We start from the raw sequence: 144,179 nt of genomic DNA on the forward strand, positions 1-144,179 counted from the left end.
ATTGATCCCAAAAAGAAAACTCCTAGGAACATTGTTGCCAAATTCGAGAGCTCCCAGGTCAAGGAGAAAATACTGCAAGCAGCCAGAAAGAAACAATTTGAATATTGTGGAAAAACAATCAGGATAACACAGGATCTGGCAGCTTTCACATTAAGGGACCGAAGGGCTTGGAATATGATCTTCCGGAGGTCAATGGAGCCAGGATTAAAACCAAGAATCACCTACCCAGCAAAGCTGAGTATCATGCTCCAAGGCAAAATATGGACTTTCAATAAAATAGAGGACTTTCAAGTTTTCTCAGTGAGAAGACCAGAACTGAATAGAAAATTTGACTTTCAAACACAACATTCAAGAGAAGCATGAAAAGGCAAACAAGAAAAAGAAATTGCAAGGGACTTACTAAAGTTGAACTGTTTTGTTTACATTCCTACATAGAAAGATGATGTGTATGATTCATGAGACCTCAATATCATAGTAGCTGAAAGGAAAATGCATATGTGTGTATATATATGTGTGTGTGTGTTTATACATATATATGTGTGTGTATACATATATATACATATGTGTGTGTCTATGTATGTATATATGTAGGTATATATATATATATACACACACACACACACACACACACACACAAAGGGTGCAGGGTGAGCTGAATATGAAGGGATGGTATCTAAAAAAATAAAATCAATTTAAGGGATAAGAGAGGAATATATTGAGAGAGGGAGAGATAGAATGGGGTAAATTATCTCGCATAAAAGTGGCAAGAAAATGTGGTTCTGTAGGAAGGGAAGAGAGGGCAGGTGAGGGGGAATGAGTAAATCTTGCTCTCATCGGATTTGACCTAAGGAGGGAATACCATACCCACTCAATTGGGTATCTTACCACACAGGAAAGAAGGAGAAAGAAGATAAAAAAGGGGGATGATAGAAGGGAGGGCAGACAGGGGGAGGAGGTAATCAAAAACAAACACTTTTGAAAAGGGACAGGGTCAAGGGAGAAAATTCAATAAAGGGGGATAGGTTAGGAAGGAGCAAAACATAGTTAATCTTCCATAACACGAGTACTGTGGAAAGGTTTTACATAATGATAAGTATATGGCCTACATTGAATTGCTTGCCTTCTTAGGGAGGGTGGGTGGGGAGGGAAGAGGGGAGAGAATTTGGAACTCAAAGTTTTAAAAACAGACGTTCAAAAAACAACAACAAAAAAAGTTTTTGCATGCAACCAGGAAATAAGATACACAGGCAATGGGGCATAGAAATTTATCTTGCCCTACAAGAGAAGAAGGGAAAGGGGGATGGGAGGGGAGTGGGGTGACAGATGGAAGGGCTGACTGGGGAAGGGGGCAACCAGAATATGCGCCATCTTGGAGTGGGGGGAGGGTAGAAATGGGGAAAAAATTTGTAATTCAAACCTTTGTGAAAATCAATGCTGAAAACTAAATATATTAAATAAATTTTTAAAAATGAAAAACAAAATTCTGCCTTTCAAGGCATTCTTCTCCTCATTGGCTTTTTGGAGCTCTTTTGCCATTTGAGTTAGCCTATTTTTTAAGGTGCTGTTTTCTTCAGTATTTTTTTGGGTCTTCAATAGCAAGTCATTGACTTGTTTTTCATGGTTTGCTCACATCATTTTCATTTCTCTTGCCAATTTTTCCTCTACTTCTCTAACTTGCTTTTCCAAATCCTTTTTGAGCTCTTCCCTGGCCTGAGACCAGTTCATGTTTTTCTTGGAGGCTTTTGATGTAGGCTCTTTGACTTTGTTGACTTCTTCTGGCTGAATTTGTTTTTGTCTTCTTTGTCACCAAAGAAAGATTTCAAAGGCAGAGTCTGAATCTGAGTCCATTTTCACCTCCTGGCCATGTTCCCAGACAACTACTTGACCCTTGAGTTTTTCATTGGGGTATGACTGCTTGTAGAGTAGAGGGTACTTTGTTCCAAGCTTGAGGGGCTGCACTGTTGTTTTCAGAGCTGTTTCTACACAGCAAGCTCTGCCACAGTAGTGCTCCTTCTCCCCCAAGAACTGCCAACCCATACTGCGACTCAGATCTAAGCAGGCTCTGCACTCCTGGTCTGATCCACCACTTAAATCCTCCCACCAGGTGGGTCTGGGGTCGGAAGCAACTACAGTTGTAGGTTGTCAGAGCTGCACCACCTCTGCTGCCCCCAGGGTGGTGGCCAAATCCTGAACTCTTTTCACTCTGTCCCCGCAGTTTTTCCCACTAACCTTCACTGTTGTCTTTGCTTTTTTTGGGTTGAGAAGTCTGGTAACTGCCACTGCTCACTGATTCAGGGTGCCAGGGCCTGTTCCACCTGGCTCCCAGTCTGGCTGGTCCAAGAGTGGCCCACACTGGGCTGTGCTCCACTCTGCTCCCAGCTCCATGCAATAGACCTTACCCAGTGACCATCCAGGCTGTCCTGGGCTGGAGCCCTGCTTCCTTCTGCTATTTTGTGGGTTCTGCAGTTCTAGAATTTGTTCAGAGCCATTTTTATAGGTATTTGGAGGGTCCTGGGGGAGAGCTTTAGGCAGGTCCCTGCTTTCCAGCCGCCATCTTGGCTCTGCCCAGGAGATCCATCGAGTTAGATATTCTTTACCCTCATTTGGCAAATGAGAAAACAGCAATTTGTAGAATTTAACTTACTTGCCCAAGTTCACTAACATACTACTAATGGAGACCAGAACCCAGATCTCTTGACCTCTTACCCTGGGCTTATTCCACTGAACTATATAGCCTGTTCCACGGGAATAATACTTCTGGAAGGTGCCCTGGTACATTTCCGATGGCTCATAGCCAGCACTGAGCATTACTTCTTGGAAAATGAAGAACAGCATGTGCATTGAAATCATCCTGAATTTCCTGTTAGGCTAAAATTCTCTTTAAATGTGGCTTGGTCACAGAATTTCCAGTTCAAAGCTTTATTGGCTTTCAGATTGCATTTGATTGGTAATCATATCGGGGGTGGAACTGTAATAAATAGAGATAAAGCTGTGCAGCATCTTTGATAGCTCATTTCCAATGTACTCTAATATTAGGTTAATCCATAGCCAGATGCAAGGAAAAACATGACTAAATTGTTTGGAGGTAGGAGAAAATCTTTTGTTTTTCAAAGATTCTAAATTTTTGGTAATGATATGGAAGCCATAGCTTGATGTAATGAAAAAGTCATTAGCCTGGGAGTCAGTGACTTGGTTATAAGCCTTGGCTCTGCTACTAACTCCCAGTTCAACCTTGGGCCAATCATTTCATTTTCTGAGCCTTGTTTTCCCTGAAATGAAGGATGTGGATTAGATGGTCTCTAGTGTCCCTTCTAGCTCTAGCATGATAAAATTCCAAGTCACATTTTGCCAAGCCTCAACATCCCCACCTATAAAGTGAGCAGGTTGGACCGGATGTTGTCCAAGGTCCTTTCTAGCTTTATCATGCTCTGATTGATTATCTCTCCTTTCACAAACCATAGATTCGTGTGATCTCTGCTATGGTATTATATCCCAGGTTCCCTGAATGATCTTTGTCTTTTTGGAAAACTGACTCTTCTGGGAAGGGTTCAAACCACCAACTTAAAAGATGTATTTTTGGAGTACCTAACATGTACTCCAAGGGTTATGTAGTATTAGGATTTGATATATAGACCAGACGATCTTTCAAGATCAAGAAGGTCTCCACCATTCTGCATAGCAGCTCCCTGAATGCACTAGAGACAACAGGGATAGGAACTGGACCTGTGCTTTCACTGTTATCACGATCTCTCGGATGAAGAAACTCCCTCTACTAATGGAGGTTGGCATCTCGGCAAATGGTGGTCAGAGAAAGTTTCATAGGACACTGAGAGCTTGAGTGGCTTGTCTAGAGTCACACAGTCTGTATGTGAGTCAGGTGTCAGAGATGAGACTGGAACTCAGAACTCCTTGACTATATTCACTAATCATGCTCGCCCCATAGAGAATACCAATGTCAGTTCATTGTGAAGAGAGGCAAAATGAGACAAACCAGAAATATATTGCTCTTCCAAGGCAAGGACTTCTTTTGATTTATATCCTTGCTTAGCATAGTGTGGGGAGCATCTATTAAGTACTTAATAAATGTTTTCTGGTTGGTCGACTGATTTGATCTCACAACAGTCCTGTGGATAAGAAAAGTTAAATGACTTGCCCAAGATTACATAGCTGGGACATATTAGAAGTAGGATTTGAATTCAGGTCTTCCTGGGTCCAAGTCTTACATTCCTTTTCTACACTATGCTGCCATGATAACAGGATCATAGGATTGTAAAGTACTTTAGGCCATCAAATCAAACACTTATTTTATAAATGAAGAAACAGAAGCCTATTGACCTTATACGACTTGCTCTAAATCGTAGTCCTCTGTCTGTAAAAACTTATAATCATTCCACTCCAAACTCTCTGTCTCAAAAGACAGTACTCATTCCACTATACCACCAAAGAGCTTATAGAGCAGTAGGAATCAAGGGAAGAGGGCAGGTAGGTGGTACAGTGGAGAGAGTGTTAGATGTGGAGTCAGGAAGTACTGAGTTCAAATCAAACCTCTGACACTAGCTGTGTGACCCTGGACAAGTCACTTAACCACTCTGTGCTTCAATTTCCTCATCTGCAAAATGGAGATGATAATAATATCACCTACCACCCAGGCTGGGTTTGAGGATCAAGTGAGATAATCGTACAGTGCTTGGTAAACCTTAGAGTACTATAGAAAGACTAGCTACTATCATTAGCTATGTTAAGAGATACAGCAAATAAACAAATGTTAATAAGTCAAGGTAAAAATATGAAAGTTCCATTTAAGAGTATACAAAGAATTAATACAGGCTAGGGTATCTTAGAAATGTAGAGTTGGATTCACTCCAACTCCAAGGATCCAAGGGGAACAGCAGTCTTCAGTGGAGAGATGAGCAAATTAAAAACAAGAGCTAAGGCAGCTAAGGCAGTATGTACTGCCTGACTTTCTACCTGTTTATAGGGAACCTTTATCTTAAAGAATATATGCCTAGCTTTTGTTCACTGATTGCCAGAAAACGACTAAAACATTTTCTGTAGAGAAATATGACCCTGTGAAGAAACTAGATGTGGGCAAGACTCATGCAAACAAAAGGGAAAGAGGCGTTGGGGGAGGGATCTGCCTGTGTTATATATGTCCTTGCAAGGATTTAGCTGAATTTGGGGACCAGACTAGGGCACTGCACACACAGTGATAAACTAAGCTATATGAAATGCTTGCATCATGAGATGTACACGTTGCTCTAAGTGGGGGCGGGGAGGGGCACAGCTTTAGGAGCCGGGGAGCAGGTAGATGTGCTAGCTAACTCTGAATACTTTTGATTCAAAATAAGGAAGGTTTGACAGAGAAGAAAAAAATCAACTTCCCAAGCACAAGATGGGAGAGGAATGATTGGTCAACAATTTATCTGAAATTGATCTGGTGGTATTAGTGAACCTGAACTCAGTCTAAGTCAGCAGTGAGATGTGGCATCAAAAAAAAAAAAAGATAATGGGACCTTGGGCTGCACTAAGGGAAGTGCAGCTTTCTGGAATAAAAAGATGACAGTCCCGCCATGCTCTTCCCTGGTCAGAATGCAGCTGGAGTGTGGTGGTTAGTTCTGAGCATTGTGTTTTAGGAAGTACATTGAAAAGCCAGAAACCATTCAGAGGAAGAAAATCCCTATGGAGAAGACTTTGGGATTGGAAGCTGGGGAGTGTGGTCTTTAAATACTTGAAAGACTATAATGGGAGAGAGGGATTAAACTTATTCTCCTTTGGCTCCAAAATTAGGATTACTGGTTAGAAGTTGCCAGTAGGTAAACTGAGGCCTTAGACAAGGAAAAGCTTCCTCACATATACAATTATGCCAAAGTGAAACATGTTGACTCAAGAAGTAATGGGCTCATGGCAACTAAGTAGATAGAGCACTAGCCCAAGAGTCAGGAGGACCTGAGTTCAAATCCAGCCTCAGACACTTACTAGCCGTGTGACCCTGGACAATCACTTAACTCTGATTGCCTCCCAAAAACAAACAGAAAAGAAGTAGTGGGATCCCCCTTATTGGAGGTCTCCCAGTAATGAATGGATGACCACTTGTGGGGTGGGTTGCTATGGGAACTCATTCAAAGTCCATTCTAATGCTGAAAGTCTGTGATTCTGTGAAGGTAGCATTGGAATTAGGCACTGAAGGATTGGGAGGAGGATGTGAAAGGTGGGTTTGGGGCATTCTAGATGGAGCAAACAACATGGGGCCAAAAAAGGCAGAGAGGTTAGAAAGTATGAACATGTTTAGGGTCTGGTGAGTCATCTAGCTTGGCTGGAGCTTAAGGTATATGAAGGGAGCAGGGCAAATAAGTCTAGAAAGGGAGACTGGGATCCAACAGGGGAGACTTTAGGAGCCTGGACTTTCTTTGGCACTGGAAGGCAAACAATAAGATTTTTTTTAAGCAAGGGAGCAATATGGTCAGAGTTGAATTTTAGGATAGCTCTACTGGCAGCAGTGTGTGGGGCAGATTAGAGGGGGTGGAGAAGAAAGGAAAATTAGTTCAGATCATAAGACCTGATAACAGTGTCACAGATTCAGAGCTTGAACAGGTCATCCTGTTCCTCCAAAGCCATCTAATTGAAACCTCTCATTTTACAGATGAGGAAATCAAAAAAATAAAGTGAGTTGACCAAGGTCACACAGGTTATAATTAACTGGAGCTGGGAACTGAGGTCCCCCAACTCCAAATCCTGCTCTGCTTCCACTGTACTGTGGTGGTTTGAATAGTGAAGATGGTGGAAAGAATACTGGCCTTGGGATCAGAATCCTAGGTCTGATATTTAGTAACTATGTGACAGACAAATCACTCCAAGTGGCTTGAGCCTCAGTTTCTTTGTCTATAAAATGAAGGAGCCAGAACAGATGCCCTCCATGGTCCCTTCTCACTCGACCATTCTCTGATTTAAAGTTAGTTTCCCAGACCATCCAAAAGCTAGACTTGTCAATATTTTACCACCAAAGATAAAATTAGTTATCAGGTAAGAAAAGTGACTGATTTCAAGTGTCTTTTCTTCCTTCTCCCTTCAGTGGAGAAAAATGCAATGAACACCAAGATAGTCAGATAGGTACATATGAGTCAGGGTGGAAGAGAAGCCTCATTAATCAGCGAGCTGGATAAACATCCTATGAATTATTCTAAGTTATTGAAACAATCACAAGCAAAATTTCAATGCTTAACTTTTACTTTTGAAAAAGATATTCTGTGTTTTACACATCGCACATGGTCACAGTATTGGGTATTTTGATGTACATAATTTTCTTTGTTAAAGGGAAGGGTTCTATTTGAAAGAGGAACAAAGGGTATTTCTAGAAAATGTGATTTACAAATGAAAATGTATCTTAATAGGAAGTAAAAACGATGCCTTCAGGATTTAGTCAGAATGTCTTAGAGCACTGAAGAGGCCCGCCTTCCTTTCTCCTTTCTCAATTCCACATGTTTACAACAATATAGGAAACAGGGCTTTAGGCACCCACATTTCATTAACAATTCATTGGTACGACTTTCCAAAGGGCTATCAGTGAAAGAGTACATTCCCCCAAAGGAAGTACATGTCATTGTCTCATTCCTGACTTACAAATAGGACAATGCTGTGGGAAAGAGAGGGTAGGAGTTATCATCAAATTTAAGGAAGTTGCTCTGATCTGGTTCCTGTCAACCTTCAACTGAGAAAGGCCACAGAAGGGAGGCAGGCTGGTTCCCTGAAATGGGATTCTTCTTTTTTTTCATCTTTTCTTATGCTTCAGGTATCTGTCAGAGGACAGGTGAGCTATTCCAAGCCTAGGATGTTCTCTAAGACAAAATAAATGCATTATTATATTGAACCAGGATGCAGTGGATAAAATTGTGTTTCATTAATAGGGTTTTCTATGTAGCGAGGGACAGCATGTTATAAGTGGGACGCATCATTTCTATAATGGTGCTTTCACACTGCACCATTTCCTCTGATCACACTAGTAAAGGAGGTAAAGAAGGGAATTTTTTTCCTATTTTGCAAACAAAGAAACTGAGGATCAGAGAGATCATGTGACTTACTCCAGTGCACAAAGCTAGTACATTACAGAACCTGGCTTTGGACTCAAGTCTAACGCTCCATTCACTAGGTCACATTGACTAGCAGATAGAATATCTGAGTTCTAGTGTTGCTATGTGACCTTGGATGTTGGGGTCTTCTATCCAATCAGAGAGTTGAATTAAATGATCTCTTGGATAATTTTCAGCTTTAATATCCTATGACTATTGTTTAATAGGTTCTTTGACGAACTTATCACATCACAATTTGTACCATAGAGTGTGTGACCTTGGGGAGTCTGGTTGAGGTTAGTAAGATTAAAACATGAGACCTTTGTTTTGGCATTGAAGGCATCTCCCTATAGATAGACTATATGCCTGCTAACATCACAGCTTTGACTTTGGTGTTGTCTGTGTGACGTAGTGTCCTAGATGTTCATTAGCCCATTGATACCTCATTGAGAATAATTGAATCGTAGCAAGTCATATGCCCCTGATTCGCATCCTTGGAGATGAGCACTAAAAGGGAGGGCAGACTCAGAGCAAAGGAAACAGAAAAAGTGTGAACCATGTGGCCTCAGGATAGAAGACCCCATGTGGTCAGAGATGTGTTATGAATCTGGCAGATGAACATATTGTGCAGAGCAGTAGAGTTCTTGCTGGACAAATGAGGAGGTGATGAAACCAGCCCTCCTAGAGAGAAAAAGAATCCTTGAAAAATGCTGGGCTTCAAGACCTAGTGGAAAAGTTTGGGGACCAAGAGGGAGCCAGAAGCAAGAAACAACAAGAGTCAGAGTTGCAATGGAGTGGAACAAACCTAGACCTTCATTATTACTCATTGGCTAATAAACTTAGAGCCGGAAGGAAACTTAGAAGTCATCAAGTTCAACTCTCTTCTTTTGTAAAAGAAGAAACTGAAGCAAACAGAAGCTAAGTGACTTGCCCAGGGTCATACAACTAGTAAGTATTTTAGACAAGATTTGAATCCAAGTCTTCCTGGCTCTGAGTCTGGCATTGTGCCGTGCTGATTCTCTTTGAGTTATGTGGACCAAAGCAGGCCTCAAGGAAGTGGGATTGAATCTCTACCAATGCCAAGTGCTCCCCCTTTGCTGTGGAGAGTCAGCCCTGGGATGTTACCAGAATTAATTAATTAATCAACAACTATTTATTAGGCACCCAGTCAGTATGCTAGTATTAGACTGGATGGGGAAAGTGGCCCTCTGTACATAGCAGGCTTAATTGAATCAAATTAATAATGTTAATGGGCAGCTAGGTAGCACAGTGGAAAGAGCCCCAGGCCTGGAGTTGGGTAGACCTGAGTTCAATACCAGCCTCACTTGCTAGCTGTGTGACCCTGGGAAAATCACTTCACCCTGTTTGCCTCAGTTCCTTCATCTGTAAAATGAGCTACAAAAGGAAATGGCAAACCACTCCAGTACCTCTGCCAAGAAAACCCCAAGGAGTTAGACATGACTAAAAATTACTAAATCAAAAAAAAGTTAATAATAATTAAGTATTTTAACTTGGAATATTTAAAAATAATGCTCACCATCCTATCACCATAAGCCTTCCTCTTTTCTTACTTTTAGAGCTGAACTATGGAAGTATTTGGACATTATTTTCATCAGGTTAGAGTTCTTCATCACTCTGATGGAAATTTCAGGTAACAATCCCATGTCAGTTAACTAGAAATTCATTATTTGGAGCATGTTGTTACTTAGAGACAACAACATTCAAAAGGCAAATGTAATAGCTACCAAAGCAAATATAAACACCATTTGTTCTAATGATTTTTTAATAGATTCCCTTTGCAGGAAGGTCTCCAAGGCACCATACCAAAATATATGTGCAAATATTATTAAATTGTCAAATGATGATAGTATAATATAAGTTTCTCAATAATTAAATCCAAAAAAAATTTAATGGAATACAAGGCATAGCCAAATCTTAGAAAATAACAGGCAGGCGTCATGTTATCTCATAGATTAGGCTAAAAACCAATATAGTATAATTGGATTATGGACCATAGATTTAGAGTTGGAAAGGACCTTAGAAGTCATCTAGGCCAACCCTCTAATTTAACAGATGAGGAAACTAGGGCACAAACAAGTCAAGTGACTTGTTCATGGTTGCACAGATAGTGAGTGTCTACTGATGGTTCCCACCAATTCTTCTAGTGTTTCACATTCCAAGGTCACCTGGCACTTATCTGTATATACCTCCATGTGTATATGTTGTCTCCCTCTGTAGAATATAAGGTCCTTGAGAGAACCATATTCCATGGTGCATAGTAGTCACATAATAAATGCTTGTTGATTAATTTAAAGAGTATTTTTAAATGAGAAAAGGTGCTACTCTGAATATGTGGGTTATATATTGGGGCATTTCCTTGACTTGTATAGCAAACAAATTTTGTTCCATTATTTCATGCAGGAGAGTTAAAGTTTGTCAAACTTTTAACTGACCCTAGATAAATAAAGCATTTACAAAGTGCTGACTATGTGCCAGACACATCAATAAGCATTAAAGGTTCAAATACAAGCATTCAAGTTAGTCCCTATCCTCAGGAAACTATTATTCTAATGGGGGGGGGGGATGACAAAATATAAATGGGAGCTGGAAGAATGGTTCAAGAAATGTGTCATACCTGTATGTACAAAAATATTTATTGCAGCCCTTTTTGTGGTGGCAAAGAATTGGAAATCAAGGAGATGCCCATCAATTGGGGAATGGCTAAACAAGTCGTGGTATGTGAATATAATGGAATACTATTGTGCTATAAGAAATGAGGAGCAGGTGCACTTCATAAGAACCTGGAGAAACTTATATGATCTGATGATGAGTGAAGGGAGCAGAACCAGAAGAACATTGTACACAACCACAGACACATTGCTTCTGTGATGACTAACTTTAATAGACTTGTCTCTTATCAACAATGAAGGTTCTAAGACAGCTCCAAAAGACTCATGATGGAAAAGGCTATCCACATTCAGAGAAAGAATTACAGAATCTGAATGCAGATTGAAGCAAACTATTTGCTCTCTCTTTTTTTATTTTATTTTATTTTTGGTTTTGTTACATCTTTCTCATGGTTCATTTCATTAGTTATAATTCTTCTTTACAATTTGATTATTGGGGAAAGAAGTTTAATGCAAAGGCATATGTGGAACCTATATCAGATTACATGCCATCTTGGGGCGGGGAGGGAAGGGGAGAAAAATTTGGAACTCAAAAACTTGTGGAACTGAGTGTTGTAAATTAAAAAATAATTAATATAAAAAAAGAAATGTGTCATAGTGTAGAGTTGGCATGGAGGTCTGGTTCTAGGTAAGATAAAGTCAAGCTTCACCCATCAGAGCCTGGATTCCAAGAGGTAGAGTGCAAGGTCTAGATGCAGGGAAGATAGAAGGAAGGAAGGAAGAGATAATGGCTTGGGCTAAGTGCAAGCAGCCAGGCAAGTCCAGCGTGCAGTTGGCCAAGCCCTCTCCTAATCCACCATATTGTCTAAAGTGAAGTAATAGATTGCCCCTTCTTGGGTTGGCCTAAGTCTTTCTCCTACTCCAATTCACCATCCTAGGGAAGGGTTGTGCAGGGCTAAGAGGGAGACATCAGGCATTGGATGGAAGTTAACCAACTAAAGTTTGTGGACAAAAGGGTGGGGGAGGGAGAGGGATAGCTATTCCACAAATTAGATAATTAAGAATTCATTTTCTGAGACCACAGTTTAGAAAAAGAACTTAGCAACTAATCAGCTTTTTCAAAACTTTCCTTATTAAATATGCATTCCACACCCCATAACAGAAAAAGAAAAAACACTATGGCATTGGGGTATGGATATATTGGTGAAAAGCCAAGTTAGCCTGAGCCCTCTTAGGGTAGCATAGAGAAAAGAACAACAGGTTTGGATTTGCAAGACTTAGAGTTCAAGTCCCTGTGGGACCTTCAGCAAGTCACAACATCTCTGCACTTCTTTCCTGACTTGTAAAATAAAGAGGTAGGATAAGATGATTCCTAAGGTCCCTTCAGCTTTGAATCTATGATCCTATAATTCTTTCCTTTTATCATTATCTCTTTTGATGTCACCCTCAGGACATAGGAAATGATAAATTAATTCATCCTTAGCTCGCTCCTGGGCTATCATTTTTGCTTCTGGATTCATGATCCTCCAGTTTTTAATGCTCTCTCTCTCCCTATTCAAATTATATGTAAATGCTTTAATGTTGTGCCCCTAAGGGTATATAAGCTCCACAGGAGAAAGGACTATTTTTGTTTTATCTTGTATCCCCAGAGACTAGCAAATAAGGACAGGGCTAGACTTGGGATTTCCTCTCCAGAATGAGGAAATCCCATTAGAATGGAAGCTCCTTGGGGCAGCTAGGTGGTATAATGGTTACAGCACCAGCCCTGGAGTCAGGAGGATCTGAGTTCAAATACGATCTCAGACACTTGACACTAGCTGTGTAACCATGGGCAAGTCACTTAATCCTGATTGCCTTAAAAAAAAGCAAAAAAGGAATAGAAGTTCCTTGAAGTCAGAGACTGTATGTTTCTTTTTGCTAGTATTTGTTTCCCAGGTGTTTAGTATAATGCCTGACACACGTTGTTGAGTCATTTCAGTCATGCCCAACTCTTCAAGATCCCATTTGGGGTTTTCTTGGCAAAAACACTAGAGTGGTTTGCCATTCCCTTCTCCAGCTCATTTGACAGGTGAGGAACTGAGGCAAATAGGGTTAAATGACTTGCCCAGGGTCACAACAACTAGGAAGTATCTGAGGCTGGCTTCGAACTCATGAGGATGATTCCAAGTTCAGTGCTTTATCCACTGAACCACCTAACTGCCAGACACACACTTAGTGCTTAATAAATACTTGTTAACTGACTACCAATGTAGACTGGCATCTTCTTTGCAGCTTATAGTCCTAGAAAGTTGCCTAGAGCACTGTGAGGTTAAATAATTTTCCCAGGATCGCACACCCAGTTGAAGTGTCTGAAGCAGGACTTGGAACACAAGTCTTTCTGGCTTGGAGGTTGGTAACTGGTTTACTTAGATCACGCTGCCTCATAGCAGGCAGGAGTAGGAATAAGAAGAACTTAATAAACTTTTGTTGAATTGCATGGAATTCAAGAAATCTCCATCTTATTGGACCCTTTCTTGCCTTGTCTATGGGTGGGTATTTAATGTAATTACAGATCTCAAATCTTTTCCTTAACTCTTGCCTTTTTCTCTTCTCCTGGAGTACTGTGCAGCAGATCCCCCACGTTCTCTTAAGATTTTGCGAAGAAGAGAAAAGTGAAAAGTACTCCTCAGAATACATTTGGAATGAAAATGTTAATTAATGATAATATTTTCAGGCCAGGTTTTTGTCCTACATCAATGTTCCAAGAGTTCTGCCCTTGCGTGTCCCTTGACTGCCTGTTTTTCTCCTCCCCCTAGTCTCTTCTTTCTCTGTCTCTGTCTCTGTCTCTCTCCCCCTCTCTCTCCTTCTCTCTCTCCTTCTCTCTGTCCTTCTCTCTCTCTGTCTCTCTATCTCTGTCTCTTTCTTTCTCTCTCTGTCTCTCCTTCTCTCCCCCCCTCTCTCTTCCCCTCTCTCTCGTTGGTGATTACTTGGAAGAGTAAAACCATGGCTTCCCAATCCATCAGAAATTTAGAAATACCGCTTGCACATGCTGAACTGTATATTTTCCTTGCTGGAAGCTAAACGATCATGATTAATAGCAATTCCACTTGTGGGGCTGCTGGGCCACTGGCCCCCTGAGGAAAAATGAGAAAATAGAATCAAGCTAAAATGCATTTGTCTTCATTTCAACTGCATGTGCTGCTCACCTCTATTTATTTAACCATGTGTTCCCTCTTTCATTCTTAGGGTGAAGAAGAGTGCTTCTCTTCAGCTGGCTCTGGATCCCTGACATCCCAGTGCCCCCTAGGGGACAGAAGAATGCCCAATTAAGCCATTGAGAGATGCATCACCGAATCCCAAGGAAATGAGAATGTAACACAGCAGACTGCTGGAAAATTCAAGCACACTTGGGCCTTTTGGCCATAAATTGAATCACTCCTTGGTCACCCAGACCTCATCTGGGTGAGGATGTGTCCAGCTCAGTCTACCAGGCCCTGGTGCGCTGGATAGGGTACTACACAGGGAGAATTGGGTTGAAATCCTCCTCCAGATGCCTACTGTGTAAACCCAGGCAAGTCACTAAAGCTCTCTGTGCTTCAGTTTCTTCATCTGTAAAATGAGGAGTTTGGACTTGATGGCCTTTGGTGTCCACTCCAGCTCTGTATCTACAATTCTATGGTCTGGCTTGATCTTGAGCAGGTTTTAGTAGTCCATTTGGTCTTTGCTAGATCCATTTCACCCCTCCAACTGGCCCTCACAGTAAGCTATGAAGAGCTTTAGCTTCCCAAGAGCCCTTTGGCCAAAAATGAGACTGGGCTTCCTAGGATGATCTTAGAACATAAGTTATTTCCTGGGTCAGACCTAAATATCCCAGTCATCTCAAACTCACCATGCCCCAAATGTAATTCACTATCTTCCCCCTTAAATTGTCTCTTCCTTCAAATTTCCCTAGCAGGTTTCCAGCACAGTTATTTCAGTCTTTGTACTGTATCCCTAGTGCTGGACACACTTAAGAAATGCTTAATGATTGACTGAGGGCCACCAGACACCATACTTCGAGTTATTCAGAATCACAAACTCAGAGTCACCCTAGACTTTTCCCTCTCACCTGCTCCTACGATATCTAGCCAGTTGTCAAATCTTATCAATTTTGGCTCCACATCATTGCACACATTTATCCTTTTGTCTCCACTCAAACAGCCACCACTCTCATTCATACCCCCATCACTTCTCATATGGACTGTGATAATAGCATCCTACTTGGTTCATCCTCCACACAACTGCCAAAATAAATTTCCCAAAGCATAAATCTGACCATGTCCCTCCTTGGCTCAAGAAATTTCAATGGTTCCCTATTGCCCCTAGGACAGAGGTGGGGAGCCTGCAGCCTTGAAGCCTTCTAGATCCTTGGGTCCTAGGTCCTCAGCCTTTTGACTGAGTCCACATTTTACAAAACAAACCTTTTATTAAGGGCATTTGTTCTATGGAGTTTGGATTCAGTCAAAGGGCCACACTTGAGGACCTAGAGGGTGACATGTGGTCTTGTTCTCCAACCCTGCAGCCTAGGATAAAACGTCATTTAGAACCTTCACAATGTGGATTCATCCTACATTTGCTGGGCTTGTTGCAAATCACTCCCCTCCATACACTCTATAGTTCAGAACTATAGTTCTACAGTTGGGCATCTCACTGTTCCCTGTGCTTGGCTCTCCATCTCCAGTCCCCATGACTTTGCCCAAGCTGTCTTTGCCTGGAATATATTCTCTCTTCACCTCCACATCTTAGAATTTCTAGCTTTCTTCATGTCTCATTCATAGGCTATCACATGTAGAAGTCTTGCCTGATTCTCTTAGTTTTTAGTGCTCTCTCCTTCCTCGAATTATTATGCATATGTTCCTCAATGTACATGTTTTATCGCAGAGTGGAATGTAAACTCCTTGAGGGCAGGGATTTTCATATTATCTTTTCATCCCCAAGTCATATTTCAATGACTGGCACTTAGAGGCACTTAGTCAAGGCTTATTGTATTAGATTGGATTGGACTGAGAAAGCACCAGTCAAAAACTAATATCTGATGATAAGAGAAATAAGGCTGATGGGAGAGGTTGGTTTAGAACTTACTGTGAAGGGCTTTGATTGAAAAATTTGGCCAACTCCTTTAAAACCCATAGCAATCTGGCTGAAACCCATCATTGCAGCTTTTTTCCACATGGCTTCCTCAAAGCTATTTTCTATTCCAGCCAAGCTTCATCACTGGCTATCTCCTGAGCTCATGTGGTATTCCCCTACCTCCATGCACCCCCATGGGCCATCTTCCAGGCTTAAAATACAGCTCATCTTCATTCCTGCTAAAATCTTTCCCTTCTCTTGAGGATCACCTCAGGATTCACCTTCTCCATGATGCCTTCCTGATCCTACCTGTTGAAAGCGTTCTTTCTTTCCTCAGATTTTCCTAGAGTACCCTGTCTGGCTCTGACTTTGGCCCTATCATGCTCTGCTCTGTATTTAGTTATTTGTGTTCATGCCAATGATTCTTAGTAGATTAGGAACTCCTTGAAGGAAAACATCAGGTCATTTTTCATCTTCATATTCCCAATGACAGCACTTCACATACAGTAGGCACTTAACAAAAGTTTGTGGAATGGAATTGAATCCTTATTGGATATGGAAGACTGGCCAAACCCTGCCTTCTAGTTTGGGGAGGACAAATAAACACTAATAAGTGGGGGAGGGGAGGTTCCTAATATAGATACAGTCAAATATTGGTTTTGGGGAAGGGAAAGTTTCTATAAATCAGAAGTTCTTAACTTTTCTTATACCATAAGCCTCTTTGGAAGCCTGCTGAAACCTATGAACCCTTTTCAGAATTGTGTGTTTAAATACATATTCTCAGAATCATATTTTTAAGTATAAGACACATGTTTAACCTCCTCAACCACTCCTCTGGGATAACTATACATCAGTCTGGTCCCTAATGGGTGCTTTTAGCAATTCTGTGTCAAAACTCCTGGTTTGGGGGAATTCGACCAAATCCTTGCGAGTGAGGCTGGTATCCTCAGACTCACTAGCCAATGGTCCTAACTCTGGGTTTACCAATTGTCCAATATAGCCCTTCATGAATTAAACACAGAAGAGAAAGAATCTTACCCCCTTCTCACCTGAGATTGTCCTTCCTACCTCCCACATCCCTCTCTATACCTTGATAACACCCAGTGTTTTCTTCCCACAATTGTCCTTCTCCAACCCTACCCACCCAACCCATAAGATCTCATTTCTCTCCTACCACCCTCTAGCCACCTGTCTCAGAAAGAGGAGTCACTCTCACCTGCTCTCCTCCACCAATGAACACTAGAATCAGTACTATCACCCTATTTCACCTAGCTGTGTAATTGGGCCCTAGAAAGGGGAGAATGGGAAGGAGCTTTTGTGCCTCATCCAGCACTCTAAATTCACCGGGGGGAAGCAAAGAAGTACAAGCTAGAAGCTGCCCCAACACCTCTTTGCTTCTTCAACATGGATGTTCAAACATCTTCACAATGACAGCCTCACTTATCCTCCAGGAGCTGGAAGCTGGGTTAAGGCAGAGCCTGGGATCCTAGTGCCCACTTAGCTCCAGGCCGTGAGGCACCCTATGAATGGGGATGGAAATGGGATTGATGACAGGCAGCCCAGATCTAGAGTCTCCAGACAGAAAGCTAGCTGGGGAAGGGGAACTTGAGCCAACCCTTCCTAACCCCTGGGTCTGGCAGGGAAAAATGCCTTCAGGACACCATTCCCAGTACTACCCCTGACCCATCTTACTGCTGTGTTTGGCTGTGGGAAAGCAATACTAATTACAGTTATTTGCATAAACTGACTATCTCATATAGGGTTGTGGAAAGGATGAAATGAGATAATGTCTGTAAAAGCCTTTGTAAACTCTTAAGCACTATCTGGTAATAGGATGATAATGGAGACCATGTAAGCCTAATTAGCATGTGGCATCATAACAATTAAACATACCATTAAATATATGTCAGATGAATGTTAGCTTTATTTGATTTCAACAGTAAACTCTGTTTATGCATGCTCAGAATTCAGAGTGCACTCTTTGCTCAGCCCTTTCAACCCATAACTAAAGAAAATTTCTAGCCAGAACATGGGTTGAGATTCCTTTGTGGAAGTGACTGGTGATAATGACAAAAATGTGTTTAAAGACTTAGTTAGGAATCTTGTCTCGTCTTGATTGGCTCCAAACTACTTTTGGATGGGTGAATCAACTAAGCCAGAGGATATTCAGGCCTGCATTAAAGCTGCCCCTCTGACTCCCTAGTTTGGAAATATGGCTTACTGTCTGTAATGGCAAGAGTTAGAAGAGTCCAGGGTTTAGTTAGTTTTGACTTCACTAACTAATCCTATCAAATCCATTTGGATTATTCTCTTCCTGTCTCCCTCAGCCCTTATGTGCTATTTATAACACATAAAGAAGTAGGTTATCTGATGAAATGGATTTGTGTATATGTATTTATAACACCCCCTCCTCCTTCCTGGGCTACTTCCCCAACTCTCACTGCACTGGGGCAGACAACTAGGAGTCTCAGGATTCTAGGAGTGGCCGTAAGGGACTGGGATTCCTGAGCCCCACTGGTGGACTTCCCACAGAAAATCAGCCAGGCTTAAGTAGCTTATAGCAAAAATATTTACTAAGATTGTGTAGAAAGAGCAATATAGTTACAAAATCACCACCACTCCCCTACTTCACCCCCAGACACACACACACACACACACACACACACACACACACATCTGGGCCTTCCCACAAATATGCACAAAGACCAAAGACCATGGGGAGAGTAAATACAAACTTAGTACAAACATAGTAAGGAACACATAGAGAGCACATATACGGCAAAGGGGTAACTAATAATTCCTAGTTATTAGAAGCTCTTTTCTCCCTACATCCCTTAAGTGTAGCTCTTCACTGGGCCCTATGATTAAATGCTTCTGTAGAATCTATAGTCTATGCTTTTCTCCACCATATGGGGGGTGGGAATTTGGTGGAAGACTGGAGAGGAGGTTACAGTTCCCAAAACAGCCTTGCAGCCTTTCCTCAAGGTACTGTCCCTCCCCATCAGATTGTTGTGTTTTCTCCTATTGGTCTAGTCTCTCTAATCCTTCCTAGATTCACTGTCTACCAGTCTAGTCTATATAATTACGTTGTCAACAAGGGCAAAAGGAGTCTCTCTCTCTCTCTCTCTCTCTCTCTCTCTCTGTCTCTCTCTCTCTCTCTCCCCCTCTGTGTCTGTCGGTCTGTCTGTCTCTCTCTTTCTCTCTCTCTGTCTCTGTTTCTCTCTCTTCTCCCAGTTCCCCAAGAGTAATTCCCTCTCAAAGGCTTGACTCCAACTCTTGAATTAGGATCCTCCAAACTAGAACTCTGACTAGGCAGCTAGGCAGCTTGGTGGAGAGAGTGCCAGGCCTGGAGTCAGGAAGACTCATCTTTGTGAGTTAGAATCTGGCCTCAGACCCTTATTAGCTGTGTGACCCTGGGCAATTTCCTCATCTGTAAAATGAACTGGAGAAGGAAATAGCAAACCACTCTAGTATCTTTGCCACAAAAAAAATAGGATCATGAAGAATCCAACACCACTGAACAAGAACAAACTAGAACTCTTCCCCCATTATATTGGTTCACTTCTTAACTGGTCCACAACTTGACTGACTGGTATTTTTATGCATAGACCCAAGGGTGTTCCTGACTCATTCAATCACAAGATGATTCCTTTGTGATATCTTCTATCTTCATCCAATAATAGGCACAGTACAGTAATCCTCTCAAATTGATTAAAGATTAATTTAAGCTAAGTTTATCTTTGATTAAATTCACATGGTATCTGGGTTTTCAGTGATTACTTTAATTGGGGTGGGGTTGGAATCCCACCCTTATCCTTGCAAATGAATTATCACCACCAACTGAAACTACAGAGCATGGCCTTGTTCTAGTGGTTTGCCTGATTAGACTCTAATGTCAAACCTGGGCGATGATGATCAAGGGAGTATGACCCAAGGTCTGGTGGAATAGAATGTCAGGGGCATAAAAGTGGAAGAGCATATAACCACCAACGGACATTATAAGATCTGGAGACATCCTTGACAAACACAGGGAGCTATGATAAGCAGGAAGTTTATAGCCTATGAAACAAGATAAGCAAAGTGGATACGAGAGGAAGTGTGTTAGAGGAGGTTATTAGTAGTGATATACAGAGTGTCTGGTTAAGGGGATAGCCGGGTTGACCTGTCAGTAGTGATGAATGAAACAGGGACCATTTTGGCATATAGGGAAGGCTGAGATGAGTCCCTTTGGTAATTACTAGGGAGGCTTATGTGCTTCAAGAAGGGCACATGCCTATCTAGGATGTCAGCACATCCTAACCCAAGGATGGAGTCTGTCATTGAGTAGCTAATAAAACATCTCGTGCAACTGTCTAAGTAAATTTTCAGTGTCATTACATTTTGGCAAGTCACTTAAGTTTTTTTGCTTCCCTTCCTATGGCTTAACTGAGGATGACACATTTTCTTCCCTCTGCGTTACCTTGACTGTATAAATATGAAGTGGCATTTCATGACCACTGGTGCTTATGTACTGATCCATCAGGGAGATAACCTTTATTGTCCGGACTACTCACTGGGTAATTCATAGTGCAACAGCTTTCACGACTCTCCTACTATTTTGCCTTTCATGTGTTGGTGCCTTCCGAGCTGTATTGGGTGCAGGGAAGGCTTCTTTTTGTGTCTCTGTGGTCTCCACTTCGCCTAGCCCAATCAGTCAATCAATGAACGTTTATTAAGTCCTTGATACGTATCAGGCATTGTGCTAAGCACTGGGAATACAAAGGAAGGCAAAAACAACCCTCCTCTCAAGGAACTCACAATCCAAGAGGGGGAGACAGCATGATAAAATTATGTACAAAGAAGACATGTATATGTATACTTACACATACATATATGTGTATATATGCATACACATGTATATATGTATGTATGTGTGTATATGCATATATACACATGTGTATGCACATGTATGTGCGTATATGTATATATCTATATAAAATTAAAAATTACAAACAGAGTCAAGGCACTACTAGTACTAAGGGACATCAGGAAAGGCTTCTTGCAGAAGATGAGAATTTAACTGCCACTTGAAAGAAGTCAGGGAGGATGAGAGACCGAAGAGAGGGAGATCATTCTAGGTATGGGAGATGGCCGCTGAAAAAAGGATAGTCAGAAGATGGAGCATCTCATGCAAGGAGCAAGAAGGAGAGCAGTGTTACTAGAGTCAAGAGTTTATGGATGTACTCAAGAGGATGGTGTGAAAAGACTAGAAAAGTAGAAGACCAAGTTCTAAAGGGTTTTAAAAGGCAAATAGAGGATTTTATATTTGATCCTAGAGGTGATAGTAAGCTGTTGGAATGTATTGAGTAGGATAGTTACATGATCAGACCCAAGCTCTAGGAAAAATCACTTTGATAGCTGAGTGGAAGATTAACCGGAGTGGGGTGAGATAGGAGGAACAGCCAGAAGGCTATTGTGTTAGTTGAGGCATGAAGGTCTATACCAGGGTGGTGTTGGTGTTGGGGTGAGAAGGAGGTAGATATGAGAGATAGAGTCAAGGCAAAAGGAACAGGACTGACAAAAGACTGGATATGGAAGGATTAAAGGGAGGGGGTTAGTGGTGCCCTTGATAGTAAAATGAAAATTAGGAAGGGGAGCAGGATTGGTGGGGGAGATAATGAGTATAGTTTTTTACACCTTGAGTCGATGATGTCTATGGGACTTAGAGTTGGAGATGTCCAATAGGCAGGAGGTTAGCAGAGAGTTTAGCAGTAGATAAATAGATCTATGAATCATTAACATATAAATGACATAGAAATAGGAGATGATGAAGAAAAATAAATCAAGAGAAATAAAGAGGAAGAAGAGCAGAGGACCCAGGACAGAGCTCATAATGGGCCATGGGTATTGAATATGTAACATGGTCCACCTAACACTAGGTCACTTTAGGTATCAGCCAACCCACCCATTCTGTTCCTCTCTATTAGAATCTCAATCACTCTTGACTTTCATAGGCATTAGAGCTTCTGCTTCTCATGACTCTAGGTTCTATTGGGGGTGGGGTGAGACAGAATTTTGTGTTTCTGCCAATCAGATCACCAGTATCTCTGCCTTCTCCACCTTCTCGGCCCACCCCTTCCATTTCTTATTTCCCTACTTTTAAGCTTCATGCATTAACTTCTGATAATGTCATTCATTTAAAAAGCATTTAATGACAATACTAAAACAAAGCATGGGGACTAATATCCATATACGCAGAATCCACATTCTCAGGCCATGATTCTTCTCGTTTCCTATTCCCTCAAGTGACCAAGCAAGGCAAAAGCATTGGTGGAGGGGAGTGTTCACCATGAAGAAAGTTGTTGTAAGGCTCCAAGGAGATAATATATGTAGAGGCTTTGCAAACCCTAAAGTTATTACTATTGCAGTAAGATGTCTCCTAATTAGAGAAACACCTACTTCTTTAGAGGTGGAAAAGAGGAACCTGGAAGCTTTAGGCTTTGATAAAGAGGCTTGGGCATCTCCTTCATTCCCATAGGGATTGTAGGCTCCAATATGCCTCCTGCCCTTTAATGTTAAAAGCCCCCACTCTAGCTGCTAGCTAGTTATTCAGGCCTGCCCTCAAACCTGACGAGAGCTGTCTAGAGCCTGTCAGGAACCCAAGCAATTATACTGTGTACCTCAGCACCCTAGAAAAGGAGCAAAGCCCAATGCCATTTCATGCATCATATGTGAAATGCACCCACAGATCCCCTGGGTAAGCTTAAGCTTTGGGGAGCCAGGGAGGGGGAAGGGCAATGTTAAAGGAGATATCTTTAAAATTCAAATACAATTTTCATACCTTCATGATCTCGGTTAAACCAGGCAGAAATTTTTGTATTCTGTGTGACCATGGACATTGTCTATTATTTGGTAGCAAATCTTAGCTGCCAAACTCCAGTGACAGCAATTCCGTTAAGAATGATTTTGGGAAGCTGAACATCAGCTCTGCAGCATACAAATAAACCTGGCCTTTCTAGCAAACTGGATGGTCGGCAGTGTGCCCCTGCTTGTTGCAAGAGTTATTAATGCAACATCCTATTTTTCTCATAACCCGAAATGCATAAAGCAAATATATATTTTGTACTACTGTTCACATCTCCTGTGTTTTTCCATTATCCATTGAAAGTTCTGCTAAATACTCCTTGAAATGCATTTTTCCCATAAAGTGGAAGCTCTTAGCTGATAAGCCAGTACAAAACATTTCCATTTTTCCTGGAGAGTTAGAGTGGACTGTTTATGATAGGCCTAATAAACAACCATCCCTTTATTGCTTCATTGGCCATTATACAAAATATTCTCCTTGTTACCTATTGAAGCTTATGGAAAATATTTCAATAGAGGAGAGGCTTAGCATCCTGGGAGAAACTCCCATTTAGGCTCTAAGTACCTTAGCTTCATTAAGAACTCATTTTCCATAAACGTCTGGGCTTGATTTGCTACTGTTTTATCAGGAGATAAATATCATGTAATGGCCTTCTATAGCAGGGGTTATATCTTTATTACACTCAGTGAAATAGATGTCAACAAATCAGATTGCAGCCAGATGGCTTACCTGACTTATCAATAAAACTTGGTCTTTCTGGAACCCACCACCAGCTAGCTAATTTTGAAGTAAAAGCGGTAGCTGTTTGGGTTTCTTACATAGTATGTGAACTATCCCGGTCCAGAAGTATCAGCCTAATGACTCCAAATTGGATGTTGTGTTTTAATAGCAATCCAGGCGGTCTAGAGTGCCTCTCTGAAGAGGGCAGGATTTTCAGTCTCCCAGGAGACAGTGCAGGGCATCGAGCAAGTGTCCAAATAGAAATGACCCATCACATCTGTTAAAAAGGATTTGCTGCTTTGAGGCATAAAAATGGAAAACATTGATCATGGCAAACCACAAGTCCCCAGAGACAGGCGGCAAGAATGAATAACCTGAGGATGCATTTCTCTCCATCTTTCTTGGAAGCACAGCTGGGACGCAGATGAACTTAGTGAGAGAACATGTTGGACAGAGAGGTATTACATGCAAAGGCATTATCATTCCCAAGTGGAATAGTCTGGTGTCACTTTCCACAAAAAAAATCCAACCGGTAGGAGTGTAAAGATAAAATTGCTGTAATAGTCCAAGGTCTGCAATCAATGTAGGGGGCGGCTTGGTGGTACAGTGGCTAAAATTTGGACCAGGAGTCAGGAAGTCCTGGGTTCAAATGCTGCCTAAGCCAATTACTAGCTAGATGACCTTAGATAAATCAATTAACCTCCTGGTCTCAGTTTCTGGATCTTTAAAATGATAGAAAGAGCTCCTACCTCATAGGATATTATGATGATCGGTAGAAATAACATGTAGAGTGATTTACAAACCTGAAAGCACTACAGAAATGCTAAACATTATTGTTAGCCAGCTTGTCAGGAGTCATTCTTGTGCCATGGGCTTGCAGCTATCACTCTTGAGCTCGGCTCCACCATGCAAATGGTGAGAACAGCACAGGTGCACCCCTAGATTAAGAACAATGAAATAAGCAAGAACAACTGGTATTCACATTTAGATAGGGTTTCTGTTTTCTAGAGTTTGTTCCTCACAATAGCTGTGAAAAGTAGATAAATGCAAATATCATTTCTGTTTTCCAAGGGAAACTGAAGCCCAGAGAGGTTAGTTACTTGACAGAGGTCACACAGCAAATAAGTGATGGGGCAAAGACTTGAACCTAGCGTTCTTTCCATTGCACTACAATGCCTCTTCTGCAATAAGGACTGTTTGCAGAGGAAGCAGAAATTACACAAATATCCCATTTGATGTAAATGTTGGAAAAGACGAGGCGAAATGGATGAAGTAACTGCAGCACTGTTTGGATAAATAGTGGATAAACTAATGAGGTACACATGACATTGTTGTGCCAACTACAATAATAAAGCACACCGCAATCACCTCTGTTGTTGTTCAGTCTTGTCTTACTCTTCAGGATCCCATTTGTGGGTTTTCTTGGCAAAGATCCTGGAGGAGTTTGCCATTTCCTTCTCCAGCTCACTTTACAGATGAGGAAACTGAGGCAAACTTTCCCAGGGTCACACAGCTAGTAAGTGTCTGAGGCCAGATATGAACTCAGGAAGATGAGTCTTCCTGACTCCAGGCCCAGTGCCATCTATCTAGTCATCCATAAGCGGTCTTAACAAATTTCACTCGTCTCAGAAAACTAAGAAGATCTTCTCAAGATCATTACAGCTTTCTCTTTAGTGTTATTTGAAACACCTCACCAGAACGTGTCTCTAAACGTGACAAGAAAGGAGAGAAAGGAAACAAGCATTTATAAAGTGCCTACTATGTGTTAGGCACTGTGCTAAGGGCTTTACCAATATTTTCATTTGATCCTCTTAACAACCCTGAGAGATAGGTGAGGAACTAGTCATACTTCATATAAAAGTCATTTAGAGACTGCCTCCAGGAAGTCTATACATCTCTGAAGAAGATACTAAGGATTTACTAACAATTTCTACTAATTTAGGGCTAGGGTTATACCAAGGATTTACTAACAGTTTCTATAACCTTCAGAGCCAATTTTAAAGCTAATAATCAAGATATTTCCTAGTCATTTCTGGAACTACATGTTGTAGGCAATGCAAAATAACTGCTGGTATTCCATATATTAGCTGTATAACACATTGACAAGATCTGGAGAAGAATCATGGAAACAGAAGGAAAATATAAATCACAATAAATTGAATAATTGGTTTTACTGCATCTGGTTAGTCATTTCTTATTCAATCCTTTGTTTTGAAGAAAACCAGGGAAATCACAGGGTGATGTCCTGATTTATGCATGAACTGGATTGGCAGAGTTGTACAAAGTCAACAGCTTCATTTTCTCTTCCAGAGTCATCAAAGTCCAGAACAATTGGTAATGACCAGGGATGCAGTGGCATCTCCGATGCCTGACCAAGCTCTAAGCATTCCACAGTGCCTGCTTCAGCTGCCTTCATGACCACTGGAACAAATTTTTCTCATCTACCCATTCTGCTGGGGAAGATTTTTACATGCTTGGGGTAGAAATCCCACTAACTCACCAATGGGTTCAAGGCCTGTTGGTTACCCTCAACCTTGTTTAGCCTGCCTGCCAATATAGTTTTACTGGGGTGTGGCCACTATGCATGCAGCTTCTTGGATCCACAGGTTCAAGGTGGGTGAAAGGTGAACATCAAAGCTGGATGAGCGGCCCTAAAAAGGCCTCAGTAGCCTTCACACCAGAGGTGTTATTCCTCTCTGAACGCTCCAGATTTCTTGAGATGGGAGAGAACTATAGAAATGCTTTGATACTTTGCAAGATGAGAATAAAGGTATAGCCTTACTTTAAATAAACCTAAAGGAGTAGATATATGGAAATCTATATTAGCCACATGGGTATATGCATCAGTGAGTCAAGATTCATGACCTCGAAGACAACCATGAACATGCCTGTAGAGATTCTCTTGGTAGAAGGCAGGGAAAGTATAACATTTATTTAGACATCAGAGGATTAAATCCCAAAACCAGTAACTCCAAGCTGACATAGGAACAGTTGTATCCCAAAGCCAGTAAGTCCACCTCAATGTAACAACAAGGAAATTATAACACAGTGTTACAGCAAAGAACCAAGTCATCCTGTAACCATCCCCCCCCCCCCCCGCCCATAAACACTCACTCATTCCAACTGTCTGCTAGCCTGAATTCTCTCTCCCCTCAGTTCTCTGGTCTCCACAGCACTCTGATCTCCATTCTCTGATCTGCACTCTCGCTGCAGCTCTCTCTTGTCTCTCTGCAGTTCTCTGAATTCTGTAGCTCAATAGTCTGCAGATTCTCAGTTCTGCCATCCTGGAGTTCTTACTTCTCCTTGGGCTGAATTCTTACCTTAATGGCTACCTTCTGGGTATATACACTCTTCTTAGGGCCCAAGGGCCTCAAGCCCAATCAGCGAAAGGGTGTAGGCCTGGGGCTTAGCACTTAGTAAGTAAAGGGTGTAGGCCTGCCTCTAATCAAGCCTCCCTTAACTAGCCCCACATGAATCCTATTGAATGGGTGGGAAAGATCTTTAATCACTGATTGGCATCACAGTATATAAGGAGTCAGAATAAGATTCTTTTGAGCTTCTTCATCCAGGTCATGCTAGATTATCATAGGTGTCCCCAAAGCTTTGTCTAGGACTATCTTCTCTTCTCCTTCTATACTATTTGGGTGTCAGCCCCCCCACCAGCCCCCATCATTCTGTCCTGAAAAATCTTCTCTTTTGCTCTTCACTTGTAGATCTCATCAGCTCCCATAGATTCAGCTATTATTTTTGTTTGGTTTTTTTTGGGGGGGGGCAGGGCAATTGGGGTTAAGTGACTTGCCCAGGGTCACACAGCTAGTACATGTGTCAAGTGTCTGAGTCCGTATTTGAATTCAGGTCCTCCTGACTCCAGGGCCGGTGCTCTACTCACTGCGCTACCTAGCTGCCCCAAGTTATCATTTTTATACAGATGATTCTCAGATATATTATACATACATATATATATGTATATACATATATATGTATATAATATATATGTGTGTGTGTGTGTGTGTGTGTGTGTGTGTGTGTGTGTGTAGTTTAAGATGTCCAGTATGGACATTCAGTTTGAAATGTCCACTAGGTAGTTGGAGACACAAGACTAGATGTCAGGAGAGAGGTTTGTGATGGATAAATACATCTGGGCATGGAGGACCAGAGTCTGTGCAAAGGGATAGAGTTGGAAGATGGAATGTCTTGTCTTTTTTGCTAGGAAAAAAAAAAACAAAAAAAATATAAACTATAAAGAAAAGAATGCTCTATCCTTTCCTTTTCACCCTCCTACAACCTTCTTAGTTCAGTTCCTTAACACCTGCTCACTACAGTCCTTCGCTTACAGCTTTAAAAAAAATTCCTTAATCTGGATGATGGTTACTTCCTAACAGCTTTCTTCACTCTAATCTATGTTATATACCATGGCCAGGGCCAGATTTACATTATTAATAATATTATTAGCAAACATGTATATAACATGTGAAGTTTTGCAAAGCTATACATGTATATGTATATTTATTTACATATAAACTTCCAATTGTGTTGTCTTTGCCATCAGACTGTGGGCTCCTCGAGAGCCTAGACTGTCTTACTTTCTTTTAGTATCCCCAGCATTTAGCTTAGTACTTTCCACAAAGTAAACACTTAATAAATATTTTATTCATTCACATTATCTCATTTAAGCCTCATGACAAGCCTATAACACAGGTGTTATCATTATATCTATTTTATAGATGAGGAAACTAAGGCCATGAGAGGTTAAGTGACTTGCTCAGGGTCATACAGCTAGTATGTGATTTAGGCAGGATGTGAACTCGAGTTTTTCTGGCTCTGCTACTCTATATTTCATCCCACCCAGGCAGGGTTGTGCTAGAGAGCTGATTGTTAAATTTCCATTGTGTGCATTCAGACTTCAGAAACCAGCAACTGTTATAAACCAGGGCTTGATTTATTATTTTGTTGATCATCTAGACTGAAGAAAGTATTAATAATGCAGATTATTAAAAGTATGTATATGTGTACATTTTTTCTGGAAGCCTGGTTGTTAAATAATAACCAGCACATCCCTATATTTTTCCATAAACATTGCTTGAGCTTAGAAAAAGTGTGGTAGCAGGCTTAAGCAATGAAGTTATCACCAGGCTGCAGGCCTGTATTAGGAGGGCAGAGTTTATAACCTCAAAGAGGATCATATATATGTCTGAAAGGTTCGGAACCGCCGGATATAAGAAACTCTCAAAGTAGGAGGCAGAAGAATCAAAGCATATATTTAGGCTCCACAGTAACCAACCCATGAACCAGCATCCCCACTTTGACATATTGATCAAAAGCTTCCAGGCCCAATAAGTACGCCTTACAAGAGTAACCAGGAGGCTACAGAGAAGCATGATGGTGTAAAACAAAATCATGCTTCCCCCTCCATGGTAAAAAGATTACCCGCTGGCTTCAAGTCCTTGTTCAGCTTCCTCCCGTAGGTCAGCTCTGCTACTGGCAGCTCCTGCTTCAGCTTCGGCTGTGGCTGTAGCTATACCAGCCTCTGGCTCCAACGGAAGCTGTTTTTCACCATCCAGCTTCTGCGGGGGTGTAAGGTACGCCGGGGAAAGCACAGGTTCTTTCAATCTGCTTAAGCAAGGTGAAGGGGTTGACCGGGAAAGCACAGGTTCTTTCGATCAGCTTAAGCAAGGGAAGCAAGGTGAAGGGGCCGACAAGCTTACTCCAGTCCAACATACAAACAGCATTCAGTTCAGGGGAAAAAGTCAAACTAGTCAAGGGCACTTGTTGACTAAGTGCTAAGGAGCCCATTTTTGGTTGCCAACACACTCCACCCCTTGTTATAGGATAGATAATCTAATCAGCCATGTATCCTAGAACATACATTGTGATCCAATTACAAAGGAAACTAAAACATATCATTCATAATAAAGCAAAACATATCATTTGGTGACATTCCTAAGCATTGGTTTACGATTCAAATGTGATCCACCCCTAGGTCCCAGCAAGATAATCTCTTCAATCAATCATCCCAAAAATAATTATTAATAATTCAAATGTCCACCCCTAGATCCTTGTATCCATTACACAGGATCAATAAAACAACATAGCAAGGATAACACCAAATAAGTAAACAGAACACTATCATCATTCCCACCCCCTTTGAACGATTGGGGCTCAAAATCTTGGGGTAAGGGGTGAAGGTCTCATTTTCCATAGCTTCTTCTTGCTAAAATTGGATGTAGAGATGGCCCTGCCCCAAAAAGTCCCATTCCAGAGGTCAGTTCTTTAACGAGCTGGCAGGAATTCCAAGAATGCTACGTGCTTAGGCAGTCACCGGAAAGTGCAGGGTGCTTAAGCCTAAAGGAAACAGAACTAGCAACAACGTTAGCCAAAACAAAGGACAAAAAGAGTAGACAAGTATGGGCTATTATCCTTCAAATAAAATCATCTCAAGTTTGGTTGAGATTTCAGTTATGCAAAGATCCAACATCAGAGCCAAACTCAGGTGGGAAATGTTTCTTTTCAAAAGGAACATACTAAGGAAGCCAAGAGGATCCCACCCTAGACAGAGACTAAGATTGTCCTCTCAGCCTTTCCCCAGATGTACAAGGAAACACAATGGGAAAATTAAACTAAGAGGATCCCATCCTAGATAGAGACTAGGATTGTCCTCCCAGCCTTTCCCCAGATGTACAAGTTTTCATCCGTTAATCATACAAGGTCACCTTTCCTCTGAGTGGCTTATGGCATTTACCAGCATCAGCCATACCTGTGGAGTCCGTGAATCTATTATTATAACCTATTCACGGTAAAATATATGGTTCAGGGGTACGATTTGGTAATTATTTTCCCCTGAATAGACAACTGTTACAGTGTTGTCCTTCCCATGGGCTATAACTTCTGCAGCCTTTGGAATATCATCTGGCTTCCGTTTTACCCATACCTTAGCTCCTGACTTTATTCTATCAATGGAGCAAGACCCTTTTGCCCCTCTAGTAGTTATTTTGGAAGGAGGGTCAGTTTTCGCAAAGGGTATTTTTTCACAGGGGATGATAATCACTTGAACTATCCTATCATTTCTACAAAATTGTACAGGTTTTTTACCCATATTCTGGAGTGTCACAACAATTTCTTTTTGATAATTAGAATCTATCACTCCAGCCAATACATGTATTCCTTGAGCCGCTAATCCTGGTTTAGGTAATATCCGTCCAAAATGATTCTTGGGGATTCTCATACATACTCCAGTAGGGGTTTTTCTTATCTCTTTCCTATTCAACCTAAAATTCTCTATACAATGTAAATCATATCCTGCTGAACCAGGTGTTCCTGGACTTGGTAGTGGGATATCTTCCCTCACAGTCCAAAATTCAATGTTTTGGATCTCACATGTTTGCTGTTCTCTAATCTGCAGATTTGGGGTCATCATTCTGGCTAGAGGTGTACTCCCCCCTATGGGCCTATTATTCAAATTACATAAGGCAATAGACAAATTATCCTTCCAATGTCGATATGAATTATTAGAGCTTAATTTTCTCAGCTGTTCTTTCAACAATCCATTCATTCTTTCAATTAGCCCAGATGCTTGTGGGTAATATAGAATGGATGCTAACTGGGGGCTACTACTCCTACCAATGACAACAGCAATAATAACTGCTATTTATATAGTTCTCAAAATTTTGCAAATCGCTTCACATCTATTATTTCATTTGAGCCACCTAACACCACTGATATCAATATCACCTGTTCTTTTAATATCTATTTCCTATTCAAAATTCTTCAGTGATTCCCATTCCATAGGAAATAAACTTAGCCTGGCACTCAAGGCTTTCTGTGCTTTGGCCCATACCCTGCCTATCCAGCCTTATTTTTTACTTCTCATCCCTTAGCTGTGTCCCATGTTTCACTCAAATTGGACTCTTTTTGGTTCCCTGAATATACTCCCTGCTTCCCAGATGGAGTGTCTTGGTCCTCTTGGGCCCAACCTATCAATCAGAAAGCATTTAGTAAGTACCAACCAAGCAATAGGTTAAGTACTAGGGGCACAGTGCCAGGCACTCAACTGATGTTTTTTTTCCCACCAGATCTCTAAATTCTGAAATCCTGCCCATGATCCATCATAGAAGAGTAAAATGACCCCCTATCCTGGGGACAGAAGATGAGTACAGCTACACTCTAAGCAACCTAACCATCATTCCCTCAGCCTCCTCATCTGGAAAAGGCAATCTTGCTTTTCAATCCAGGAATTCAATGAACATAAAGTGAGTGTCCCTTTTACCAACTCCTTCACACAGTTTCTGTGAGGAAAACTCATTACAAAGCTTAAAACTATTCCATAAATGTGAATTACCATAATTATCATTCAGGGCCCAGTTCAAATGCTACCTCTCCCATGATCTCCTCCACCCCCAAGATGGAAGGAACTACTACTTCTGCTTCTGCTTCTGCTTCTTCTGCTTCTGTTTCTTCTGCTTCTACTTCTGCTTCTTCTTCTGTTTCTACTACCTCTTCCTCCTCTTCTTCTTCTTCCTCTTCTTCTTCTTCTTCTTCTTCTTCTTCTTCTTCTTCTTCTTCTTCTTCTTCTACTACTACTACTACTACTACTACTTCTTCTTCTTCTTCTTCTTCTTCTTCTTCTTCTTCTTCTTCTTCTTCTTCTGCTTCTTCTGCTGCTTCTGCTGCTTCTGCTGCTTCATCTTCTGCTTCTGCCTCTGCTCCCTCTTCTGCTTCTTCTGTGCTTTGTTCCATAACATAATGTTTGTACCTCTCCTAGAGAAGTTCTCATTTCCTGGTTTATATTAATGTGTCTATTTTTCTATTCAGTTAATCATTTTCAGTTTTGAATGACTCTTAATGACCCTATTTTCTTGACAAAGACACTGGAGTGGTTTGCCATTTCCTTCTCCAGCTCATTTTACAGATGAGGAAACTGAGGCAAAGAGGGTAAAGTGACTTGCCCAGGGTCACAGAGCTAGTAAGTATCTGAAGACGGATTTGAACTCACAAGAATGAGTCTTTCTGATTCCAAGCCCAGCACTCTAACCACTAGGCCACCTAGCTGCCCCAACTTTCTTATCACCTCAACATGATTATATGCATCATGGAGGCAGGAACACTGTCATCTTCCTCATTCTAGCCCTCACCAGCGCCCAGTATAGCTCATAATAGAACAAGGATGCAATGAATACTTATTGGATTTAAAACCATAGCTGTATACATATACACACATATGTATATGTGTGTAAGATAGATATACATATAGTAAGATCTAGAAGGGATTCAGAGCTGATCTAGTCTTACCCCATCATTTACAGATAAGAGAATTAAGAGACAGTATTGCACCATGGGCAGGTTCCAGAGTCAGAGAACCCGGGTTCAAATCCTGTCTCTGATGTTTGCCACATGTGTGACCTTAAGTAAGTCACTTAACCATCCTTATCAATTTCCTCATCAGTAAAGTGAGGGAGAAGGACTAGATGGCCTCTGGGGTCCCTTCCATCTCTCAATCTCTGATCCTAGGAGGACAAGAAAGGAAATTGACTTATAAAGAAAGAAGCCTTAGAAAATAACTAGAAATAGTATATCAACTTTAAGAAATTGCTCCTGTAAACTAATACATACCATGAGATAAACCCAAGACATCAGTATTTCACAAAAGTGGCATCTTTTTGAGATGGTGATTGTACTTTTCCTTAAGCTGGTACCCTAGAGAAACTGTCATATTAAGTATTAATTATGATATTAAGCATTAATTATATATTTGTCTAGGACCATCTTCTCTTCTCCCTCTATACTATTTGGGTGTCCATCCCCCCGCCATCATTCTGTCCTGAGAAATCTTCTCTTTTAAGTATAATAACTCTACCCAGGAAGAAATTATTCTGAACCATGGGAGAGTTATAGATGCCAAGGGGTAAAGGGAAGGGGAAAGGAGGCAGCTGCTGAATCATAAGGCTAGAAGAGAGATTGGGAGGCCATTGAGTCTATCTGCCTACCATTAGGCAGAGTCCCACCTAAACCTCCCCTAAACAGATGAAACAATGTCATTCATTAAAAGACCTCAGGAGAAGGCGCATCCATGACATCGCTTATTAATGTCTTTTGACCTTTATTGCCTACCCAGAAATTCTTTCTCTTGTCACATTCCCTAAAATAGTCCTTCCTGTAGCACGGCAGAATGGCCTAGAAGTGACCCCTGGTTCTTGAAGATGAGGTCAGCAGAATGAAGCTCCGTCAGATTTTGCCAAGCTGGCAAGACCTTGAACATGGACCTTATTAAAGACTAGAAATTAGTTGACTGAGAAGCAGCCAAGCTGAGTTTAGAGAGTGTCATAATCAGAAAGTTGGCCACTATGTGATGGGTTTTTAAGGTGGAGCCTAAAGTCATGATGGCGAATGGTAGAGTTGCCAATTCTTTAGGTATCAAAAAATTAATCTGCAGCTTCATGGGGAAGTTGCTTTTCTCTGGAAGTCTCAGTTTGCTCATCTGTATGTGAGAGTCTGACCTGGATTAGATTTAGCAGTCTGGTGAAGTGCTCTTATGGAGCACTTCTTTAAAATTAATCTAAGCATATAAAATACATAGGATTACAAACTATATTGAACTGCTGTAATCTGTCTACTTTTATCTATCTTATAGATGTAGGTAGGAGAGAGAGAGAGACAGAGACAGAGAAAGAGACAAAGAAACAGAGATAGACAGAGACGCACATAGACAAAGAGACAGCGATAGAGACAAAGAAACAGAGAGACACAAAGACAAAGACAGAGACATTGACCCCTGGACTGAATGATCTCCATGTTCCCTTCCAGTTCTAATATTCAGTGGGTCTTTGATTACAGTATAACAGCATTCCCTTTCATTCTGTCTGTCCTCACTGCAGCCAGAAAACAATCAGATCTGCTTCTGGATCACAATCTTTCCAGAGATAAGCCACCAAATGGATGAGCTGGTTCCTGGCATGATTCCTAGATATACAAATGGCATGCACATAAAGTATATGGTATTAAAGTCAAACAGCCCCTCACCCCTTCCAGGCAAAATAAGTCCAATCCCTTTGAATCTTTCCTAAAATGTGCTTTGATAGGATTCAGGGTCCTTAGGGATTAAGATGGGAAAAATAAATGCTAATAAAAAAATCCTGTTATTAAAAGTACATTAAGCCTATACTATACCCAGAAATAAACTCTGTCCCAGCAGAGGCAATCTAAGATTAGAATCTCAGTTTAAGCATTCTTACCAGTCGAGCCATCCAAATCATTTGGGGACAAAGAATTTAGGGCTATTGTCAGCAATCACTGGCCTGGAGGCAACAAGGAATACTGCCCAAAGGTCAATAATTGATGGATGGTGTTGACCTTTGTCCATGAAAAAAATGCTTTGTTGTCAGGATTCTGATAGTGGGAATAGATTTGTTCTGACCCATCCAGACTCCTGCCTGGTCTTCTTTTTAGTCAATAGCAATTTAGGCAGGGTGAGCAATGTATTTGTGATTATGAGACTGACCCAGATAGGAATCAAACCCTGGCTTTGTTAAAGCTCAGTTCCCCACTGCCATCACCCTAGTTTCAGTCCTCATTATCTCTCACCTAGACTATTGCAAAAGACTCCTAAATAATCTCCATAGATTCATCCTTTCTCCCTTCCAATCAGCCTACATACCACTGCCAGATTAGTCTTGAAACGTACACCCCTGATTATATCACATCATACCCCATCGCCTACCATATCGAGTCCCAGATCCTTAGCTTGTGGGAGCTAGGTGGCTCAGTAGACAGCAAGCTAGACTTAGAGTCAAGAAGACCTGAATTCAAATCCTACCTCATATACTTAATAGCTATGTGACCCTGGGCAAATAGTTTGACCTTTCTCATCTGCAAATAGGGGATAACAGCACCTAGCTGACAGGTCTATTGCAGAGATCAAATGAAATAATATAGGTAAAGTGCTTTACAAACTTTAAAGCACTATATAAATGTTAACTATTAGCCTGATAATCAGAGTTCTCCATGTTTTAGAACTAATGTAACTTTCAACTTTATCTCACAATGTACTCTCTTGAGTACTCTGGCTAAACCAAACTCATAACTATTTTAATGCATTTTATTGATTTTTTTTGAACATTGCTATCACTTCCAACTGATGTCCTCCTCCCAAAAATACAACCCCTTGTTGCAAAAAAAAGTATAGCTGAGCAAACTGAATCAATACATTGGCTATATCTGACAATGTATGCCTTATTTAGCACCCATATTCTATCACCTGCCTAATGAGAAGTGGGTCACATGTTTCACCATCAATCTTCTCAAGACATAGTCACCTATTGTTCAGTCATTTTGTCATGTCTCTTTGTGACCTCATTTGGGTTTGGGTTTTTTTGGCAAAGATACTGGAGTGGTTTACCGTTTCCTTCTCCAGCTTATTGTACAGATGAGGGAGACAGGCAAATGGGGTAAAGTGACTGGCCCAGGGTGATACAGCTATTAGGTATCTGAGGCCAGATTTGTACTCAGGAAGATAAGTCTTCCTGACTCCAGGCCTGATGCTCTAGCCACTGCACCACCTCGCTGCGCTCTCTATACCTTAGAGTCTTAGAAACAGAGAATGCTAGAAAATTCAGCTCCTATTTTACAGCTGAATGAGAAAGGACTGAATCTGTTTCCAGTTAATGTAGTGCATTCTACTATACAAATCTTTTCCGATCCCATCTCTGTCATTTAATATTACTTCTCCCTCCTTACCTTGTGACACATGCCAATTTGACAAGCATGTCATCTATGACTCCATCCAAGCCACTGATAAACATGTTGAAAAGTGCAAAACCAAGACAGATCGGTGGGGGGGCTGGGTCCTCCACTTCTGGTTGAGGTCCGCACACTAATGGCTGTTTGAATGCAACTTACTGTGCTCTAGCACTTGGTCCATATTTCTCCATTTTGTTGTTAAGGATGATATAAGAGTCTTTCTCAAACGCTTTTCTTGTCTCGTGTTAAAGCTTTCTCTCATCTTTGTCACTAATTATCCGGCATTGATGTTCACCTCTTCATACAGTGCTCAGACTTCCAAAGAAATAAATTACTGCTCTCTCCCACCTCTGAATACATGTTTCTGGTTTACTAAAATGCTAACAAAAAAGGCCAGAAAGATTACACATGAAGAGTTGTAATCCACTGCGCCCTCCCCTTCAGAAAAACACTTTTACAGAACCTAAGTACAGTTACCATGGCAACCATAATGCAAAATCGGCGCCATCTTTATGAATTGCAAATTCCTCTAGAGGTGTTAACTCCCCCCCCACACACTATTTTTTAACTGTCTCATGTACATTATTCCAACAATATGCTTAAACATGAGTTTGTTAGGTTTTGGGGAAACCATGCATCAACTAAGAAACAAGCTTTGTTTTAGAACCTTTAAATCCCATCTTTCCAGCTGAATGGGACTAGATTTGGGAGACTAGCATTATTGGGTTTTTTAGCCTAGTCACTGAGTTTTAACACAGCTCTTATTTCGTTCCAGGGACACATCCTCCCCTCACTAGGCACAAGGGTGGTAAAATAAAACATGATCAGTATTTGCCATAGTCAGCCCTGGATGGCAATGGACAATGGAGCAGACAGAGTGCAGCTAAAGCTTAGGGATCTTTTTTGGGGAGGGGGGTTTGGTATGGTGAAACAATAGTTTCTCTTCCTCTACCACTAAGCTTTTGATGAAAACAAGAGTCAGATGGAAGAACTTCATTGTTTTCTATTTCTTTTTTTCATCTTTGGCTAGACCTATTAGTGAATAGCAAAAGAAAAAAAAAGACATCCTTGAATACTTTGCAGTATTCTCTCATTTGGTACTGGATAGTTCACACAAAGATAGCTTACTCAGCATCAATGTCCTTTGTGGTACTGTGTCTTCAAAGCTCTGAAATTTAGAGCTGAAGAGGCTTTACAGATCTAGTCATAGTAACACAAAATCATAGGACTGGAAGAGAATTCAGAGATCTGCCAGTCCTACAACCCATAACTAAAAAAAGACTCCCCTTTACAGTAGCCAGAAGGTAGTCATCTAGTTCCTGCGTGGAGACTTTCAACGAGGGACGATACAGGGCAATATACAACCTCCTGAGGTAACCCATCCCACTTTTGGATGGCTCTAATTGTAAAGAAGCTGTTCATCGCCTCAAGCCTAAATTTGTCTCTTGGCAGTATCCACCCATTGCTTTTAGTTCTGCCCTCCTCAATCTCTTTTCCACATGACAGCCCTTTGAAATACTTGAAAACAGCCCTCATATCCCCTCTATGTTTACCTAGTGATGCCATCCCTTTCTGTAACTGTGAAAATTGACTTTTGAATCCAAGTATAGGATGTTACATTTCTCCCTAATAGATTTGGTATTATTATATTTGCCTCAATGTTCTAAACCAGCGATGTCAAACTCATAGTAGAAATGGCAGACACTAAGTCATATAATAATGATCCCAGTGACTTAGAAAACCCCATATCTCTCTCTCTCTGTCTCTCTCTCTCTCTCTCTCTCTCTGTCTCTCTCTCTGTCTGTCTCTCTCTCTTCTTTCTCTCTTCTCTCTGTTTAAATATATAGATATACGTATGTATATATATATTTATATATAATATATTTTTATTAACACATTAAATTAAACTAAATTAACACATTAATACATTAAAATTAAATAGGGATTACATTTTAATCCGGTTTGGGCCATGCTTGGGAGTATTATGGGCTTCATGCTGCCCACAAATCACATGTTTTATGCTCTGCTCTAAACTGTAAAGATCTTTTTGAATCCTGACTCTGCCATCCAAAGTTAAACAATCCCTATCACGTTTGTTTTTTTATGTAAATTCAACAAGCAGATCATCTGTTTCTTTACCCAAATTTTGGGGTCATCAGGTAATATAGTGGATAGAGTGCCCAGGCCTGGAGTTGGGAAGACCTAAGATCCAATCCTGCCTCAGACACTTACTATCTAGGCAAGTCATTTAACTTCTGCCTCAGTTTCCTCATCTGTCAAATGGGGGTAATAATAGCCCCTACCTCCCAGGGTTGTTTTGAGGATCAAATGAGATAAGAATTGGAAAGTGCTTAACACAGTACCCAGCACATAACAAGCGCTATTAATCAGGGCTTCTTAAACTTTTTTCCACTTGGGACCCCTTTTCGGGTTTGGGCACAGTTTGAGGGCTGCCTGACCTGAGGGCACGCTCGGTGCAAAGTGCCCATGCTTTGTGTTCAGAACCAAGGCTTCAGTGAAGTTGCGAAATGCAAAATGGGCAAGCACTGCCAGAAACACCAGATTTGTTATAGGTTTGATTTTTAATTAGTTTTTGGTCCATGCACATTCAGAAAGCTTTTACTGTTGCCGAATTTTTCAGGACCCCACACAAGTGTGGGGAACCTTCAGCCTTGGAGCCACATGTGGCCTTCTAGGTTCTCAAGGGTAGCCCTTTGACGGACTCTGAGTTTTACAGAACAAATCATCCTTATTCAGGGGATTTGTTCCCTAAAACTTGGACTCAGTCAAAAAGCCTCATCCGAGGACCTAGAAGGCCACAGGCTTCCCAGCCCTGCATGGGGTCACAACCCACAGTGCTGTGCTTTATAAATGTTAGCTAGTATTATTACTAATTCAAATGTTAACTCCCACAGGGTCAATCACAGATCTGTGGGGTACTACACTAGAAATCTTCCAAGCTGATATAGAAGCATTAACAGTTAAGTACTTTATGGGTCCAAATATTCAACCAATTCTAAATTCACCCAACCATCCTTTGTCAAATGCCCTGCTAAAATCTAGGTAAATATCTAGCTAAATTATGTCGATACAGTCTGCCAGTCTAGTAATCCCAGATTTAGGCATCAGTTTCTGCCACTGTGAAATAAAGATGAAAATAACTATTCCATCTTCAAATTTGTGATACAAAAGGAAAAAGAAGTTGGACATTCATTCTAGCAAAATATAATCACTAAAGTGATAGGTAGATACTAACTGATCTCCCAGTCTAGCAATCCTGCTCCCCGCCCCCCGCCCAAAAACTGAATTTAGTCTGTCACTATCTATTCATAATTAAGCCATGCTGGAACATCCCATCAAAAATATGTTCTGCAATTTTGCTAGGAAACAATGTCACTGGCTTTTAGTTTGTAGATTCCTCTTCTTTCCTACCCACCCCCATCTTTAAAAAATGTTTTGACATTGGTCACCTCTTCATCTCATGTTAGCTCTCTCTTTCTCCACAATTTCTCTTAAACTTCCCCTCAGTAAAATGTAGATTTCTCAAAGGCAGGAACTATTTTACTTTTGTCTTTATATATTTACACACAGTAGGTACTCAATAAACGCTTGTTGAACTGAATTGAATTCAGCTGCCAAAGGGATTTTCCTAAAGCAGAAATCTGACTTTGTCACTCCCTTGCTCCTCCAGTCCAGTCGCTCCCTAGATCAAATACAAAATCCTCCGTCATTTAAAACTCTTCATAATCTGGCTCCTTCCTACCTTGCCAATCTCACAGCCCCAGCCTATTTGGTGTTCCTTGTACACAACAGCCCATCTCCCAGCTCCACATATTTGCACTTGTTGTGCCCCATGCCTAGATGCTCTCCCTCCTCATTCTACCTTTTGGTTCTCTTGGCTTCCATCAAGATTCAGCTTAAATCTTGTCCACAGCAGGAGGCCTTTCCTACTAGCACCTTTCCCCAGCCCACTCCCAAGTGCCTTTTTTCTGAAAATACTTTGTCTTTACATTATATATGTTTTAGATGCACTTTGTTTTCCTGGTTATCTCCCCTAATAGAAAAGAAGTTTCTTGAGGGCAGGGACCTTATTTTTGATTTCCTTTGTATTTCCAAAGAAAAGCACAATACCTGGCACAAAGCAAGCTCTTACTAAATGCTTATTGACCGGCTTGTCGGCCAATTGTCTTGATTAGCACGTAGGGCTCTTGAGCCATGGGGTCTGCCTTATTTTTATTAGTACTCAAATGTATGAGAAGATTCAGAGCGGTGGGCAAGAAGCCAAAATCTGGGGGACTCCACACACAGCATATGATTGCTATCAACCAACAAATGAGGAAAAGTTTGGGGGGAAATGAAATCTCTCAGGGGAAAAGCATGCAGAAAACAGAACATTTCTACCTTTCCAACCTTGGAGTCGTAACAAGAACCTAGTATGTTCTTCACTCTGAGTAACTCTCACCAGATGTTAGCAGCTTCAGACCCACTTGAGGGCTATAGAACCAAGCAACTCATTTACTTGAGGATGTCAAGCCTATGGAGCTCATTGGGCATCTTGCTCCAAAATGTTAACTGGTTAGCATTTGTTTGGGAGTGCAATGGATGGTGCTAAGCTGCAGGTTCAAGTCATTGTCCAATCTAGGACCAGGTAAGGCAGCCAAGGTCTTTGTTAGCTCATAGAGTGGTTTGCAACTCAGCAGAAGCTGGCTTGTCACATCTCAGAAGTGGCAACAGGACAGTCAAACATTGTCCCTGGAGAAAGAGCTGGATTGTCTTTAACATGTAGGTCAGAGGTGGGAAATGGCTCTCTTCTGTCCATCTGGGTGTTTGCTATCCCTCCACACCCAAGCTGAGAAATTAGAACTATTTAGGGCCAGGCAATGGTATATGCCTGTAAGTAATGAGACTGATTTTGGAAAAGGAATGACAGAATTGACACATTCAAATGGATGCTGCCCCCCAAAGCCTCAGGAAGAGAAGGGAAGGGAGGAAAGAGGGAAGGGAATAAGCATTTATATAACACCTACTATGTGCTAGGCTCAGGGTTATGTGTCTTTTATAAATATTATCTCATTTTGATCCTTACCACAACCCTAGGAGGCAGGTGCTATTATTATCCACATTTTAAAGTTGAGGAAACTGAAGTAGACAGGTAAAGTGACTTGCCCGGGGTCACACTGATAGTAAGTGTCTGAGGTGGAATCTGAACCCAGGTCTTCCAGATTAGCTGCTTAGGGAGACTGTACTTTTATTCTGTTGCTCAAAACAGTTTCTCTTTTGCAATTGCCTTTAGGGACCAGGGTGTGAGTCACCCAAGAAAATCATTTTTATATTTCATTTTGGTTTTTTGCCAATGAGGGCATCATGATATAGTGGAAAACCCGGCTCACAGTGGGTACTTATAAATAGTTGTTGGTTAACTGACTTACTGAATGGACTTGTAATAAAAGGAAAAAAAATCTGAGTTCAAATCTTGGGTGACCTTGGCAAAAAAAAAAAAAAAAAAAAACTTAATCTCTCAGAGAATCAGTTTCCAGATCTATGAAATGGGGGTAATGATTTAACTACGCTTTCTGCCTCAAGGGTTTGTTGAGAGGAAAGTAAACCTTAAAATGGTACCTGGATGTGATATTACTACAAATAAATTTTAAATGAGATACTGCTATTGTGATTACCCAGCTCCCAGGTGTGCAGGAGGTGGGAATATGTACACGCTGGTGATCAAATTCTTCTCTTGTAGGCAGAGGCACAAACTCTCAAACAGCAAAGGACAGCGGTTCTGAAAAGCAATGGCAAATGGTTTCTGGAAAACACCAAGAAGGGACATCTGGCATTAGGGACCAACCCAGCCAGGCACCACAAGAGGATGAGAAAGAAAAGGAGATCCTTCAGAAATGTCTTCCTTTGTCTCACAAAGCAAAATGGTCCTCAGGAGAGGAGTTAGAAGAGTAATAGTGACCGACAGATGTCCCACTCTCATGCCTACCTCCCACAGAATGCCACATGTCCCCTACCTTCTACCCTCACCATTCCACCATACTTCCCCCTGACCTTCCTTCTGTCTCCCCCAACCCCTACACCCCCCCCCCCCCAGATAGACAGCATAAAGTTCCCCCCCTTAAAAAAAGAAAAAGCCTTGAAGTCTCAAAAGCTGCAAGGAGGCAAAACCCTCCCTCCAACACACACACACACACACACACACACACACACACACACACACACACACACACACCCAATCGGATATCTTTCCCTCCAACATTTCCATTCTGTTGTCATCACAACCCTCTCACTGCATGAGTGTTTAATCATGACTAAACTATTAAACAAAGGAAAATCCTCTCCCCAGTAAGCACAAATGATCACAAATGAAGACACTGTGTAACACAGCACCATGTAACATTATATGCTATTATGTGTCATATTAGAGGATGCTTTATTGCTACAGAGACTTTTGCTAGTGAGAATGTTTACCCTTCTCAGATCCAAAACCCATCACACCAGCCTAACGAGGTTACCTGGGGTGGGGGTGGGGGAGTAGGGAAAGGAGGAGGGAGAGCAGCAGCAGACTATTGACTGTAATTTGTGAAAGAAGAAAACTCTCCTTCCCTTTTTCATAACCAAAAGGGATTCAATCTGAGGAAGGAACAATGCTGGAATTTAGAGGAGTCTGACCAGTTAGGGAGAGAGCAAGAAGCTTTGGAAGAAGAAGCTATGGAAGAAGGAAGGTGTATCGGGGGCCTCAAGCCAAGGAAAGAGACTTCCCTTGTGCTGGGTTTATTTACATTTTGCATCTCTCCTAGCACCTAGTAGGGCTGCCTACCCATTACAAGGACCCCAATTTAAAAACACTCTGAAGGATCAAGCTGTGTCACTTGACATAGTGCATTTTTTTAATCCATAAGGTAAAGAAAAGAGAGAGTAGAATGACAATTTTATTTCAAAATAAAATTATAATACTTAACTTATAATTATTTATATTTAAAATGCACAGATGGGGAAAATTATACTAAAATTATTATTTTTTACTCATGTCAATTAACATACCTGATCTTTTTCATGTTAACAAATATTCGTTAAACTGTTTTTGGAAACATTTCTTCTCTCCCATTTTTCTAGTAAGATGAGACATAAGTTCTCTTATTGTCAATCTTCCAAAGAGCACAGAGGGTACGGTACTAGGCTTGAAATAATATAATGAAATAATAAAACCTGGATTCAGATCCTGACTTTATCATTTACCTCCGGCATGACTATAAGCATGTGACTTCACCTCTTTGAGAATCGGTCTCCTTATCTGGCGCCAACTTCCCAAAGTCGTTGTGAGGATTAAATGTGATAACAGAAACGGCGTTTTGCTTATTTTAAAGTGCTATATGTTCATTACCATTCAGTTTCTGTGTTTAAAAAGGAAATAACAATACCCTTTCAGTTCCCCTGGAGAAAATTCAGAGGATTAGTTGAGTTCTTAATTTTTCAAATGGAGAGTGTTATGATAACGTGTGAGGCAATGTAATGCAATAGAAAGTACCTTGGACTTTGAGTCAAAAGCCCTGGGTTCAAGGCCCAGTTCTTTCACTTACTGCCTGGCCAAACCTCAGCAAGTCAATTCAGGTTTTAGTCATATTCAGTCGTGTCCAACTGTTGGTGACCCCGTTTGGGGTTTTCATGGCAAAGATACTGGAATGGGTTGCCATTTCCTTCTCCAGCTCATTTTACAGATGAGGAAACTGAGGCAAAGAGGGTTAAGTGACTTGCCCAGGGTCACACAACTAGTAAGTGTCTGAGGTCAGATTTGAACTCAGGAAGGTGAGTCTTCCTGACTCAGGGCCTGGTGTTCTATCCACCAAGCCACCTAGCCATTTCCTCATCTGTAAAATGGGATGGATGGTGCAAGCAGTACCTGCCTCACAGAGTTGTTTTCAGGAAATTGCTTTAGAAGCCACAAAGCCCCACAAAAGGCTTGGATATTAGTATTAGGGAGTGCTGGATTTGGAGTGAGAGGACCTGGGCTCAAGCTTCTGCTCTAACACTTTCTACCTGTCTGATATTGGGCAAGCCACTCCGGCCTTTAGTTTCCTGAATTGTAAAATAACGAGGTTGATCTAAATGACTTCTAAGGACACTTCTAAATCACAAATCTAGAAATCCATTGTCAGGTTGTCTATTGTTTACATCTCTGTCCATTCCGAATTGGTTCCAAATCTGTGAGACTCCATAAACACAAGGAGGAGAGAAAGGAGAGGAGGGCATTTTTTAAAGTTGCTGTGAATCCCTTAGAATCTTTCAGAGGTTTGTTTTTTTTTTTAAACACAAGAACCTTTTGGAGACAAATGCAAAATCCTCCCCAAGTTTCAGTAGAGGTACACACTTGGGCCAGTGCCATCTCTCTCTCCTGACTCCCAGTAGCTCAAGGGCAGGCCTAGCTGGCCCTTCCCCAGCCCTGAGCTGGGAACTTCCCAATAGCACCCTAAGGACCTAGCTGTCCAATACGGCCTTTGTTGCCAGTTAGCATCTGGGCAGTATATTGAATTAACTCAGCAACGTTCTTTGGTAAACAGAAGATAGGTTGGGTTGCATAGCATAGCAAGCTGACAAGCCCTGTGTCTTTCAGGAGAAGTGTAAGGCAACATGGGAAACAAAGAAGCCTGCTGCTATTTATAGTGTCAAAATTTGCAAATTCATTGTACCGAGTGCTCATCTCCCCAAGTACGTAGGCAACAAAGCCTGCTGAAGAGTGAGTGTGTGTGTGTGTGTGTGTGTGTGTGTGTGTGACCTTTAGCCAGGTGCTGGTGCTGTGTCCTTCAGTGCTAGTGAGCGTCTTTTAGTGTATCTGAGCAAATCCAATAAAATCTATGATTGGGGAAGGGGGAGTATTGAGGACCACCACGTACAGCAAATGTAGCTTGATAGGGCTACAACATTTCTAGCTAAGCTGAACCAGATGGACTCCCCACAAACATGAACCCTAGCAAATTTAATTCTCAATCCCAACTCAGGACGCTCTTTCTTTCCCCTGGTCATTCTTTATAACAAGGGATTCTGTGTAAGGGATCAATGCTGGATCATTAAGAATTCAAACAGATCCAGCAGAAGAAAAGCCCTGTCTTAAAATAGACTTTCCACATGCACTTTTGCAGTGATTCAGCACCACCTAGGGGATATTTCAGCACACTTCTTGGCTTGTTGCTAGTTTTGGGGGGGTTTGGTTTTGTTTTCCCTTGGGCATAGTCCCTACTCTTTAAAATAACACAAAAGAAATTAAAACATCCTCTGCCTTCTCTTCACCAATCCACATATCCCTTCAAAACCTGGGCTGACAAGAAGTGTCTGATGCACTCACTGATCCCTCACTGCCTTCAGTTCACACAGTTCAGCTGTCTACACCTTTCTAATTACTTATACTTATATCAAAGGCACACTGGTGTGGTGGACAGAGGACTGGTGTTGGATTTGGAAAGACCTGTATTCCAGCCCAGCTCTCCACCTCACGTCTTTCCCTCCTCTAGTCTGTCCTTCACACAGCTGCCAAAGTGATTTTCCTAAGTTATGGGTATAACCATGTCAGCCTCCCACTCATTAGACTCCAGTGGCTCCCAATGACATCTATGATCAAATAGAAACTCCTCAGCTGGGCACTTAAAGCTTTTCAAAACTTGGCCCATTCCCACTTCTCCAACTTCTTACCTCGATGTACTCCACCTTCCAACCATTCTGGCCAGTTTTGCTGTTCCTCCCACACAATGTTCCATCTCTGATTTCTGCGCCTTGGTACCAGCTTTCTCCTCTTCCTCAATCTGAACATGTCCAGTTGTTCCAAATGATACTTATCTGACCTTGAACCTCAAATCCTTGGGAATACAGCAGTATCCTCCAGAGCACTGGTTCTATTTCCAGTCCATGCCCTGCAGCCATCACCGGGGTGAGAAATCACCATAGAGAAGGAATCTGCCTTCCTCGACACCAACTGCTACCAATGGGCAGGTGAGCCCAAAAGCCTTGGGACTGTCATCAGCCCAGTCCACCATAGTCATCATATGTGGCCCAGTAACTGCTTTTGGGGATGCTGCACCCACAGTTACTGAAGTCTTAGAAAATAGAGTTCTTGCCACTGAGTCCTTTCGACTGTTAAATCGTTCAACATCAGAAACTAATTTTAGTATCTGTTTTACTACTGCATCTAAGAACCATGAGACCGTCATATAACTTGCAGTTGAAACCTTACATATATGTTTTTTCTCCTCTCCACCCGCCCCCTCCCCCCATTAGAATGAGAACCACTCAAGCACATGGGCCACCATGGAAGACTCGGTGGGGAACACAGGGCTCAGGTCCTAGAGCATCTTCCTCTTAACTGAAGTTGGTCACCATAGTTTGGGTGTGTGTGTGGTGGGGAGGCCATGAGTCCTCATTTTTGTGATATGTGTGCAGCCCTGGCTAAGGTCTAACACTAGGAAGTCTCATAAATCAGGTGCCAACCTGCCTAGGATGCTCCCTAGGATGCTAATCCACCAGGCCCATGTCAGACGTCTGCTTACAATCCCTTGATTTATTTTTTGTATGAGATGTAACAATAAATGACCAATTTTTTGACAGACATGCCAAAATTTACACAACGAAATGAATGTTGTCCTTCAAGACACCTTGAAAGAGTAAATGTTTGCTCTGTCTAGGCTTCTACTACTCAATCTGTTTCTGATTCTCCTCTTCTGAATTACCTTATTGGTAATTTTCCAAGCCACACAAGAAATTCAGCCTCAATTATATACCGTTTTTGACCAAAAATAGTATTCTACGGCTTAATTATCCACCTCATTCCCCAGACTCAGCTCCGAATGATTTTTGGCTCTGCTATAGATCAAAAAACCCTCCTCAAAAGACAAAGAAGTGTCGCCATTAAGGATATTCAGAATGCAATTTAGGGTCTCTGCCCTCAAGGAGCCTAGAATCTATGTGAGCACAGAAAATGAATAGCTGCGGTATTACATGATGATACTCTTTATTTTCACTGAGCTTTAACTGAAATTTAGCATTTCCTTTAATTATTTAAAACTACTATTCTGAACAGTACTGAGGTTTCACTGCCACAGTGGGTCTGTGACCCAAACAAGGTTCAGAACTCCTGATCCACATAAATGATTTTCTTTCCCCATTCAAACTGTCATCTAGGAAGACTAGTCCCACTCCATGGCCATTGCTTTAAAAATTTCTAGCCCCCTCCCCCCACCCCACCGGCTTCCACATTCTTTGAAATATCCTTAGTGAGAACAAATCTTTGTCACTAAAGGGTGTATTTGATTAAATATATTATAAAATTCTTTATCTATGTATCACCTACAATATCTAACATGGTATTGCGCATACATTTGGCACTTAATCAATGTTTATCAAATTACATCAGGATAAACTTCTGTGAATGGATTATCTTCCCAAGGAGAAGTCGGCCCATACTTTTTCTGAGTACTAAGAAACCATGAGGATGGTGAGTTATATTTATAAGTGTCTTGAGGTCCTTAAACAAATAGTACCATCGGGTAAGTATTAAGAACCTCTTTTGTGTAAGACATTACTATAGGCATAGAGAGGCAATATGTCAAAGTGAATAGAGTCCTGGGCTTAGAATTAGGAAGACCTGGATTCAAATCTGAACACTTACTGGATATGTGAGCCTGAGTAAGTCTCTTAATTTCTGTTAACCTCAATTTCTTTGCCCCTAAAATAAGGATAAAAACCCTATAATATTTATTGCTTACTTCATTGTTGTGGGGATGAAATAAGATATATATATATATATATATGTATGTATGTATGTATGTATGTATGTATGTATACAGTGCTTTGGGAACCTTAAAGTGCTATGTGCCAGTTATTACTAGTAATATTAATGCTGCACAAACCCAGAGGAAGAGAATTATTCCAAAACATGTATAAGGAAAGCCTCAAAGAAAAACACATCTTGGGCACAATTTCAACTAGAATTCCTAGGAAACTAACCATGGGACAGCCCTTCCCCACAAGATGTCAGATGATATTTGATGTGGAAATGCACACTGGCAGGGACCATAGCTCTCAGGTAATAGAAGGAAATAAACAAAGTTGTTACTTTTTTAAATGGGGGAGCTTAAAAGTTATTTTATTAACAAAATAAGATCACTAAAGCAAAGAATTAGAAAAGAATGAAGAATTAGGCCAGAATGACTTGGGAGAGAATTAACAGCTTACCATGAGGTACAAAATCCTACCCAAGCAACAAACACTCTGAAAATTAGAATGTGCCAAATAAATTAGTGACTCCACGAAACAAGAAATATTTTAAAATAAAATCAAGACCGGATGATGGAAGAAAATGTAAGATATCATATAAAAACAAATGATTTGGCAAAGAGATCAAGGAGGGATAATTTATGCATCATTGAATATCTAAAAGCCATGACTAAAGAGCCTAGATATCATATTTCAAGAAATCATGGAGGAAGATTGCTCATATTTCTTAGAACTAGAAAGCAAAGTAAAAATAAAACAATCCACTAGTCATCTCTTGAACGAAATCTCAAAATGAAAAATCTCAGGAATATCATAGCAAAAATTCAGAGATTCCAGGATAAGATAAAAATACCGTAAGCAGCTGTACTGAGGAGTCACAGTCAATTATTAATCAAGATCCAGCAGCCACCACTCTAAAGGAGTGGATAGTTTAGAATATTATATGTGTGTGTATGTATATATGTATATATATATATATATATAGACACATACACAAATACATGCATACACATATATACACATAAATGCATACATATACACATGAACACACACATATATATCAAAATACACCAGCTTATAAACAAGAATCTCTCATCTGGAAAAACAATATACTCTTAGAGGGGGAAAAAATGTATCCTCAACAAAATAGAGGACTTCTAAGTATTCTTGCCAGAGCTGAGTAGATACTTTGAAATATAAACACAGGAGTCAAGAGAAACAAATAAAAAATCTGAGCAAGTAATGATGAGACTATACAAGGATAAAGTGTTTACATTCTAACAAGGGGATACTATATAAGTAGGTCCACAGAGGTCATAGGAGGAGGAAAATAAGAAAGAGGGCCTGGGAATAGTTTTGTTATATTTTGGTGATCTTAAGAGAGCAAGAGGGGGGAAGGAACAGATTAGGAGAGAAAAAAAGGCTGGATAGGGGAAATTATTTCACATAATTGGAATGTCTAAACGTGGAGGAAGCGGGGGACACTTGAACCTCACTTGCATCTTAACTGGCCGAAGGAGGGCACACACACACACGCGCACACCAAACTAACCATGGAACAGCCCTTCCCCACAAGATGGTCAGATAATATTTGATGTGGAAATGCACACAGGCAGGGACCACAGCTCTCAGGCTAAAGAAGGAAGTAAACAAAGGCTTTGATGGAAAGGGAGCTCTGGGCCCTTTCAAGAACCTTAGAAATTGGAAGCACTCATTCTTTACTGTGATTTGAAACTTTTAACAGCTTTACTCTCTTGTCCCCTCCCCCTACCATGTCTTAATTTTTTTTTAATGCTGAAAACCTAAGTGTTGTATTTTCCAGAACTGATAAATTCACAGCTCCAATAATGGCGCATTAGTGTGTCTCCGAACCTTTTTGATCATGTAACCACATCGAAAATAAAAGTTTGGGCATATGCCCTCTAATATGCATATATTTACTTATTTGTAAATACATATATACTATTCTACTAACATACATTATAAAACTTACAAAAATAGAAATTAAGGATAATAATCACAATAGCTAGCGTTTATATAGCCTTAGTAAGGGCCCGAAACATACTATCTCATTTGATGCTCACAAACCTCCTGTGAAATAGGTGCTATCATCCCCACTTTACAGGGGAGGAAACTGAGGCTGAGAGCTTAGGGGCCTTGTTTCATGGACTGAGATTGCCCAAGATAAGATTTGATGAGATAAAGAAGAAATAACATTTGATCTTAAATCAATGTCACTGCAATTTAGTGAGGGTTAGTGCTATGGTCAAACCTCTGCTTTTGAAAAATCATTTTCGTGGCTGTGGGTAGTGGAGAGGGGAGATATAAGAACAATTAGGAGTCCAAGCAAAAGGCAACAAGGGCTTGACCCTGGGAAGTGACTGTGTGAATAGGGAGATGGGGAAAGATGGGAGAGAAACTGTTCCAGTAGAAGTGACAAGGTTTAGCAAGTTTGGATATGTGGGTGAGAGAGGGTAACAAGTTGAAGATGACACTTGGGTTTGTGAACCTTGGTGGCTCAAATGATGGTGGTCTGGACAGAACAGGGAAATCTGAAAGAGGGGCAGCTTTCTGGGGAAAGATATCAGATCTGTGATTAAAAAAATACATCAATCCCAGCTTATTCAACCTATGTGACTCACTTTATCCCTACCAACCTGTCATTCCCCTGGGGTGCAGAGCCCACCATCTGATCTCTAACATTTGGTGTTGGTGCCTGAGGCACATATCCTTCCCACATGGGTCACAATGACATAGGGGACACTGGTAGACTTGAAGTCAGGAAAGCTTCAGTTTAAATCGTGCTTTAGATGCTCACAATTTTATGACCTGAGCAAGTCACTTAACCTTCTAGCTCTTAATAACTGCACTGATGGTCTTTTTCTTCTTTTTTTACCCAAAAAACTGGGACAAGAGTTGGCAACACCTGTTCCATCTACCTAGAAGCCACCATGAAATTCTTTAAAAAGCAGCCTAAATTCTTATTATTCATTCTTGTTTTTAAGCTGTAGTATGCATGCACAAATACAAATCATACTCAAGTAGGCAAAGAATTTGTTTTCAGCTGTGGGAAGCAGCCCTGGTGTGGACACTCCCTCCATTACGGCAAATTACAACCCTTTTGTGACTTAGTAGTGCAATATAAGTACTTTATAGAGGGAAAACCCAAGTTGGTGGCTAGGCGGTGCAGTGGATAGCGCTAAGAACAGCCCCTGTGCCAGCGTTGTAAAGCACTTGGCACTGTGCTTGGCACACAGTGAGTACTATGTAAATGTCAGCTATTATTCTTATCATCCTCACCATCATTGTTTCTACCACTTAAAGCAGCTCCTGGCAAGCAGAGCAGCAGCTTCCATTAGGAAGCTCCGTTTCTAATATGTCATACTTGTGGAGAAGATTGAGAGTCAACTTCTAATAGCAAGTATAGATCAAAATTTAACATAACTCAAACTGAGCAGGGCATAACTATAACTTGTTATACATCTTGGCATTTTGATGGTACATTAAATACAAAACATTTTTAATGATATTTTATCTGCTTTGAAATTTTTATTTAAATTAATTAAAAGAAAATTCCTTAGCTAAAATTCTTCCAGTTTGATATGGTAATTCTTAGCGGTGCACACTTCTAATTATATCATCTGTTTCAGTGAGCTATCCAGAAAACTCTCCTTTGGCAGTAGATTTAGGAACAAAAGTCAGGCTTTAGTAAATACTACAATCCATCCATGTGTTCCTTTTCATAATGGAAACTCATTCCCCATGAAATCTTCCTTTTATTTTAACATCTTATGCTGCAAATCCAGGAGCAGTGGGGAAAGCTTCTTGTGAGAAGATTTTGTTCTTCAGAAACGTGACTGCAAGGCTCATATCCAATTTCTTAATCTCCCAGGTATTGACCTTACAAGAGAAATGACGCAAAAGTCAGTTTTTACCAAAAAACAATAACAAAACAACACAAACCAGCTGGCTTAGAGAAAAAGACACGTATGTAAGGACATAACTGTAGACACAACTGCTGCTTTCTACGAACTTGTATTAGATCATCAAAAAGGATATATTTTTGAAGTGATACAAGCTTGTAGTGTCAAGTTTGGAGGGGAAATCCCTCCACAAAACAGAAAATTTTAAATGTCTTTTAGGTAACAAACAGGCTCTCCTTCTTTAGTGGGAGAACATGAGGCATGAATAATATCTAAAGGAGAGACACCAAACTACAACCATTTAAATTCTTCCTGGCCATGCCTTTCACATCTTAACAATAGACTTGGGGCTCTTTCAGGCTCTCTCCAAACCTCAACAGAGTTGAAGTGCACTGTAGCACGTAATGTGTGTCATATTGTAAATGTTCCCTAACGCTATATTTTCAGGTTCAGTTTCATTTTAGGTACATGATCAACAAAGAGGGTGGAATTCAGTTGGGGAACAACATGAAACATAAACCTTCCTTACAAACTTTTTGACAAATTAAAAGGAATCTACAGAGTTACTATGAGATTTTCATGCTGAGAATGAAGCTACTAAAAGGGTGGTTTGTAGAAAGAATACAAGGAAAGACCAGTTCAAGTGTGCATACATTGCCCAGAATGTTTTAATGTCTCTGACAGCTAAGGCAAAAGGGTGTACAAAGCACACCACCCCGATCACCATTTCTCCTCACTCTGTAAACCACTCAGCCCAATGACGGGCACACAGCAGGTGTTTAATAAATGCCTGTTCTCTTCCCTTCCCCCCAGACCTCAATGGAGACAGCCCAGGACCTTGAACACAAAAGCCTTAGGAAAGGCAGAGCTTCCAAGCCAGTGTTCACAGTCATCGTTCTGTGGAGAGGCCACCTGATAAGTACTCCTGCACGGGCTACAATCACAGCTTCTAAAGATCCAAAATAGGAAGTTCTGCCATCAAGGTCTTTGGCGGTGTCAGATGGCTCCATGTTAGAAACTGATATTATTTTGTCAATGGAAATGTCATGAAAGAAGAGACATTCTCATCAGCACTGTCACTGTACCCTAAGGATCATGAAACCTTAACATCTGACTTGCAGCTGAAACTTTCCATGTGGGTTATCTTCTCCAATAGAATGTGAGTTCCTCGAGAGCAAGGACTATCTTGTTTTTCTGTATCTACCAAGCACTTTGCACAGGGTTTTGTAAATAGTAGGCACTCAATAAATGCTTCATTCATTCATAGCTGTCACACTTTCCCTAGGGAAATGTACTCCATAATTGATCCCCACTTTTGTCTCATGAAACAAAACTTCAGTATCATAACTTCCAGGGTCATGGACTTGTTTACAATGTGCAAGAAACAGAGTTAAATGAAATAAAGAAGGTATTCAGCTAAAGGACTACTTTACCACTCTTAAAAATAGCCCAGGAAGTCAATCTAATACAAGAGTTCTTAACCTTTTTTGTTTTGTGGAACTCTTTGGTAGTCTGGTGTAGCCTATGTAGCCCTTCTCAAAATTATGTTAGTAAATACATAAAAGACCTTATGTTACAAAAGAATCCAATTGTCCTGAAATACCATCATCAAGAAACAAGCTAACTCCAGATGTAATAGCTCCTACCCAGGCCCTCTACAACCCCAGTAACATTTTTTTCTCTAACTTCATTGGTAGCAGTTATTTTTAAGTAATGAGCATTTGAATTTTATCTTCTTACCAAGATCACATGAAAACCCAGGGCTTTTAAGTGACGCATCTTTATTCCCAGCCCTCCTCTGGGGTGAGTGGTGCCAAAACAGAAAGCAGATCTAGAAACACAGAGCAAAGCCACTCTGCAAACAAAATAAACAATACAAGAAAACAGTCACTGTAAAGATCCTAGTGTCACAGATTTAGAGCTGGAAGGGAACTCTGAGGCTCTCTAGTCCAGTCCCCTCATTTTAAAGGTGGAGAAACTGAGGCCCAGAAGGGAAGTGACTTGTCCAAGGTTATATGGCTAGTAATTATGAGGAGTGGGATTTGAACTCAGGTCCTTTGGCTTCCAAGTCATTGGCCATTCCATTATACTATACTGCCTCCAAAAGATAGTATCATTTTAACTGTCACCATAATAGAAACTACCTGTGAGAACAATTTGAAAATAATACAAATGTTAGATGAGCAGTAGTAGTAGAATGGTACAGTGGGGCAATGAAGTGGGCTAGGAATCAAAAGATCACAGTCTTACTTCTAGTCTTGCTTCAAATATCAACTCCCTGTGTGATGTAGAGCAAGTCACTTAAACCACCCAAGCCTCTGCTTCCTAAGGTTTAAAACGAAATTGGAACAGATGACTAATAAGGTCTCTTTTGGCTATAGAAAGTTAAGATTTTAGACTCTGGTTTTTTTCATATAAGAAGTTCATTTTAGAGTGTTTACAATAGTACTATACATACAATAATCACTCCGCAAGTGTTTCTGAGACATAGTTAAAAAGAAAAAAGTTGAGTGCTTTATTATCTTTCCTCAAGTATTCTTTTATTCTACAAATGTTCCCAACTTTAGAAATATACATTTTATACACTATTCCAAATGTTCAAAACAGAGAATTAAAACAGTTAAGTTAGGGGACAATTATTATAAGAAGGATTCTTCCATTTAAAAAAAGGATTCTCTGCTCCTCTGAAGTATATAATGCTTTATTTTGTTGACTACATGAGAGGTTTGAAGAAACTAGAAATAGCTGCCAACAGAACATCTCTGAAGTCATAGTGTACGTCATTAGGAAAACAGAATTGGCTGCAGAAACTCCACTTACGACTTCGAAAAAAAGTGTTCAACCAGTAAGAGCAAACTTTCCCAGGAAGCTAAAAAAGGGGCTAAGTATTGTTGTGCCAAAGTGTCACTGAAATCTGGCCTGAATATCAACTTTGGCAAGTGTGGCAAATAAAGACTAGTAATCCCCAAACAGACCACAATGATGTGCACCATGACTGGGAAGCACGAGCATGAACAATGCTGAATAGTCCTCAATGTCACCTCTTTCTCCCCAAAGGATCATCTCGGTCCCAACTACAAGGGGACAAAATGGTAAAAGCTTTGGGGAAAATCCCAGGGGGATGTCTAAATGATCCCCCTTTTAATTCCTTATCACGAACTAGCAGGCAGCAGTGAAGAGTTTGGAAAAGACATATTTGTTTGATTGGCCAAGAAAAAAAAAACCCAAAAGGTGGCCTGATTTTCCCTTGCTTTTCATCATTATTCTCCATGCTATGCATTCTGAAACGTGGAGCTCAGTGACAAAATAAAAGCAGTCATCACAGCTCACAGCCGCTAGAACTGAGCTACTGCTAATCTGGAAGACTATAGGAGGGCTTTTTTTGCCCCCAAAGGAAGGTTCAGCTCAATGCCAAATCTATCTCCTCCTCTTCCTAACCTTTATTGCCAACAGCTGATTCTTCTTAGTCCAGTAATTACCATTATCACTATGGCAGCCAGGTGACAAAGCGCATAGAGCACTGGACCTAGAGTGAGGAAGATCTGAGTTCAAACTTGACCTCAGACCAGTGCTCACTGTGTGAATCTGAGAAAGCCACTTTATCTCTGTCTGCCTTAGTTTCTTCAGCTGTAAAATGGGGATAATAATAGCATCTACCTCCCAAGGTTACTGTGAGGATAAAATGAAATAATATTTGTAAAGTGCTTTGCAAACCTCAAAGCACTGTATGAATGCTAGTTTATTCTTATTATAATCCACAGTAATGCAGTGAAGAAGAAAGTCAATAAATCTGCGTGAGAATACAGGAAGGAAGATTTCCTTGAGAAAAGAGAAAATCCTTTCAAGGAAAAGAGGCAACAATTGTAAAAGATAGCAAAAATATCTTGCTAGGTTTTCATGTGTACATATGCCTCAAAGGGAAAAGTCGTCGTCTGACAACAGAGGGCATCTTTTTCCAAAACAAATGTACTCTATGTTCTAGAAGGAAGGTATAAATATGAAGGGACAAAGACACAAGTTGTGGTTTCTTGACTTCCAAAATATGACACAATATTACTTCATTTATAAAAATTAAAGTCCATCTATCTTTTACCATACTTAGTAAAGTCAAATACAGAGTGTACACATGACGACATTTGTGAAGACGGCTATTTTATAAGCTCAGAGTGCTTCTCGTAGAAGTTAGCACAATTCCTATTCATAGCTGCCACTCAATTACTATTTATGGAATGAAGTGGAAAGAACATTGGAACCAGTCAGGCAAGCTGGGCTCTGGTCCTGGCTCTGCCGTTAACCACACAACCTCCTGGTATCTTGGTCAAATATGGTAGCTGGACTAGAGCAGGCCCCTTTCTACTCTAAATTCGATGAACTGATAAATTATCACTGTTACTGCCAGCATTGTGAAGCATTCTGGTATTAGACTAAGAATACAAAGAGTACGGCAAATAAAGAGCACGATCCAGTGACCTGATAATATCCGGTTCAGCTATGAACGCATCTGCTTCAGATACTGGAAATACTTTGCTTCTCTTAGAATCCATTCTCAATTCAAAATCTGAAAGAAAAGCATTCACATATTAAATTGTCAAGCATTAACCAAAATGAAAACCTAATCTACTTCAAAAATCAATGCTGGAGAAAATCCACCAATCTTTTACTTGTAATCTACCTTAGTTCTGAGAAAGTGTTAGCTGTTGGGACCTAGGACTGGGATGGAGAAAGGAATGTTAAACGCAAAAGGAGAAAGAATGAAAACAGTAAAAACATGGCTAGCTTATTCTAAGTACTATAGAAAAAGCTAATACATTGCTCCACAGTGAAAATTAAGCACAAATTTGTTAAGTTCCTTTTTAATGTTAAGCTCTGGTAAAATAAATTTAAAAAACAATGACAAGATTTTAAACAAATCAGAATTGATTAGACTGGTTTTTAGATATGTTTGAAAAACCTCAAGCAGACTGACCAAGAACAGAATGTTTGATACTTCATTTCATACTTTGCCTCTCAGCATTTTCCAGTAACTGATATTGAATTAAGTACTTTTACACTATGGAGTTGTTTATTTCACAAGAAAATTACAGGACAAGCACTGTTAATACAGGCTACCATTTCACATGTAGATGCTTTTAAAAAACCCATCAGCTGCACCTACTTTAGATGTCAGTGACAGAAGGCAAGAACTCCTTTGTATTAGTGAGATGTGAAAGCACTCCATAAACTTTAAAGGGCCAAGAGGCTGTAAAGATAAGTTATTGTTAGCGTGCCATAAATTTGGTACAGGATTGCTTCATTTTCTTGCTGTTTAAGTATCTCTACCCTTCCTTTTAAATGCTGTTTGTTACATTTTACATTGTTATACATTATGTTTTAAGTCCAAAGTGAAAGGGTAGGCATGTGTATCTTCTCTGTTATGTTGTATCTTGTATAGCCAGGAAAAAAAAGAATTCACTTAATGAACAAAACTAATTAGGAAAATTACAAGACCATTGGCTAAGAGGCTATAAGTTTAACAGTATAAGTTAACAAGCTCTTCTTTAAATGAGAAAAATATTAATATAAAGAAGTAAACAATTCCCTTACCAACAAAATAATTATGTGGCAGCTGTACATTTTTTAAAAATAGTCTCTTATTTTCCAAAAGGTTTAACAACATTTCTTCAATGTCTACATGTGAACGAAATGGGGCTGAAGAGCATTCCCTCAATGTTATAGCTGTGGACTTAAGGACTGAGGTGCCTTCAAGTTCCAAGCAAGCATTCACCTGATGGAGCATATACTCAGTCCTCTCACTTTCAGTACCTAGAAAACATAGGGGAAATCATTTGAAAATATGAAAAGTCTAGAATTTCAAGGGAAATGTAGGAGGAAAAAAGCAGGAAAAAAGGGGGAAGAATATTTATAGACCTCAAATTATAATAAATAGCAATAACCATCAAAACTATTAAGTACTGGCTAAAAAACATAACAGTAGATCAGTGAAACAAACCAGATAATAAAGAATCAGATACAACTGAACTCATCTCAAGAATGAATTATTTGGGAAAGAACTCCTTATTTGAAAGAACTACTGGTAAAACTGTAAAGCAGCTGTCTTCCCTTTCTCAGACAAACTCCTTGAAAATGAGGCCTATCTTCATGGCCTGAAATCTTGCTTCTGATCTCAACACTTAAAAGCAACTTCTCTAAGTTACTAAAAGAGCAAATACGTAGTTCCAAATACATGAATGTAAAAAGTTTTCGCAGGAACAAAACCGATGCAATGAGAATAAAAAAAAAATTCTTGACTGGAAAAATTTTGCATCAAATATCTGATATTTGGCCCAAGCACTCTGGAAAGCAATTTGGAATCATGCTAAGAAAATATCTAAGAATGTCCTAGAGACATCACTGCTAGGTATATACACCTGAAGAATGTCAGAGACAAAGAAAGGCGGGGTCCACCCTGACTCTACATTCAGTTATTTCAAGTCCCTCGGACAAAAGTGGCCCCTCTCAGCTGGCCTCACCACTGTTCTCCTTGACTGTGATTCCAAATCAATGTCTGCTAATGAGAAAAGTCTCACCCTCCTATGTCTCACTGCATGCTCACTCCCATCCCTCACAGCCCTTCTTTAGGGCATTGTACCCTCTGGCGCTCCACACAATTTCCAACAAATTGCAACTGATCAATCTCTTTGCCATTTCAGGCACATTGCCACCCTGGCTTACCCCTAGCCCTTAACAACCTCTCTTCCTTTGAGGTCCACTCCATTCATCCTTATGGTCATCCAGTTCAAATTCTTGCTGTAGTGATCTACCATCCTCAAAGTATTTTGTCTTCTTTTCTCAGGATTTAGTACTTAGTTCAGACTTCCTGTTATCATACTCAGGGCTTTCACATCAATGTCCCCTCAGATACTCTGGCTTCCTAGTTTAGCAATGTTCCCAACTCCCATAACCACTTTAATTTCACATTAGCCACAAAAAGGTATGGTCACAGCCTTGATGTAACCACTACCTAAAAACCGATCCACCCCCTTTACCCAGAACTCTGAAGTTCCTATCTTCAACCACAACATTCTATCTTTCAATCTCTTTCTCTGCCTCTGTAGAAGGAACACTGATGTCCTAAGGCCCTGCCAGATAGGCTGACCTAGCTTTTCCTCTGTCCCTACAAAAAGCAAACAGGCTAGTTTTTCCTTACAAGGTATTGAAATTGTGTTCTAGACATATTTGGCCCAGGGGACTAATGTTTCCAAGCAGATAATATATAAAGCCAGCTCATTAGGAGTCAGGTCCTACTCCCTCAAGCTTCTCACTGGTCATTCCAGCATGATCAACACAGAGGCAGGGAACTGGGTCTCACTGAATCAATTCTATGTCCTTGGATGTTATATGAACATCACATTTTCTTCAAACCAAAAAAACCAATCCATCAGATTGTCCTGGTCTACAATAACCTCAATCCTCCTAAATCCATTCTTAAGATCTTCACCTTGATCTACAATCTCTCCAATCTCTCCAACCATCCTAGCTCTCTCATCTCATCACCACTGGGCCCTGATCTCATCTCCCTCACTTTATATTCTTGTCCATATTCAACCTATTCAATCAAATACTATCAGCTACTCTTGAATCCCTTGCCCCTTTGTTCTACACCCAACCACATTGTGCTAGTCTCAATTTGGGATATTTCTACTCTCCTCCTCCACTCCTACTCACATGCTCCTGGAAGCTGTCAGAAAAAGACAAGCAACCATGCCAACCAGATTCACTACAAATCTGCAATAGTTTGTAATAATATTACTTAGGCCTCCAATACTACACCACAATAATTTAGTTCCTCTCTAACTGACATCATACTCGCCACACAGGCTATTCCAAACCTCCCAAACTGATTAGTTTCCCCTCTTCTCTTTACTTTTTTTTTCTTTTGGAGTTTAAATCATTATTCATTTATTTAAAATGTTTAGTTTTTAGCATTAATTTTCACAAGTTTGAATTACAAATTTTCTCCCCATTTCTACCCTCCCCCCCGACTCCAAGACAGCACATATTCTGATTGCCCCGTTCCCCAGTCAGCCCTCCCTTCTGTCACCCACTCCCCCCCATCCCCTTTTCCCTTACTTTCTTGTAGGGCAATATAGATTTCTATGCCCCGCTACCTGTAGATTTTATTTCCTAGTTGCATGCAAAAAATTTTTTTGAACATCTTCTTGTAAAATTTTGAGTTCCAAATTCTCTCCCCTCTTCCCTCCCCACTCACCCTCCCTAAGAAGGCAAGCAATTCAACATAGGTCACATGTATATCATTATGCAAAACCCTTCCACAATACTCATGTTGCGAAACACTAACTATATTTTGCTCCTTCCTATCCTATCCCCCTTTATCCAATTTTCTCCCTTGAATCTGTCCCTTTTCAAAAGTGTTTGCTTTTGATTATCCCCTCCCCCTATCTGCCCTCCCTTCTATAGTACCCTCTTTTTTATCTCCTTCCTCCTTCTTTCCCGTGGGGTAAGATACCCAATTGAGTGTGTATGTTATTCCCTCCTCAGGTCAAATCCAATGAGAGCAAAATTCATTCATTCCCCCTCACCTGCCCCCTCCTCCCTCCCAACTGAAATGCTATTTCTTGCCACTTTTATGTGAGATAATTTATCCCATTCTCTCTCTCCCTTTCTCCCTCTTTCAATATATTCCTCTCCCATCCCTTGATTTGATTTTTTTTAGATATCATCCCTTCATATTCAATTCACCCTGTGCCCTCTCTTTCTGTCTCTCTCTCTCCCCCATATCTATATCTCTATATATATATCTATATCTATCTATCTATCTATCTATATATATGTATATTCCCTTCAGCTACCCTAATACTGAGGTCTCATGAATTATACACATCATCTTTCCATACAGGAATGTAAACAAAACAGTTCAACTTTAGTAAGTCCCTTGTGATTTCTCTTTCTTGTTTACCTTTTCATACTTCTTTTGATTCTTGTGTTTGAGAGTCAAATTTTCTATTCAGTTCTGGTCTTTTCACTGAGAAAGCTTGAAAGTCCTCTATTTTATTGAAAATCCATATTTTGCCTTGGAGCATGATACTCAGTTTTGCTGGGTAGGTGATTCTTGGTTTTAATCCTAGCTCCATTGACCTCCGGAATATCATATTCCAAGCCCTTCGGTCCCTTAATGTGGAAGCTGCTAGATCCTGTATTATCCTGATTATTTTTCCACAATACTCAAATTGTTTCTTTCTGGCTGCTTGCAGTATTTTCTCCTCGATCTGGGAGCTCTGGAATTTAGCAACAATATTCCTAGGAGTTTTCTTTTGGGGATCTTTTTCAGGAGGTGATTGGTGAATTCTTTCAATTTCTATTTTACCCTCTGGCTCTAGAATATCAGGGCAGTTCTCCTTGATGATTTCTTGAAAGATGATGTCTAGGCTCTTTTTTTGATCATGGCTATCAGGTAGTCCAATAATTTTTAAATTATCTCTCCTGGATCTATTTTCCAGGCCAGTGGTTTTTCCAAAGAGATATTTCACATTGGTTTCCACTTTTTCATTCCTTTGGTTCTGTTTTATAATATCTTGATTTCTCATAAAATCACTAGCTTCTACTTGCTCCAATCTAATTTTTAAGGTAGTATTTTCTTCAGTGGTCTTTTGGACCTCCTTTTCCACTTGGCTAATTCTGCCTTTCAAGGCATTCTTCTCCTCATTGGCTTTTTGGAGCTCTTTTGCCACTTGACTTAGTCTATTTTTTAAGTTGTTATTTTCTTCAGTATTATTTTGGGTCTCCTTTAGCATGTCATTGACTTGTTTTTCATGGTTTACTCGCATCATTCTCATCTCTCTTCCCAATTTTTCCTCTACTTCTCTAACTTGCTTTTTCAAATCTTTTTTGAGCTCTTCCATGGCCTGAGGCCAGTTCATGTTTTTCTTGGAGGCTTTTGAGGTAGGCTCTTTGACTTTGTTGACTTCTTCTGGCTGTATGTTTTGGTCTTGTCATCAAAGAAAGATTCCAAAGTCACTGTCTGAATCTGAGTCCGTTTTCACTGCCTGGCCATGTTCCCAGCCAACTACTTGACCCTTGAGTTTTTCATCGGGATATGACTGCTTGTAGAGTAGAGAGTACTTTGTTCCAATCTTGAGGGGATGCGCTGTTGTTTTCAGAGCTATTTCTCACAGCAAACTCTACCCCAGTAGCACTCCTCCTCCCCCAAGAACCACCAACCGGGACCTGACTCAGATCTTAAGCAGGCTGTGCACTCCTGCTCTGATCCGCCACTTAACTCCTCCTACCAGGTAGGCCTGGGGCCGGAAGCAACTGCAGCTGTAGTTCTGTAGCTGCACCAACTCCACTGCCCCCAGGGTGGTAGCCGAACCGAGAACTCCTTTCAACCTGTCCCTGCAGCTTTTCCCACTAACCTCATATGTTGTCTTTGGTGTTTGTGGGTTGAGAAGTCTGGTAACTGCCACAGCTCACTGATTCAGGCGCTAGGGCCTGTTCCGCCCAGCTCCTGGTCTGGTTGGTCTGGGTGCAGCCCACACTCGGCTCTGTTCCGCTCTGCTTCCAGTTTCGTGCATGATAGACCTTACCCAGCTACCATCCAGGCTGTCCTGGCCTGGAGGCCTGCTTCCCTCTACTATTTTGTGGGTTCTGCAGTTCTAGAATTTGTTCAGAGCCATTTTTTATAGTGTTTGGATGGTCCTGGAGGAGAGCCCTAGGCAAGTCCCTGCTTTCCAGCCACCATCTTGGCTTCTCCCCACTCTCCCCTCTTTTCAACAAAGAGGATAATCTCCTACTTTATTTAAAAGAAAATTCCACAGAGGGGAACCATTCTAGGCTTGGCTCTTGTTCTCTACTCCACACTTCAAAATCCTTCACTATTTCCCACTCTCATCCTCCTTTGCTCAAGTCTACAATGAATAGGTAGCCCTTCTCCTTGCTGAGACCCCTCCTCTTGTTTTCTTGATGCTATGCTCTCCCCTCTCGTCTAGGAGCTTGCTTATCTCATCTTCAATATCTCCTTAACCATCGATTCCTAGGTATTTGCTAACTTGCCTGGTTTCAACTCCGTGGAACAACATGCCCCTCCTAGGATAAGCTTGTCACTTCTAATACCTCACCAGCATGCTGTTAATATCAAGTCTTGATTGACTCCATCTCCTCTCCCCTCTGAATGGAGGGCTGGAGGGGGGAATACCAAATTTCTCCCTAAGTCTTGCTTTATAGAGGGCAGAAACTGCATTCAGCTCACTTCACTCTGCATATACTGTCTTGTCTGGTTTCAACTACATGGAACAAGATGCCCCCACACCTGATACCTGCTGCTGTCCTCTTCCTACCCAATACCCCTTTCCTGCGGCCTTTTCTGTGTTGTCTCCCCTTTCAGATAGTAAGCTTCTTTAGGGCAGAGGCTGTTTGGTTTTTTTTTTCTAATTATATCCTCAGGGCTTAGCACAATGCCAGGCATAAGGAATGACTTAATAAATGTTTATTGGATTGGACTGGGTTGGCTTATGGTTGACTTTTCATACAGTTCTGGGGTAGAAGATGTCACTTACTGGTTCTCACTGGATTTCCTGATCATTATTTGTTCTAGTGGAAACTTCCTAATTTTGCTAGGAGTAGATATGCGGAAACTGCATCATCTGCCTCCTGTTCAGGCAGTCCTCTTGGCACGAAATCCCTCAGCTTCACTTTTAAAGCCCTTCATACCATGGCTCCCTCCTACCTTTCGAGTCTTATCACATTAGCAAAATCCTAAATTCTCAAAGTGGAAATCTAGTCAGTAAAATTCACAGTTTTATAAATGATTAAATGAAGTTTCTGAGAGGTATCCAAAATTTTGATGTATGTGGGAAACAGGAATTAAAGTTTTTTTTTCCCCCTTACTTTGTACACCAATAGAAGGCTTAAAAACCACGTGATTTAACCAATGTCAATTAGTCAATACTAAATTCATAATTGCTGTTTATATTTAAGCTTAAAGATAATAGTTTGGTTTATTTTTCTAGCTGGATGTATTTTAATAATAGGCCATAAGAAGTCATTAATAAATAAACCTCTCTATTTTTTAACTCTTATAATATGCATTCCACAAATAAAAGCTTAACACTTTGATATAGAAACTTCTTGTACAAAGTACACATAAATTAATCTTTAGCTTTTTGTAGTTTAAATATAAATAAAAGAATTATGATTGTGCTCATAATACTCTGCTGGTGAAATCTTAACATAATTACCAAATTTATTTTCAGCAAGTTAGTAGTGGATTTACTAGTTAATACTTCAAGACCAACTCATGAATTTTACTAGCATCTCCAAATTAAACTAGCTTAGTCATTCTGCAATGCAAATTGAGGGCACTAAGAAAGTTCTGATCACTTTGGAGATGCAAGCACATTACTATCATACTTATATCTTACAGTAATTTCATACCTGACGTCAGCAACTCATTGATGATATTCTCTTGGAAAAGTTGATTAAAAGGCTCCTGGGGGAAATGATTCAACACACAAAAGCAGTACACTGCCTTCAACAAGCTGAACGATGACATTTTTGGAAGATAAGTATTCAAAGCACTTGTGATAGCCTCTAAGAACCTTTAAAGAAAGGAAAGACTATAATCAGAAATAAGAAAGAAATAAAATCACCATAACAAAGTCAAAGGAACTCCATAGTCACCTGTTTTAAGCTCAAAGAAAAGGCAAAATGGAAATCATGAATACAAGTAGGTACCTCTCTCTTTCTCATTCTCTCTCTCTCTCTGTCTCTCTCTCTCCCTCCCTGTCTGTCTCCCCCCCTACCAGGTGTGTTTACTGATGTGGTCCAGAATACCTGTGGTGTTTCGAAACATAACACACTTACCACTTCCCAGTTATTACCCTTTATACCCATTGGACCTACTTACGATGGCTGGTTCCTAATGTTGGACAGGGAATTGCACGCTCCAGCCATCCAGAAATGGGAGCTATGTTTCTCCCTATAGGTATTTAAATGAGCACAGAAGTGTTAAGAGCTAGAGAAGGTGGTTGAATAGGAGGCGAGAGTGAAAGGGTAGAGACGAAAATTGAGGTCTAGTAAAAATCTGTGGGCAAATGAAACTTTTTTATTTATGAGTTAACCTAGGAGACTACACTTTTTTTATTCTTGGTTTTCAAAAATAGCAAGATGGACATCTGAATCTCTTATGGACTAAAACAAAGGAGGGGAAAACTTTTTGGGTGTGTGTACATACATAAACATATACATGTGTGTATGTTCAAAAATGATTGAGTCCTATCTCTTCTCCTTCCTTATTTGTGTCATTTTGTGGCATCCAAATTATGATGTTCACAGTCCCTGAAAATATCCTGTGCAATACCACCTTGGTGTCTTTTGACTCAATTCAATTTAACAAGCATTTATTAAGGACTTATTACACGCAAGGCCTTGTGCTGGGTACTGGGCAAAAAGGAAACAGACAAAATGCAAAGCAGCCCCTGCCCTCAAGAAACTTATATTCTACCTAACATTTTCAAAGGTAAATATAAGTTAAGTAAGCAATAAGGGAAATCAGAAAAGGCTTTCCATAGGAAAGAGTGCCAGAGCTGAGCCCTGAAGGAAGCTAAGGATTCTAAGAAGTGAAGGTAAGGAGAGAATGTATACCAAGAAAGCAATGCAGTCTGTGCAAGGCAGATATAGAATGCTGACTAAAGAACAGAACCTCGGCCAGTTTGGCTAGAATGTAGAGTATGTGAAAAAGTATGGAAGAGTAGGGCTGAAAGTAAGGCTGAGGAGAGTTTAGATTTTACTACTAGGGGCAATAAAGAACCACTGAAGCTTCTTGAGCAATTACATGGTTTAGGAGAATGCATTTAGAGATGGGAAGGACCTTAGAAATTGTTTAGTTCAACCTCTCTCATTTTACAGACAGGGAAACTCAAGCCCAGAAAGGTAAGTGACTTGCCCAAGGTCACACAGTAACAGAGCTGGGATTCAAACACAAGTATTCTGATTCCAAATCCTAGGTTATTTCTACATACAATCCTGCCTTCCTTCAAGGTCAGACCTGAACTTTAAAAAGTTTATTTTGGCAGTGTAGAGGATGAATTGAAGAAGGAATGAAAGAGAAATGAGACCAATTAAGAGCTTACTATAATGGTCCAAGTAAGCGGTGATAAGGGCCTGGCCTGGTAGCTGAGTGAGTGAAGAAAAGAGGACGGATGCTCAAACTGTTAGCTCAGAATATCCACTTCTCCCCCTCTCCCTTCTCTAACTTACTTATAATCTACCCATTCCTCAAAGTCCAGTTCAAATCTCAACTGCTATGTGAAGTTTTTCTTACACTGTACTTACTCTATATAAAAGATCTATCCAACACATATATTTCTCTGAGTTGTATGGAAGGAAAAAAAAAACAGGATGATGCTTTCAAATCTTCACTCACTAATGCTCTTCATCCTAGATGCTTAACTTACTAGACTGTTCTGTATTCAAACCATTATTAGCAGATTTGACTACCACCTTAATTCCCTTCTATCATCAGCTGAACCAGCTCATTAACTGCACACTTCTCATCTCACCTTTTGCTCTCCAGGTACTAACTAGGAAAGCTCACAGACCTGGCTGGCAAGTTTCAATCTGACATGAAGTGAGGTAGGCCCGTGAGACAAAGCCAGTATGCAGCAGATATGCTGATGAGCCTCATAGACTTAGGGCACAAGACCAGAATGCAGAAGACAGAAAAGTAAAACTACGAATAGGAATGCAGAGGGAAGTCAAGGAGTAAAGGCAAAGAGGGCTCATATTTGTTTACAGAATTCAAGTAGAGTGTGGGGCCAATATTAGCAATTACATTTAATACTCACCCTCTGAGCTGAAAAGCAGAATGAATAGCTGGTAAGGCAGTTGCTATGAGCTGAAGAAGTATTACATGAACAGGAACTAACTGGCATTTAGACTGCATTTTACAGTTTGTCAATCACTTTACCTACATTATTTCATCTGAGCCTCAAAAGAACCCAATAAAGTATATAATACAAGTTTTTACAGATGAGGAAGATAAAGTTCAGAAAGGTAAAGAAGTCCATGGTCATGCAGTTAACAAACACATGACACAGAATCAGAACCCTAGCTGTCCTGACTTCAAGTCTACCAACCTATTCACAATGTCATGGCACTTCTCATAATCCTGAAGATTCAAGAAAGTAAAACCTCTCCTTGAAATTCAAAAATATATTACTAAATACCAAGTCAAAATAATGAATCTTATAGAAATACCTAAATTAAATTCATTAATTAAAAAAAAATAGTACTTACTGTTGGTTCTCAGAGTCACAGATGTGGTTAAGAGAGGAATATATATGAAGAATACATAAAATTTCTTTCTGATTTAGAGATTGAGATATGTCCACCACTCTTTTAAGAAACAAGTTCATCAAACCAATATGTCTAAATCTCAAGGACTCAAAAACAAGTAGAAGAGCAAGAACCTACGGAGAGAAATGAGAAACACTGATAAAAATCTCAAAGGATTTAATCAATAGTCTGTTGTTGGTGGTGTTGTTACAGCAAAGAAATAGAAGTAGGGGGTGTTCATCAAGTGGGAAATGGTTGAGCAAACTATGATATATGAATGTGACTGAAGAAATGATGAAGGGCATGAGTCCAGAGAAACCTTGAGAAGACCTGTATGAAGTGAGCAGAACCAAGAGAACAATTTACACGGTACCAGCAACATTAGAACTCTGATCAATGCAATGACTCCATAATCTCAAAGGACAAGTGATGAAACACACTCTCTACATATTGATTAAAAGGCTATGGACTCAAAGTCTAGAATGAAACATACATTTTTGGACACAGACAACTTAGGGTTCCCGATTACCTAAGGGTTTCATTACTTCTTCTTTCAACTGAGATAAGAAAAGGAAGAAGATGATGTGGTTATTAAAACAAAAAAAAAAAGTAAATAAAGCATCTTTGGAAATGTCTGGAAGAGAACAGGACAGTCAGAAGGAGTCACAAACAAGCAGGACTGCAGTGAAAGTTCGAGTTTCATTGTTTTTATATTAACAAATCATAAAAAAGAAAAGAAAATGCTTCTGTTGTTTGTCCCTTTCTAGACCTAAGCAATGTTTTGTTACCTTTGGCCTTGTCTTGAAACTTATAGTACCTTATAGTTCTGCCTTTTTTGATTTCCCTCCATATCATCAGATTTTTTTTGTATTTTCTTTCACATTTTATAATAATTTTTTTCAGGACCATAACATCCTATTACAATTCCACAATTTATTCAGCCATTCTCCACTTTTTTGGTCATATAGGCTATTTCTTTTTTTAAAATGATGTTATAAATAGAATAACCAGAAATATTTTTTACAACTAGATTCTCATTTACTTTTTATGAAAATGTTTTTGGGTTGGTCACAGCAATGGAATAATTAACACAAATGGTATAATCAATTTTGTGACTCATAAATTGCCATATGGTTCTACAAAATGGTATTCCAGTGAGTAGAATGTAATATAAGGTTATCTTGCTTTGCCTTTTTCTGATTATAAAGGAGTTTGAGCTTCTTTTCCATTGGTTACTGTTTATATTTCTTCCTTCATAAAACTGCCTGTGCATGATCTTTGACCTTGGTTCCACTGGAGGGTGTATGTAGGTATTATAGATGTGATTTATTTCCTTACACATTCTCTTTTAACGACTTCTGGAAAGTTTGCAAATGATATGATGGTATACTTAGAGAATCCCAGAGAATCAACTAAAAAACTAGTTGAAATAATTAACAACTTTAGCAAAGTTGCAGGATACAAAATAAACTGACATAAATCATCAGCATTTCAAGAAAAAGAAATTCCATTTAAAACAACAGTAGATAATACAAAATACTTGAGAGTCAACCTGCCAAGATAAACCGAGGAACTATATGAATACAGTTAGAAAATAATTTTCATACAAATAAAGTCAAATCTAAACAACTTGAAAAATATTAACTGTTCATGAGTGGGCCAGGCCAATATAATAAAAATGACAGTGTCATACCAATCAAACGACCAAAAAATTATTTTATAGAGCTAGAAAAAAAATCATAACAAAATTCATCTGAAAAAAACAAAAAGTCAAGAATATCAAGGGAATCAGTGAAAAGAAATGTGAAGGAAGGTGGCCTTGCTGTACTGAATCTCAAACTATATTATAAAGTGGTAATTATCAAAACAATTTAGTACTGGCTAAGAAATAACAGTGATTCAGTGGAACAGATTAGGTACACAATATAATACAACAAATGACCATAGCAATTTAGTGTTTGATTAACCCAAGATCCAAGCTTTGGGGACAAAAACTGCTAGGAAAACTAGAAAACAGTATGGCAGAAACTAGGTACAGACCAACAAATCACACCGTATACTAAGATAAGGTCAAAATCAGTACAAGTTTTAGACATAAAGGGTGATACCACAAGCAAATTAGGAGAGCATGTGTTAGTTCACCCATCAGATCAATGGATAAGGGAAGAATTTAGGACCAAACAAGATATAGACAGCATCACAAAATGTAAAATTGCTCATTTTGATTATATAAAATTAAAATGGTTTCTGCCAAACAAAACCAATACCAAAGTAGAAGGAAAGCAGAAAATTTTGAAAAAAAAATTTATAACAAGTATCTCTGATAGAGGCCTCATTTCTCAAATATATAGAGAACTGAGTCAAATTTACAAGAATACAAGTCATTCTCCAATTGATAAATGGTCAAAGGATATGAACAGGCAGTTTTTAGAGGAAGAAATCAAAGCTATCTAAAGTCATATTAAAAAAATGCTCTAAATAGCTATTGATTAGAGAAATACAAATTAAAACAACTCTGAGGTATCACCTCATACCTCTCAGATTGGCTAATATGACAGAAAAAGAAAATGACAAATGTTGGAAGGGATGTGGGAAAATTAAGACATTAAATGCATGAACCAACTAAAGGAGTGAACCTGAAATCTGGGAGATTGATTTTGAGGCTGATTTGCAGTAATCCAATGGAAGCAATGAGAACTTGTGAACTGATCCAACCATTCCAGAGAGCAATTTGGAACTATGCCCAAAGGGCTATACAACTGTGCATACCCTTTCATTCATCTATACCATTACTAGGTCTATATTCCAAAGACACTAAAAAGGGGGGAAGGGACGGGGAAAAAGACCTAATTGTACAAAAATATTTATAGCAGCTCTTTTTGCAGTGGCTAAGAATAGGAAAGGGATGCCCATCAATTGAGGAATAGCTAAACAAGCTGTGGTATATGATTGTAATGGAATGTTATTGTGCTACAAGAAATGACAAGAAAGATGATTTTTAGAAAAACCTGGAGAGACTTACATGAACTGATGCTGAACAAAGTGAGTAGAACCAGGAGAACATTATACACAGTAACAGCTATATTATTTGATGAAGAACTATGAATGACTTAGCTATTTTCAGCAAAATAATACTCCAAGAAAATCCCTAAGGACTGATTATGACGCATACTATGCACCTCCAGAGAAAGAACTGATATTGTTTGAATATAGACCGAAGCATGCTATTTTTCACTTTCTTTCATTCTTTTTGTCTTATTTGAGTCTTCCTGTACAAAAAAAGAAAATGTTTTGGGGGTAGCTACGTGGTACAGTGAGTAGAGCACAGTCCCTGGAGTCAGGAGGACTTGAATTCAAATCCGGCCTCAGACACTTGACACACTTACTAGCTGTGTGGCCTTGGGCAAGTCACTTAACCCTAATTGCCCTGCCTTCCCCCTGCCCCCCCAAAAAACCAAAAATGTTTTACATGATTGTATATGTATAACCTGTATCTGATTGTTTACTGTTTCAGGAAGGAACAGAATTTGGAACTCAAAACTTTTTTTAAAAAAGTTAAAAAATTGTTTTAATACATAATTGGGGAAAAAGTAAAATATGTTTTTTAAAATATAGGAATAAAAAGATTTTCCCATAATTTAAGTAAATACATTTTTACTTGCCTTGTCTCTCTTTTAATTAGTTTTCTGACTTTCTTAGTATTTCCAATTTTGGCTAAATTTCTTTGGTCATTTACTCTCTCAGAGTATCTTAAGATTTCATTTTCTCTGGTTTCCTTTTTTCATCTTTACTGATTCTGATATTTTAGTTAATTCAATAGGTTAAAAGATTTTTAATTATTCAGCATTGTCCTTTGCTCATGTAAAATTTTTAGTTGGTTCATCTTTTTTTGATTTTCACTTGATTTTTGTTTCCTCTCCCTCATATTTAATCAGCTGCAAAGTCATGTTGACTCTTTCTCCGCACTGTTTCTCTTGTAAATCCTCTTTTTTGCATTTACATAGTCATTGCCCTAATAAAACGTTCTCATTGCTTCCACTGGATTGCTGCAAATCAGCCTCAAAATCAATCTCCCAGATTTCAGGTTCACTCCTTTCTTATGCTTTCTCCACAAAACTACTAAATTCATATTACCAAAATACAGATTTGATCATGTCACTACTCTATTAAAAAATCTTCAATGGCTCCCTATTCCTTCTAGAACAAAAAATATAGAATCCTCAACCTGATCTTTTCTTCTATTTCTATTATTTAATTAAAACAAATTTTGTGGGGTATGGGGTATATTTTCCAATACATTTCATCATGGTTTGTAAAGATGTGTTCTGGTGTCCAAAATGTAATTGGGAAATATTTAACAAAATAAATAAAAATGCAACACCACTGATGATGTTCATTTGAGGTTTCGTAAGTCAGTATGTTACCCACAGGATCCAGTTTAACATCACTGACCTATACTTCTGAATGCCCTGCCTCCCAAGAGCCATCCTTTGTAATTAAGAGGGGAAAAAAGACACTTCTGTAAAATAAACAACACAGGGAAAAAGTCTGACATATTCAGTATTCGACATTGATAGCTCCCTGCCACTGCAAAGAACAAGGGGAGGGGCCTTCTCACACCTCTTCTTTTAGGTTAAGTCCAGTATAATTCTACAGCATTCACTTCATTTTTTTTTAATTTTTTTTTTAATTTTCATTTTTAGTTTACAACAGACACTTTTTAAAATTGTTGTTCTATCCATTTATATTGTTGTATTCACTGTGTGTATTGTTTTCCTGGTTCTACATAGTTGCTATGGATATCTACTTTGTTTCAGCATGCATTTTGCTAACACAAGAAGTATTACTATAGATATTCTGGTGTATCCAGCCTCAGACACTTACTTAGCTATGTGAACCTGGTCCAGTCATTTAACCTCTGTACTCCTCAGTTTCCACAACAGTGGAATGGGGATAACACCAGCACCTACCTCCCAGCATTGTAGTGAGTCTCAAATGAGTTAATATTCGAGTGCATGGCAAGTACTTCATAAATGCTTATTTCCTTCCTCCCTTCCTTCACTTTCTGGGTCAAAGAGTATTACCATTTTAGTGACTTTCTTTGCATACTCATTCTGAGTATGCAAAGCTCTCTACAATAGGAATTTTATTTCCAAAATTATTCCACTGTGTGTGGGCTTTTTTTTTTAGCTGCTTCTGTTCTTTTTGATGTTTTGTTTTTGTGGAATGAGTAAGAATCCTGGTTCCTAACCTTCATTCTCTTGAGTCTTCTCAACTCAAAACATCTTAGGTCCATAACACCCCTAAAGATTTAAGGGTAGTAGACAACTTTTTACTGATGGAAAATAAAGTCATAAAGTAGTTACTGTATCAGTGAAAATATAAATCACTTTAGAATAAAGGTCTCAGTCTCTGTCTCTCTCTTGCTTTTCAGAAAATATATGTAAACATACAAACATAAAATATATGTAAAAAATACAGTTTTGGAAAATGTTTCAACAATAAACAAGCCAACTCTAGATTCTGTCTGAACTCTTGCACATGAGGGAACGTCATATCCAATTTCCTTTTCTGACATTCCTTTTCTCTAAGAATTTAAGGGGTATACACTCTGGGAATGACATAAATCTCTAAAAGTGCTAGCAGGGTTAAATTCTTATGATGAAAACACATTTCCCAATGTGTTTCACATTTCTTTCTTTGCCTCTCTTCTTCATTATATGATTTTTTTTTTAGATTCAATGTCAATGTTGAATAGAATGTTTCATCACTTGCTTTCTTCCCACATACACCATTGGGAAAAAAAAAACCAGAAAATTTTTAAAAAGCTATAACATTTGCCTACTGTTGTATTTCAGAGGAAATTCTTACTCAATTAATGTCCTTAAAGTGAGATTTAAAAAAAAAACCCAGAACTTTGGAGGTTGTATCAAGTTTTAAGTAACAGAAACTACATTTCTCCTGCAGTTAACTGATCACCACATAATAACTAAATTACATTTTGCAAAATGAATTCATTGTAAAGCTATCTTAATTAGGCTTCATTTGACCAAAGTCAGTAGAATCACAGCTATAACATTAAATATCTATGCAAGCTATTGAGGACCACTTTTTAAAAAATAAACAGAATCATAAACACCTGCATATGATGTTAGTTTGCATTTTTTAGACTCAGACATTGTAAAAGACAGATGGTACATCAAGAACCACTTGAAGTCACTCCGTCTGACATTTCAAGCTTTGTGGTATCCTAACTTTAAAAATTCAAGAAGCACAATACAGACAATGAGTCACTGTTACCAAGTTTATCCTGTAAAGTTAGTTATGAACACTCACTTGTTTCATTTTCCACATGTCAAAAGTTGTAGTTACATAGTCAGCAATTGCTGTAAAGAGATCCAAGTTTTGGTACTGGAGATCTCTGCAGGACTGCAGGATACTCATTAGCATCCAAAAAGGACATCCATGGATATCAGCTGTCAGAAAGAGGTTAAGAAAGAAAAAAGACTCGGTCTAATTACAGAATTCAAGGGTCAGAGAAATGCATACACTTGAAATAAAAAGTCCTCCAAACCAGTGAAATTTGCCATCAACACTGAAACTATTTACAACTATAAGAAACACCTCCAAACATTCCTCAGGAGTTAAAACAAAAGGTCCTGAACCTGAACCAGGCATCACTTAAGGGATATGAGTATAGTGAATGGGAAAATGTCACTTACCAGCAACCATTTTACTGCATTCATTCAGGAGTATGACAGAACGGTGGTTCAGGGCAGCCAGGGCACCAAACATGTGCTGGCTATTTACAGGAGAAAATTTATCTAATTCTTTCAAGGCTTTTATCTGAAAGAAGGTAAAGTTGAATTCCTATATTCACATCAAATAAAAGTAATAATAAAAACATAAATTCTCTTACTCCGAGAAATAGAGTGAAAAAGGAGTCTGAATAAGATTACAAGGATCCATATTTTCAATACAAACTAGCTGTTGTGTCAATGATGACACCAGCAAGTACTTGAAGATAGGACTAATCCCCACAAGATCTAATTATTCCAGTGAAGTCTTTTCTAATGAAGTTTACTGTAAACTGATATAAAAGGAGTAACACCACTTTTTGAAGGAACAATGAGCAGAAAACGCCCCCACTTCTGCTACACACGTGTTCACATATGTTGGGATCTTTAAGTCTTTAAGTAAGCTACAGAGCTCTAGCGAAGTTTGATATTAGCAGTCTGGACAGAGAATAAAGCAAGCATTACAAGAAATTCATTTCTTTAGATGAACAGAGAAAGAGTCCTTGCTCATTTTTCAACATTCCTCATGGGAAAATAATATCTGATTTAATCACTTGCCCAGTTGGTTACTTACTGTTCAGAAAGGAATTGAGTAAGTTAGTCACAAGCACCTTTCTCTCCAAACACTCAATAGAAACAAGTCAAATTTAGCTTCTTTTTCTTCCTTTACCTCTATTTTCTTTTTAAGAGGGTATGGGGCATCTTTTCCAATACATTTCATCATGGTTTGTAGAGTCAAGATGTGTTCTAGTGTCCAAATTTGCTTATCAACTAACAGCCTATTATGAAAGAAAATAAATCTTAGAATTGCAGAATTTTACATCTGGTAATCATCCTTAGAAATTTTTATGTCTCCTCTCATCCCTCATTTTACAGATAAGAAAAATAAGACCCTCAGAGGTAAGTTAAATAATGTTTGGCACCATAGTTAGTGACAGACATGGAACAAGAACCAGTCTCCTGACACATAAGTTGGCCACATTCTACTATGCTACCATCAATGAGATCCACAAAGATAAAGACTTGAGAAGAATAAGGAAATGAAACATCACTGTGATTGGCCTGACAGTGGCTCAGTAAAAGAGTATCATACATTTTTTATGTACATTAGTAGAATATTTAGAATTTGATTTGACTCTCATCATTACTACTTCCTTTTAACAGTAATCCTAACATAAATAATGATTATGTAAGGTTTTTTTTTTCAATCCAGTATCAAGATGTTAAACTGGTTTGAAAATTGTGTTTATGAATAAATGCCCTACAAATGCAACAGGCTTCTTGATGCTAAACTAAATTAATTGAACTGAAAGAAATAAAGAAAATTCCCTGAAAACTCCAGAGATGTCTCCTTACCGCAATCCTGCACGAAGAGCATCCACATTTTTGCTTTTCCCCATGGCTTCCAAGGTACGTGATAAAACTGAAAGACATGTCTCATCACACTCATTGATACGTTCCTATTGAAATATATTGACATAAAAAGATTATGGCTAAATATTCTGTGTTAGTTCATCTTACCCCAGCTTGTGCACTGAATCAATATTTTAAATAATTTATTATGAATACCAAAAATGCATCAATCATCTTCAGAGAATGACACATTTCTCAAAAATCTCATAAAGCAATTTTCTAGGTAAGTGAAGCTTACCCCTTTTAGTAGACAAGACTTTTTAAAAAATTATTCATTTTTATTTTGTGAATTTATTTCATATTTCTTTTGCTTCTTACACAGATGAAAATTAACATCTTTGAACCTTTTCTTGATCACTCAGATCACATTATAAAGGTTAGTAACTGAAACAGACCAGAATACAATCACAGAGATACACAATACACAGATACACACACACACACACACAAACACGCACACACGCACGCACACACACACACACACACACCCCAATCAGGTAGAAAAGATACATATAAAGAAGGAAGATGAAAAGTTCTAAGGCTCACAAGAGAGAGGACATATACACACTTCAACTGAATATTGTGGAGGGAGTGGATGTTGCAAGTTGTACTACAAGTGCCTCAGGGAAGATAAAACAGCAATAATCACACTTCTGCAAGGGGTCTAACGGACCGATCTTATTGGAGTATATTTGGGGGTCCTGGCAAGGGATAAGACGAAAGGGTTTTTTGTTTTTTTTAAGACTTAACTCTTCAGGAAGAAAGTGAGAACAAGAGAACCAGAGATGAGAAAAACATGGTATCTAAAAAATAAAACCTCACTAAAAAACAAAACAAAAAACCTAGTAACAACAAAAAAAATCTTTAACTCATTGGAGTATGTGTCTGTACATATATGTATTTTTTTTCAAACTGAAGAATACATGGATCTCACTGGCACTCTCTACTTTCCCATACAGAAAAGCCAATCTCAAAATGTAATGGGGCCCTAGTAGCCAAAGAAGACTACAATAGCTTTAAAACCAATCAGAATTTATTATTTGTAGCTAGAAAGTACGATCTTGAAAGTTCAATCTCAAGAGACTTTCTTGATTTTAAGAAAGTTCATTATGCTTACATGAATAAAAAGCCTAATTGAAGGAAGTCTAATTTCAGCCCAAGTTAAAATTGCAGAGCCACCAACAGGTAGAACCAAATGCTTTGTTTAGGAAATCTTTGTATAGTTTTAAAATTTACAATCTGAATATTATCATAATCCCATTCTGATGATCCCTCAAGAAGTGAAGTGTTATTTTGGTATGAAAGAGTTTTAAGAAAGGATCAAATAACAACCATTTGTTCAAAAGAATTTCATTAAAGTTGCCATAGTGCCAATAATTATGGTTTTTATTATCTGCATCTATACCTTCAAAGAAAGCCTTCTGTTAAATTAAAACCTATATATTCAAGTTCTGGGCACCAATCAATAGACTGATCACCTGCACCAAATAAAGTTACTTTCCCAAACCATCATTTGAGTTTTAAATAACAGTATTCTCTCATTGTAACAGTTTAGCTCCCAACATTTTATTTTAATCAACACTTCTTTCTTTGCTCTGCTATATGTTTAGGCTGTTTCAGTGACCCAATAAGGAAAACTAGCTCTAAGAATTATAGTGTGATCCATGGCAGGGCTACTATTTGTGTGTGTTTCTCCTATCAGCTCTCGATTATCTTTAGGATAAAATATAATCTCCTCTGTTTATTTTTTGAAGCCTTTCACAGTTTCACACCAAACTATCTTTCCAGCCTCACGATATGCTATTTCCAGCTTTCTCTGCTCCACATGACACTCGATTTGTTTCCATGTCTCTGCACGCCTAGCCCCTAGGCCCAAACTGCGCCAACTCTTCACCTTGCCATACTGGAATCTGGCTCCTCCTCCAAGACACAACTCAAGTACCACTTTCTACATGAAGTCTTCCCTGGTCCAACTACTAGTGACTTCCCTTCCAAACTACCTTGCAGGGAACTACTTTGTATTTATTCTATATGGGTTTACATATGGGCTTGCTGTACGTCCCCTTGGAATGTGAGCATTCTTCCAAGTAGGGACTCTTTCAGTCATTATATTTGTATCCTAAGCATTTAGCGCAGTGCCTGACATGTATTAGGAACTAAATCATTGTTGATTCACCTACCCAGCTATATTCCTTTTCATCCATCCCTACCCTGTAATCCCCCTACCCTGCTTGGCCTACCTTCCTCCCCTTGCTTTCCATATTGCGACTTAAAATTGGATAAGAAAAATCAACCTGTTATGGAGTTTTAGCAGTAGAGCTAGGCATGTTTAGTAGTCGAGATAGGATTTCATTTCTTAAAAAAAAGGTTCTGTACCACAGGATTAGAGGTGATCATTGCATCATACATTATCTGTGTAAGTGTAAAAAACAGTAACATTCCACTGTCCAAAGAGCCTTTCTCAAAAGTACTGAGGGGGAAAGACGATGTATTTGCTAGGTTACACATGTAAGGATTTCAATTCCATTTGTCTTACCTGCACTACCCTCAGCAAGACCTGAACTAGATAAGTGTTCTGCGGGATTCCGATCTTGATCAAAGCATACAGAGTGAATATCACCTGTTGAAGCTTTACAGTCTTGGCTTCTTTCATTACTTGGTCACAGAGCTGATTAAAAGCAGGATGTTCATAAAGCAACTGTCTTTCAAAACGCTTCTGGTCTTCAGACATATTTTTAGCAATTTTCCACATACTTATGAAATAGTTACAGCTAGAAAACCTAGGAAACTTTGAAAATATGTCCAATACATCACTCATGGAATTACAATGCTTAATGAGGTGCCTGTGTTTGACAAAGTCTAGCTGCTTTTCCTTTTGAGAGAGATCATGTTCAAGAGGAACCATCATTTTCTTTGGCCCATCAACAGCAAGGTGAGGTGTTGTGTCTGACATGAAAAAGCATTGGGAGTCAGAAGACAGTTGTCTAGGGTAGAGGAGCTTGCCAACTGAAGCTGATGTTAATGTGTTCAGTCTTCTTTTCTGGATTTCACTGCCTTCCAACTGAAAAACTAACACACCTTGACAGAAAAATCTAACAGATAATAGAGGTTTTTGAAGAGACTGAAGGAGAAGAAGATTTTTTAATATGCTATTTTGGTAGGTAATTTTTGGTTTCTGAAGCTCCAAATGGTCTCCCTTCATCATTCTTCTAATACTTGAGGAACCAAATGGACAAATGTTTAGATTCAACTGTCTGAGGTTCCATAAAAAGGAACTTGTTTTTTTATTCATTTTGCTATTGCTTTAAGATTCCTGTAAAAACCACCAACAGCCATAACTTCTACCAGCCAAACCAGAAGAGGTCCACTGTTTTCCCTCTAAAAATAAAATAGGATAGATTAGCAAAGTTTTTAAAGAAATACACAGACAGAAAATACACTGTTAAATCAAGCTGAGATAAACCTAGAATATCCTCTTCAATCATTAAAGACTTGCATTAAAAGAATCCAGACAATTCAATCCTATATCTAGACACTGTACATTCCTTAAACATAAGCATTCTTCTCTTTTAAAATATTTTAGTACTATTTCAAGAAACCTGCTATTCCGTCAGTTCAGGTACTTTACCTATTGGGGCAGCAACTTCTCCTGTCATAACAGACCATCTTCAGAGGTTGCTGTGGTTAAAAAAAAAAAAAGTATTTAGCAGTGGCCAGCCTTCTGGTAGTGAGCCTTTCTCAACTTTATTAGATGAGGTATCCCTTGGATAAACACAAAACCCATCCCTAGGTTTTTATTTGATATATTTCTAGCTTGGTAAGATAGGCTAAAGCTTTGCTGGCAGCACAATCTTCATGAACATAAGGCCATTTCCATGTCAACATAAGGCATGAGAACAGGACTTCAATGGATGATGCTTGTATCATTAATTTACACATTTGCTAAAAAATAACAAAGTACTATAGTAGTATTATATTTGTGTAACTACAACATAGTAAAATCAATCTTTCATATTCTCATGAATGTAAAAAGACTCAAAATACCACCACCAAACCAACTGAGGAAAAACTGGACTTTTAACAGAAATCTGTGTTCAGTGAGAATTCCTCTGAGAAATAAACATTTTTAACAGTAAAGTGAACTGTTTTCTTTAATGAAAACAAAGTATAAAGAAAACTAGCTAGTTCAAGCATAACAGGATCTATGTGGCAACTTGGTAACTTCTGAAAGAAATTCATCAAAGACTGGGATCATAAGATTTGGAGCTAACAGAGACCTTAGGATCATCTTGTCCAACCCCTTCATTCTGCAGATGAAGAAATTGCAGCTCAAAAGGTTAAATAATTTTCTCTACTTCATATAGTAAGTAGCAAAAACAGTGTCTGAACCCAAGTCTTCTGATTCCAAATCCACTCCTCTAGAATATCACATGCTTGGAACTACTTCCTTCATTCAGAAAACAATGAGTATCTATAGCATTTAGTGCATTTGCAGGTATGGAAACAGATAAAAAGATAAATAAGGTGAGACTATCTAAGAAGGGAAGATGACATGTCCAAAAGAAGAACATCGTTCAAACCTTTGAAGAGTGAGTCTAGGAGAGATAGAATAACTCTATAATTAAAGCAAACACTAAACATGACAATGCATTTGAGCTTGTGGGCTTACTGGTGTGTTAATTTGATTAACTACTAAATATTTCAGCAGCAACAACCAACATACTGCCTTCACTGCTATGCTGATCCACTCCAATCAGATTGTAAGGTCTTTGAGGGCAATGTTCACCTATTGAACTTTTTTGAATCCTTCATAAAATCTAGTACAGTACATAGTAGGCCTCGAGTTTTACCAAGTAAAACCAAGAAATATGGACTTCTAATTCTGGTTTAGCCATTTACAACCCTGTTCACATAAGCTATGGCAGAATTTTAAAACTTCAAAATACATGGATTTGTTTTTCAAACCTTTTTTGGTGATCTTTGGATTTTCTTCAAGTAGGAAATATAAAATGCTTCCAAATATACTAAGTATAAAACAGAACCACTGAATATTACACCCTCAAGGGATTTTAAAGATTGTAAGCCCATAGATTCCAACCCCATCATTTTAGAGATGAGGACAAAGAAGCATAAATGGTTAAGTGTTTTGCCCAGGGTTACACAGCTAGAGTGTGTGACACAGCTAACATGTCTGAGGTGTGATACGAACTCACATCTTCCTGACTTCAGGTCTAATGCCCTAGTCCCACCACCACACCAATGATCTTCTATTCCAAGTCTTTTAATCTTAGATTTAAGCAAAATGTGATCCAGAAGTGAAGAAGCTTACTCAATGTCACAAAGCATTAGTATTAAGCATCAGCATTATCAATAGCTGAGAACTGAGATCAAATGAAGAATAAAACTGAGAAATATATGTTAACCAAATATTTTAACCAATATCATGGAAGATTCCATGTTTAAGATCCACAGAAAATTTAAAATGCATTTATTAAGTGGCTACTATGTAGCACAGAAGTTCTTAACCTTTTTTGTATCACGAACACCCCACTGACAATCTGGTGAAGTTTATGGGCCCTTTTCTCAGAATAATGAATGCAACTGTGTTATAAAAACACAATTATATTGAAGTATAGTTATCAAAATATTTTTTTCCAAAATAACAAATTCACAAACCCTAAGTTAAGAACCTGTTATAGAGGGACCTTTGCAAGATATCTTCATGATAGCAAGGTTTTACAAATGCTCTTAGATGCAGATGACATATTAAATGCATCATGTCACAGGACAAGTACAAAGTCTCCTCAATGAATTACATAGCAACTCAAAAGAGATTGGTTTAATTATCTGTATAGGAGAAAATATGTGGACTAAAAATGCTTATTTCCCAGATTATGACAAGCAGTTGTTTGATCACATCCTGGACATAAGACAATTAAATGATAATACACCCAAAAAAGCAACAGAAAGTAGATAGGAAATATGTAAGCCCTAATCATTAATAATGTTGTCTTACAATAGTAAGTGATGTAAAAAATGTCATCTAAGGCAGCACTTCTTATACTGTGGGTTTACGGGGTCTCAACTCAGTTTAATAAGTGCTTAAGGGGTCAGGAATAGAAAAAGTTTAAGAAACCCTGATCTAAGGTATGTGTATAACTGGAAAATAAGGAAGGCTGGACAGGTTATGTAACAAGAACGAGTTAATAAATGGACAGGTCAATTGGTATTTTGGGATAAACAAGCATTTATTAAGCACCTACTAAGCACCAGAAAATGTGCTAGGTATATGCAATAGTCACTGCCCTCAAGGAACTTACATTCTATAGTAGAATACAAAATATACACACGTAAGTAAAATATATACATATGTATACACATATATAAGTAGAAGCAAAGTATATACAAGGTAATTTGAGGAGGAGTATCAGCTTGGGTGATCACAAAAGGTTTCATGTAGGACATGGCCCTTGAACTGAACTTTGAAGAAAATAAGGGAGTCCAAGAGTCAGAAATGACAAGATACATGTTCTAGGTATGGGAGACATACCTGTCAAAGGCATGGAGATGAGAGATGGAAGGTCATGTGTGGTGTGATGAAGAGCAAGAGGGCTAGTTTGGCTTCTACCACTGAGCAGGTAAAAGTGAGTAATATGTAATATATCTAGAAGGTAGGTTGGAACCAAGGACGTTAAAATGATAAACAAGAGTCTGTACTTGGTACATGATCAGACCTATGCTTTACGAATATCACTTTAGCAAGTATGTCAAGCATGGACTAGAGAAGGCGGAAAGGAGGCAAAGAGGACAAACAGGAGGCAAGTCAATTATTCAGGTGGGAGGAACCAGGCCTTAAACTAGGAGTTGGCGTTAGGAACGGAGAGAAGATGGAAATTGTGGACACAGAATTTACAACTGATTGTATATGTAGGGTTAGTGGGTGAAAAGGGAGGATGACTCAGAGGGTGTGAATCTGTTGACTGGAAGGATCCTGCTGAGAGAAAGAGGCAAGTTTAGAAAAAAGGTGGATTTTGGCCCGGGTTCTGTTGTAAGTATATTGACTTTAAGATGTCAATGAGACATACAGTTCAGGATGTCCAGTGAGAAATTGGTGATAAGTGCAAAGATCTGGGAATCATCTGCACAGAGGTCATAACTGAACATATGAGGGTTGATGGGGTGACCAAAAGAGAGAGTGTAGAGGGGAAAAAGGGCTCATGACAGGGCTGAGAGTATAGTCACAATTAAAGAGACAGAAAGGAGATGATGTTCCAGTAGAAGAGATAAAGAAATGCACTGCTAAGAAGAGAAGTAAAAGTAATGCTGTGAAAGCTGAGAAGTGAAACAGTATCTAAAAGAAAAGGCTGGCTATAGTACCAAATGTTTCAAAAATGTCAAAAAGGAAGAAGCCTTTAGTGTCTGCATTTGGTACCCAAGAAATGCTAAGAATAACATAGTAGGTACGGTAAATGGGGGAGGGGGTGATTGTTACACGTGGTTGTGGCTGAAAGGGGAACCAAAAGCGTGGGTGTTTCCTAAACTCCTTCGAAGGAGAAATGCCTTGGGAAGGAGAGGCAAAGAAGGCGAGAAAGGCTCAGGACCTGATCCGCAGGTGGGGAGGAGGACAGGATTAAGAAACCAGCCGGATTTCCCCCGGGGATGCCCGGAGAATAAAAGCCCCACTCCCCGCGCTACACTGAAGCCCGAGGGCCGCGCGCGCTGCGCCCCCGCTTCCTGCCCCAACTTGGGGGGTGGGGGGAATGTTAGCTCCGCAGGCCCGAGGCTCTGGGCCCCCTCGGGGCACCAGCTCCGATTGGGACCGGTAGCCCCCAGGCAATTCTCCCTGGGGGAGGCTCCGGCTTTGCCAGCCGGGCACGGGGAACTCCGGCGAGAAACCCTGACCTACCCCGCTCTCTCCACTCCAGCATGAACCGAGAATTTCACTTCCCAAAAGAAAACCTGGTCACTGTCCTCCCCGGAGACGGAACCCCAAGTTTAACCGCTCAACTTCCACTCACCTTAGAGTGTTGAGCAAGGAAATCCTGGAGGCCACCATGACACTTCCTCTTGCCGCATGGCGAGTATCGCGAGACTTACGGGCTCCTCCGAGGGTCAAAAACCCTCCGTGACCAGAAATTCAGCCAAAGAGGGCCTTCACGTTGGAAAAGATTTCAGTGGACCTAAGATCCAACTCTTATATATTACAGCAAAGACAACTGAGGCCCATGGAGGTTGTGTTGTGACTCGCCCAAAGTTAACGAAGTAGCAATTGTCGCTCCCTCCTCTTCAAATTACTTTGTATCCACTCTGCTTTTACTGTTTTGTGTCAGGATCTTCCTCTCCTCCAGGGCAAAGACTGCTTCACTTTTGCCTTTATATCCCAGGCATCGACCATAAATACCGGGAGCATAATAAGAGCTTAATAAATTGCTTGTTGAATGAAGTGGCAGAATCAAGATTCGAACCTAGGTTGTTTTGTTTTGTTTTGTTTTAGCGGGGGTTTTGTGTCCAAATCATTTCAAGAAGGCGTGTTATTGATGGGAAAGACGCCATCTCAGCAGCAATGACCAAGGACCTCGGAGCAGGAAATTGTGTGTGTGTGTGTGTGTGTGTGTGTGTTTGCGAGAGACAGAGAGAGGAGGAGGAGGAGGAGGAGGAGGAGGACGGAGGGAGAGGTGGGGAGTGGGAAAGGGAGACAGACGACGGAGCTACAGAGTTTCTTTGCCCGAGGCTTCCAGAACGCGTCGTAGGCGTTCCTTAGCAACGAATCAGGTCGGCACCATTTACGGTTGCTAGGAGACGACGTCGCGTCTCTGTACTCCCGCCTTATTCTTTCTCTCCCAATCCCGGCTGTTTCCTACAGTGGTCATGGCCAAGTTCGTTATTGCGGGTAAGTGACATCCCCTCCACCACCACCACCACCACCACCACCACCACCACCACCACCACACACACACACACACACACACACACACACACACACGAATCCCTCAGTTTCTATCGCAATGACCCGCTGCTTGCAGTCCGACTACTCACAGCCTTTCTCTTTGGAAAAAAAAGAAGTAGCTGCTTGTTCCCTGGAGAAGGACCCGAGAAGGACCCACTTTGTTCTGCCCTTTGCGAGCTGTGTCACTCCGGGGCTAGAACCTCTCTGAACCTCAGTTTCCTCATCGGTACCCATCCACTTGTATTTAAGCCATGCTCTTGTCTCCGTATGCCGAAGATCTTAGAATGGTGGGGGAAAACACTAGATTCTTGAGTCAGAGGATTTATGTGATTTAGAGGGAGAAGCAGTCTTACTAGTCATCTAAGCCAGCCCCCTCACTTTACATATGAGGAAATTGACATCCAAAATAAGTTTAATAATTTGCCGAAGTTTACCCAGGTAGTAAGTGGCAAAGCCAGGAAACAAATTTAATGTTCTTCCAGACGACCTAGATTTGCCTCTCAGTTCTACTTCTTACTACTTGTGTGGCCTTAGTCATTTTACCTCTTTGTGCCTCAGTTTCCTTATATGTAAATGACAGTGGATGGTTCTCTAAGTCATTCCCATGGCTTCAACACAGTCCTCAAATCTATATCTAGATTTCAGACCTCTTTCCTCTACTCCAGTCCTTTATTTTTAGCTGTCAAGCCATCTGATTGACAACCGAAAGCCAATATCTAAAGTTGTGTTTGTAATCTTTGCCCCCAAACTAAATTATTCCATGTGTGGTAGCCCCTTCCCCTAGTTTTCCAGGCTCTTAGCCTGGGAATTGTTTTCAACTCTTTCTTTTCTATCATCCTTGTATCTAATTTGTCACAAAGTCCAGTTTTTACTTCATGGAAAGTTTTTATTAAATTATCCCTTCTTTTCTATATTCACTGTCTACAATAGCTGCTCTCCCTGACTCCATTTTCTCCTTACTTCTTGTCTGCTTCAAACACTACCAGAGTAGTCTTCCTTAAACACCACCATCAGAGTAATCTTCTAAGGATTCTAAGAACACACTTCCATCGTGCCAGGCTCAAGAACCGTCCATGACGATGACTCCCTATTGCCCATTTCCTCGATTACAAATTCCTTGGTCCATCATTTTATCCTACACTCCTTATACAATTTGATTGTCAACTCTCCTGCAGGCTAGGCTTGCTCAGCATCTTCTGCACATATTACGCCCATGCCGTTGCTTATGCTGTATTACTGTTATCGTTCAGTTGTTTCAGTCATCCCTGACTCTTTGCGACTCCTTTTGGGGTTTTCTTGACAAAGATATTGAAGTGGTTTGCCATTTCCTTCTCCAGCTCATTTTGCAGATGAGGAAACTGAGGCAAATTGGGTTAAGTGACCTGCCCAGGGTCCTGACTCCATGCCTAGTGCTGTATCCACTGCACCACCTAGCTGCCCCCTGCTTATGCTCTATCTCTTCTCTTTTCTGCTTTTCTGAAATCCTAGTCATTCTTCAAGGCCTAGCTAAAGTCTCATTTTCTCCAGCAAGAATTATTTTACTGCTTTAGCAACATCTCTCTCTCTCTCTCTCTCTGTCTCTCTCCCTCTCTCTCTCTCTCTCCCTCTCTCTACCTCCCTCTCCCTCCCTCTCTCTCTGTCCCTCCCTCTCTCTCTCTTTCCAAGAGGGTACTGAGTAATTTTTTTTTAAAGAGAGCAGCAGGCCAAATAATTTGGGAACCTCTTCTCTAGGTTCTCCCCTCCAGTTTTCCAAAATTTCCATCCCCAAATTTTTCTCCTTCCAAGCATTATAGTTCAAAGGAAGAGGTTTCCACATCAAATAAAGAGAAAGAGCTTGAGACTGGAGTCCATGGATTCATTTAAAAAACAGTTTGATAACCATTTCAGTATAATTAGCTTCCTTTGTAATCCTAGTCATTTTATTTTATGCAATTAAAAATATTCTGGGGAAAGTTTCACAGGCTTCACCAGAGTGCCAAAGGCCTCTGTATCCATGGCACAAAAAAAAAGTGAAGAGCTCCTGATGAATGTCGGTAGTGTCATCTTGGGATGTTAGCTACCATAGTCTAGGAAATGTATTGTGAATATGTTTGGTGCAACACCTCATGTTCGGTGAATATTTGAGGGAAGATGTGAATGATTTGTACATGTTCTTGGGTAAATTAGAGGAGTCCAGAATGGCCTGGTCCTATTTTCACTTTGGCTTGAACCTTTGTTCCTTGGACAAATTCGTAGGTTTTAGAACATAAAGAATCTGATTTGAATGCTCCCTCCTCTGGGGTAGGTTGAGGACAGTGTCCTTGCATACTTCAAAGACCTATCTACAGTTTTGTCAGTATGAGTACCCCCTCTACCAACTCCAAGTCCCTCTGCAAATTAGTAGATGATTCTTCAGAGTGACCAAAAAATTCAACCTTTTGCTGTGTCTACAAGCTTAACTAGCTTGGTTCTCAGGTGAAAGGAATGCAATCTATCACCAGGCCTGTTATTGAAGCCCTTCCAGTCTAGTGGGACCAGCTGGGGCTTGTACTCTGCCAGCATATGAATGTAGTGATAAGGGTTGTGTCATAGGTGACACAGCTTTACTATAGATAGATAATCAATCAACAAATATTTATTAAGTGGCTACTTTGTGCCAGGCACTGTGCTAAATGCTGAAGAACATAAGAGGCAAAAGACAGTCCCTGACCTCAAGGAGCTCACAATCTAACCAGGGAGATGACATGCAGACAAATATATACAAAGCAAGCTATATGCAGGATAAATAGGAAATAATTAACAAAGGGAAGGCACTAGAGTTAAGAAAGACTGGGAAAGGTTTCTGGTAAAAGATGGTATTTTAGCTGGGATTTAAAGGAAGCTAGGGAATCCAGTTGGTGGAAATGAGGAGAGGGAGAACATTTCGGGCATGGGGGACAGCCAGAGAAAATACTTGGAACAAAAAGATAGTGTCTTGTTCATGGAACAAAATATCATTTAGTCCAAACACATTTTACAGATGAAGGCCCAGAATGGAAGAGTAGGTCATTAGCTAGTTAGCGGCAGAGCAGATCTTTTAAATTCACGTTTCCTCTGTAGTGTGCTGTCTCTCATATAGGATGTCTTATTATTTTAGCTTTAGCATCTCGGAGCAAAGGTGTCAAACATGTGTGGCTCACAACACTCCTGAGTTTGATTGGAACCAGATTCAAATATAATTGGGAAATATTTCACAAAATAAATAAAAGTATAATAGAACATAATGTTCTATAATGTGGTTTTCTAAGTCAATATGCTGTAAGCAGGGATCTTTATGTACTGCTTAATGGCCCCATTTCAATTTGAGTTTGACACTTCGTTACAGACTATCTTGTCTAACCGTTTCCTTTTACATCAAGAAACGGAGAGGGACTGAGAAATGAGTTGCCCAAAGTGACATAACTGAGAAAGCCAAGACTCCAAACTTGGTTTTCTGACTTATGTCTAAACTTTGTAATTCACTGTACTCACCTAAGGTGTTCAATACCCCAGAAAGCTCTCCAACTCTGGAAGGTCACTACAATCCCAGACTACACACGTTAGAAATACTTACCTCCACCCCTGCAGCTCCTCCTTCTGATTGGCTGGCTCTTCCTAGAACCTCCATTTTAAAGGCCATGCCCAGGCCACTCAAGTCTTCATTCTTTTCCAGGTTGCATTCCTGACTCTCCCCTAGGGCCTAGACTTTCTTTACAAACTCCTCTGGCCAGATATCTGCAACACTCTTGGTTCTATCTAGCTTCCTTTTTCATACATTGTCTTCCCCCATTAGAAAGGAAGCTCCTTGAGCACAGGGATTGTCTTTCTTGTATTTGTATTTCTAGCTTAGCACAGTGTCTGTACTAAATCACGGCATAAGCACTTAATAAATGTTTATTGGCTTGACTCAAAAGGAAGTGCCTAGATTGACAAGAGCTATTCAGTCCTTAAGGCTGGAATGTCAATTGGGAAGGAATCCAAGAGAAAAGCAGTTGAAAACTAGAGGGAATGTCTCTGAAATGTATTCTTTCATTTCTCTGATTCATCTCTATTCAAAAAGCCCACCCTTGCTTCCTTGCACACACACAGATTATTCCCTTCTGCCTGGAGTGTGCACTGGCCACATCTGTGCCTTTCTAGTCTTCTTTCAAGGCTCAACTCAGGTTCTCTCCTCCACGAAGCCTCTCTTGATTGTACTAATTTTTAATGCTCTAATATTACATTGTATTATATTTATTTTGTACATGCTGCATTCTTCCCACTGCCAACTAAGAAAATGGAAGCTCTTTGAACACAGGCACATTTTCTTTTTGTTTTTGTATCCTTATAACCTATCAAATTGCCTTACACACAGTAGGTGCTCAATAAATAGTTAAATTCAATTGAATTCTACCTGATTTGTATGTACATAAATACAAAAATGGGATTTGCAACCTGCGAATAACAATGTAGAATACCAACACCAGAGTACATAAACTGTCCTCCTACTGATTTGATCTCTCAGGTAGTGCAGCTTGCCCATACTTTGCTAAGGCAGAACTTCTGGCAGATTATCTGCAGAAAAATCTACCCGATTTCCGGATACACAAAATTACTCAACGCCCTGATGTTTGGGAGGTAAGAAACTATTAGAGTCTGTTAGATTCACTAAAAGTCATCATATCCAAATTTGATTGTAATTGTTAAGCTGGCTATTTCAGATTAGTTTTCTGTAATAAAGTTTTGCTTATTCATGTAGACAGGTGGTGATTTTTCTTGCAAATTTCTTCAGATCAACTTTTCTACCCCAATTTAAATGTTTTAATATGACTCATGGAAATACATGTGGTTTCTAATTGGTAAAGATAACAAATTTAGTTTCCCCTAGGAATTCAGTATTTATCACTTATTAGTGCTTCTTAATACTTGTCTTCCTTCAGAAGTCTTCAGATTTTATTTTGAATGTCTTTTGAGGAAACCAGTTGTTATTTGTGAAACCGCTGTCTTTTTTTTGGTCTGAGACCTCTTTAAATTATTATTTGCTACAGACTAGAACTCAGTTTAAGGTGGATATGCCTTAAACCACAATTTAACAGAGTTTAGTTGTTGTTTGTCCTTTGTTTTCAAAGACCATGATACCACAATGTTGGAATCAGGGTACAGTGTGTTCTGCGGTGACTGATCAGTCCAATGTGAATTCAGAAGGCACTACCCCAGATCAGGCACAAGTGCTCCATTAGAACATTTGGAGTGGAAGAGGCTCTGGATTTGCACAGCTCACATTTCCTTTGTGCTTCTATGATTCTACTTTGCTCATAGAATATAGTGCCTTCTTTGAAGCAGGCATGCCACACTGGACAGTCCAGTGCCAATGTTTCTCATGTCTCACAGTCAATATTAAAGTTCTTCAGAGAGACTTTGAGAGTGTCCTTATACTGCTTCTTCCGACCACCCTGTGAGCACTTACCTTGTTCAGGTTCTTCATAAAAATAGTCTTTTGGGTAAGTAAGCATTGGCATTTGTACAATGTGGCCATTCATCAGAATTTCATGCTCTCTAGTAGAGTTTGAATGCTTGGCCATTCAGCTTGAGAAAGGACCTCCACGTCCGGTACCTTATCCTGCCAGGTGATCTTCAGAATCTTCCTAAGACAATTCAAATGGAAGTGATTCAGTGTCCTGGCATGATGCTGGTAGACTGCCCAGGTTTCACAGGTCAGCACATTAGCTCTGTAGACCTTCAGTTTGGTAGGCAGTCTAACACCTCTTCTCTCCCACAATTTCCTTTGGAGCCTCCCAAACACTGAGCTAACTTGGGCAACGAATGCATCAACTTCCTCATCTATGTGGAAAGTATATTGTCAAGGTAAGTGAACTTATCCACAGCATTCAAAATTTATATATTTGCTATAACTGATGGTTTCATGTATGGATGGTGTGGTGCTGGCTGGTGGAGAACCTATGTTGGTGTTAATTGTTAGGCCAAAATTAGCACAAGCAGCAAAGAATCAATCCGTACTCTGTTGCATCTTGGCCTCAGAGGTTGCATTGAATGTACAGTCATCTGCAAACAAAAGGTCCCTTTTCAACCAACTCCCCTTTCACTTTGGTCTTGGCTTGTAGCCTATTCAAATTACATAGTTTACCATTAGTGCAGAAGCTGATCTAGATGCCATTTTCATCCTCGTTGAAGACATCCTACAACATCACAGCAAACATCATGCTGAAGAGCATGGGAGCAAACGCATAACCCTGCTTCACTCCATTGGCAACCAGGAAAGCATGAGAGCATTGTCCTTCATCCAGAACCCACATGAGCCGGCCATCATGAAACTGGAGTGCAATGCTGATGAACTTCTCTGGGCAACCCAATTTTGACCATCTGCTAAGAGCATTTCTCTGTGCATGAACAGTTAGTTTGTTGCTGACTTGGAGGGAAAGCTGATTCAGCACACAGTCAGCAACAGTGGAGCAGAACAGGAGTAGACAGCTTTCAGAGACTTGGTATACAGTGCTACATTTGCGCATCTGGCCCAGGACACCTGTAAACATCAAGTTTGGTTTGACAAAAATGATAAGGAAATTCACTGAGAAACAAGAACTCCACAGGGTTCACGCTGGAGTCACACTGAACAGATGAGATAAGTTGAACATTTCCATAGTGTTCTTAACAGATTGTCATCAATCAATGCCAAAGCTGCTGATCATATGCCTCAGGTGGTAATCAGTTCTTCTCTAGCTCAACCTCCAAGTGAAGAAGAGGCACTGAATGCCATCAGGCTCCGCTTGAGTAAGCAGCAAAAGCACCTGGTGTTAATTCCATACCAGCAGAGATCTACAAGGCAGGGGGTAGATTGTTTGTGCAGAAGCTGACTGAAATCTTCCAAGTTACATGGCAAGAGGAAGTCATCCCCCAGCAGCTTAAGGATGCTCCCATTATTCATCTCTAGAATGGAAAAGAAAACAGGCTGTCCTGTGACAGGCCCAGGGGGATCTCTTTCCTAGTCATTGCTGGCAAGATCCTTGCTGGAATCCTTCTCAATCAGCTGATTACTCATGGGAAAGATGATCACCTTCCTGAGAGTCAGCATGGCTTTAGAAAGGGCCACAAAACAGTTGAGATGGTGTTAGTGGCCTGACAACTCCAAGAGAATGCCAGGAGCAGAACAGAGGTCTGTAGACAATGTTTGTCAGACTAATCAAAGCCTTTGATAGTGGCAGTCGGGAGGGCTTATGGAAGATCATGGTGACATTGAGTAAGAATTTAGTCACTCAAATATCAAAAGGACTTAATCATGAGGTCCAAATATTTTGAGCAGTTTTACTGCATGTACTTTAAAGGCTCCAAGTGTACTTCCCCCAAATGAACATTGAACTGTCCCCCTTAACTTAGAATTTGGCTTTTAGAGACAAGGGCCACACAAACCTGATCATTTGATTTTATTTTTAAATAAGCATAAATTGGATTCACCAGATAATTACAACATAATCTCTGTGTTACTCTTGACTTTCTGAACCTGACAAAATTCAACATCCCCACTAAACTGAGACAAGTAGCTTTTCTTAAAAGTCTGAGCAAGAGCAAAGGGCAAATGAGCTCATGAAATTAGTGCATAGTTTAAAAAATAGTTATATTTCTTTTTAAACATAACACTTAAGGTAGAAAATGAAGTTCTATAGTCTCATTTAAAAAATATTTAGTATCTCTTGACATTTTAATTCTACTGACCAATCTAAGCAAGGTCTACTGACCAATCTGAATAACTACTGGTTTGATAAATAAAGGTTAATTTCACTTTCTTTTTCTTGATTTTTTGTGCCTAACGTGGAACTATGTTTTATATGACTTGGTATGTATAATGAGTATCATATTTCTTGCCTTCTCAATGGGTGAGGGAGGTGTTGAAGTGAGGGAAAGAATATCAAACTGAAAAGAAAATATTTTTAAAACATTTTTTAAAGATAAATGTAAAGTATATTTTCCTTTTCTACCTAATTTGTAATTCAGTTACATTTTAAAATTTGAGGTATACTTTTTAAAGAACACTAAGACATCTTTTATAAGTTGGAAAGGGTAGCATTTAAACTTAGAAAAATTAGATTTTAAGTAAATTTCATCACATTAAGCTTTCCTTGGCATATTTTTTCAATAGAAATGGCTGAAAGAGCTGTGTAGGAAGAATAAATGGAGTCACAAACGTTCTCCTATCATTTGGAGAGAATTACTAGACCGTGGGGGAAAGGGTCTTCTTCTGGGAGGATTTAATGAGTTCTTGGAGCATGCCCAGGTAATAAGCTTGTTAGACAGTTAACATCTGTTTAAATGTTATTTGTTCTGCCTCACACTATTACATTTATTTTGAAAATACAGTCAATTTTAAAAAGTTCTCGTCTCTTCTTTCTTCTTCATGTAGCCAATGTACCTAGCTCTAGAGCTCATTCTCTCAACTCCAACTCCACTGACAAGTTGGGTCCCCAGAGTAAAGCTCCTACTCTCTTTCCCCGAAGAGGTTTAAGGGGAACTCTCACTTCTGGTGTGGCACAGCCTTTGGAGAAATTTCTCCCTTGCTTGAGGGCACAGCATTTTGGCTGGGTCAATCTAAAAATACTGGCTTTGGTCTAGCAGCTTGTTTCTCATGGCTAGTTCCTCATTTGTTGCCAGCAAACTCTGTTATGTACTCTAACTTCTGGTTCTCTAGTGGCATTTCTGATTTTTTTTGAAGCTCACAAGGTAGCCTACTATCTTGGTCTCCTATACCAGCGAGCAGAAATGTGAAACACAAACAGGCAAAGAAACTGAGGCACCATGAATTTACGGTCATATGTCAGCTTTTATAGAGAGAGTAGGCCACTGATGTTACCTCTCTCCCCACCAGGAGGCTAACAGCATTTCTTCCTCACCTGTAGCCAGGGAAAAGACCATGATTTGGCCTGTGCATGCCTTTTGTATACATACTCAATTCCAGCTCAGTATCAGATAAAGACTTTTCATCACCATGAGGTAAGCAGATGGGAAACTGTCATAAAATACCTGCCATGTTTTGAATTGGGGGCAGGTCCCCTCTGTTACTCATGATCATGAATTTCCAAAAACAGGCTCATCACATCCCCCAGATGTTATAGCAGCAGAAAGAGTACACCGTGGAATAGGGCCCCCATTCTATTCATATGAGACAGAATGAGTCTTTGTATCTGTATGTCTTCTTGTGCTAACTTAGTTCTTCTCTCTGTCTAGCTTTATTATGGTGTCACCTCAAAGATGATGACCCAAGAGATGCTGCTTATTTCTGGTGAGAACTTGGAGACACATATAGAGATTGAGCAGGAGGAAAGAGAGCTTAAAAAGGAGATCAATCCACTAAAGGTCTGGATCACCGGGTAGGAAAGTAGAGCCAGGCTATTTGCTACATTGCAATTCTTCTTTTTCAGGGTGCATGATTAATTCCACTACAGATTAGGCAAATATCACGTTTGAGATTTATTTCAGTGACTCATTTAAAATGCACATAAATGAAAATTTACTGACAAGATAGCACCATTTAGGAGTATTCAACATTTCTTTATTTCCTGAATACAAAATCAATATTCTCACCAAGCATTTTGTTTGTTCAGTAGCCTTTACAAAGAGATAGCTCCCTGTTCCCCATGTCTATATTATTGTAAGTTTTAAATTGTCTAACTTAGTGCTATGGTTTAAAATCCCAGTTCTATAATATGCTAGTGAATTTAGGTCTTGACTGAATTTTGGATTATTTTTAAAACACATTTCTTAGTAAGTAATTTTTTTCCAAAATTTTCCACAACTTTTCATGAACAATAGTTAAGAGAAACCTGACCATTTTTATTTTCACATGAGAAAATTTAAAAGGATATCCAAAGCAAAATGGTTGTTTATTAGAAATAGCTCCCTACAAATAGGAATTTTTAATTCAGTCATTTGAAAAAAGGCAGTATCTGTCATTTTGAGACTACCTTCTCATGACTCGTGCAAGGTAGGAGTCAAAATTTCTTTCCTTTATTTTTCAAAGAACTCTAACCTAAAACAGATCACCCAAAGTCTAGGTGTATGCTTGTTCATTTAAAAATATGTACAGTCTTAACTGTATTTACAGAATTGTATGGGTATTAAAAACAAATTAAAATGTTAAAAACAAAATGTTGACAATGTAAGGGATGTAAAATATAAAATGTTAAAAATATATACAGTCTTACTGTATGTAAAGAATTGTATGGTGAGAGTAAAGATTTAAGGGAAAACATCATTTTATCATCTGTAATGAAGTTATCCTATTTTCATTAGTGCATCTTGCCCTACATGCTACAACCTGATTCCATTACTGGTCAATGGAGAAGTGTTCAGTATGGACAAAGAAATTAGCATCCATCTCCTAAACAACGACTTCAAAGGAGACACTCTCAGCACCCTTGTGATGGAGGGCCAAGACCTGGCAGCACCTCTTCTGCGGGAAATCTCTGTGTGCACAGTCAAAGAAGAGGCCTTTTTTGAAGCTGAGGTTATCATCATACTTAATGATAATATTGAGGATGAGTCTGAGTCTCTAGAAGATAGAATCAAAGCTAGGCTTCCTCTGTGTCAATTATTTGGATCCCTGATTGAGAAAAATGCTCACAAAACCGTGAAAGTTATTATAGCAGGAAAGACCTTTCTAAATCTCACCACCAGTTTGCTCATTATGCATACACCATCCATTAACCCACGGAACATCATTGCTGTGGCCATGGTGATTGAGAATGAGGCAAAAGCCATGTTGGCCAGAAAATTGAAAACAACAACATCCGGTGAGTCATTTGTATTTTTAATCGATAGTGTTTTTGTTTTCAGAGCAGCTAAAAACTCTGCCCTCTGAGGCAGGAGTACGAGACTGGCAATTGGACAGTAAACAGGGGCCCCAGTCCTGGTTGTGCCCCCAACACAGGGACTTTGGGCTGTATACTTAACCTTGCTGGGCCTCAGGGCTCACATGAGAGAATTGGCCTAGACTATTACAGGATCATGGATTGAGAGCTAGAAGTGGCCATCCAGGCCAATCCATTCCTTTTACAGAGGAGGAAACAGAAACAGAATACTGAAGATATTCAGGTCGTTAGCACCAAAGTTACTGCCAATTCTAGCATTTCCAATTCTGTGATCTTAATGTATATTCCGATTAGTTTGCAAACCCCTGTTGGTGTATGATTAATTTTTATGGCTAATTTATTTTAATTAACGTGAGAAAAGATGAAGTGATATTGACTATATGTTTACAATATGAAATAATTAGGTATGGATGAATCACTAGAAATGATGTAACCCAGTAGAATGTAAGCATCCTGAGGGGAGAGTATACCTTCCATTTTTGCCTCTCTTCCCAGAATTGGCATACCCCTCCTACCTGGTAGAATTAGAGGTTAATAGACTTATAGCTAGAAGGAACTCTGGGTTCCATCAAGTCTATACCTTCTCTTTATACATTAAGAAACTGACAGGCAGAGAGGTTAAGTGACTTATCCAAGGTCACACAGGTCAAGAGGCATTTATGGAATCCCCCAAATGCAGTGCTACCTCCACTATGCCATGCTGCTAAATAAATGTTCATTAATTAATAAGAATTGCTGACCATTTATATAGCTCATTAATATTTTAAAGTACATTATACCACATGACATTTTGAATCTCAGAACAACCTTATGGAATTGGTATTAGAAATACTACCCCATTTTACAGAAGTAACATTTAAGGCCTTGATATATAAAGTAACTTGCCCATGATTGCTTAGCTACTAAGTGTCAAAGATGGAGTTTGAATACAGTTCTTCCTGATTCAAATCCAGTACACTATCTGTTACAAAACACTAAATTGAATTGAACTTTTTTAAATCTATTTTTTTATTTTTAGTTTACGACACTCAGTTCCACAACTTTTTGACTTCCAAATTTTCTCCCCCTCCTCCCCAAGAGTCCATGTAATCCAATATAGGTTCCACATATACCTTTGCATTAAACTTATTTACACAATAGTCAAGTTGCAAAGAAGAACTATAACCAATGAAATGAATCATGAGAAAGAAGAAACAAAACCAAAAAAAAAAGAAAAAAGAAAAGAAAAAAAGAGAGCAAATAGTTTACCTCAATCAGCATTCAGACTCCGTAATTCTTTCTCTGGATATGAATTGCTTTTTCCATCACGAGTCTTTTGGAACTGTCTTTGAACCTTGTATTGCTGAGAAGAACCAAGTCTATCAAAGTTAGTCATCACAGATATCGCATGTCTGTAATCGTGTATAATGTTCTGGTTCTGCTCCCCTCGCTCAGCATCAGATCACGTAAGTCTTTCCAGGTTATTATGAAGTCCATCTGCTCCCCATTTCTTATAGCACAATAGTATTCCATTACATTCACATACCACAACTTGTTTAGCTATTCCCCAATTGATAGGTATCCCCTTGATTTCCAATTCTTTGCCACCACAAAAAGAGCTGCTATAAATATTTTTGTACATATGGGTCCCTTTCCAACTTCTTTGATCTCTTTGGGATACAGCCCTAAAAGTGGTATTGCTGGGTCAAAGGGTATGCACATCTTTATAGCCCTTTGGGAATATGAACTAAATTTTCTTAAGTCATACATTATAATTTTGAAAATTCTAGTGCACTATGTTAAAATGTTGATGATTGGATTTTAAAAATAATTTAATGCTTTTATTTTCATACACACACACACATATATATGCATGTATTTATTTATATATTTAAGGTTGTGTGCCATATCACAAAATCTGCATAGAACCAGTGTGTGTGATTAATGTGCTCTTTCTTCATTTTTTATAGACTTTGAACCTAATTCCTTAAGTCTCCTAAGTTCCCCTTTGTATGTATCTAATTTCATCCAATTCAACAAACATTTATTGGACATCTCCCATGAGCAAAGCTCTGTTCTAGATGCTGGAGCTGATACAAAAATAAATGGCCTTTTTTCTCACGGAGCTCATAGTCTATTGATGAGAAATAATATGTGCACGTATAACTATAATACAAAACCAAAGTACAATATTCAACAAATGCTTTATGGAAGATATAATGAAATGTGGAAAATTAATGGCATGTTGAGTATGTAAGGAGCAGCTAGCATGGAGGCTTTCGCATAGTAGGTACTTGATGAATAAAAGGATAGTTTATGGTGTTTAATGGATGTTTAAATGTTTTTTTGTTTTCTTTTGTTCTGGTGGTTTTTTTTTTTTGTATTAGCAGCCATCACCCTTACTAGTTATCGAAATGGCAAGCATGGAAGTTAAGTGGGTGCACAAATGGGTTGGAAAATAAGAGTATTACTAGTGGCAACAAGATGCAGTATAAAAAATGCTGTCTTTGGATTCAGAAGCTATGGGGAAGGTTCAAATCCTGCCTCTTTCACTCACTACCTGGATTAGTTGGTCTCCGACATTCAATGAGATCACAGTAGACAGAATCTGAGTAAACCGGGTCCTTAGGGAAAGGGTAAACAACAGTGTCCAGTGGGCATTCAAGGACATGAGAAGCATTATTTCAGGCAAAATGAGAAAACCTATAAAATATGGGCTTGTCCTGAACTATTGGAACCCACAGACTCTGAATCCCTTAACAAATGATAATAAAAGCTGCATCCATTACTTTAACAACAAGAAAGCTCTAGAAAGTAATATTTCTATCCCATCCAATCTAAAATATCAATGTAATTTTTGTTGTTGTTCAGTCGTGTCTGAGTCTTCATGACCTTATTTAGGGTTTTCTTGGCAAAGATACTGGAGAGGTTTGCCATTTTCTTTGCCTCCTCATTTTACAGATGAGGAAACTGAGGCAAACAGAGGTAAGTGATTTGCCCAGGGTCATATAGCCAGTAAGTGTCTGAAGCTGGATTTGAACTCGGACAGATTAGTTTTCAGGATTCCAGAGCCAGCACTCTATCCTCTCTGCCAACCTAGCTGCCCCTATCAGTGTAACTACCAGAACCAATGCCGAAGTGAACCAGAATTTATCAAAGTAACCTAATATCCATCATAAAGATTCGTGCTTTAGAAAGACTAAATCCTGTTACATTTCCACATGTAAATATTATACTGATCTTTAGATAAATACTTTTGGGAGGCATAAAGCAGCTTGCTTTTGTTATATGTAAAACTTCAGCACCTGTAAGCAGCAAATGGCTAATTTTCAAAATTCGAACTCCATTTTGAATTAAAATTTTATTTTCTATATGTTTTCGAGGATGTTTTCAGCTTTTGTAAACTTGCATTGAAATGTACAGTGGTTTTTTTATTTTGTTTGCTACTTCACATTCAATAATAAGTATTTGTTAAGAACGTACTATTTGCCTAGGTGTTGAGGATACAAAGACAAAAAAATCCCAAACAATTCTTGCCCTCAAGGTACTCAAAATCTATTGCAGGAGACCAGATACAAATAATAATACCTGACGTTTATATCACACCATGTGTTAGGTACTATGCTAAGTAAGCATTTTACAATTGATCCTTGCAACAACCCTGTAGATACTATTTATTATTTGCATTTTATAGATGAGGAAACTGAGGCAAACAAGATTAAATGATTTGCCCAGGGTCACACAGCTAGTAAGTGTCTGAGACCAGTTTTGAACTCAGGCCTTCCTAAGTCTAGGCCCAATGGTCCATTCACTGTACCACCCCTAAATATATACCAAATAAATACATAAATTCAAGATAAATTTTGGGAATGAGGGCACTAGTAATCAGAGGGATCCAGAAAGGTCTTGTGTAGAAGGTGACCCTTGGGATGTGCTTTAAAGGAAATTAGAGATTCTAAGAGAGTAAGAGATGGAGATGATGAGAAAGTTCATTCCAGCTATGAAAGGTAACCTGTGAAAAGGCACGAGACAAGAGGAGGCATATTATGTCTCAGGACCAGCAAGAAGGCCACATTGAATGGGTGAAGAAGAGTCATACACAAGAAGGCTGGGAAGACAGGCCAGAGCCAAGTTGTAATGGGCTTTCCATGCCAAACAGAGGATTATTTATTATTTTTTATTCTACAGGTAGTAGCGAGCCAGTGGAGTTTACTGAGCGTCAGAATGACATAGTGAGACTTATACTTTAGAAAAGTCACTTTGGTGGCTATGTGGAGGCTGGATTGGAGTTGGGAGAAATTTGAGACAAGGAGACCAATGAACAGGTTATAGAATAGTTCAGGAGAGAATTTATGTAGGCATAAACTAGGGTGATGACTGTGTAAGTCGAGAAAATTGGAAGGATGTGAGAAGGTTATGGACGTAGAGTTGATAAGACTTGGCGACTGATATGTGGGGTAAAAAGTAATGAGAGGAGTCAAGGAAGACTGAGATTATGAACCTAGGTAACTGGAAGGATGGTTGTGCTCTCAACAGAAATATGGAAGTTCAGAAGAGGGGTGAGTTTAGGGGGAAAGATGATGAGCTTTTTAGACATGATGAGTTTGAAGTGTCTATGGAATATCCAGTTTGAACAATGTGATCAGCAGTTGGAGATGTGGTACCAGAGCTCAGGAAAGAGTCAGGGACTGGATTATAGATCTAGTGGTCACCCACATAGAGACCCATGATGAAATATGAATGGCTTTGGGCCCAATTGTTCTCTGTGGGAGTTTTCCTACCAACACCATTCCCCTTTCCTTAAGGCTATGCCTGTTTCAGAAGTTAGGGCCTCTGACAACACCACCACCAGCCTTTGTCCATCCAGTTTCACTTCAAGGTCTAGTCAGCTTATCCAGAAGTTAAAGGAACACTTTGTAGGAACTTCAGGGTCTGGAAGTGCTGGGTATAGATCAGCAGGATTATCTTATTCCATCACTGAGACATGATCATGCCTCCAAAAACAGTGCAGCTGACATCTGGGCCTTCCCTGGTCTCACCTCTTTAATTGCAGAGATGGTAGGAATAAAAACTGGGACTTCTGGGGCAAGTTGGCATTTATGACCTTTTGGCCACTGACTTATGCTGGTTGGAAGGAATTACCTGGATTGGGTGATGGGGGATGAAGGAACTTACCATCACTAATACCACTAGTTCAAGATTAGAGTTACTTACAGTCTTTACACTGAATTCCCTTATACCTGGGCATTGTACAGTGGTCTGGTCCCTGGTCAAATATATTAATGAATTTCATCAGCTGTGAACCCTCTCGAGCTGGGAGGAAATAGTTTTGTAGGAAATATTTCTTTCTTCACTCTAACTAAGGAGAATTCTTAAACCAAATGAACAGGAAATAGAAAACATAACAAAAGCCAAAAAATAGGCAGTTTTGAAATATAAAGTGAAAAAGCTTTTACACAGAAACAAAATCATTTCAGATAGAATAAGAAAAGAAAATGTACAGCGAAGAAAAAATATTTGTTCAAATATCATTGATAAAGCTATGATATCTAAGAGTAGAGAACTGATGCAAATATAGACGACCAAGAGACAGTCCTTAACAGATAAGTGGCCTTTTTTTTTCAGAAGAATTGAAGTCTATAATATGAAGACCTATGAAGACATGCTCCAAATTACTAATAGAGACAAATATAATTAAAATAAGTTTGAAGTTTCATGTCACACCCTGCAAAATGGCAAATATTAGAGAAAACGTGGGCAATTCATGTTAGAGAGACTATTGTGCCTCTCTTGCTAGGGAGGACTGACACACAAATGCGCTGTTGTTGAAGCTATGAATTGGTCTCATTTTGAATGTCAACTTGAAATTATACAAAAGCTACTAACCTGTTCATGCCATTTGACCCAGCAGTCTTATTGTTGAGTATTTATTCCAAAGAAGTTAAAGACAAAAAAAAAGTTCCAACAAATACCAAAATATTAATGGAAATGCTTCTTGTGGTAACCAAGAACTGAGGGGAAAATGAAGCACTCATTAATTGGGGAAATGCCTTAGTTTTTGTATCTGTAAAATACGGAAGGTGAACTTTATGGCCTCTGAGGTGTCTAAAATGCCCTCTATGCATCTATGTTCCTATGAATGCTTATGCGAACTTTGGCATGTGAATGTAACAGAATGTTATCGTAAGAAATAATGATTATGAGGAGTCACAGGAACATGAGAAGATTTGTATTAACTGATGTAGCAGTGAAATAAACAGAACCAAAAGAACAATATACATATTGACTAAAACAACATAAATAAAATGGTCAATAACAACGAAACCAAACACTTAGTAAATGAAAAAGCAAATAATGAAGAAAAAAACAGATAATGAAATATAACTCCATCTTCTCAGCAAAGAGAGAAGATCTGTAGGGTAGAGGGCTATATTCATTGCCAGATGAAGGAACTAGTTTTGCCTAACATTTAACTTTAATTTTAACTATATTACAAGAGAGGCTTTCCTTTCAGGGTAAGGTTTGGGGTTATAGAGGAAGGGTTATGTTTCTAGAAATAATTGTGATATAAAAACAAAATTCATTAATAAAACCTTTTTTTAAAAGGGGGCTATACAACCAAAAGATAACAGTTCTAGCCATGTTGTAAAATACTCTTCTGTCACGTAGGTGGCCCAGTATTTCCCTAATAGAACTAGATAAAAAGTGCAATGTTTAAATACAGATACACATATTTATATATTTAGAATAGAGTTTTTAACCATGTACAGAATTCAATGTTTATTTACTAATTATTTCATTTTGTCAAATTCTGTGGATATTCTATTGTTTTGATGAAATTGATGTTTAGTTCTACCAAAAACATTTATTATATTATGGTTTTGGACAGAGTTTTAATATATGTTGTATTGGATGATGAATAAAAATTTTCCAATACCTTTAAAAAGGAGGGGATGCAGTACAAGGAAATAAAAGATTAGCGGGATCCTCTCATATATTTTAAAGAGTAATTTCCCTAGGTTAAGATCCCAATGAAGTAGCTCTCAGGTGGTGTATTTTCTATTTTTACATACATTGTTATTTTTGTTAATTGAGTCCTTTTGTTCTAGATATCAAAGATGTGATAATTTGGGGTAATATTACTGGCTCTCGCTACATTGACCTGAAGAAAGCAAAAGTTTTCAGATATGACAGTGCTATTTGGGGACCTCCAAGCTATTCACGTTACCTATTAAACTTGATATTTGATAGGTATGGTACATTTTAAATATTGTATACTAATTATATATTAATAGATGATAAAATTATCAGAGCCTCTAAAATAATTTTCAAATATCTTTAGTTCTGCAAAAATGTGATTTAACAAGCCAGCTTCCCCATATTTATACCAATTGAAGTGAATAGATAAATATATCCATATGGATCAAAAGCCTGGCCACTATAGTTTTTATATTTAACTATGAACTATATTCCCATGTTAATTGTGTGTGTGTGTGTGTGTGTGTGTGTGTGTGTAATTTTCTAAAACTTCTCACTGAAAATATTTTCAATCATATGTAATTGTTTTGGGGTTAAGGGCAAATGGGAAAAGATCACAAAAATGTTCGGAGTTTTGATCTAATTCATTTGACTCCTTTTGGCCTGGGAGAAGTTCTTCCTGGGATACATTTTTTAAAAATTATGTCCTTCTATTCTAGTCCTAGGACAGTCGGAATCCAGCCCCACACAACAGAGGCATGGGCAGTGATAAATGACGTCTGTCATCTTACAGAATCAACTTTGTGACTACTTTCTGTAGGACTGCAGCATTACCCGATGTGCACTGCATGCTTTAACATATTCTGATAGAGATGTATGACTGTGATCTGGATTGTGTACGATTTTTTAAAAAATATATTTGGCTAGGTGGATGACAGAGTCATGAATTTCTTGGCCATAACACTCTTAAACATCTACCTATTGTTTCAATGGAGAGAATGCCCACAGTGACAAAATGATACATTCTTGAATTATTAGGCAATAATGGGTAAAAATGTATTCCATAGTGTGCATTTTTCCACGATGTGTTAGAAAATACACTCTTTAAATAGGGACTAACTCTGCCTACAGACTTATGTAACGCTTTAGTATCAATCATTCAACAATTATTTATTATTTGTCCACTCTCTGCAAAACAAAAAAATGTGCAATGTACCTGCAAAAATACAAAAGTAACTGAGGCATATGTCCTGCTGTCACGTAACTTATAATCTACACAGACAATCATAGAGAATATAAAGCTAGCGTGTGGCCTATCTCTCTGGGTAGTGTTAGTGTGGGATTGTACTTAGGTTTACTTTTCAGTTTTCCAGACTTTTGAATTGTTTTTGTTACTTTTGCTTTTATAGGAGCATTGTATTCCAGTAAAATGATTGCTTTCTCTTCTTGCAGTGAATGGATTACCAAAGAGTTCGGGAACTCCCTCAACCAGTGGAGTTTGATAGGGCATTTCCAAAGGGGTATTTCATCCGCACACTGTATAGCCACCACACTGAAGTTCTGGTACCACGATTCTCCTCCAGGAGAGATTTTCTCTCTTGGAATAATGAGTGAAGGTGAATCTTTGTTTCTCACTATAATAAGATTTTTCTTTCTTTATCCTGTGCAGAGGGCAGCCAGCATACTCCTGTATACTCAGTGGTAGGATTCAAATAAATTAACAACCAGTTGCCCAAGGAACCCAGCAGAGGCGCCGCTGCCACTGATGTGGAGGGGGGGGGGGTGCCGCATGGGCCCCGCCCCCACTAACAACTGGTTCACAGGTCCCACCCCTGCTAATTGCTAGTTCGCTGAACTCAACCGAAAATTAGGCACCGGTCCTACCGAACCACTGTGAACGGGTTGAATTCCCACCACTGTTTATACTCCCCTTACATATGAACAAAGCTCCATCAGGTGTTTGATTCTTTTCCTTTAACTTCCCCAGTCTAGAATTTGGTGGAGGAGGAGATAGAAAGGCCTCCTGTTCCCTAGGTCTCCCTGGATTCGGAAAGATTTGAGCATGTCAGCCCTCATGATGCCTCCATCTTCCTTTCAGCCTGGGCCTCTCATGTAGGCGTTGTTTATTCTAGTAGTATCAAACTCAAATAGAAATGGATCTCGATGGGCCACATATTGACTTAGAAAACCACAAATTAACATTGTCTGTTTTGTATTCTATTTTTGGCAGTGAGGTGGCGAAGTGGATAGAGCACCAGGCTTGGAGTCAGAAAGACTCCTCTTCCTGAGTTCAAATCTGGCTTCAGACACTTACTAGCTGTGTGACCTTGGGCAAGTTGCTTGACCCTATTTACCTCAGTTTCCTCATCTGTAAAATGAGCTGGAGGAGGGAATGGCAAACTACTCCAGTATCTTTGCCAAGGAAACCCCAAATGAGGTCACAGAGTCAGACACAATTGAACAACAAAAATTTTATTTTTATTTATTTTGTTCAACATTTCCCAATTACCTTTTAATCTGGTTCTAACTGCATGCAAGGGCTAGGGCTACATTGAGTTTCACAGCTCTGGTTTAGCCCTTTAAATGTTATAGAGATAGAAAATAAATGGTTATTCATTAACTTACTTCTTGTGGAAACCATCCTCACCCTACCTCCCTAAGAAAACAACTCTCATTCTGAGTACTAAATTACTGACTTTGTAATTAATTATAGAACACAACTTATTTGTAAATTGAAGACTCCCTAAGTTACATACTTCAGTATACTGAAAAATAAAATACTTTTATATTTCTATTTTAGGGATATAAATAAAAGATAAAGCTTTAATTGAATATATAATTTGCTCATTAATGTGATAAAGAGCGTTGGGTGAGATCAGTGATCAGAATCCTTAACTTTACGAGGAGCTATTATAGACCAGAGGCTCCTAGGATTTTGAACTGAAGCTACCTGAGAGAATGTCAAAATCTGTTAGACTGGACCCCAGAAGCCTTTGGTTCAGCCCTCACCTGAACAAGGATAACCTCTAAAACATGCCTGACAAAGAATCATTCAGCCTTGCCCTGGGGACCTTGAGTGAAGGGGGAACCCACTACCTCCTGAGGGAAGCCATTCTGCTTTTTTTTAGGCAACTCTATTTGTTAATAAAGGGCAGCAAGGTGGGGCAGTGGATAGAGTGCCAGGGCCAGGAGTTAGGTATACTCATCTTCCTGAGTTCAAATCCAGACACTTACTAGCTGTGTGACTCTGGGCAAGTCACTAACCCTATTTGCCTCAGTTTCCTCATCTGTAAAATGAGCTGGAGAGGGAAATGTTGCCAAGAAAACCCCGTATGGGGTCACAAAAAATCAGACATAACTGAAAATGACTGAATTAACAGCAGTTGTTAGTAGGTTCTTCCTTACCTCAAGCCTAAATCTGCCTCTGCAACTTGTAATGATCTCTTCACGTTCTGACTTCTGGTGCCAAAGAGAGCCAGTGCAATGCCCCTCCCCTATAACAGCCTTTGAAATACTTCAAAACAACTATCACTGATCACCCTATTTCCAATGCAGAGCTGTAACTTGGTCAGGGGATAAGGGATTTTTTCCAGACCACCCAACCTCTAGCATATCTTTGGTCCACCTTGCTTCATCCCCTGGTAGTGACTTCTCAGCAGCAGCTTCAGGGCGTCAAGGGGTCTCTTCCCGGATGCAGGGTGGTATTCTGGGATCTTTCCCCACAATAGGGCCTTTTGTCCCAAGGAGGCATCTCCCTAACGTCTGTCCCCAAGATTTCCCTGAGCCTACTACCAGTTGCCCCTGAAAAGTGGGTAGCTACAACTCTGCCCTGAAGCCTTCTTCTCAGCAAAGTAGACACCCCTAGTTCCTTCAGCAGAGCCTCTTCTGGCATGATCTTGAAGCCCTTGCCCATTCTGATTGCTCTCTTTGGGAGATCGCCTGGCCCAGCGCACTTATTTTATAGATGAGGTTACTGGGTTCTACAGAAATTAAATGACCCATCTGAAGTCACCTAGATAGCAGGAGCAGACTTAGTTCCAAACACGGTGCCCTTTCTAATGCTCCTTACTGCTTGGTGCTATCTTATTTTTATCATTTCTTATTTGTCATTCACTCATGTCAGTAGATCACAGATAATTACAAGAGAGTAGCTTATACCTCCTAGGAATTTCCTCCCTGCAGGAGTTCCATCTGAGTATGGGATACAGAATCTGGCATGACTCCCAGTAGGCAGAATGTTGAAGTAGGCCCAAGTTCAGCAGCCTCAGCTTTCCTTTTTACTGCTCTGGGGTCCTCTATCTTATCTCTTTCAGATCTCCAGGGACTCTGTTCTGTAATTCCCCTACCAACATCTGCTCTTATGAAAAGATCTGATATCAGTAACTTACAAATGAGTGCGAATGTGTTATTGAGTTCCATTTTATGTTTTATGTCTAATTGTAAAAGGAATGGCTTTGTAATCTTCTTAAAGGGATTCCAAGTATCAACAAGCAGGTGAGGCAGTTTGGCACTTTCTCTGAGAAATCCAGGAGTGAATACAGCATAGAGATGAGAGGCTGTCCTAAGGAAGTATTTGGAGTTGTGGGCAATTCCAGTATTTTGTACTCTTTTAGATCTATGTCTCCTTACTGAAGTCCTCCTGTTTATTCTTGTGGACAAGAGCAAAAACGATCCATAGAATGTTAGAATTGGAAGTCATCTTGAAAAGCATCTAGTATGACCCTGCCATATTAAAAAATGCGAGGCAAAACCATCTGCCTAAGCTAAGTCGTACAAGTACTGCCTTTGGCAGAAGAGCAGCGGTTAAAATCCAGGTCTGCTCATTCACAGAAGAAGGCTTTTTCCATTGCACAACCCTGCTGGGAAGCCAGCCACAATTTCTCATTTGACAAACAAAAAATATTCTACCTAAAAGGAGCCAACTTAGTGAATGTTGAGTGCTCACTACCAATAACTTTCCCATCACCTGCCATAGCCAGGTTGTAATGATTGTTTTAATGAGCATTCAGTATTTACTTGGAAAATCGCCATGCCTGTGGTCCCTGCTCTTTCCCTTTCAAATCATATAATTTGGCTTATGGATTAGAATATAGGCAAAGAATGCAAACAGACAGGACCTCATGAGAGGTGACGTGGGAAACATAGACTGTCAGCTCAGGAAACGTGGGCAGGAGAAAATGGTCATGGGGCCAACTAGGTAGTAGGTCCCAGAGCCCACAATTTCTGCTCTCACTAAATCTACATATGCCTAATCCAGGCATAGACAATCAATAACTGACTGAGTTCCAGTAGAACTAAATAATAAACATAAAGCTGGTAGAAGAGATTACCTTCTGTAATTCAGCATAATCATCATCAAAAACATTTATTGTGAGTCATTTTATAATTTTGCATATTCGTAGGGCCGTGAAGAAGAAAAAACTAATTGCATTTATTATTCACTGTCTTGTGGGGACCCTCCAGGTGAATTTGGCACACCTGAGGGAATGGTGTTTTCCATGCCAGCAAAATGCGTGAATGGAGTATGGTTTCCTCAGACGGATTTGCCTGATACTGAATTAACTGAAGATATTAAAGGGGCAATAGCCCACGATCTCGAACAGGTAATTTCGGAAGAGATACAAAGATATTAATTTTGCTAATGTAATTGGGGGTGGGGGAGGCAGAATTTGATCCCACACATATCCCAGCTTGGATGATATAGTCACAGATGACAAGGTGTTGATGTGGTAACAAAGACAATATCCCACGATCCCTTTATAAAGTATGAACTTCGCCTCTCTCTCTCTCTGATGGATTCAGAAAGAGCAATGCAGTTGGCTGGGTTATAAGTTGGCCATACCCTTCCTTGCAAGGTCTTAAACAGCTAAGCCTTGGAGGCAGATGACACAATTCTAGGAGCCACCAGTCAGGGAAGAACCCAGTTCTTTAGTACTAGGACAGAGCCTCTGTTCCAACATTGTTTGTGCCTGGCCCAAACATCCTCACTTTCAATGCTGGCTCCCTTCTCTGTGGCATCTGCTTCTGCCTATGTGTTCATTCTCAGCTCCATACAACTTCTGGCGGTCTCTTCTTTTCCATATCATGTACTATGAGAGAAATTAGTATTATACTATTATATTAATAATTAATTATTAATTTCTGACACACTCTTTTCCTTTTATTTCTGTTAAAACTCAACTCCTGAAAAGGATAGTCAGCCTCTGAAGGCCATGCATGGCTGACTGATGAGATTGCTCCCAGCCCTCCATGCACATGCTCATTAGGACCCTGCCCAACTTGGAGACCTAACTTCTGTTTACAGTATTAATAGAATCTTCTCTGGGTGAGCCTCTGCCTGGGGCAGAACCCCTGTCTTTGATCCCCTCCATTAGAGTTTAGGGCAACCCAGCTCACGAAGGAGAAAATCAGCCAGTGAGGTCCAATGGGGATGGCTTCCCCTACCCAGATGTTTTGAGGTGGCTGAGTCTCATGATCAAGCCATATTCTCAGCTGGAGGAGCTGAAGACTTTTAGCCTTTTAGCCGTATTATATGTTGATCATTCAGGGTTGAGTTTCACTTGTTAGGGAAGTTCTCTTTCAGAAGAGATTTGAGGCATTCCAGGGTCTCTCTTGGGGGCTTTGGACACCAAGAGAAACCACTGACCAATTTATTGATTATAAGCTAGCCTAATGAATAAATTGATTATTAATTACCCAAAAATTCTGTGTCTCAGGTTTTCATATGCCACTGTTTTCTATCTGTTGCATCCACAGCTGGTTTCTTCATCAAGTCTGACCTCCTGGATTCATCTAACTAATTATCAGTTAGGTCCCCAGGGGTGTGACCCATAATTCTTCCAACGATGATCTTACTCCCTTTTTTATTCACTCAGGTGACTTGTATGTACCTTAAAAAGGGATGACCTGGCATGGAAGCAGTTTTACTGTTAGTTTAATGCCTTGTTATCCACTCCTTTTGTATGATAAGGTCTTGGGTTTTCAAAACCAATTCCCTTGCATTCTCTAGCTGAAGAGAGGATTTTTTTTTTATCCTAAATGTAACAAAGTCACTATAGTTTGTTGAGCATGATTAGACCTTTACTTTAGGAAAATCATCTAGCTTTGTGCAGGATGATGGTTAAGGAGGGGAGATCAAATTATAAGATAGTAATGAGATATGATCAAATTATGAGATATCTCAAATTATGAGGTAAATTATTAACAGTCTAGGTGACAGGGGATAAGGGCTTGAATTTAGCTCTCTTGGTATTGTACTAGTTTAAAATAGACTCAGTGCCCAGTTCATTTCTTCCTAGCAAAGATTTCTGGTTTTTTTTTATCTGAATCTATGATTTCATGCCTATGGGGTACTCTCAGTGTGGAAACTCCCTCCACTGGTGTAGATTAGCAACTTATCTGCAACTTAGAGTCTTAGAGAGTCATCTAAAGACACTGATGGATTAGGTGACTGGACCAAGATTACACAACCTCTATGTGTCAGGGCTGGACCTTTAACCCAAGTCATCTTGACTCCAAGGACAACCTTTTGGGAGGGAACACGGTATACAAAGAATACTGGTTTTGGAATTGGATAACCTAGGTTCAAATCCCACCTCTGAGGCTTTCATACTTGTGTGATCTTGGACTAACCCCTTTGTGCCTCAGCTGCTTCTTCTACGAAATAGAAGAGTTGGACTAGATGGGCTCTGAGGCCTCCTCTAATTCTAGAGCTATGATCCCCAATGTCTTATACTATGATGCCTCTTGAAATGGCAGCTTCATAAACACATCATTTCTCCCCTCAAGGATCTTCAGTGTACTATATGAGACATAAGACATACACAAATAGGAGATGCTAAATGTATAAGAGATGTATAGATGACATGCTACAATAAATAAAAGGCCAGAGGGATTTCTTCCAGCTGAGAACTTGGAGAAAGCTTCATGGAATCCTCTCTGAAGACCATCTCAAAGGAGATCCCAATGCTCTCTGAGCAACACTCCTGGAATTGTGCCACCTGCCTCCAAGGAATTGGTGTGTAGCGTCCCAGAGTGATGACTTTGAATGACACCACTTATTCCAGTATATCCTTTCTAGAATGTTTGTGAAGAAATGTTTGATTACTTTGTAATCAAATTATCTCAATGCCATTTATATGCTCTGTATTTAGCTATTTAAAATAGTAAGCAAAATATTTTATTTTAAAAAGTGACTACATTAATAATAGTGATTATTAAGAGGTAACATAGCATAATGTATAGAGAACTAGGTCTTTTGATCAGAAGGACCAAGATTCAAGATTTTCTTCTTGTGCATAGTAGCTGTATGAGCATGTGCATGTCACTTAAGCTCTACAGACCCCAGATGACATGAGTTGCCCAACCACTGATGATCTCCATTGGCAAAAGGGCTTTCCATACCAGTAGTTTTATACTAGGTAAATCTCCAGTTGGGACCAAAAAATTAGTGATCGTCGATTATAGTATCTGTGCTGTAATCATGTCTTTTTTTTAACAGGAAAAACTAATTGCACTTGGAGAAGTATTATCTTACCAGCCATACGTTCCAGGTAAAATTTTAGGTGGAATTTTTAAAAATGTTGTCACAAAAGAAATTATCATAAGAGATGTTTAAAATATGTATTGCCCAGCTATATTTTATTATTTTTAAAACTTAGTTCACTAAGGATCTACTCTGATGTCTCATAACAAGAATAATGATAACAACAACAATAATAGTTCTATAGCACTCTAAGGTATGGTGGCTGTGCTCTCAGAGTCTATGAGAGTGTGGTACAAGCTCTCAGTAATGAACCGAATGAATAATTAAAGGAAACTACTATGTGTCTTGGAGTTTGCTGCCTCGGCTGTTTTCCTGGAGGTGATTTGTGAATTCTTTCAGTTGGAATTCCATTTTCTATATACAGAAGTTCGGGGCTGTTCTCTTCCATTATTCCCTTCGCTATAGTGTTAAGGTTTTTTTGTCTTGTCATGTTCTTATGGGAGATCTATGATCCTTAAGTTGTCTATGCATTCTGTCTTCAAAATCAGTATGTTTTGCTTGTATGGCAAGCATATTTTTTTTCTAATGTTATTGTTTTTTGCTTCCCTTCTTCAAGATTATCCTTCACTTCTGTATATTTGCATCCCCAATCTCTAGTCTTCTCTTTGTTTCTTTGGTGAGATTTGCCATCAAAGATTACTTTTTTTTCTATTCTGCCCATTATTTTTGCTGTGCAGGCCATAAAATCTGCTCTCATAATTCTCATTTCTTTTTTGAACCAATCAGAAATAGCATATTGTAGTTCCCTGTTCTCCTCAAATTTCAGAGAGTTCTCTGTCTCATCATGTTCTAGATCATTGTCCTTTGTTTTATGGTATTTATCTGCAGATTCCTATACTCATTTAATAGATCTAGAAGCCATATTTCCTTCTGTGGTTACTGTTTTTCCTATTGACTTGGTTATTTATCTTCATGGTCTTTGAGTTTTCTTCTTCCTGAAATCTTGGGTAATTTTAGTCTCCCTAAAGCCCTCCTTTCCCATATTTTTCTTATTACTCACTTCTAACTTCTTCCCCTCTCATTGTAATTTCCTAGGGGGGTTGGATATCAAATATCGTAGACTCCTACCACTCTGGGCAATTCATGGCAAACTCAAGAAATTAAACAGCCACTATTATAAAGTATAAAGAATATGATGGTTTTTTCATATATTTTTAAACTTTTCATTTTTATTTACTTTATATATTTTAGTAGGTGAACTCTTACCACGTGAAAACAGAGTCAGAATCCAAATTGATGAAAACAAGGAAGACGATCAAAAGGAGCAAACTGGTAGTAATTGATTTAATTAAAAATTACCCATTTTCATCCCCAAATACTAAAACTCAGTTTTGTGGGAATAAATATACAAATCTGTTCCTTGCTCATAAAATGGGATCAAAGAATATCTCTCTCTGATCCTTATAACAGAAATGACAAGATATATTTGAAATATTTTTCATTCTTCAGAAGAAAAGCATTGTCGAAGGAAACAATTGTCATTAATTTAGTGCGTACTATGTGCAAGGCATTGTAGCGAATACAAACAAGGATATCCCAAAGTCTTAACTCAATTTCAAGCTTTAATTGTTTTAATAGTTTAAAACTGCACTAAGATGTTTGGGACAACCCTACATTTACTGTAGCTTTAAGCTTTAAAAGCTTTAATAGCTACAACTGCCTTAAGACTTTTGGGACACCCTGTATATCCTAGATTTGGTTTCTACCCTTGAGAAAATTATCCTAATCAAGCTGAGAAAATAAGACCTAAATATATGAAAAGTTAAATGACATTATGATATAACTACTAAATGCAGTAGCACCAAAAGCATATATTAGTTGCTAAGTGAATGATGCAAGCAGTAGGTGTTCAGAGGAAGGAGAGACCAATGTCATCTGGTGCAGCCTGTGAAGACTTCCTTTTCCAAGGGATTGTGCTGAGTCCCAAAAGCAGAAAGGAGAAAAGAGAAGGGAAGTAGCATTTTAGATAGAGGGAGACATGTACAAAACCCATTGAAAGTACAAGTCATTATTTGGGGAGCAATGAACGGGTTTATGCCAGAGCGGAAGGTTGGAGAAAATGAATTACCTGAAAGTAAAACTGAAAAAGTAAACTGAGATTGTGAAAGTCCAGGTTAAGGAGTCTGGTCTTGGTAACAGTAGGGGTTTGGGAGGCATGGATATTTAAAATGGAAACTGACATAATTGAAGTGGTTTAGAAAAATTTGTCTTGTCACAGTACATAAGATGGATAGGAATTGGGAGAGATTGGAGCAGGAAGAACATGGAGGAGACCCATTGCAATAGTTCAGGGGTGGCTGGCTAGGGCCTGAGGGAGGGGGGAAAAGAAGTGAAAGAGATGAGCCATTCTTTGAAGGAAAAAAATCTTTGGACTCCAGGCTCAGTGCTCCAGCTGCTGTGCCTCTAGCTGCCTCAGGTAAAAAGGTTACTTTAAGACATAGTGTTTGAAATGATGCTAGGAAATGTGGGTATTAATGTCTGCCAGCCAACCAGAAATTTAGGACTGAAGTTCAGGACTGAAAAATTCAGATTTTTAAGAGTCTTTCACTGATCATTGAAAGTGTGTGCAAATGCATGGGCTCTCCAAGTGAGAGAAAAATTGAAGATAAAGAGGGTTATGAACATTTCTGGGGTCTAAGAACAGAGCGAAGCTTGAAAATGTGATATCAGAGAGGTCAGAGGGGGAACAGATGGGTATAAGAGAGGATTCAAGGGAGAAGGGAGTTTTCAGAAAGGCTAAAGTGATGAATAAAAAGTAGCATTCTACCGAGAAGTCAAGGACCAGAAAGACTGAGAAAAAAGCCATTAGATTTACTGATTTAGAGGTCATTGGTGACATGTCACGTAGTAGTTTCAGGAGAATGAAGGGAATGTCCTCGAAATGGTAGAGGGTTAAGGATGTAGTTGATGATGAAGAACGTGAGCAGTGAGTTTAAATCCAAGTTATTTATTACTAACATTATTTTCTGAATACCCAAACCATGTAATTTCTTTATGTATATGGGATCTGTATGTGTATACATAGCCATATTTACATATATATGGGCAACTAGGTGGCACAGTGGATAGAGCCCCAGACCTGGTGTCAGGAAGATCTGAGTTCAAAGCAGGTCTCAGAGAAATTGATAGCTGTGTGATACTGGGCAAGTCACTTAACCCTTTTTGCCTTAGTTTACTCATTTGTAAAATGAACTGGATTAGAAAATGGCAAACCACTCCAGTATATTTGCCAAGAAAACCCCCAAAGGGATCACAAAGCGTCAGATACAACTGAAACAACTGAACAACAAACATACATACATATATATGTATATCACATATACATATATATATATATATATATATACACATTTATTAAGCATCTACTATGTGCTAGGCACTGTACTAAGTGCTATATGTAGGGGGAGGAGAGAGAGAGAGAGAGAGAGAGAGGGGGAGAGAGAGAGAGAGAGGAGAGAGGAGAGAGAGAATTATCTACTTTTTAAGTTCTCTTTTGACAAAGGTAACTTTTGTTCATATAAGGAAAAAGAATACTGAATTTGAGCTAATCAGTTTTAAAATTGATTTCACATGAAATGAAAATACTTCTGTATGTTATAATTAATGCATGCTTATGTGCTTAGTTTCTTACCCCTAAAAATTATACATCAAAAAATTGTTTGAATGGCCCTCAGTTTTCTCATTTATAGAATAAGGCGGTTGGGCTGGATGGTCTCTAAGGGCCCTCCAGCTCTGAATCTAGACTCTTTTCTTTCCATTCCTGCTACTTCATTTCCGAGACTCCCTGAATCACAAGTGGAGCACTAAGGGAGTGAATCCCAACGGTCGCTGCTTAGGATGTTTTTTGCAGCTCCCGTGTATCCTGCCATTGCTCAGGGGCAGGAGACAGTGCCAAAGCCACTTGCTTAGGAGGCTGCGACTGATCTAGAAATCTGTGATTTCTAAAAGGCCATAGAACATAAAAAAGGGGAAGAAATGGTGGGGAATGAGGGTGTGTTCAATGATTTCTTGTAAATGTCGAGTTTATTCTTTTCATCGCATCTCATTTTTTTGCCTAGAATTTTTCAGCGCAGGTTCTCTAGAAGTCTCAGATGCTCATAGTAGCCAAGAACCCCTAGAAGGTAGGTGATAAGACATAATTAAAGCTGATATTGAGAGACGGCCTGCTGGGGTCTCTGTTAATTGCTGTTTGGAAAAGTGGTCCAATGGAATCAAGTTGTCAGAAATGAAGTTCTGCTCCTTGGGACTGGAGTCCTTCCCACCAAGTCCCTCAGGTCTACCTGTTCTCCCCTCCAAGGAAATAGTGCATAAATGTTATGGACCTGGTCTGTGGGGGATGAGGGAAGAGGGAGCTGCTCTGAGACCAGCTTCACATTAATATAGTCTAGCTAACAGCAGTGAGAAGCCAAATTAAAATTAATAAATAAGAAAAGGAACCCATTATTACCTGCAGAGAAGCCCAGATTCCAGGTTACATATTCTGAAGCTTTTCTATGTAATAAATTTCAGTAAGTATAAAATTCCACTCAAGAAAGTTCAGTGTATAAGGGATCTATGATGATTCTGTGGTCACATCCAGATCTTCACATCTAGTCTGTGATCACTTCAGATGGTCTTTAGGAGTTTTCATTTCTGTTGCCATCCAGACCCTACACAGTGCTAACCATAAGCCAGGAAGACTTTGTCTGTCATGGACTTTTAATTAACTCTTAGAAAAAACATCAATTGTGAGCCATACAATAAAAGCACTAAAAAGATTTAAAAGCCACAAATTAATTAGAAAATTAGTAGTGTATAGCAATGCTAATGCAAAAATTATCCAAAGATCCATTGTATCAGAACATGCCTCAATCAACAAGTATTTATTAAGCAGACAATGTCTTAGGAATGGCAGATACAAAGACAAAAATTAGTTCCTGCCCTAAACGAGTTAACATTTAAGGAGACAGCATGCTTATGAGTATATACAAAAGAGGTAGAAGGCAATAACATTATAGGAGAAGCTAGGTGGCACAGTAGAGAGAGGGACAGGTCTGGAGTCTGGAAGACCTGAGTTCAAATCTGGCCTCAGACATTTACTAGCTATGTGACCCTGGGCAAGTCGCTTCACACTGTTTGCCTCAGTTTCCTCATCTGTTAAATGAGCTGGAGAAGTAAATGGCAAACCATTCTAGTATCTTTGCCAAGAAAACCCCAAACTGGGATCATGAAGAGTCAGACATGACGGAAAATGACTAAACAACAACATTATATTATCATATGCATTAACATTTCTTTCTTGAAATAGATTAAAGTGCCCTTATCACAGGCCACTTTTTAAAAATGTATGTTTTTCTTGGGGTAGATGAAATTAATCGGTAGGCTGAGGCAAAGCCCTGAACTTTAGATTCCTTAATCCAGTTCTAGACAGCCAAACAACACCCTACATGCAGGCAGGCATTTGAATAACTGACTGTTCAAGGAACTCATCATCCCACCCTTCCCAGCTTTCCCTTCCTCTGTGTATTCTGGCAGTTTAACCTCTGTGTCAAACCTTTGGGTCCAGGAATGGGACTGATCACTTTGGGATTGTGATTGGTGTGGTGAATTGAAACAGGTAGCAGGGTAGATCCAGAATGGAGAATAGAGTTAACTACAAACCACGAGTGGGAACCAATCCAGAGTGGGATCCATGTCATAGCCTGGAAATTGTTGGCATTCTAGAAGGTTTTGGCTTGGTTTTTACAGCAGTACTGTAGGTCTTACATTCTAAGAGCTAATCATGCTAGTGTAAATAAAGTTGGAAAAAGCTAGATTCAGAGACAGAAGACACCTGAGTTTGAATCCTACCCTTGACATTTACAAGCTCTATGACATTGGGCAACTCCTTTAACCTCCCTAACCCTCAGTTTTCCTATCTGCAAAATGGAAAAAATACCATCTGCCATGCCTACCTCACTGAGTTGTTGTGAAAATAAAACGAGATAATGTATGTAAAATTCTTCCCAAATTTTAAAATGCTGTGCAAATATCACTGACTGTTATTGATAGAGTATCAGCTAACAGACTGGAATCCACAAAACAGAAAGTTGAGCCAGAGCATAGGTAGCCAAACAAGTACTTAAACTGCTTACAAGTACTTAAATTGCCTCATTCTTTTCCCCTCAGGAGCTGAAAATGAATCCCCGGATAACTAAAAGAAAAATGCAGGCGAAGAATTACATTGTTTGGAACAAGATATGATGTAGCAGGGGGTTACATATGTCTACACTTGGGGAAAAATACAGGGATGAGAGATTTAGATGAGTTTTAAAATATTACAACAGGTAACTATGTGAGTGGCAACATTAATGAATTGTCAAAAGGAACCTGTTTCCCATCTGTACTGGCCTACACTTTTGTTATTTCATTTGTAAGTAGTAATGTAATATTTATTTTCAAATTATTTACATGTATATTTTGAAACAAAAATATAATAAAGTGTGTAATATAGTTGAGACTGTTGCCTAGATTTTCATTAACTGAGAACTGCAGAAGGCAAATCAAGATCCACATAAAATTTGAAGGAAAATTAATAATTCTTTTTAAAGTGTCAATTAAGAACTTCCACATGCCCACTCACAGATCATTTTAAATCTTCTAATGTCTGTCCCTTTTGAATATTTTGTAAATGGCTGTTAGGGTATACGCATCCTTCTGAAAGTCTTAATTAAAGGAGACAATCTCAGAGATTTATGTTACTTCATAGATGTAGTGAAATGTAGCATTTCTAAAACACAACAGTTTAGTTACTTTTTAAACCAAACATCCGTCTTAATATTTTTGCAAACAAATAATTATGTCTATTTCCCAGCATTATTGCTGACAATGCATTTCTCATAACGGTGTAGAATGACAGAAACTCTGCTGGAAAAACTAATGAACAAGCCCATTTCCGGCCACAAGCCTCCTTCACTTACACTCTCCTTGATATTGTCCTCAGCCTCTGAAAGATACTGAACAATATTAGAAGGGAAATTTTTGTTTTAAAGTCCATAAATAAAAATCATTACTTAAAATGCTGCCACTCTAAAGTACCTTGTCTAAAGATATGAAATTAACTCTCCCCCCAACCCTTTCCCCCCAGTGTCCACTCTTTCTTATTTTAATTAGTCCACGTTGTCTCAGGGAAACAATTAAGAAGTCTGAATTCTTAGTATGGTATAAATAAATATGGAGTCAGAAGACATGGGTTTGAGTCCTGGAATTATCTGGGTCGTTTGAAGCAAGTCACACTTCTCAGGACATCAGTCTTCTCACCTATGAAGTTAGAGAACTGAACTAGATGAGTTTGACGAGGAGTTGGTTGGGGGTAGGGGTGGGAGTTGGGCATCATACCTGTGATTTCATTGGCATGGTGAGGAAACTCCCTTTACTAAGGTATATTGGCAGCTGCGTTGCTACTTATAGTTTTCGAGAGCTTCTTGGGGACACTTAGAGGTTAGGTGACTTGTCTAAGGTCACACAGCAAGTGTGTGGCCAGAGTTTGGACTTGAATCCAGATCTTCTTAACTCTCCATCCCCTATGCAACACTACCTCTGGGTAATATTCAGCCCAACTTTCTGTGATCTTAATCTTATCCTAGACAAATAACTGAAAATGGAAAATATTTGAACAATGGTCATCCCTCTGCTAATCATATTTATATCCTGATAATGACATGAAGAATGTATGTGCCTATTATTCACATCCTACACACAGGTATAGACATAGTAGTAGAAAGGCAGAATGCTTCTCAGAGTAAGGCAGTATGTGAATAAAACATTTTTCACTTTGTGTAAACCCTATTCTGAAAGGTAATAAGAAATGGTGACTAGAGAACCTGAGACTTTGGTTCAGGTCCCTAGACAAACTCCTCAATCTTTCAGGGCCCCCAGGAAACTCAGTTGCTGCTGCTAATGTTAGTAATAGCATTTATATAGCACCTACCCTGGGCCAAGCACTGTCCTCACAACAACCTTGTGAGCTAGGTGCCATCATTAGTCTCATTTTACAGGTGAGAAAACTGAGGCAAACAGAGGATAAATTAGTTACCCAAGGTCACACAGTAAGTACCTGAAGTTGGATTTGAACTCAGGTTTTCCTGACTCTAGGCCCAGCACTCTGTCCAACGTGCCAAATAGCTGGTCACCACTGATAAAGGGAGCTTCCTTACCAGTCAGAGCCAATCAACCGATAAGCAGACAAATGAATCAATAAATATGAATAAATGAACAAATACTTAGATGAAGAGAGAGATAGTGATAAAAAATTTTAATGAATGTCAAAAATTGTTTTTGCATGTAATTTGAAAAAAATGGAAAAAATAAAATATAATAATCAGGAAAACTAATAAGAAGTTAGGGATAATAGGAGGCATACTGGATTCTACTTCTGACATCGATGCTAACTAGTTGGATGACCTGGGGCATGTTTACTTACCTTTCTGGGTTTCAGTTCCCTCATCTGTCAAATTAGGGGGTTGGACCTTGATCTCTGAGCTCCTGCCTCACTCTAACATTCATTGATTCTAAATGAAAAAAAAATTATGTAATTTCAAAATGTTAAATGCCAAATTAGAATTTTTATGATAAAAATATAAATTTGTCAGGCTAAGTGTGAAAGATGAATGAGCTATCTAATTGGGCAGTAAAATTATGAAAACACAAACACTTTCACTGTGTTTCCTTGAACCCTCTCTAGGCTTTCCTTTTCCAAGGCCAGCATTTAATACTTCCCTGATCTGGGTTCTAATCACATACCCAACGAGCGCCTAAGGAGTATTTTTCACCACAAACATCCAAATTGCTATGATTGAAGTTAATATTCAGTGAGTAGAAGGCAGGCAACGCCTGCATGATGTCCAATTATTTCTCCACTTGGACACCTTAAAGGGTAATTCTAACACTTGAAATCTTGGGGTCATCTTTGACTCTTGCTTTTTCCGTGCATATCCCCATACCATATCAGTCAGTACTTCTCACTTCACCACTACTAGGTATATCTTTTCATTCCCATTGATAGCACTCTCACTTAAGCCTGATTGCTTAAATTGTTTTCCAACAGACTAACTTACTCTTCTGTATTCAATACTTTCATTTCACAACTTCAGGATGTTATATTGGCAGAACCCATAACTCCCTCCACTTTTTTAAAACTAATTTTTCTTAAGAGACTGAATTCACTAGCAGTGGAATAACAGATTTGAAGCTAGAAAAGACTTTAAAGGACATGTAGGCTAGCTCTCTTATTTTAAAGATAAGGAAACAGAGGCCTAGAGAGGTTAAGTTACTTGTTCGGAGACCTCCTGTAAGGACACAGGAGAGCCTCTTTAGCAGGTTCACTCTTGATCTGGGCAGATAGGAAGACAGAAACAGAGCCATAAAAAGGGCTTAAATAAGCTTATTTTATTCTAGTCCTCTCAAGGGGGTTGCTGATAGTGGGAGCACCAACTCCTACAATATCCCCCAATTACTCTTCTCACTAGTGAGAATATACAGAGTAAGAATATAACTCCACATTCACAAATCTCCCCAAGTCTTGATGGGGGTCGATCAAGGCACGCACAACATTCAAGCTTGTGCGTTCCCCCTAAGCCTCAATGCGAGCCAGTTGAGGCAAGTACAGCATTACACTGTCAAATTCCCCCGAGGGTTCCCCACTTACTCACCAGTACTTGCTTGATTTGAAGGGTAACAGACAAGGCAATTTGCCAGTAATAGCCTCACAAGTTTTCATTAATTATAGCAATATCATGATGATTTAGCATAGTGCACATGCAATGGGTGTTTACCAACTGAACTCAAATGTTTTCATTATCTTAAGATTATAAACAAAAAATAAATCATATTTCACCAAAAAAGATTATAACATAATGCACAAGCATGGTGGAGATGTTTACAGACCATGATCCTGGGAACTGATAGAGTGTTATGGCCATGGACCCTGGAAACTAGTATCTTAAAAAAAGAATAATAAATCCACCTTACATACACCCCCCAAAATCCCAGTTTCACAGTATTCACAAAGATGTGTAAAATTCATTTTTTCACAAATCTTCAATGCCTGTTTGTTCAAATATTCTAGAACATAAAATTCTGAATATACTCTTTACTCTGACCCACAATCACTCAAACTGACATAGCTTTTATGAGGAAAAAATACATAATACATACATACACTCATATGTTGGTTTTTTTACATTTTTGTTTATAAAAAATATAATTTACCCAGAAATGAGAAAAAGGGAAAGCTTTTCAAGTTTTAGTTTCAAAAACAGCAATATTGAGCTGTTTCTATACATTCTATCTATCTGTCTGTCTATCTATCTATCTATCTATCTATCTATCTATCTGTCCACACATAAATTGTATACATTATATGGCCTCTGTAGTAAGAGCAATATCCTATCTCCTCCCCTCATGCACGTTAGGCTAGTTTTACCTTAAAAGGTTTTGAGACCTTCCTTGACATTTGGTTGGCTCAGGAGACTAAAGGCTCAGACTCTTGATGTTACTTCCTCATCATCTGAGTACAAAGCTAGGCCAAGTTGCTCCAAGGTCAGCTCTAATCTTTGGCAAAGGAGCTTCCCTCAGTTGAATCAAATCAAGGTATCCTCAATGACTATCTTTGATGAATATCCTTCTCCTATGATAAAGTAAACTTTTTTGGTTATCTATTAAATGACCTACAAGTGTCTCATTTTATTCCATTTTTCAAATCTAAACTACAAGGGAACTGGCCAAAGTCAAGCCCAGCCCAGAAACGTACAGCCTCTGAGGTCCTTTCCCTTTCTAAATCTCTGATACTATAGGTGTGGGTTGTTGTTTTTTTTAGGAGGGAAAATGCTGATAATTGTGATCACTTTAAAAATACATCTTTCATCATCAATATCTACAAGTGGAAAAGGTTAAGTACATAGATATCTTGAATTAGGAAAAAAATCCCAAGAGCATATCATCTAGTAATTACATACCCTGTATTCTCTACTCTCACTACCTAGGATATAGTATGCCTGTGCTTTGTCTTTTCAGCTTTAATAAGGAAGAATAATGCTGACTACTAGTTATCAGGGATCTGGGAAGATGTGGAAGTTCTTTCAAATCCTTTGATTAGCAAGATCTGAAGTTAAAAAATTATTTCAAACAAGGGAGAAATCTGGTCACCCTTATACACTGTAATCATTGCAAAACATTTTAGTGAAAAAATTTCTTTTTAATTATTCTGAACTAATGGAAAATAGCAAATGCTCAAATCACATTACAAAACTGGTCCATAGAAACATATGTTTTTCACAAACAAATATTGCCATTTTGGAGGCTTGTATTATTTTTGCTGCATTTTACCAAATATATAATCACATTATTATGAAAACACTAATATGTAGTTATTCTATATTAAATGAAATACAATTATTAGACCAGATTCTTGTGTTGGGTTACCTTCCTGAAAGATCACCTTCCTTTTTTCCAGTCCCAATGGTCACCCAACAGTCACCACAATTTCTATAGTCTCTAAGACAGCTATGGAAGGTGCTTTATTTACCTCCCTTGCAATACAAACAATGAGGAAAATCGTCCTTTGAAGAGATCAAGAAGTGGTCTTTAATCATTCAAGACCTTTATTACTAATGAATGTATTGTTCAGAATGCTTAAACAGTGCAGCTTCCACCTGACCTCTTTTGCATGCAGTTGCTGGGCAGTCAGAACAAAGAGCTAACTTCACAGGAAAGTGCCACAATGGAATTCCATCGCAATTATCTTCAATTCAGCTTTTTCCTACTATAAATTCCTGGATTATTTCCAGCCATATATGTGACCAGAAGACTTTTCCTGGGAAACCTAGAAAGGTAATAATCTTAAATATGAACGGAATAGAGCATATCTATAACCATGTAATTGAAGTGTTGAAGGATGATATACTTCTCCTACTGACTCAGAAATTTGGGAGAAAGCCTATGATACATCTCTATAGTTAAATGAAATACGTTCTCAATGGCATTTATTAAAGAAACATGAAAATTGTGAGAAGTCACATAAAAATTACTTGGAAATTCATTTACGAATTTTCTGCGTTGTTTTTGTTGTTCAATCATTCAGTCAGCTCTGACTTCTTGTGACCTCAGTGATCATAATGTCCATGCAGTTTTCTTGGCAAAGATACTGGAGAGGTTTGCCATTTCCTTCTCTAGCTGTTGGCAAACCCTGCAAATTAATCAAAATCCTCATGCTGGCTTCCCTGTTTCCCTTAAGCAACTCACTTAAATGTGAGTATGCTTTAGATCTTTCCTTTGTAAAATATGCTTACTTTTCCTTATGCAGTGGGAAGCTAAATGAAACAATATGCTTAGGAAAGCGCTGTTGGAAGATTTACTATCATTTTATTTTGTGATATACCTAAATCATATTAGAGGCCTTAGGAGATTGAGTTTTCATTATGTTTGGAAATGAATAGACATCTTTTTTATATACTACTTAAGGTCAATATGAACTAGTGGAAAGAGCACTAAACTTGGAGTCAAAAGATGCTGCCTCTCTTACTTTTAAGATCTTAGAGACCTGGTATACTTCAGTTCACTTACCCTCAGTTTCTTCAACTGTTTAAATGAGGAGCTTGGACTAAATGATCAATAAATTTCTTTCCATTTCTAAATCATTTAATCCTGTGACCTGGGTACTTCATGTCTTAAAATGAAAGTATATTGAAATAGGAAAAAACAAAATGTAACAAGAAACTATTAATGTGGCAGTCAATAATAGACTACTTATTTTTTATTTTTAACAAGTTTTAATTGATGTCTTTTGGAGGTTTTTATATCACCATAGTTTCCCCCATTATCTATCCTTTTTCCTTTCACAGAGAGCCCATACCACAAACAAACATTTTCTAAAGAAAAAAAGAAAGAAAACAAAACTAAGAGGAAAAAGGAGTATAACTGATCAATATATGGAACAAGTCTGAAAATACGTACATTGTAAAACACTTGTGGAATCCCCACTTCTTCAAACAGGTGGAGTGGGGGTGTCTTCTCATATCTCTTCTTTAAAGCCTTGTTTGTTCTTTATATTTTTGCACCATTCTTTTTTTTTGTTCATGCGTGTGTGTATATATGTGTGGGTTGCTTTTCCCACTTAAACATTCTTGTAGTCATGTACACTCTACTTCACTCTGTGTCATTTCACGTAAAAATTGCTCCTCTGCATTCATCATATTTATCATTTCTTACAGCGCAGTAATACCCCATTACATTTGTGTACCACAGTTTGCTTAGTCATTCTCCCAATTGATGAGCATCTAGTTTGTTTTCAATTCTTCATTATTACAAAAAGTTCTGCTATAAATACTTTGGTACATATGGGGACTTTCTCATCAATGGCCTCCTTGAGGGTAGCCCAGTAATGGAATCTCTGGGTCAAAAGGTATGAACATTTTAGATAACCTATTTTTAAGAAATAGAATATTATCATAAATTTGGGAATGGACATCTAAATTACACTGGTGTTCATATTACTAAACAGAGGTGAAATGTGGGGAAATTTTGTATAAAATCAGCATGGCACTTTGTGGATTTCAGTTATATATTATTGAAAATTTAAGGTTTAAATTTTGTCCAAGTTTTTGGTAAATGGATTTTTTTCTTACATAAAAGTGTGCTTTTAAAATGATGATGGTTTTAAACTTTGGAAGTATTCCTAGTATCAAGATTACAAGGGCTGCCTTTGGCTTCTGGATATTCTATTTCTACTTTGTAGATCAGATGGAAGAAAGGATGACATCCCTCACTGCCTCCCGTCACTCTCTCTATATATCCTATGGTCACAGACAGGTCTTTAATTCTTTACATTGTAGTATAGATAAAATGAATTGCCATTCAGCTTCCTCTTTGTGCCAATATTGGTTATTCCCTTAAAGAAAGTTCCTAAAATGGACCTTGACAAACTAGGTGTTACTATCAGGTTTCAGACACCTCCCTCCCCCACTTGCATTTTGCCGCAGCACAGTAGTAGAGATTCAGACTTTTCAGATCTCAGGATTGCATCAAAAGAGACAAATTCATGTTTTTTGAAGCTCTTTGCATGAGGAGGAGAATATAAAGGAACTGAGTAACATTTCCTCTCTCTTCTTGTACTAAGCATATCAATATATAATGCATTGAATGATATTTGCTCTTCCTTCCCAAAGATGCCAATATAACTTAATATTAGACTCGATATTAATGATTGTTAAATGACTATATTCATATACATACAAGCAGCTTGAGAGACAGCATAGTATAGTGGATAGAAAGCTGGCCTTGGAGTCTGGAAGACATGGGTTCAAGTCCAATCTCTGACACATACTGGCTGAGTGACCCTGCATAACTCACTTAATCTTTCAGAGCTCTAGGCAGCTCTCTAAAAGTATAAGTGGCATATAAGAAGGTGCTGACCTGCATTAGTAGAGGGAATTTCTTCATCTCAGAATTCCCTATGTCAACGAAGTAACAAGTCCAATCCCTATATGCAATTATTTCTTTCCCCCTCTCCACTTACAAGACTTAACATTTAAGTAAAGGTTCCAGTGCTTTATAATGTTGTCCTATGGCTTGGTGTTTTGAGGAAATTACCTTGGGCCCTTTAGGCTTCCACCAGCAGAACATAAGCTCAGGCAGGTTGCCAACCATGTTGGCAAGGCTTCAAGTACAGCTAGTTCAGATAGCACAGATAGACTGTGTCTGCTGCCCAAGGACCCGACTCTCCATGGAAGATCATTACCAGCAGGCTACCATGAACTTATTAATTTTTTGACCACAGCAACCTAAGAAATACAAATAAATATAAAATGATGTCTGATCTGGCTAATTCCTTTCCACTTTTGCAGTGACTGTGGCAGAATAATGGAAAAGATGGTAATAAGAATTACATAGCTTTTAAACCTTCTATACATTAATTTAACCATTTGGTACACTAAATGTGAGATGCTTTCCCAGTGGACAACAAGTTGAAAAAGTAGGCTGGAGACAGATAGTGAATGTCTTTAAATGACAGATGAAAGAGTTTTAATTTTTTCCTGAAATCAGATGGGAGCCTCTGAAATTTTTTGATCAGCAAAGAGATGTGGTCAGACTTTTGCTTTAAAAATATCAATTTGGGAGAGGATTCAGGGAAGACGGTGGAGTAGGTCAGAAAATTCCAAGCTCTTAAGATTTTCCCCGACAAAAGAGTTAAAATAGCAACTGTGTGGGAAAGACCCTCACCAATTAAAAGTTAATAGGGAGCCATCTCAGGATGGGAACAGAAATAAATTTTATTCAATTCTCCAGAATTGGGCATCCCCTCCTCCCCCCCCCCCAGAACAAATCCAGCAAGGGAGGTGCCTTACAAAAGGCAAAGCACCCATAATTATACCTAACACAAGAGAATTCCCACCCACCTCTGACCCTTCTCACCATTGGCTGGTAGGTGGGCTTACAATCTGAGCATGAAAGCTAGACAAAGAACCCGGAAATCGAGGCACAGAAACTCCAATTCCCATTCCCTTAGTTAATGATTACAACTGAGGTGACATCTATAAATCTAAAGAAGGAGAATAGGATAAGGGGAGAGGGAGACCCTCTCCATTCTTCTACAGTACTTTTACAGTAAAGGAAAACAGGTCACAGTGACCCTATTCTTACTGAGCAAGTCTTTAAATCAGAACCAGAAGAAAGAAAAGTTTCAGAGTAAACTCTCCCAGAGGCTGAGCCATCAGACTCTCATGGCCTCAGAATTTTTCCACTTCTCTATTTCTTGATTTTTAAACATTTCTTAGGATATATATATATATATACACACACACACACACACACACACACACACATATATATATATGCATACACACATATATGTGTATATATATGCGTGTGTATGTATGTATATGTATATAGATATAGATATAGATATGGATATAGATATAGATATAGATATATTTATACATATCTTCCCTGTGAAGTCTTCACATTTTATTTACCTCACACACACCTTAGGGCAAACAAAGTGGGGTGGAGACAAAGAAGAATAGGGTCACAACCAGGATATTCCAGGGACAGTCTGAGAAGATCTGAAGGAGAACCCCAGGACTAGTTTGGTCCCCGGGAAGAGTAAGCACCTCTAGGCTAGGTTCAGTTTTAATGACAAACGGCAAGCCCTGGGGTTAGTTGGTTTGAGAGGCTGCCTCAGCCCCGATCACTGGAACTTTTTACACTAGGATAGTGAGGGGAGTCATGCATTTGAGCCCTGGAAGATCACAGGAACCTCTCCTGATGAGGAACGCCAGACCCAGCGGTGCTGTGAAGAGCAGTGGGGGTGAGAAGGAACCAACACATGCCCGGTGAGTGCAGAAGCAGTGGGGTGGAAAGCCCCTGGCTTGGAGGTTTGGAGGTTTGGCTTTGGTTCCAGGCTAGAGGGAACTGAAGATCCAGGGCAAGAGGCACCATTTCCCATAACCCAGGGCTAGAGGTCAATATAAAAATCAAGCTATTACCATAAAAAAAGGCATAGGCAATGGAGAAAGAATCCAACCATAGAAACCTATTACAGGAATAGAGATGACTGGGGTTCATCCTCAGAGGAGGACATTGAAGTAAAGAAATCTTCAAAGAGCAATGTTAAATGGTCACTCGCCCAAAAATAATTTATAGAAGATCTTTAAAAAGACTTTAAAAATCAAATGACGGAGATGGAGGAAAAACTAAAAAAAAATAATCCAAGAAAAACAAGAAGGTTATGAAAGGAAAGTCAACCAATTAGAAAAGGAGATCCAGAATCTTAAGGAAGAAAATGATACCTTGAAAATTAGAATTGGGCAAAGTGAAGTCACTGAAATTATAAGAGATCAAGAAATAATTAAACAAAACATGAATAATGAAAAAAATAGAAGAGAAAGTGGAATATCTTATAAGAAAAACAATAGATTCGGAGAATAGATCAAGAAGAGAAAATATAAAAATAATCGGAGTAACCGAAAGTTATGATCAAAAAAGAATCTTGATACAATAATACAAGAAATAATTAAAGAAAATTGTCCTGAAGCTTTAGAACAAGGCAGGGAAGTAGAAATAGAAAAAATTTCATCGAACACCACTTAAAAGAGATCCTATGAGGAAAAACTCATAGGAATATCATAGTCAAATTCCAAAATCCCCAGATCAAGGATAAAATATTAAAAGCATCAAGATTAAAACAATTTAAATATGATGGTGCTACAATTAGTATTACACAAGACCTAGCAGCAGAGACATTAAAGGACCACAGGTCTTGGAACACAATATATCAAAGACCAAAAGACCTGGGGCTCCAGCCAAAAATATCATACCCTTCAATTTTCAGTATTACCTTGAATGAAAAAAATGGACATTTGACAAACCCCCAGACTTTCAAGAGTTTGTTAAAAAAAAACCTCAACTTTATAGAAGATTGGACATACAAGAACTAAATGACACATAAGGTACATACCAAAGACTGACTACAAGAACAGACTGCTTACCTTTTATATAACATAAAATGTAAAACGTATGTCTAACATTCTTATTAATAATTGTCGAGCTTATAAGAAAGAGGGGGATAAACCTGACTGTGATATGAATTTAAAAAGTAAAACCATTTAGAAACAGCTAAAAAACAGTAACTATTTTGTTCAAAAGAGGTGCAAGAAGAAGAAAGGATACAGAGGATTTAGATGGGGGAGGACGGTTGGTAGTTCTGGTAACCTACTTTTATCGGGAATGGGTTTAAGAGGGAATAATACATATATATTTAGAAGAGTATAAAAGTCTTCTAAACTTAGAAGAAATAAAATGGAAGGGGTTTAGTGAAGGGGGAGAGGACAAGGGAGGGATTAGGACAAGGGAGGAATTTTCAGAGGGGAGAATGAGGGAATAGGTAAAGGGAGTTTAGATTAATGGAAATGGGGGGATAAGGGAGGGATCCTTAGATGGGGGAAGGCAAGTAATAGGAGGGCAGGGTGGTTGGTGGAGGAGGGGGGTAGGCAAGTAATAGGAAGGTGATGTAGTGGGTAGAAGTAAAATAAGGAGTCAGGAAGGATAGGAAACAAAAGATATCTACAAACATAAAAACAAAGATCAGGAGTAGATTATGTTTGGGAAAGTATATGTCTGTATATGCATGTATATATGTATAAGTGTATGTATATATCTGTATGTGTATGTATATATCAAGAAATATCTAAATTATATTGTAGCCTTCTGAGGGGAAGGGGGGAGGTGAAAAAAGAGCAAAGTTAAAAAGTACACAGCAGAGAACAAAAGAAAACACAAGGAAGCAAAGAAAAGATAGACAATTCTCAACACAAGGTGTGTTATTTATCATACAGGCTTTCTTGAAATGAAAATTTATTGTTACATATTTTGAATCCTCTCCTATGTTCTGGTATGCACATGACAGGCTTTTTTTTCTTTCTTACTTCATATTTAAGTTTCAATATTTAACTTGATGATATGTCTTTGTTTCTTTTCTCTATTTTGTATTTGTGTTCTGGTAAAATAAAATTTAATTAAAAAAAGAATATCATTTTGACAGCTATGTGCAGTGTGGATTGGAGAAATAGAGCTACCTAGTGACAAGATGGTAGTGCCTTTGATTGAAATAGAGAAGTAAGGAAAGATGGGGGTTTTTGGTGGGGAGGGATAGAGAATGGTTTATGTTTTGGACATATTGAGTTTGAGATGCATACAGCACATCCAGTTAAAATTGCCCAATGGACAGTTAGTGTTGTAGGACTAGAGCTCAGGAGAAAGGTTACAGTTGAATACATAGAACTGGGACTTATCTGTTTATAGATGATAGTTGAACCTATGGGAGCTGATAAAATTACTGATAGAAAATGTGTAGAGATGAGGGCTCATGATAGAGCTATAGGATAAAACCACACTTAAGGGCAGGACAAGCATCACAATCCAGAAAAGGAGACTGAGGAAAATCAATCAGACAAGAGAGCCAGGGAAGGACTGGGTCATGAATACCCAGGAAGGAGAGAGGATCCTAGAAGATGGAGTGATCAACTCTGTCAACTGCTATAGAGATGTCAAGAATGATGAGGACTGAAAAGAGGCCTGCAGATTTGACAATTAAGGAATCCTTGGTAACCATGGAGAGAATACTGTCAGGTGAATGATGAAGCTGGAAGTGAGATTACAAGGGATGGGAAAGTGAGTGAAAAGACAGAAAGTGGAAGCAATGAGTGAAGGCAGCTTTTTCTAGGCATTTGTGAAAGGATGTTGAACGGTAGCTTGAGGAAATGGTAACATGAAGAGTTGGGTTGGTTTTTTGAGGATCATAGAACATATTTGCCTCTTAGGAGGCATTTATGTCTTTTTTTCAGAGCAAACTAGCAGACCCTAATTCATTCCCAGATAGTCATTTTATACCTCTTCTTGTGCATAAATTATCACTTAATTTTTTAAATTAATTTTTTTTGTCTTTGAATCCCTAACACCTAGCGTAGAGGTACATAATAAGTACTAAAATTCTAGTTAGTCATTGATTTAAATGATATTCTGAAGCATTTTGAGACATAGCTAGCAACCCATTAGAACCTTGTTCAAGCAGCTATTTTTCCGGGAATATGAGCAACATTGTCAAAAATAGCAAGGGGAGGAATTTCCTCCATGAAATTGTTAAGAATGATCTACACCTATGTCCATGGTATCCTTGATGAAAATATGAGAAGGGAACAGGCAGTTCTATGATGGATAACATTTCTAGTTATGTAATTTACTGAAATGTACCAATAATACAAGATTCCAATATAGTTACAGTTGATTACAATGTAATTTTGATTCAATGGAGCAAAATTCAGCCTTAAAGTCTCTTCTCCAACAAGGTGCCCTCTATGCTTCTGTTAATATACAGGTAATTAAATATGCTTGATGATCCTCTGGTTGTTCATATTAAGTAAGATATAAAGCGAAAATACTTGTCAGATAGACGTGTGAGCTTCTGTACATGGATGACATTGTACTGATTATACTAAGAGCCTTCTAAAATGAGATTCACAACCATGCAAAAGCTTAGGACAACAATCAATACAGGAAAAAATAAGTGGATGAAAAAGGCTGTTTGAGCTGGTTCATCAGAACATTTATTTTGGACAGGCCTTACAGATGAAAGAAGAATTGAAAAGAGGAAATAGAGCAGACTGGATTGTATTTGAGAAATTATACTGGACTTTTCAGGACTACAAGCTTTTCTTTGAAACAAAGACCTGTCTTTTAAATATTATTTTAGTGATACTAGGTGGCTGTGAATTATGGAATGCTAGTCTCTGAAGCATCACAGTTGTGAGTAATCCCAAGGTCAATCAAGAGACATGCCTTTAAGAAAGCTACAACACATTGCAAGTGACATTTTATGTACAGGAAGCAGTATAAAAGATGTTATCCAAGAAATGTTTATCCAGGCAAAGAGATGGGTCAGCTAGAAACTCATGTAATGTGTTTTTTAGAGGTCCTAGGGAGCACAGTGGCTAGAGTTCTAGAGTTAGACTCAGGAAGACTTGAGGTCCAATCTGGCCTCAGCCACCTTGTTAGCCAGCTGTATGATGCTATTGAGTAGAATAACCTCTGTCAGCCTCAGTTTCCACATCTGTAAGATGATAATAATAATAGTGTCTACTTCCCAGAGTTGTTATAAGGATAAAACAGAATGGGATAAATTAAAAGAAGGCTCTAGATACATTTGTAGACCACATATAGAGGATCCTAGGGAAGACACGGGCATGAGATGCACACAGAGGACATGGAGAGGTTGCAATCCTCAGATCCATTGAGGCATATTATTAAAGTAGGATTGGTTGATGTTATTGTACCCAGGTTAAGTTTCCCAAAGCGTAACCTTGCCATGGCCCAGATTCGGGAGAAAGGTCCCACAGGAATCACCTTATAAAAACTCATCTTTCTTCCCAACATTGGCAAACAAAGGAGTGAGTTTTGTTGTGGCCTTGTTGTAGTCTAATTGCCCTAGAAGTTATAACAAAGACTAAAGCCATTACTACTTTAAGAATAAGTTCTATTAAATTACTACTTTAAGAAGAAATTTAAGAATTCAATGAGATCCAAGGTTGTTAATTTTGATTAATATAAAATAGCCTAAAATAGGTGGACTCTTAAAATCTCCAGGTCCCCAAAATTTAGGTCTTCATTTTTGGCAGGCTGCATATAAACGAGAAAGGAGAGGACATACACAATGACCACTTCATTCAATAAACCTATAGATTGTGACAATACAACGCTGCCTTCCATGACTGCACAAACTGTCTCTTATGCCTGGAATTCTTTCCCTCTTCACCTTTGCCCAGTAAAATCCCTCTAGGCTTCCCTCAGATGCCACCACCTATAGAAGACCTTTCCCCTCAAATACCCTTACTCCCCAAACACACTGATTTGCATTTACTAATATGTGTTCAGGTAATATTTCATAAGAACTATAAGCTCCTTGATTACAGGGACTGTTTTCTTTTAAACTTTATATCCTTAAAACGTAGTGTCTTCCACATAGTAGGTGCTTAATAAATTCTTGTTTAATTGGATTCCTTATTCTAAAACACAAACTCCTGTGAATTTCTAACAAGATTACAGGAAGGTAATTTTCAAAGTCTTATTTTAAATTGTGCCTTAAGATTTTAATCTCTTTAAGTGTGAAATAATTGAAGGACATATATATATATACATATACATACATATATATATATATATATACACACACACACATATATATGGGAGAGAGAGAGAGAGTTCAGTGCAATCATTTCAGTCATGTCTGACTCTTTCTGACCTCATTTGAAGTTTTCCTGGTAAAGATATTGGAATGATTTGTCATTTCCTTCTCCAGCTAATTTTACAGATGAGGGAACTGAGGCAAACAAGGTTAAGTGATTTGCCCAGGATCACACAGCTGGTAAGTGTCTGAGGTTCCTGAGTCCAGGTGTGGTGCTCTGTTCATTGCACCACTGAGCTGCTATATATGTATAGCTATAGCTATATCTAATCTATGACTATAGCTAATCTATGTTTATATATGTATCTGAATGTATAGTTTCTATACATATTACATATAAACATATATAAATATATAAACACAAATACATATATACACAAATTGGAACATAATATCTCTGTATATTATGTTCTAATTTGTAAGATGGATCCCAAAGCTAAAAAATTAGATATGAAAACCAAAGTGTCCCAGTTCATTAAACATGGGAAAAAAACCTATGATGCTCACATTGCAGATCCTTCAGAGACAATGACTTACTCATAACTACTGAGGGCCTACTAAGTCTAGCCATTTCTCACTTTCATGGATAATCTCCTAATGACAGAAGAATGAAGAGCTGAGGAAACTGGGTGAGCGAGTGGTGAATTACCTGGGCCACCCACTCCTTTCCCATGTTGCTTTCTATCACAGCTTGCTGTGTAATGCTGCATAACTTCATCAAATGACACTATAAAATATAATTTGACAAGAGTGAGAGATGGCAGATGGCACAGCGGATACAGGTTCGCTCCTATACCATGAGAAGCATCTGGGAACCAGCAGAGCCCATGGTTTGCTGACGATCAGCATTAGTTTGGTGCATCTGTGAGGAACTAGTGCGTGAAAGCTGGCCTGGTTCCATAGGGAAATAGAAAGAAGGTACAATTTGGTGATACTTTCACCCAATTATATTTAGTTTTAATTTATTTCCTCTTCCCACAGCTTTTATAAATATATACCTTTCAGCATAGTAAGTAACCACCTCATACATCAGTCAATGAGCATTTTTTTTGCCAATCTGAGGATACAAAAAAGGACAAAATCGGTCTCTGACCTCCAGGGGCTCACATTTTAATGAGGGAGACATTCATGAAAATAAGAAACATTCAAGATGGATACAGAGTAGATGAAAGTTAATCTCAGAAGGGCAGGCATGAACAGCTGTGGGTTCTGAGAAAGGCCTATTGAAAAAGGCGGGATTTAGGCTGAGTCTTGAAGAAAGCTAGGGAAACGAAGTGGAAGAGGGAAAGTATTCTAGATACCGAGGACAGCCAATTTAAAGACAGGGAGATCAGAAGGGAGTGTTATGTGCAAGGAACAGTAAGTGGGTCAATGTAGCTGAATCATAGCGTGAATGGAGCAGATATCCATACACATGCACATATGAATGTATATACATACTTACTTATACATAATATAAAAATAGTATAAAATTACAAACAAGATTTGATGATAGTTTGGATGTGTGTCCAGTGCTATACGTAAAGATACTTTCAATGGACCAGATTATCATTGCACATAAGATTTAGAGTCTCCTCTGAAAACAGCCTTTTGTAAACAAAAACATTTACAATTTCTTTTGAACTATATTTCTTTAAAAATATAGTCAATTTCTGAAATTAAAAACGAACAAAGTAAATGCATTATGGAGAGGAAATAAAAAGAATTATGAGAAACATATCTATAACTGTATTTCAGAAAAATGAAAATTTGAAGGAAATGGACAATTACCTACAAAAAAAACCCTCAAATTTAACCAAAGAAAAATAAATTTTAAAAACCTGATCTCAGAAAAGGGAATAGATCAATCCATAAATGAACTACCAATAGGAAAATAATGCAAAACTCTGGTCCGGATAGCCACACAAGTGACATATAAAATATTTGAAGAGCAATTAGTAGCTATAAGTTATTCTCAATAATTAAGAAAGATCGTTACCAAAATTATTTTATAGAAACAAATTTAGTCCTTATGCCCTAAACAGGAAAAGATAAAGCAGAAAAAGAGAGAAATAGCCCAATAATGAATATTGAAGTCAATTCTTTTTTTTTTTTTTGGAGGTGGAGAAGGCAGGGCAATTGGGGTTAAGTGACTTGCCCAAGGTCACAGTGTCAAGTGTCTGAAGCCGTATTTGAATTCAGCTCCTCCTGACTCCAGGGCTGGTACTCTACTCACTGTACCACCTAGCTGCCCCAAAGCCAATTCTTTAACACAACATTAGCAAAGAGACTAAAAGAACATATTTGGAAAAAAATGTGTCTAAGCAAAACACTAGAAACCTTCCTAATAAATCAAGCAAAGATTCCCCATTCCTCCACTACTATTTGACAGTGTTCTAGAAATACTTTCTCAATCAGTCAGCCAAAAGACCCTTATTAGACGCCTACTCTGTTCTAGGCACTGTGCAGCACTTCTTTTATGGGGTGCCAGACAAGTCACAACCACTCAGTGTCCTGGGCCACTTCCTAAGTTGCAAAGCAGTTACTGGAGGGAATTTTCTCACTGGGAGTGCTGTATCCTAAAGAAAAGCTGACTCTCATTGCTCCCTCAGAGAGCCTGTAGCAGTGAGTGCCTCACATTCCATGTGTTACTGTTGGCTGACAGCAAAAGAAGCTGGCCAAACTCAAAGGTGCTTTGGACCAAGAATTTAAAATTTAAAATTGTTTTTTATAGTATTCTTTCAACTTGGCTTTCAAGGTGCTTGTTTTTTGTTTTTGTTTTAAGAGTTTTTCTTCAGTCATTTCAGTCATGTCTGACTCTTCATGACCCCATTTGTGGTGTTCTTGCAAAAATACTGGAGTGGTTTGCCTTTTCTTTCTCATTTTACATATGAGAAAACTGAGGCAGTTAAGTGATTTCCCCAGGCTCACCAAGCTAGTAAATGTCTGAGGCTGGATTTGAACTCAGATTTTTCCTGATTCCAGGCCTGGTGCTCTATCTGCTGTGCTACCTAGCTGCCCATTTCTAAGAGTAAACCTTCATAAAAATCAATTATTAAAAAGTTGGTTCTAAATCTCTACTCGGTCAGAAATAGAGACATTGAGGATGTCTTCTTCCGTGTTATATTTGCCTGTTTGGGGTCTATTCCTGGTGGGGAACATCATAATACCAGCTGACATTTAAATGAGTTTGTACTACAAGGTATCATTTGTTTGTAAATTTGTACTACAGGTATCATTGATCTTATTTTCCAAATGAGGATTATAGATTTACACTTATGGGATCATGGGCAAGTCCCTTACTCTCTCCTATCCTCAGTTTCCTTATCAGTAAAGGGCAGATAAGTTAACTGATGACCTATGATCACATAAAACTCATGATAGAAGTGGGATTTAAATCATGATCGTTCTGCCTCTAAATCCAGTGCCCTTTCCACCACACACCACCCTTTTCAAAATTGTTTTTGCAAACATATATAGAAGCAAAATCTATGGCATTAGAATATAAAAGAAACTTTGAGGACCTCTCAAGACCCTACTGTTAAGTTTTTATTGTCACCTTGGCATTGGGAACAAGATCAGGGCTTGATTTATTGTTTTGTTGGTTGCCCAGAATTAAGAAAGTGGTGGAAAATATGCAGATTCAACTTAAACATGCATCCTGCATATATTTTATGGGGATGGAGAGAGAGCTTGTTAACATTGACCAGTACATCCCACATTTATATTAGTATATAGTGTATATATACTATATATTAGCATAGCATATTAGTATATAAATGCATTGGAAGTTTTTCTGTCATGGATCCACATTTATGAAAAGAAATAAAATTTTGCTCTTTACAAATTCACAATAATGAAATTGCACATTATATTTAGGACACCAAACAAAAGGCATATATACAGTTTTCTTTAAAAGTTGGTTTCTTATGTGTGATTTGACACTTTTATGGGAAAATACTTCACGGGAAAATCTTTCTGACATCATCTTGTCTAAGACCTAAGAGAAGTTATGTGTGTACATGTGTTATTTGAATTAAAGATTGAAGTACTTATTAATTTTTGCTTCTGCATCATAACTAATTTAAATAGTAAATTATAAAAAATATGTAGTAGATATCATTCATTAGCTGTTTCTGCATTAGGAAAATGAAATTGTCTCACTAATAATCCATCAGATAATATGCCCTTGTTTTGAAGAATCTTTTCTTTTTTTCTTTTTAATGGAATTCCATATTTTATTATTTAATCACTCCAACATGGCATATATTCTGATTGCCCCATTCCCCAGTCAGCCCTCCCTACTGTCATCCCACTTCCCCCCATCCCCTTTCCCCTTACTTTCTTGCAGGGCAAGATAGATTTCTATGCCCCATTGCCTGTATATCTTATTTTCCACTTGCATGCAAAAACACCTTTTTTTTGAACATCTGCTTTTAAAAATTTGAGTTCCAAATTCTCTCCCTTCTTCCCTCCCTACCCACCTGCCCTAGGAAGGCAAGCAATTCAACATAGGCCACACATATATCATTATGCAAAACACTTCCACAATACTCATGTTGTGAAAGACTAACTATATTTCGCTCCATCCTATCCTGTCCCCCTTTATTCAATTTTCTCCCTTGACCCTGTCCCTTTTCAAAAGTGTTTGCTTTTGATTACCTCCTCCCCCTATCTGCCTACCCTTCTATTGTCCCCCTTTTTTATCCCCTTCCCCCTACTTTCCTGAGTGTATTGGGGATCCTTGAAGAGTTTGGCTTTTGTTTCCTTTGATTAATTCATTGTATTTCATTGAGTCTTACTAGGTGTTAACCCCCAGGCCCAAACCCCTATTAGGTACTAAACCTATGTGGGTGTGGATTGGTAACTAAGGTGGCACCCAAGGTGTGGCTAACTAAGGGAGGCCCAATTAGATCTTTGCTCCTAAATTTGCCCCAAACCCCTAATTACTAGGTGCTAAGCCTATATGGGTGTGAAGCTCCCAGGGTCCTCAGGGGAGGTGCTAACTCCAGAGCCAGTCATAGGAGCCTAAGTTCTAGTCGCTCAGATGAAGTTTGATGATGTCTGAAACAGTATAATAAAAGGGAAGACAGAGCCATTTGCTTAGAGCTCTCACTCTTTTTGGCGAGGCGATGTGGAGACTCCGGGCAGCTGTAGTTAAGAGCCCTCCAGCTTGCTCAGATGTCCAGACTTGATTTTCTTGGTAACTATGAATTGTATTTGGTCTGTTTGTAATTTGTTTGTATTTGCTCTGAAGTTCAGGGTGCTGGCTTTTCCCCCTGAACTAAGTGAGTGATATTTGTATGCTGGATCAAAGTAAGCTTGTTAACCCCTTAACATTGCTTTCATTGGCAAAGCAGATCAAAAGAATCTATGCTGGCAGCATTCTTGTTGTTGGGCTTGTGTTGGTTTTGCACCCCCACAGCTGCTGCTAGCCGGATTGTTGAAACACTGTGGGGTAAAATACCCAATTGAGTGTGTATGCTATTCCCTCCTCAAGTCAAATCTGATGAGACCAAGATTCACTCATTCCCTTTCACCTGCCCCCTCTTCCCTTCCAAGAGAACTGCTTTTTCTTGCCACTTTTATGTGAGATAATTGACCCCATTTTATCTCTCCCTTTCTTCCTCTCTCAATATATTCCTCTCTCATCCCTTAATTTGATTTTATGTTTCTAGGTATCATCCCTTCATATTCAACTCACCCTGCGCCGTCCGTCTATATGTATGTATATTCCCTTCAACTACCCTAATACTGAGAAAGGTTTCATGAATTATACGCATCATCTTTCCATGTAGGAATGTAAACAAAACAGTTCCACTTTAGTAAGTCCCTTATGATTTCTCTTTCTTGTTTACCTTTTCATGCTTCTCTTGATTCTTGTGTTTGAAAGTCAAATTTTCTATTCAACTATTGTCTTTCACTGAGAAAGCTTGAAAGTCCTCTATTTTATTGAAAATCCATATCTTGCCTTGGAGCATTATACTCAGTTTTGTTGCGTAGGTGATTCTTGGTTTTAATCCTAACTCCTTTGACCTCCAGAATATCATAATCCAAGCCCTTCAATCCTTTAATGTAGAAGCTACTAGATCTTGTGTTATCCTAATTGTGTTTCCACAATACTCAAATTGTTTCTTTCTGCCTGCTCACAGCATTTTCTCCTTGATCTAGGAACTCTGCAATTTGGTGACAATGTTCCCAGGAGTTTTCTTTTTGGGATCTTTTTCAAAAGGCAATTCATGGTTTCTTTTAATTTCTATTTTGCCCTGTGGCTCTAGAATATCAGGGCAATTTTCCTTGATAATTTTTGAAAGATAATGACTAGGCTCTTTTTTGATCATGGCTTTCAGGTAGTCCAATAATTTTTAAATTATCTCTCCTGGATCTACTTTCCAGGTGAGTGGTTTTTCCAATGATATATTTCACATTGTCTTCCATTTTCCATTCCTTTGGTTCTGTTTTATAATATCTTGATTTCTCATAAAGTCACTGGCTTTCACTTGCCCCAATCTAATTTTTAAGGTAGTATTTTCTTCGGTGGTCTTTTGGACCTCCTTTTCCATTTGGCTAATTCTGCCTTTCAAGGTATTCTTCTCTTCATTGGCTTTTTGGAGCTCTTTTGCCATTTGAGTTAGTCTATTTTTTAAGGTATTATTTTCTTCAGTATTTTTTGTGTCTCCTTTAGCAAGTCATTGACTTGTTTTTCACGTTTTTCTCGCATCTCTCTCATTTCTCTTCCCAATTTTTCCTCTACTTCTCTTACTTGCTTTTCCATATCCTTTTTGAACTCTTCCATGGCCTGAGACCAATTCATATTTTTCTTGGAGGCTTTTGATGTAGGCTCTTTGATTTTGTTGACTTCTTCTGGCTGTATGTTTTGATCCTCTTTGTCACCAAAAAAAGATTCTAAAGTCTGAGTCTGGATCTGAGTCTGTTTTCACTGCCTGTTTGTGTTCCCACCCAATTACTTGACCCTTGAGCTTTTTGTCAGGGTATGACTACTTGTAGAGTAGAGAGTACTTTGTCCCAAGCTTTAGGGGCTGTGCTACTGTTTTTCAACCTACTTCTACACAGCAAGCTCTGCCACACCAGCATTCCTTCTCCCTCAAGAACTGCCAGCCTGGACCAAGACCCAGATCCAAGCAGGGCAAAGCAGGCTCTGCACTTCCGCTCTGATCTGCCACTTAATTCCTCCCATCAGGTAGGCCTGGGGCTGGAAACAACCCCAGCTGGAGCTCTGTAAGCAGCTTCAGAACTGCACCACCTCCACTGCCCCAGGGCTGGGGCCAACCACCACACACTCCTCTCACTTGGATCCAGCAGTTTTTCCACTAACCTGCTATATTGTCTTTGGCATTTGTGGGTTGAGAAGTCTAGTAACTACCACAGATCAATGATTTAAGGCCCTGTGGCCTATTCAGCCTGGCTCCTGGTCTGGTTGGTCCTGGCGTGGCCCATGCTGGACTGTGCTCCGCCCCGTTCCCAGCTCCATGCAAAAGACCCTTCCCAGTGACCATCCAGGCTTCCTGGGCTAGAGCCTTGCTTCCCTCTGCTATTTTGTGGGTTCTGCAGCTCTAGAAGTTGTTCAGAGACATTTTTATAGGTGTTTGGAGGGACCTGGGGAGAGCTTAAGCAAGTCCCTGTTTTCCAGCTGCCATCTGCCCACCCCACCCCGAAGAATCTTTTCTTCTAAAATGAATGTCAGTGTTGTCTAAGGCTATATCAATAATACTTCAGTTTCTATGTTTGGGCAGGAGGAATTTGGAGGTACACATCAGTGAGTGATTTCTTTTGTATCAATAACTGCAGGATAAGTAAAAAATATCTCTACAACAATGCAAATGAAAAATGTTGGTAAAAGATCATATAAAGTTACTTTTTAAAAAGTCTATTTGGTAAAACGATACATAACCAAAGACAAAACTTAATATTATAATTGTCCAATTTTGAGATAATAACATGTGAGTTCCTATGGCTCTCTGGAGGCTACTGAATGGATCCTTTAGGGAGACTGAGATAGATGCAGTATTTTTTTAAAAACAATGTAGATTGTATTTTTAAAAATAATGTTAAAATCTCAAAAGAAAAGATCGAGTTGTCATTTTGCTGTTGTTGTTTTCTCATAGGAAAGGCAGCATGTCAATCTGGATAGAGAACTGAGGTTGGAGACAGATAAACCCAGGTTCAAAGCCCAATTTTGACAGGAAGTTTCTGTCTGTGTGGCCCTAGGTAATTCAATTAACCTCTCAGTGCCTCAAACAACTTTTTACAGCTTTTGTTGTTGTCTAGTCATTTCAGTCATACAAGACTTTTCTTGACTCCATTTGGGCAGGAGTTCTCAACGTGTGGTCTGGCAGCCTTGTAGGGGTCTCAAGACCCTTTCTGTATGTCCCTGAGGCCAAAATCATTTTCATGATAACACTAAAACATTTTGATTTCTAATGTGGCAAATATCAATAGGTACAACCCACACAAACAGAAACTCTTTGGGAGGATGTCCTTAATAATTTTTAGGAGCTTAAAGAGATTCTGAGAATGGAAAATTTGAGAACCACTGCTCTAAGATTATACATTGTAAAGAAGTACCAATAGTCTGCATTAGAAAAGTCTTTTGAAAACGTAAACATTGTACAAAACATGTATACTTCCTCATTCATGGGCATCGTTAGACTCTAATTTTCTTGACAGCTGGGATTATAACATATTTTACTTTCTATCTCCAGCACCTGACATAATATTTGGAATATGGTAGGTATTTAATAAATGTTTATTGATTAATCTCCAGAACCCTAAAAATTGTAGAGCATGTAAGTATAACATCGAAAAATTGTACCTTCTGTCATAAAAACAGAAAACCTTGATAGATAATAACAAATTCATAGGTTGTTTTTTTTCTTTGAGTTCATTTTGACCTGATAAAACTTCTATATGTTATAGACAAAAAAAACTAGAAGTACTCTAAAAAATATTATAAAATGACTATGGTCTCTTTCTGCTCCAATAACTATTCTCTCCTGGCTTCCTCTGAATAATAGTTGGCAAGTTTTATCAAGGCCAAAGAGAATAGGCATAATGATTAATATTGAAATAACTCTGCAAAGCTCTCTGAGTTCTTTGAAAAAGAGGCGCTGTGCCAATATAGTAAGAATATGGAAACTATTGGTATCGAGCAAAGATTTTTCTCTGAGCCCTATGTTCCACATATCTAAAATGAGGGATCAAAAATAGATGATCACTAAAGTCATTTTAGCTCTAAGCATTTTATGTGACCATTAAAGAAAAATGACCATGACCAAAAATGCAAAGTAAATTAGTTTAAATGTCTTAATAAAAAACTACTTTGTGGTTTTTTGTTACCTTTCATTATTATCCAAATTGCAGTTATTGAGATACTTATGGTTCTTTTTTTCAGATATTTCCCTCTATTCCTCCCCCCTCCACTGTATTCTAAATATAAAACTTCCTTTTTAATGTTATAATAATTTATGGATACCAAACAAGTACATTGAGGAAATAAGGACTGTTATGATCTAGACTGTCATCTACAACTTTGGACAGAATCATGGGGTAATGAAGCCTAAGTTATAGGTGAGCAGCGTATACATACATTCTGCAATTCCTCAATGGATATGTGATGGCATTGGTGAGATCACAACCCACTCAAGCCTTTACATCCTGTTATTCATGTCAAGGGATAGCAGTTTGGGACAAAATGGAGAGAGCGCTGAACCTGGGATGAGACAGAGGGAACAGCAAGGCCATGGCCTCGTGCCTTGGGCAGTGGGGATTATACCCAGGGAAATGAAAAGAATCCAGTTTGACTGAATCACAGGCTACAGGTAGGGAGATGAGAAGCAGAAAATTAGCCTATATACATACATACATACATACATACATACATACATATATACATATATATATATATAGGCAGGATGGAGACCAGTGCACAGAGGGCCTTGAATGCCAGACTAAAGAGTGCATTTACTTTATTTACTTGAAAATGGAGAGTATTGAAGGTTTTTGGACAGGGGAATGATGCTAAAAGAAATGAAAGCTAGGTGGCATGGTAGATAGAGTGCTAGTCCTGGAGTTAAGAAGACTTGAGTTCAAATCCTGCCTCAGGATTTGAACAGTTGTATGACCCTGGACAAGTCATTTAACCTCTCCCAGCCTCAATTTTCTCATCTGTAAAATGGGGATAATAATAGCACCTACTAACATAGGGTTATTATAAGGATTAAATGAGATAATATATGTAAAGTACTTTGCAAAACTGAAAAGTATTATATAAATGTTAACCATAATTATTATTATATTGTCCATTAAATTCCTAGCAGATCTACCCCACTACATTGGAGACCTTCATGTACATCTTATAGTATTTTGTGGATACCAGTGCAGCCCTAAGGCTGGCGATGTGTTAACTTTCCCTCACATTACATGACCAGCCCACCTTCTTTTCTGGCCACTCATTGCTTGACATTATCACTAATACAACTTCTTGGTCAAAAGTCAAAATCTCAGCCTCCTTGCACCTAATTTATGTCTTTCCATCACCCTTTGGATCACTTCTGAGATTCTTGTGTCCCATGATTCCTAGCCATATAGAGCCACCAGGAGAATACCAATATTGAAAAGCTGTTTTTATATATTTAATTTGCCTTAAAAATAAGAATTGTTTTTAAATATGCATCCTTTGTTAGAGCTTAGATGTATTTTAATTTGAAGACTTTCCATTCCTAAAGAGACTAAAGTTATTATTTTTTCATTTCGTTTTACAGTAGATTTGACTGACATCTCCCTGAGTCAGCACATCCTACTGAGTACCAACTCCTAGGGAAGCAAGGGAGAGTTCCCTTTCAGAACACCAGCTCTCTCTCGTGTCCTAAAGGAGATGTTTCAAAGAGCCAGACTAAAATAAACCAGGCCAGGTGGCTCTCAAAGCCTCACATTAATGAATGACAGATGAGAGAGAATATAGTCTCCTTTGTTTTTATCCTCTTGATTAGTATGGTAATATTCATTTGTTATAAGGCTTTTCTTTTTCCTTTTTTTAAAAGACACAGACTTATGATCATCCTATTGATGCAGGTGGTTATACAGAACAATTTTTTTTTTTTTGCAAATGGTAATACAGAACAGTTGCTTGTTTATTTGTTTTAAGCATCATATATTGAGAAGTAAAGAGAGAAATTACATACAGAGTTTATGTTTCTTTTATTTTGTTATGTTTTGACTGGGGGCAGTACAAACTATGCCCTAGGGCAGAGGTGTCAAACAAGCAACCTAACATTCCCAGGTACAGGGTTACAGATAGCAAATGTAATTAATAAATATTTACCAAAATAAATAAAAATACAATAGAACACAGACAATGTTAATATGTGATTTTTAAAGATAATACAAAGCCTGCTGAGGGGTAAGGGAGAGGGTCAGAGGTGCAGTAAGGATCCCCCAGAAGCATTCTGGCTGACCAAACTTCATTCCTTGCCTTTATCACATAACCAACTTATCTGTCTTCATAGTATGCAATAAATTACATGGCATAAAGTAAAATAATTAAATATATTGATTCATGCACTAAACCTTACAATTTTTTATATCTTTAAAAATATTCAGTATGTTCCCCTTTGGATGCAATAACTTATTTTACATGACTTGATACTGAAGTTCACAAGATTTTGACACACATTCTTTGATTTTTTTATCTTGAAACTGCACTTTTATCACTTTGGTTGTTAACTGTACCTTTCCAAGTCCTGCTTTGATTATAACAACAAGAATTTTCAATTGGATTTTGAATCAGGTGAGTCCATAGGTCACTAAAGCAAATGATAAATTCCTTAGCTTTTCCTG

At 39.0% G+C, this 144,179-nt stretch overlaps 2 protein-coding genes across 3 annotated transcripts; one reads left to right on the top strand and one right to left on the bottom strand.

The window, feature by feature from the left end:
• Positions 1 to 51,358: 51,358 nt before the first annotated feature.
• FASTKD2 (FAST kinase domains 2) lies at positions 51,359 to 83,382 on the bottom strand. Of its 2 annotated transcripts, none has more exons than XM_036757115.1 (13): positions 83,313 to 83,382; positions 78,923 to 78,972; positions 77,831 to 78,672; positions 75,238 to 75,341; positions 74,552 to 74,660; positions 73,807 to 73,930; positions 73,421 to 73,560; positions 67,046 to 67,218; positions 64,184 to 64,347; positions 57,338 to 57,556; positions 56,225 to 56,312; positions 53,495 to 53,609; positions 51,359 to 51,731 (listed from the first exon to the last, which is right to left on the bottom strand). In XM_036757115.1, the coding sequence occupies exons 3-13, from the start codon at positions 78,584 to 78,586 to the stop codon at positions 51,621 to 51,623; spliced, it is 2,103 nt and encodes a 700-aa protein (XP_036613010.1). In that variant the 5' UTR covers positions 78,587 to 78,672; positions 78,923 to 78,972; positions 83,313 to 83,382; the 3' UTR covers positions 51,359 to 51,620. The 2 variants fall into 2 exon arrangements, with proteins under 2 accessions (XP_036613010.1, XP_036613009.1); XM_036757114.1 differs by lacking the exon at positions 83,313 to 83,382 and adding an exon at positions 83,201 to 83,275 and having other exon boundaries at positions 51,621 to 51,731.
• Positions 83,383 to 84,113: 731 nt separating this feature from the next.
• MDH1B (malate dehydrogenase 1B) lies at positions 84,114 to 116,772 on the top strand. The gene is made up of 11 exons (XM_036757883.1): positions 84,114 to 84,184; positions 88,743 to 88,855; positions 92,370 to 92,504; positions 93,452 to 93,594; positions 94,517 to 95,016; positions 102,183 to 102,324; positions 103,504 to 103,667; positions 107,515 to 107,654; positions 110,552 to 110,603; positions 114,655 to 114,717; positions 116,744 to 116,772. The coding sequence occupies exons 1-11, from the start codon at positions 84,163 to 84,165 to the stop codon at positions 116,770 to 116,772; spliced, it is 1,503 nt and encodes a 500-aa protein (XP_036613778.1). The 5' UTR covers positions 84,114 to 84,162.
• Positions 116,773 to 144,179: the final 27,407 nt, after the last annotated feature.

The sequence above is a fragment of the Trichosurus vulpecula genome, chromosome 4 (assembly GCF_011100635.1).
Source record: "Trichosurus vulpecula isolate mTriVul1 chromosome 4, mTriVul1.pri, whole genome shotgun sequence".
Classification (NCBI taxonomy): Eukaryota; Metazoa; Chordata; class Mammalia; order Diprotodontia; family Phalangeridae; genus Trichosurus; species Trichosurus vulpecula.

Coding starts and splice junctions, on each gene's coding strand:
- MDH1B (XM_036757883.1), top strand. CDS start 84,163: ATGGCCAAGTTCGTTATTGCGG. Junction 92,505..93,451: donor AGTTCTTGGAGCATGCCCAG/GTAATAAGCTTG, acceptor CTCTCTGTCTAG/CTTTATTATGGTGTCACCTC. Junction 93,595..94,516: donor CTAAAGGTCTGGATCACCGG/GTAGGAAAGTAG, acceptor TATTTTCATTAG/TGCATCTTGCCCTACATGCT.
- FASTKD2 (XM_036757115.1), bottom strand. CDS start 78,586: ATGAATAAAAAAACAAGTTCCTTTTTATGGAACCTCAGACAGTTGAAT. Junction 75,342..77,830: donor TCTTGCTGAGGGTAGTGCAG/GTAAGACAAATG, acceptor ATATTTCAATAG/GAACGTATCAATGAGTGTGA. Junction 74,661..75,237: donor GCTCTTCGTGCAGGATTGCG/GTAAGGAGACAT, acceptor CTTTCATAATAG/GCTGTTAGTTGATAAGCAAA.